A 137335-nucleotide genomic window follows, 5' to 3' on the forward strand; every position below is an offset into this window, starting at 1 on the left:
GACTGTGTGATTCCACTTATATGAGGCACATAGAGTAGTCAAAATCACAGAGACAAAAAGTAGGATGGTGATTTCCAGAGGCTGGAGAGGAATGAGGAGTTATTGTTTAATGGGTATAAAGTTTTAGTTTTACAAAACAAAGAATTCTACAGATGGATGGTGGTGATGGTAACACAACATGGTGAATGTATTTAATACCAATAAACTGTACACTTAAAATAGTTAAGATGGTAAATTTTATGTTATGTGTATTTTACCACAATAAAAAAAAATAGGGGGGAAAAAGTATTGGTAACTTTACAACTCTCCAGAAAGGCTAAAATATGACCGGCAATACCAAGTGTTGATAAGGATGTGGAGTAATTGGAACTCTCATTCATTGATGGCAAGAGTATAAATTGGTACAACCACTTTAGAAAACTGTTTGACAGCATCTAATAAAGCTAAACACATGCCTAGCCTATGATCCAGCAATTCTATATATTTTTAGGAATATATCTAAGAGATGTGAGTGCATATTCTCAAAAGAATATTGTGAAAAGACAGCAATCAGAATGTTCATAACAGTTTTACTCAAAAGAGCCAAATATTAGAAGCAACCCAAATGTCATCACAGTAGGATGGATAAGTGAAATGTGGTATATTCATGCAGTGGTGAAATACTGCACAATGATTTTTAAAAAGAATACATTATCACTAGCTATAACATTAGTGAATCTTACAGATATTACATTAGGGGAAAAAAGCCATACAGTAGCTTCTGTATGATTCCATACAAAACAGATAAGACCAATACAAATAGTAGAAGTCAGAATAGTGGGAGGAGGGTATTTACTGGAAAAGGATAGGAGAGAACCTTTTGGGGTGCTAGAAAAAGGACCAAATCTTGATCTAGGTGGTAATTACACAGGTATGTTATGAATCTTAAAAGCATTACAGAAAAAAATTCACACAGAAATGTCTGCATACGGTATGATTTCATTTATATGACATTTGGGAAAAGGCAGAACTACAGGGGTAGAGAATAGATCAGTGGTTGCCAGGAGCTTGTGGTGGAAGGAGATTGACCGCAAAGAAGCACTGGGAACTTTGGGGGATGATGGAAATGGCCTGTATCTTGCCTGTGGTGGTGTTACACAACAGGACACAGTTATCAAAACTCACTGAAGTATGCATTTTAAAAGGTTGACTCTTATTATAACTAAATTATAATTCAATACCTACTTTTAAAATATTCAACCACCTGTACACGATTAGTGCACTTTATGCACTTATATTCAATAGAAAAGTATAAAATGATTTTTTTAATATATAAAGTAGAGGTTAAATGGGTTACAAGACGCATTCCAGTTCAAACTTGGCTACTGGTCTGTTATGTCAAATACCCTAGCGGTTGCAACTGAGTAGAAACATAGAAAAAGGGTTCGGTCTTGAATGAACCCTCATGTTTATATAGTCTCACTTGGACCCAGAGAGGAGAAGTGATCTGTGATATGTCACACAGCTACTTAGTGCGGAGCTAGAAACTGAAACCTAGGACATCTGGCTCTTAAACCAATACTCTAGTTCAATTCCAGTTCGAGGGAGGTTCAAAATAAAGTCACACTGATCATTTGGCACTGCATGAGCAGCCAATTTTCAACCAGTTGTGTAACACTGGGCCTCTGTTTGCACATATTTGCTCTCCACTTCCAAAGGTACTGAGAGAACTAACCAGAAGTGCCTTGAGCTATTTAAGTAGCTCCACATGAATAATCTGAGGTATCAGAGTTCCTTTGATAACAAGCAATTTACCATAAAATGTAGATCATGGCAGCGCCCATTTAGGTGGTCCCATCTCAAAATCAAATATTGCCGTAACTTCTAACCTTCCCTGTCAGGGCCATCTCCAATATCATTCAGTCAGTCCTGCTAAGTACCCAAACGGTTCTACTACTGGAAGAGATACTTTAGGGTACAATCTAGATCATGTGACCTTAATTAACTCCTCTGAAAAATGTAGTTCCTCTGCAACAAAAGCAGCTTTTTAAAGTGCATACATGCACAAAAAACACCCAGGTCTTAACAAATCCTATAAAGCAGTGTTCTCGTGCAATATAGTTCCCAACATTGTTCTCACAAAATTGCAAACATGACCCATACTTCTCTTTAAAACTAAGACAATAAGGAAGTGCTAAATCAATGGCCCCTAGTTCCGCTATCTATGCTCTGTTTCTACCTAGGTGACCCTTTGACCTCCCATCCTCTCTCATCCCCACTAAGGCCCAAGCACTAACTTTTCTCTGACCTCCATCCCCCTGTCAAAACAGAAAGGACTCTAGTATCAGTTATTTACACTTTGTGATTGACTGATTGGTTGCACTTTAGTTTCAATGAGCTTTAGTCAGTATGTTAATTCAAGGAACATTTACATTTAAACCATTTTACACCTCATTGTATCATGACAAGTCAATTCTCCACGAACGAATTTTGAACTTCAAGCTAACTTCAGTAAGAAGAAAGAAAATATTTTGAAAACAAGGAAGAACTTAAAATCACACTTTGTATTCCTAGCCTTAGGGAACCATGAACCACCTTAGAATAGCTGAGAACTATAGAAAGAACCCCAAAAATGTCTCCCTCATTCCCTCACTCATTCACTCATTCATGTATTCAACAAACATTTATCAAGTGTCTGCCACGTGCCAGGTATTGAACAAGGTAGAAAGAATCAATGATTAATAAGATATGGTCTCTATCCTGGAATAGTTTACAAAGAAGAGTCACAAACAGGTTAATAGAATTTAAAGTGCCAAAGTGAGAAGTGCTCTGACAAATGAAAAATGCTAACGGAGGACAGGGGAGTAGGGAGTCACTCTCCCTCTCCCTGGGGCAGGTTTCACAGAGGACAGACCCTTGAGCTCAGCTTGTAGGCATTTGACTGGGAGAAAAGCAGACACAGGGGCAAAATGGGTACCCTAATTGTTTGGTCAAATATAAGGGGCGATGGGAGAGGAATGGCTCCCTTTTTTTGAGCGGAGGGAATTTAAGGCAGCAGAGTCTCAGGCCCAGCCCTGCAGCCACACACACAAAGACAGTTTAGGCTGTGGCAGTTTAGGCTTCCTCTCATCTGCAGTCCTGTGGTGAGGTCAGTGGATGACAAGCCTTGACAAGATGCTCTTAGCCACTTACAGGGGAGGACAGGTGCAAGCATTGTCATACAGCTCCATACTCAGTCTACACTTGTCAAAATGTTATTTTTGTATCAGGATGCATCAGTGGAACATAAGTTTTATCCATATCCTGTAACAGAGTTATTATTTGGTTTTGCTCCGGTTTTTTGGCCTTCAAATTTCAAAGCCTTTGTTAGGGTTTCTTAGCGTTTTAAAACTTCCTCTGGTGTCTCATCTATTCCAGCACTGGGTCTAGAAAAACTGATCACCCTGAAATCCTAAGGACATAGACTCCATCTACAAAATTTTCCCAAAATTAGATCCCCTTTTCTGTCAGCGCACAATCTCCCCAGTGTCATTTCCATCTATCTTATCCTCCCTTTTCATCATTCCTGAATTACACTTGAAAACCCCCAAGTTTCTATACTTCTCACCCTCTTCTCTTTCCATTCCCTTGCCTTTCACAAACTGGGGACATGAAGTTTATATTTCCCAGACACCTTGTCTTCTGCAGCAAAAGTCATCTTACAACACAAATCACGTGATGATCATTGTCTCAACTGGAATTAAAGGCTTACTTTCAACTTACACATTTTGGGGAGAAAGGATATCACCCCCAATTACTCTCTAGGAGGACTTTTATAATAAAATCCTAAAAGCTTAAATGGCTAACTAAATTCTAATAAAATATGAATGAATAATGTGATATGAAATAAATTATATAATAAGTTACACGTTTCATAATGATTTGTACACTCCTTGAAAAGGGAGGTATCTTCTCTCTGTAAAATTTTACATCATCCCTGAATAAATGTTTTCATTCATGAAGGACAAAGACATGAGACTGGATTCAAACATAAGGCAGCAAGAAAGAAATCAGAGTAAGGAGTTGAGAGCAGAAGTTCCAAGTGGGGGGAGGGACAGAATTAGTGGAGGTCAGGAAGAGGTGAAGCCAGAAGGAATTCCTAGAGCCAGAGAGCAAATTTATAGGTGCTTCTCCAGGGCACCTGCAGCGGATAGGTACCGAGCCACTCACACACCTCACCCAATTGTAAATGCTCAATCACAGACTGGACTGGATGCCTTCACGTCATTCTCAAATGAGAAAGAAAAATGAGAGCGAGAGGGGAAGAGGAGGAGAGGGGGAGAGGGAGAGAGAGAAATATAAGACATCGGAGACAATAAGCACTGGTATATACACCAATCATCAAATAAAAAATATGCTACATAAACACAGACAATGTTATGATATAACATAAGTGAAAAAAGTAGAATTCAAATTGTGGCACACAATAATTGCTTTTAAGTAAACGCATTGGGACAAACACTGCACTGCAGAAAACAGCTATATTTGGGGGAATGTGATGGTAAGTGAGTTTTTCCCTTTCTTTCTATAATAATTTTATTTTTATAATATTTTACAACCATTCTATCTTTTTGCTACACCATGAGTTTTGCAAGAAAGTCATTGTTATTCTGAAAGCCTCAATTCTGTCAGCAGTAAAACCCCAGATAGAAAAATAAACCGTTTTCTATGCATGTGTATAGTTATATATTCTCATATTTTTTATTTGTAAACAGCTAAGATAATTCATAGTGTACCTATATAACATATTTATAACCTAACATCAGGCTCCTAAAATATAAACATTTTCAATTGGAAATTAAATTTAAGGTTAGTCCTAATTACAGTATTATACTCACATTCTTAAGATATAAGGCTTCAAAATGTAAGGATTAAATGCATGGGCTGCAAATTCCAACTTTATTACTCGCTCACTATGTGATGGTGAGAAACTTACAGAAAATACTTAAGCTTCAGTTTCTTCTTCTGTAAAAGGGGATAATAAAACCTACATCATAAGATTGCTAGACTTATGCACAGCCTACTGAGATTATACCAAGATAATGTACATAAAACTATTAGCTCAGCATCTGTTACAAAGAAAGCCTTCAGTTAATGTTAACATAAAAAAATAAGGTGTCATTTTTTTTCACGCATCCCCCCAAACTCCCTCCCATCTGGCAACCATCAATTTGTTCTCTGTGTCTATGAGTTTGTTTCTGTTTTGTTTATTCATTTATTTGGTTTATTTTGTTCATGTATAAGTGAAATCATGCAGTATTTGAAAGGGATTAAGAAATACAAATTGCCAGTTATAAAAATAGTCATGGAATGTAAAGTACAGCATAGGGAATATAGTCAATAATATTATGATAACTGTGTATGGTGTCAGATGGGTACTAGACTTATGGGGGTGATCACTTCATAAGATATATAAATGTCTAATCACTAGGTTGTACACCTGAAATTAATACAATATTGTATGTCAACTGTAATTGAAAAAACAAATTTAAGAAAATAAGTTGTCACAACTTGGTAAAGTCTGGATCTCTCTCACAGAAGGAATATTTTTTATTTAAGATAATGAATCGCAAGTCCTTGTGGTCCACAGGGAACAGATCAATGAAGCCAGAATGCTCCCTCAGCTTCCAGGGTGCCTGAATCAAGCAGCAACCAGGGAGCTAACATGTCATCTGAGTGGCTGGGGCAGGGCTATTAAGAAGCTTGGCTTTCTTCTTGGTTTTTTCTGTCTCATCTGTCAAACCACACACAGAATTTTTGAAATGGAGAAATAAAATGGATCAGCCAGTTTCTCTGTAGGATTCATGGAGGTAAGCAGGTAGGAAGAAACCCTCTGGCCACATAACTCATTATTCAAACCTACTTATTAATAATAACTTTTAGATCTTCAGTATTTAATTATTATTGTAATTAATTACTGTAATTACTATACTTAATACAGTAATTAATTATTAATGTTATTAATACATCTAGCCCAAGATTAATTTTTGCCTGCCATTTTTAATATCCACTTACATTTATATTAAAGATATAAGTAAATATTTTTTCTTACCACTATTGCTGCTAGCACCTTTCTGGGCTTTAGTTTCATCACCTGTAAAATAGAAAACCCAGATTAGATGACTTCTAATGTCTCTTCTTGTCCTACTTTCGGCCATTCTATAACTAAATAATATTAGTAATATTTTTATGTTTGTAATTATGCCAACTTCTTGTTTACTTATAAAAGTAAGAGAAGTAGGAGAAAGCAAAGTATGCTCTTCTACATACAAGTCTTAATCTGACTATGTAAATTGAGTTCTGAGAAGAACTGGCTTCTAAAGACTGGCTCTTTTTAGGCCTCATAATATATTCCTTCAAATTCTTGTTGAACCTGGTTCTTCTGGTTATTCTTAGTCAAGAAGTGCTAAGTAGTAAACTATGAGGACTAGCCCTTTTGTGTGAACAGGAATTATTCTCATCCTTTTTCTTCAAATGTAAATTGTGACTGGATTTGCAGTACATAAAATATCCAAATGAAAACTAGTGGGGGCGGTGTGTGTGAAATATCATGCATTCAAATGTTTCCAACCATATGGATGCTGGCTTTCATAGAGATAAAACATCTGTATTTTATATTGAACATTTCCATTTTTGTCCACATGTTGGACATGCCACAGACATAACTTGTGAATATAAAGGATATCTTTTTTCTGTCTGCAAAGAATTCCCTTAATCAATTAGTGTCAGATATGGAAAAAGTATTTTATTGTTAAAGTAGTCCTCTTATTGACTTTATTGTTAAATTTGACCTCTCTTTAGCTTTGTTTTCACTCAAATATTTGTCACTTGCTTATTTTCCCAAGAATGTATAGCCACAGTTTGCATATAAGTCTGATTATTAAACAGTCAGTTTCTCCAGCTCTCTAATTCTTTACCAGTAAGCAATTACCCACTTATAGTACCTGTATCAACAATGAATGATACCAGAGGGTAAGGGGGTTGGGGGGTGGGAGACGAGGGTAAGGGGGATCAAATGTATGGTGATGGAAGGAGAGAACTGACTCTGGATGGTGAACACACAATGGGATTTACAGATGATGTAATACAGAATTGTACACCTGAAATCTATGTAATTTTACTAACAATTGTCACCCCCAATAAATTTAAAATAAATAAATAAACAAATAAATAAAAACAATGAATGATAGCTCGATAACTCTTTATAGAGGTCTTGTGTGCTTGGCCTTGTGGAGAAGCACTACAACAGAGTGGGTAAGAGTCTGGGCTCTGGGTTTAGTGGACAAGTTATTTAACACCTTGTACCCCTCCATTTCCTTATCTGTAAAATCAAGATAACAAAAATACCTCATTCTTGGGGCTGAGGAAAGATTAGATGAGTCAATGTATGTAAAGTATCTGACATAGTATTTGACATTACTTGGCTCAGAGTAATCCTGAATAAGTCAGATTTTCAAGATACTGAAAAGCCATGTAAAAATTTAGGATCAGATTTTGAAGATACTGAAAAACCACAAAATCACATAAATTTTAAAAGTCAACAAGAACAGTCACCTTAGTGTATAATTTAAGAATCTGAAAGTATAGAAAGGTTAAGCATCCTACAGGGAGGATCTCTCCATGTTACTGGAGGTCAAAGGCCCTGCCCTCAAGAAGCTTAAGATCCTTTCCAAGGAGTCAAGACTAGTTCACAATCCCAGTTAGGTGTTATGGGACAAAGCTTCCTGTGTAAACGGTGGAGTTCTGAGGAGACGCTCAGCTAAATGAGTGGGAAGGAGCACAGAAAACTTTCTAGAAAGAAGTGAGACTTGAGGCAAGGCAGGGTTTGACTCTACAACTGAATGAGAGGACATTTGAGAAGGATGTTTCCCTGACTAGAGAAGCATTAGCCTCTCTAGGAACATCCAATGTTTAGAAACTTCTACTCATCACACCTGCAACCCCCACCTCTACCCTTCAAAACATCTCAGTTGAACAGGAAGGGAAATGAATGGTACTCAAGTAAATGTATTTTGAAAATATCTAGGAGGGACCAAGCTGGAAGTAAAATCTCCCTCCCCCTTTCAAATCTTAATAAGATGAACTGGGGGCTAGGCATCCGACCTGGGTTTCTTCTCCCCGGAAGAAGGTTCTGTCCTCCATGCTGGGTTCACAGGATTTGAAGCCCTGAGGCCCTCACCTGGAGGAGCCAGGCAGACCCCTAAGGCCGCACCTCTCGGTTCCGGCTTTACCTTCCCGGGGCACCTGGAAGCAGGGCGATGCTGGCGGGAAAAGAATAAGGAGCCGAGAGGCCTAGTGATCCCTTGAGACAAAGCGGAGCCCTTCGGAGCCTCAGCGGATTTGCCCCGACTGAAGGCTCCAGCCATTTTCAACCCACCCCCGGGCTCCCGCTGGGACCCGCGCAGACTGCCGGCCGCCCCGGGCCGCGAAGCCCGCACACCGGAAAGGGCCGGGATGCAGCTCCCTCGCTGCTCTGCGTGGGTCCGGGGCCGCGAGGCAGGGAGAGGCGGCGTTTGCAGAGGAATTCGGAGAGAGAAGCTGGGGAAGCCAAGGCAGGAAATCGTCTTAACCTTGGCGTCGGGGCTCCCCTCCACCCCATGGGGCCGCGAAGACCGAAACATCCTCCTGAGACACTAGCACCCGCCGGGCGGTGGAGAGGCCGGCGCTGATCGCCGCGCCCGACGCCACGCCGGCGGCGCCCGAGTTAGCGCGGTCGCGCTGCCCCACGGAGCCCAGCTCCAGCGGCTGCTCCTGCGCGTCCTGAAGGAAGGACCCCATTTGTTCCTCGGGATGGAACATTTCCCTGAACCGTATTGCTGATATTACCGGGGGGGGCGGGGGGGGGCTCCCATTTTAAATCATTGCTTTCTGCATTCTCGTGATGGTACTGGGAAGATTTTTTTTTTTTCCAAAGGAAGCAAGTCATCGTTTGTGAACTGTCCAGCGCGGTTAAAAAAGTATCCCAGTTTAAAGAGAAAGAAAACTCATTCAATAATTTTTCCTTTATTTTCTGTTGCAGTTGCGCAATTTTTTTCCTAAAGTAGCAACCCAAGCCTAAAATGAAAACGCAAAACAATCTGGTTTCTACAGATTAGCCTTGTGACTAGACGTTTCACAAACACATTTTTAATAATAAAAAATTTAATGGGCTGTTTAAAAAATGGAGACATATTTTTGTTGTGTCTGGAAATGTTGAAAAAGAGACATTGGTCTTTTCATTTATTTCCAATAAATCCAAAATGTAATCTTTCCAGAATATTTTGTAGGACATAATTGGGGTTTGAAATTGTTTTGTTTTTTAAAGTTCATAGGGTAGCGTCTACGGAGCTGTTGCTTAATTGATATTTGGTTTGCAGTTCTGCAATCAAAAGTCAGTTATATTTGATGACTGATGTTATTAAAAACAAAGCTCTAAAACTCTAGGGATTCCAGTTCAGCTTTTCAAACATTGACAGCCATAAATGTCCCTTTGGGCAGCAGATTCAGCTGAGATTATTAGTTGAACCCCACCAGGAAGGAAAATCTAGAAAGTTGTGTTGTGAGAAAACTTTAATTGTTTGGGCTGGCATTTGTCTGGGTGTGTGTGTGTGTGTGTGTGTGTGTGTGTGTGTGTGTGTGTTAGGTACATGAGTAGGTCATGGATAAAATTAAGAAATATGGACCATAACAATTCAGGAGGTTATGCTGTGCCACAAACCAAACAGAAACAAATAGAAAAAAATTCAGGGTTAAGACACCTCCTGGATATTTCTTGTATCTCTAAGCCCTTTCTAGCCGATACCTCTTGACAATTTAATGGAGGTTGAACTTGGGTGCAGGCCTCTCCTCTTTCATTTATTCTTCCCTAGTCTAGGTTTAAAAACAACAAAAATATGTATTGAATTTTACCTGCTCTCTCTCGCTCTGTTTTCATATTTTAAGAGCATATGTCTTTCACAGCAAGTAGACCAACATTTTATTGTCCAAGCAAGATGGCAGAAAGATTCAACTAGGAGGTTGTCTCAAAGATCATTAATCCTGATGGCCTCAAAATCAAGGACTTGACTCCGGGTGGCTAGTAAACCCAAAGTGGAAAAACATAAACAATATCCAGCCTGAAACAAATCACATAGAATAAATGAGCAAAATCAAATCAGGAATTTAGAATTAAGAAGTGTATGGTCAGGTTCTAAGCCACCCTGATTTTGATATAGAAAGTATAAGTACTATGGGCTCTAAGCCAAATCAATCCACCTCTGGGTGCCTTGTCTTTCTGATTCATTAACATGAAAGGTTGGATAATGGGTCCCTTTCAATTCCGGACATTTAGGCACAAATAGTCCTAAGGCGGAACTTCTGTGTACTCTCAGGATTCAGGCAAAAGTAGTCTCATCTACAGCAGAGAGTCACCAAAGTTAGCCATCTAAGAGTAGCTTATCTGATAGGGACATGTTAACTTGTGTCTTTGTGTGTATTGAAAAAGCCATAGTATTTCTAAGAGTTAGAAATGTATTTTACAGTCCCATCCAATAAAAAAGAAAGATGCTGTCCATGCACCAATTTCAAAATTTTAAAACAGAACATTTGCCTGTCATTCAAAATAGTAAATTAAAGACTCACACTCCTAGAGCTTCTACTGCAAGAATAATTATTCTCCAGGAAGAAACACAAACAGCAGTGACCGTTTTGTTTTGTGTTTTTTTTTTCCACAGACGTGCTCAGCCATCAGAAAAGCTTGATAAATCCCTATTTAGTATGCATTTATGCAGTGATTACATGAACCTTGACCCCTGAAGAGCTGTAGCAATTAGCTTGAGTGTCCAGTGTCTTCTCCCACCATTCCCCACTGGCTTCCTTGGGTCTTCCTTTTTCATCTCAGTAATTTGTGTACTAGGAGGGCATAAAATTTTAAAGTTGACTTTCCACCTGAGGTATCTGCTTCTGCACAAGTCAATTCCCCCTTCTCACCCGCCCCCACTCCTGTCTAAACAGCCATTTCAAATGGATATTGGGGCTCTGATTGTCAATATTACTCAAACGCAAATGGATTTCAATTCAATCTTGCCCTGTACTTTTGCAAAGAAGATAAACTCTAATGGCCCAAAGAGCTTCATTTCATAGCTCGTGGCATCTGAAATAAATCGGATCTTTTCTGTCAGGCTAATTTAACGTTTTTTTAAAATATTCAATGTAATTTATTTTAAGTCAAAGGAAACCTAGAGGATGGGCAAAAGGCTGGAGGAGGACGCAAGAGAAGGACAGCTGGAAGCTCCTCTCCCCCCCTCCCAAAACAAGAGCCAGGAAGGGAGATGAAAGTGTTTTAACTTTCTAGTAAACACTGTTTAGCAAAAGAATAATAGGAAAGTTGCCGCTTTCCCAAAGAGGAATGGAACTATAATTGTTGCCTTTAGCGGAGAGCTCAGATAAACCGCTGGGACTCATTCTAAAGTGACCCATCACTGCATTCATCTCTTCTTGAACTTTCTGTGAACCTGAGATTAAACAGGGGTGAGCAGCTAAGCAGTTTGTTGTTAGCAGCCTTTTCAACAACCCTTTCAGACTGAGTAAATATTGATCAGTTTGAATCTGATTGCCTCGGAGGAAAACACCACGGCATCTGAATAGCCTCCAAAAGTAAACTTTCAAAGGTGAAGCCGAGAGCAGACCTCAGAGCTACAGCAAGATCTTAACTCAGCCTAGTTTGGGGATGCCCTGAATTTCGGGAGTACTTTCCATGAATGTGAACGAAGTGAGGAAAAAGCATTTGAAAACTAGAGTTTTATATTGTACTTATCCCAAATCCCTAATTGAGACTGTTGTCTTTTTATAATTTATCAATAAAATGTTATTTTCTGTTTTCCCATTGCTGTCATTGTTCAAGGAGCTAACTGTACTCCTCAGAGACCAAAACGGAAAAAGAGAGACCTTGAAATTAGGATGTGTTAAAGCGCCTTTGATTTAATCGATTGGGACAACTAAAAAGATACAAATGTTTTTTCTTGTTGAAAGGTATATTAATGCTTCCTAAATGCATTGCTTATTAACTGATTTATTCCATGACCTAAAGAAGGCTTGAGATGTTTACCTATAATTTATCGTTCTCTTCTGAGTTACATTAAAACCACCACCTTGAAGATTGGAATCTCCGGGATTCCAGCACGTCGGGCCCTGCTTTTGGATATTGAAATCTCGGCAGTGGCATGCAAATGGCACTTTAGCACATTAAAGTATTTGGGAACCAGCCATCTGTTTTGCTGTGTGGCCTTACACTAATAAACAAAAGATACTGTATAAGGCCAGGGAGGGGAAATGAAAGAAAGAGTTGGCCGACTTTGAAGTTCTTCTCCATCCACTTGAGTCTTTTAGAGGCAACCCCAGAATCCAGGAGCCCTTGATATGGCCGCAGCAACTGTGCCTGCAAAGTCCAAGCTTGCCCCCTTTGACAGGGAAGTACAGGAAATCTCATGGGTGTTCTAGGGGGGCTGCAAATTTTGAGTTTTTGTAGGATTTCCTCCTCCTACCGTTAGCCCATCCTTTGTAAAACACCCTTTGGAGAGGAAGGAAGTCATATGTCTGTATTTGTTGTGATGCCGTAAAATTTTTGCTCTACCCTTGGGGCTAAAATTAAAGCCTCTAAAAATGTGTGAAAGTAAAGGAAAAGTGTTAAGGAATCTAGGCGAGCCACTTGGAACTCTTTGATTTGCTGGCATTCTGTTTGAGAGCAAACACATGCTTTGGTCATGAGTGACATGAATATTGAAATGGGCTTCGGCATGATTTCCACAAGTTCACCTGGAAAAACCTGTTGAGCCCAGAGAAGAAAATAAAAACTTTTTTTCTGGCATGGAATTAGAACTTGAGGACCCATTACAGCCATGATGTCTATGAAATCAAAGCTGAATGTGCTGGGAATGAGATGTGTAACCTAAAGGAGATGGGAGGGGGCATGTAGAGGGTGCCAGGATGGGATAGATATGGACAGGAGCCATGGGAGGAGGTATACAAGGGTTTACTGGAAAGAGACCACACTCAATTTAAAGGGTAGAATATACTGAAACACTGATAATCCAAAAACAAGGAAGAAGCATGGGATGGGGACCCCATCTTCAAACAGCTTTATACTGCAGCTAATTAAATGTGAATGTCTTAGCTCTTGGTTCACTGATGTGAGGAAAGACTGACTGAAGAGTTTTGGCTTTTGAAGGGAGTTCTGTTTATATATATGTCAACATTCAGTTGGAGGTGAAAAGGTTAGCACTTGACCCAGGAAGTACCCATGTTTGTTTCAAAAATAGATCTGCTTCATAAATTTCTTCACTATTTTTTCCATTATGAACTTTGATTATAATAAAGGAGCTGTTGTTATTTTAAAGGAAATCAGCCTCTTGTTGACATTGGTCAGGTGCAATTACACTCATGGGGAAGCTTCACCTACCTATTAGAGAGCACTTACTTTTTTTTTCAAGGGAAGTCCCACCTCCTTGAAAATGCACACCACCTGTCTCCCCTTCCCCACATGAAATGAGCCAACTTTGTAGGAACCAACAAATAGTAGCCAAGCCAAATACACGGATGCTTAAGCATATCTGAAACTTGAATGTATTTATTACAGACATCTTAAGACCCGTAAACTCTGCTCTGGATCACATCACTCCAGGATCTCAGAGCTGCTCATGATTGTACAGGAAATGGGGAATATCATAGGCTCACAAAGGATAACTGATAGAACTCAGTGTGGTACTTCAGGGACATCAAAACATTGTGCGACATGCAAAAGACTATTCACGAATCACACAAAATATACATTCATTGTGCCATCCATCACATTAACAATTGAGCTGAAAATACACCATGTCCAGCTAAGATAACTGTAGAAAGAAGAAGCTCATTTGAATAACACCTTTAGGTTCTGAATAATCCAGCACAGAGTTGAAATAGAGTGTTGTGGCCAGAGAAACAAGAAAGGGGTGGGGATGAAGGGAGACTTAAGCACAGGAAGCAAGGTTTCTGAACCTTGTGTTCTGCAGGCTTTCTTAACTCACTAAAAGAACAAATTGAGGCTACCCTCTGAGGCAACTGATTGAGTTGAAATGAGGCCTTTTATTCTTTAACCTAGAATCACATATAAAATTGTACCAGCTTTGAGAGTTTGCCCACCCTGTTTTAGTCACTTAATCTAAACATTTCTAAAAAAAAATCTGTATAAAGATAAATCTCTCAGAACAAAGTATTTACAACCAGCAAACTCACACACATGAAACTGAATTAAATTAAAAAACGAATCGTGTAAACACACTCATAGTGCATCTCTTCTTCATGAGCTCCTGGACTCTCTCCTTTCTATCATTCTTTAAGGTCAAAGTAGGAGAGAACTGTAAATATACAGATAGATAAAAGATGAGAGGCCTTTCTCTGACATGTTTCTGCTGGCAAAGGAGACTTTTCCAAAGGGCATCTGAAAGGAACAGAAGGTTCTGCGGAAATTGCCTAAAAGTAGGGAGGGGTGTTAGGAGCCATCAGAAAATTGATGCTGCCACCCAATCTGCATTAAGGAGTTAACATCCTCCACCCCACCCCACCCCCCAGATCAAGTGAAGAATTCTTTGGAAACACATTATCCTGCCCAGGAGCTCCCCAGATAGGATCAGAAAGAGAGAGACTGCAAATGGAAAGGAAGATAAGCTAAGAATGTGCTTTGGGTAAGAAGTCCCAGCCCAGGAGGAGCCTGGGCTGCGGAGTCTGGGGCTGGGCCGACCTCAGTGGGAGGGAGTCAGGGTGTCTGAGGTAGAAGACCCCGGGGAAGGAACGCAGGGCGAGGAGCTGGACTTCTCTGAGGATTCCTCGGCCTTCTCCTCGCTTCCCGGCGGCGTGGCGGGAGAGATGGGCAAGAGGCCCTCCTTCTCTCGTTTCTTCTGCTTCATTCGGCGATTCTGGAACCAAATCTTCACCTGGGTCTCATTGAGCTGCAGGGACGCGGCAATTTCCACCCTGCGGGCGCGCGTCAGGTACTTGTTGAAGTGGAACTCTTTCTCCAGCTCGGTGAGCTGCTTGGTGGTGAAGTTGGTGCGCACCGCATTGGGTTGACCCACGTAACCATACTCTCCAACTTTCCCTAGGGACAGGGTGGGAAGCGACGAGAGAAAAAGGTACAATTTTTACAATCGATATGAGATCCCCTACAGTTTCAGAACAATATTCAGGTAAACGGGAGATCAAGAATTTCACAACACACCAGTCTGGGCAGGGTGAGTGATGAGGTGTAAAGTGTTAATCTGAAGTCAACCATTAGCGTGGTCAGACCCGTGATTCATGGAGCCTATAGATATTAACAGAATTCCCCCAGCACACACACCTTCCCACTTCCTACTTCCAGAACCTCTAACCCTCAGCCCCTTTGAAAACACAACAGTCCCAAACGCTCCTTTGCCCCAACACACCAGGGCAATCTCCCCACGTCCTACAACACTGGTGTGTAGCAAGAACTTAAAATTGTGTATATATATATATATATATATATATATATATATATATATATATATATATATTTCCCTTGGCAACTAAGCATACAAACTCCTTCCACAATCATCAAGGGACATCCATGGAATGGCAAGACTGACCTGTTTTGGGAGGGTTTCTTTTGACTTTCATCCAGTCAAAGGTCTGCGCTGGAGAAGACGTCTCTGATGTAGGGGAGCGACAGGCTTCTTGGTGGCTGGCGTGGAGAGGGGACAAGGAGTTATTATACGTGGCCAGGGCCAGGCTCTGGTGCTCTTGTCCATATGAGTGGTGAATGAACTGAGGCGAGCCCACCGCGCCCCCGGCATAACCCTGGTGGTGGTGATGCTGGACCATGGGAGATGAGAGATTTCCAGAGTAAACAGCGGGAGCGCACGAGGGGTACCCACCACTTACTTCTGCTTCCTGATTTAACGCGTAAGAGCTGTAAGGCGCCCCGAAGTTCTGCGCGCCGTAGCTTGGACCACAACTCGAGTGGGAGTAGGACACCCCCAGGTTCCCGGGAGTCTGGTAGGTGGCCGTCTGAGGGTGGTGATGGTGGTGGTGGTGGTGGTGGTGGGGCGGGCTGATCTGCACCCCCCTGCCCACTAGGAAGCGGTCGTCGCCGCCACAGCTGTTGGCACTGACCGCGCACGACTGGAAAGTTGTAATTCCATGGTCGGAAGGGTAGGCTCGCGCTGAGCAGGTCCCCGAGTCGCCACCGCTGAGGATGGGGTATTCCAGGAAGGAGCTCATTTTTGCATTGTCCATCTGTCACTGAGTAACCGGGTCCTGCGAAGCCCTGGGTGACCGTGCCAACTTTCTCACTTCCTCCATGGGGCCGGAGAAGAAAAATGATATGAATGTACAGTGCGCAAGAGGGGGGGCCGGAGGGTGGAGGGCGCTACGGGAGGGGCACGTGACTATGTCAGCCAATGGCGGAGCCTCCTGCGAAAGTTTGCTGGCTCCCGCAGTGATGGATCACCGTTTCAGTGGCATTTAAATCCCCGGCGCTCCTCAGTCTAGGTGACGCGCAGTCGCCCCCCCAGGCAGCGGCAGCAGCTGCGGCGGCTGCTAGGGCAGATTCCGAGCTCTGGGGCGAAGGGGAGCAGAGGCTTGCCTTCCGCGCGCCGACTCCGTTCGCCCTCCCCCCCCTGAGGTGGGGGCTGGGAGGCATCCCTTTCTCGTCTCCGCCCCCTCCCCACCGTTCTCAGAAAGATGAACTGGCAAGAGGTGAGAAGGGAAGAGGGCTCCGTGCACTCTTGGGTCGGGAATCAGTGGGCCGGAGATCGGAGCGCGCCGAGCATGAAGGGTAGGAACCGGGCCAGCACAGCAGCCCAAGCTCCCCCGGAGCTTTCGCTGCACATTCCCTGCTGTGGTGCCTTGGGGCAGTGAGGAGCGCAGAGCATGGTGGCTTCGGTTAAAGATAGGCCACCAGCTCTCCAGACTCGGAATGGAGAGGAAGTGCGCAGAGGGCTGGCTGGGAGGGCGTGGAGGAGACCAGGACAAGAAAGAAACTTCCCTTCTTCAAGGAGGGTCTCCGAAACTTCTAACCTCCACCCCACCTCCCCCACGGACTATTAGCAGGGGTGTGAGGAGCTTCGGTAATTTGACGCCCGGGAGCTGGCTGAACCCTCGGAGCTGAGCTCGCCGGAAAAGGCCGGGGCCGCTGGGCTCTCCGCCCTCCCTCTCTCCTGGCTCTCCGCCCCTTTCTCCTCCCCACTCAGCTTTGCTCTGGGAGCCCTATGGGATCCGGAGCAGCTCGGCCGCTAGATTTTGAGGGTTAGGAGGCGGGGGAGAAAGATGACGCTAACGGACGTGGCCAGCGTGGGGGCCGGGCCATGCGCTGCAGGCCATCTGCCGGCTCCCCAAGACCCAGGAGCCGGCGCGCTGCGGCTGAGCCCTCAAAGGGCGAGACTACAGCTCCCACAAAGTACGCTCAACTCCCACCCCACACACCTCGCGCAACGTTTCTCGTTTTCTGGAGGGAGAATGTTAGGAGTTGATAGAGCTTCCTTTATTCACCCCCCCCCCATTCTACTGCGTATCTGAATTGGGGATGGGGGCTGGCAGGTGGGAGGGGCGGTGGACAGATGGCTGATGGTGGACGGGACATTTTCTTCTTCCCCCACAACACCTCCTCCCTTTTGTAACTGTGTAGTTCCTTGTGTGAACCTTCAGATCTTTCCCTAGAGAGACACGTGCAAATCTGAGCGTCATTCTAGGCCAGGGGTCCTGTTCTCCATCACCCTCATCCTACTCTGATTCTGACGGGGTCGTTAATTGCTGTTTACTGTTAGGTTTCACGTCAACCCTTGGCTTGTGGAGAGAAAAGGCCAAACAGAGGCCGAGAATTGATGCATTCTTAGGTAGAAATCCAGAGATCATCAGGAAGCTTTGCAGCCAATGCTGTGTAGATTTTACTCTGACCATGTTTACCACATCGGAATTAGACAAATGAAATTTATCTAAGGATTGTATTCTGAGTTCTGTTCTCCATATACAGCAGTTCCCTCAAAACGTGTCCTCCCAAGAGGGAAAACTCTTGCAGACATTTGACTATGGATTCCCTCAGTGGCAAAGAAACATTTTCCCTAAACATTTCTTTTTGGAAAGTTATTTTTCTGTGACTTTTGACCCATCCCCAATCACGGTTAAGAGGGAGCACAGGCAGGAAAGGTCACTCCTGACCCCATTTCAGCATCTGGGGAACTTCATCCTGGAGAAGGGAAAAGGCAAGGTGGCCCTCCTGGAGGCGGCTTCCTTGGGAACGCAAAGGCCTCCAGCGACGGCGAGAGAAGGGGCTACTATGGGGATGGAGGCAGGACATGAGGAGGTCCGTGCTGGCATTGCGCACGATCTGCAATCCGAGCCCAAGCTCGTCAGTATGTTCTCCCCCCTGCCTTATTCCTGCCCCTTTGTTGGCCTCCACCGCCCGGGGTTTACGCGACGCCCTAGGCCGCAAGGCTCGCGCCGCAAAGCCACCCCCGCCACAACCGCTGTCCTTCCTCTGCCAGTTCTCGACCTCTGCTCTCCTCTCTTCCTCCCTCCCGGGCTCTTTCCAGGGCCAGCAGGGGTGGGTGTATTTCTTGGGATCACAAGCTTGCACGGGCACACAGGCAGGCACTTGAGCCGGCTACCCACCCGCCTCAGCGCACTGCTCCCCTCTCCCCGCAGGCCCGGCTCTCGCAGCTGAGCCCGCTCCGCCCCGGCTGGCCGCCCTGAGCGCTGCTCTCCCGGTGCTGCTCACAAAGGCAGCCTCCCTGGCCTCGAGCCCGCAGGCTTCCGTAGCTCCCCACCCCCACGAAATCCTGGGGCTCATTCTGCCCGGTAGGAGACCCTCGGTCCTCTAGGCAAGTAGGCCAGCGCCCTACGACTCGAGCTAAAGTCCCTTTAAACGCCCGGGGAGAGTGGGTGGAAAGCGAGCTTGGCCACTATTTAAATGATCTCCTGCAAGCGGCTTGCTGGGCTCCAAACGCCTCTTTCGGGGCTCTTCTCCTAGAGAAGGAAGGAGCGAGGAGGAGACAAAACGCCGCTGCGGAGGCCGCGAGCTGTTCCTGGCATACGCGGCTCAGCCAAGCTGTTGTTTTAAAAGAGCAATAAAAATGAATTATGACTAAACGCCTTCTAACTTAATGCTTTCGGACGGGGATCCCCGGCAAATACGTAAGAGGATTTTTATTTGTGCATGTGTTCCTGCAATTGATCTCTTTGATGACATTCTCATTCATAGAAAGCGTTTGATTTATGAGCGTAGGACGAATCGCAAACGGCGGCTCAGCCCTGGCCGCCGCCGGGCCGCCCTGCTCCGCGCCGCGCCCGGGGCAGGAGACCCGCCAGGGTCCTCACACGCCTCCGCCGCTGCTGGGATTTAGGGGTAAAAGGGTGGGGGAAGGTAGATAGCAAACCCTTGGAGAAAGACCATGATTTCATTGTAACTTCCAAGCCTTTGCTATTAAGAGCTGGGTTCTTAAATCAACCCGCCCCCCACACATGTTGCTTACACGCTGCGTTTTCTCACGGTAAGTAGCCGTCAGAACAGAGCTCAGGAAGGGAAAAATAAATATGGGGAGACATAAGGAGGGGGGGAAAAAAACAGAACAACCCAGTAACATACCCTAGATCACATTTTATTGATATTTCATTTAAAGTGCTTTATCTCTCTTTCTAGAAACTGGATTAATTTATAACCTAGGGTGCAGAAATACTCCATTTTAAATCTCAGCTTGCTAACCTGACTTCAAAGCTTTAATGATCCATTATTTGCCATGTAAACAGATTTAAGAATGAAATATTGATTTTTCTGACCCTTAAAAAAAGAATCCTAGAATGACTGAACCAGAGGATTGGAAAGAACCCTTTCTGAAGTGCATTTTCCGGCTAGTAACCATCATTTGGTTTTATTTTTGTTTTTCTCTATCTTTTAGGTCTGTTTGCCTGGAGCCATCAGCAGCTGGGAAACTAATCAACCACACTGAAAATGTTCGGGGATTTGTGGGGGAGGGGTTGGAATGTAGATGTTTGAAACAAATGTGTATAAATAAATGAATTCTTGATAACTTAGTTATTGACCTGGAGATTGGTAGCTTGTTAAAGAAACTCCGCGTTCCTTCTTCCTGGAGTTGGGGGTTTCTATAGGCACTTTAATTTCTCCACTATCAAAAGCTTGGGCTTGCCCCAACTCTGAGGCTTCCCAATTCTGTTTCTATTACCAATTTAAATCTATGGCTTGAACCTCTACACTGAAAAAACAAATCCATTCCCTTAAATTAAAAAAAAAAAAAAACACTTTTCAAAAGCCCTAACCATTTTCTGGCTTTCTTTTTTTGTTGCTGTCTATTGAAGATTTTGAACATGCCCCCTTAATAAATATATTAAAATTGAAAAAGAAGATGAATTGTGACCAGAATTTTATTTACCAAGTTAGACTAAAAGAAGAAAAAGAAACCGTTAGGAGCCTTGAGAAAGAGGGGTAGAAAAAAATAAGAAAGCTACTTATAGCAAAGGAGAATTTATTCTACCAAAAATACGCATGACAATGCATCCTAATGTAATACAAAAATAAAAAGAAAGTGAAAATACAATTATATGATCACTTTCTTGCAGGCCTCATATATTGCTTTCAGTAAATCACGTAGAGGGTTGTTGGATTAGATTTCAAACAACTAAAACTCCAAAATAATCTGTAAAAGATGCCTCTGAAACTGGGTCAGGGGAATCACTAAACAGAAAATCTTCAACATTTAGAGGAGGGAGAGAGCAGGTCAAGAAGAAAATAAAATAAAAATCAACTCAGAATAAAAGAAGGCAAAACCACCTGGTCAAAGGGGTTTTTGTTTTGTGATGGTTTGTTTTGCTTTAATGTTTTTAGTAATTCAGATGCTGCAGGTCGATTGTGGTGAGTGTGTCTGTAAAAAAGTCAAAGCTGTCAGCTGAAATATCTACGGGACTGTCGAGGGAACCTGGCAAACTGGGCGAGACTGCATCTGAAAGCTGCAGGCAGGAATCTGTGGAAAAAACGTTAAAGTCCTGCAAAGAGGGGACCTCGAGGGCCTCGGGACTGTCATTGTTTAGGCCAGAGCCACAGTTCTGGCCCATTGTTGACAAGCAGTTAGGAACAGTGGGTGACTGGTGCTGAAAATGTTTCAGATTTTTCTCATTGCTGGTTAAAGGCGAAACTGGGAAACTTTGGGAGTCGCCATTGTGTCCATTGGGAGCCTGCTGCTGAGAGAGGGCATTTTGCTGAAAAGTGTAACCTTCCCTCTCCAGAAGGGCCCCGGAGACGCTGAGGGCTTGCTCAAAGAGCGACTTCTCCTCCTCGTCCTCGTCCACTTTCTCAGAGTCTTCCAGGCTTTTAAATTTCCCTTCGCTGTTTTGGTTCTCCTTGCACTGGGTCTGCCTCTTGTGCTTCATCCTCCGGTTCTGAAACCACACTTTCACTTGTCTTTCAGTCAAATCCAGCAGCGCTGCAATTTCCACCCTTCGGGGTCTGCAAAGGTACTTGTTGAAATGAAATTCTTTTTCCAGCTCTAAAAGCTGCGTGTTGGTGTAAGCAGTTCTCAGGCGCCTGGAGCCCCCTCCGCTGCCATCGGCGATTTCCAGGGATTCTGCGGAAAGGGAAACCAACAAGAGACACACGCACAGTTGGAGGTGGAGGGGTCCGAGCGGGGTTATTCCACTGGAGAATAAATATAGCAGAAAAAATCAACGGCAACAAAATGGCCGCCCCTGGATGCAGTAGAGCTATTGTGCTGCCTTTCCTGGGAGCCCAGCCCGGGAAGACCCCATCTCTTCCACCTCCATCCGATTCTTTCCTGGAGCTCCCCCCAACCTCTCCATCCGGGAGCAAACTTTATATTACCCACACCACAATTTATAATTAATGCATCAGCTGCTTAGCTGAGCAAGAGCGATCTATCACTCTTCATTACTGTCAAAAAGCCAAACTCTAGGACAACTAGACAAGAGGAGGTCAGTTCCAACTCAAATAAATCATCCCACATTACACAAGTTAGGGAAAGTTTCCCCCCCTCTTCTTAAAAATATATATGTCTCATTGTGGAGCGCAGGATGCCTTTTCTCTCCATCAAACCCACTTGTGAGCCCACAGGGGAAGGGAAGGCAGCCAAGCATCTCTCCCTCTCCGCCTTCTCTCCCAGCCCACGCTCCCCTCCCCCTCCCCAGAACCGCTCTGGGGCAGCCCCGAAGGGAAAGAGGGTCCCGGGACCTGGGGCCAAGTCTTTGGACTGACCTTTGTGGCTGAGGCAGGCAGGGCCGGTGGCGGCGGCGGCGGCCGAGGCGGGCGGCAGCGCGGTTTTCTTGGCCGCCTTCTTCTCCTTCATCCAGGGGTACTCGGGCGGCTGCAGGGTGCCGGCGGGCACTGGGCTTCCGCGGCTGCCCGCGGGGCTCGGCTTGGGGCGGCCGCCAGCGCCGTGGCGAGGGTGACTGCCCGGGTTCAGACTGGGAATGGTCTGCTCAAAAGGAGGAGGAATCAGTGTCGAGTGTGAAAGCGTCGAGGTCTTGATTGATGAACTTTGAAATGTATCAGCGACAGGGGGAAAAGATGTCAGGCACTCAGCGAGCGACGGCTGGCTATTGATAAAACCAATCTCTCGCTCAAATTCGTAATTCATGGCCTTCTCCTTGGAGCCCCCTCGGAGAAAAAGTTCCCTCTTCTGGAGGGGCTTTGGGGGGGCGAGGCCCAGGAAAAAGGCGAGTGCGGAGGGAAAAAAAATCTATCATAGAAGATCGCTGCTGGGGTGTTTTTTTTCTAATTCACTGATTACAGCCGTATGGGGACCGCGCTACTATTAAACTATTGAATTCATGGAGACAAGGTTGAAATTGGACCGAATTGGCTGTCACATGATTGCTTCTGCCCAATGACAATTTGGGCTTTAATCAAAAGAAGCCACTGTCTGTTTGATTGATCCAAAAAAGTCGGGAAGGAACGCCTCATTGGGGGCCAGAGAGGCTTTATTTACACTTTTTTCATGGCAAAAATACATATATGTGGGTGTGGGTGGGGATGCCCGGGAGTGCGTGGGGGCGAGGGTGCTTGCCTGCCTTCCGATCAGCAAGGACCTGGTGTGTGCGCCTGAGAATGCGTGTGCGTGTGTGAGAGTGTGCGAGTGTGAGCTCTGCTGCTGGTCCCGCCGGCGGCTGCCCTCTGCCTCCCCCGCACACTCCGCGCATTGTTTGGGACTGTCGGGAAGACGCCTCGCACCTCACAAATCATTTAAGCACCTCAGTCTGACGCCTGCAGTCATTAACAAAGTAATCCATTAATCTTCAAAGTTTTGACACCCGAGGGCCCGCATCCCAGCCACATAAGTTCTGCTAAGGCAGGAGGAAGGAGCAGAGGGAGAGGAGAGATGACACAGGGAGAAGAGAGAGAAGAGAGGAGAGGAGAGGAGAGGAGAGAGGAGAGAGGAGAGAGGAGAGAGAGAGAGAGAGAGAGAGAGAGAGGATTCTTCCCCCCCCCCTTTTATTTCCTTTATCCTCCTCCGCCTTTTCCAAAACCAGTTCCTGGATCTCAGAACTGTTCTCTCTATCTTCCTTCCTCTGTCTGTCTTTCCTACTTTTCCTTTTTTTTGTATTCTCCCCTCTCCCCCTCCCTATCTCCTCTGTCACCTCTCCTTCCCTCATCCCCTGACCCTCACCCCCTTCCCAAAGCCCTGCTACGAGTCCGCGCCCCCCGGACCCGGACCCCAGCCCATTGTTAGCCGGCTTTTCCATGGCAGTTATGCGTCTGGCTCCAGAGGGAAGCGGAAAACGGGAGGCGGCTCTCGAAGCTTCCCGACCTTCCTGCGCCATCAACTTTTCAGGAGTGGCTGGAGAGAAATAGATGCATGTGCCAAGCGAGACAACCACCCAGGGCCATGTGTCCAAATCCCTGTAGCCAGGGCGGCAGCCAGCCAAAGAAATGCCGACCCGAGCGGGTGTGTGCGGCTCCTGGCATTCTGGGTTTCATACCCGTAGGGCTCGGGTGCGGTGAGTATTTCTGATTTCCAGGAAGTCTGTTGGAAGTTAGCAGGAGGGAGAAGGCGCTTCTCTCTCTCTCTCTCTCTCTCTCTCTCTCTCTCTCTCTCTCTCTCTCTCTCTCTCTCTCTCTTTCCTCCCCTTCTTCTCCTCGTGTCTCTGATTTGGGGCTTGTTGATTCAGATGCAGTGAGTGCTCCCTGGCAGCCCGAATTGTCTCCCGCACCTTCCCGCTCCTTGGTCACCAAGGATGTTTGCACTGGGGTTCTGTTGTGGGAAACAGCACTGCGGATGAGACAGGGTGACCCAAGAATGAATCATAAAGGTTCTCTTTCTCTGTTCACGCTCTCTTTTTTTCCGATTCGGAGACTTGAGACTGAGCGCATCTTGGACTGTGCTGGAGGGTTCAAAAGATAACACCTTTAGGTACCAAACAATAACTTTTAAAAAATCCACCAAGCCATAAAGAGGGGAGGAGGTTGAGAGAGAAACCTGAAGGTGTCTCTTTTCCCCCAAACCCTGAGAATGATGATTCGCTTTTGCTTCCTTTGAAATGGACCAAGTGATCAGACTCCCCAAGCTGGCAGGCATCGGTGGCAGAAAAATAAATCATCCTGACGGCCAGGGAGAGAGAGGTTGGCGGGGGAGAAAAACCTACGTAGAAAACAAGACAGGCCGAGCAGGGCACAAGGGTAGGACTCCATCTCTGAGGCCAGCATCAAAGGGCTCCTGCGTTGGAAATTAAATATAAAGTGGCCTCCATCGTTGACTAGCCCAGAGCATCGCCTTACAGATAGAGATGCTATTCTGGAAAATGTGAGGTTTTTCAGTTTTCTTGCTTTTATTCCAAACAAAGCTCTGAAGGAAGTCTGGGCGCGATCAATCTTGTTCACCAAAAGCCTTGACAGCTTCTGGCCTTTAAGAACACATTTCAGCTTCGAGCTCTTTCCAAGATCAAATGTGGCCGAGCAAAGAGGAGAGCAGGAAACGCAAGTAAACAAGGAAAATATCTTTTTAAAGATATTTTTTTGGCAGAGGAAAGAGTTATAAGGCTGCTTTTAAGAAAGGTGCTTTGCGGACTCTGGAATGGCAGCTTTTGGCATTTGGTTTTACCAGAAAATATTGAGGGGCTAAGGGGAGGGGGAGCTACAGAGAAGGAGCAGCCAGCGCTGTGCTGCCCCCATATCTCCGCGGCTTTGTCAGGGGCTGCGTGGGTGAGAGCTTTCTGCTGCCTCAGCGGCCTTAATTCAAATACCATCTGGAAGAAAACCCTTTTCTTTGACCATTCAACACTGAAATCTTCCCCAAATCTATTGCTTTAACTCAGGAGATATTTTAATAAGGATTTCTTTTTAACATCTAGGAAGCTGGGGGTGAGATCAATATTTTTTCTTTGAAAGCCAAAATGAATGCCTTGACTGGCAAGATGTGGGAAATCATACTGGAATCTTATTTAAAAATCTCCGCCCTGAGGGAAGGAGGAAGACTCCGAGTCTCCAAACCGGTCAGCTAAAGAGTAAATTTTAGAAATGGTATCGTTGGGAGATTTTCCTCTCTGAATGGATGGATCTCTCTCTCTCTCTCTCTCTCTCTCTCTCTCTCTCTCTCTCTCTCTCCCCTCTCTCTTCTCTCCTCTCTCCCTCTCCCCCACCCTCACTGTTGCTTATTTTCCCAGGTAATTTTATGCACTTCTCTAAAACTATTACTTAAAAGGAGACTCCTGCATCTGCTCAGCTTGCTCAGTTCAGATGTGAACAACCAGAAGGGCGGAGGCTGCAGTCCTCACAAAGACTGGTTTTCCAGCCTCTGCATTTCTGAGGTGCGCCATATTTCAGCAGGGAACGTACCGTGGGATAGGGAGCAAATATACATCTTCCACATCCCAAACTCTTTAAAAAGAATATATATATATATATATATATATATATATATATATATATATATATTCAGGAGCCCCAGGATACATGTGGCGGAAGCACCTCTGGCTGTGAGAGAAAACACCCAGATCTTTAAAGCTGCCTGGCTTTGCATCTTCCTAGCCCTTTTCATTTGCTTAAAACGTGAGGAGGTTTCCTAAAAGCAGCTCCTGCGGACTCAGCAGGTACCCAGAAATGGCTCCAGTGCCTGTTTCTAAAGATCATCTGAGGGAGCTTCTCAGGAGGAAGATAGGGGCCATGAAGATGGATATTTTGGATTGCAAACAAAATGGCGACATTTCCCATCTCTGCATCAGAAAGATACAATCCAGGGAGAAGGGGGATTTCTTTCTCACATGGGTCGCTCCTGATCCCCAGGTGCAGGTGGTTCCTCACTTCCAGCTTTGGGAGGGGGAAGGATGCTGATGGGGATGCAGTTCTGAGGTTTGCACTTTCTGAATTTGGTTCCTTCTCCGCTGAAGATGAAAAAATTTCCCTTTCCTGAGCCTGCCTTCGCCTCTGCCAGCCAGCCCGTAGGCAGCCCTATCTTAAATCCAGGAGTAGAAATGTAATGTTTAGCTACTGTAGCATCAAATGGAAGAAGTACTTATAAAATTGCATTTGTATTAGAAAGATATTAATCTCCTTGTTCTCTTCTCCTCCCCCTGGGGCCATAAAAGGAAAGCGGGGAGGGAAGAAGGAGAGGAAATAAATCCAGAGAATGGCAAATCCTAAACTCCGAGAGGAAACCGAAGCGAGGACTCCAGCAGTCCAGAGAAGGGTTCACGGAGGCTCCTCGGAGCTCAGTGCTTCTTGTGCTGTAGACCTGGGTGAGCAGTTCAGTCTCTTCCTCGGCTCGAAGCATCCGCGGAGAGACCAGTTGATTCTAGAAAGTGTTCAACATCCTCCGCGAGGCTGGCGATTCCCTGGGTTAAAGGCGTTGGCTGGTTCGCTTTGACCGGAGGAAGATCGTGGACCAGAAGACCGCCCTGCCTTAGTTCCTGGCGGGGCCGCCCGGCACCTGTGCGCCCCCCGCCGCGCCTTCGCCCGGCTGCCTTTGTTTCTCCCGCACTCAGCTCTCCGCAGCCCCTGCGCCCGCTGCCGGCCTCCGTGGCAGCTGGGAACCAGGCAGCCCAGCGGGCTGGCCGCTCGGCGTCTCCAAAGCTGCGGCCGCCAGGAGCTCCGGCTGCTTTACCGAGAATTCGCCGTGTTCCCGGACGAGCCGCCCGGCCAGGCCCCAGCTGGAGCTGCAGGGTGGCCGCGGCCTGCTCCGCCAGTTCGCCTCCGCCTCAATTCCATGCAGACCCCCATCTTCGGCCAAAGAACCTCTTCCGAACGCGGATATTATTCAGAATAAAAACTTTATTTTTTTGTTTTGTTTCTCAGTGTGAGCAGCAAGGAATGTAGAACTCTCAAAACAAATCTAGTCTTTTTCTCGTTTACAGGTTTTCTTCAGTTTCGCCGGATGTTACAAACTTAAATCACTGTTTTCGAAAGCTGGATCCTCTCTGGTATTATTGCATCATTACCGTTTTTATAAAGGAATTACATTTCCCTTTCAAATAAAAAAATTTCCTATGTACGCCAATACACTATTGAACAAAAGGCCCAAGAAACCTTCTGAACAATCAGGGTACAGAATTTCTTTAATATAAATACGAACGGATGGGGATAAATAATATTTAAAACTTAGATTATTCAATGCTTGCAAAAAAAATATAAATAAATCTGACTGTTCACCAGCATACACACACGGAAAGACGTACACTTAGTCATCCTTGCACAGGGAGCCCTGTTTCAAAGCGCCTTTGATTTTTTTCTCGCTCTTTACAAGAAGTGCAATAAAAAAAAACACTAAAATTAAAAAAAAAGTAATCGCTTCCCCTCGGGAGCCATAATGTACGAACAAATTCACATTGAAGAACTCGGCTAGAAAATTTGTTCATATACCCTGTTTCTGATCAAAGAGTAGAGAAGGTAAAGGGTGCAGGGCCAGCGGCCGAGCGAGGGGCAGGAGGAGATAAATATCGCTACTGATACTGACAGTCATTCCAGCAACCAAGATTGCTACGTCACAAAAACTATAAAAACGCGTTACCAAAGAAAACAAAACGGGTGGGGGGAGGGAAAGGAGGGCGGACGAGAGAGAGAGAGAGAGAGAGAGAGAGAGAGAGAGAAGGGAGGGGCAGGAAAACCTTAAAACAAAAAAAGCAAACGATGAAGAAAGGTGGGGGTGGGGGGACTCTCCTGGCGCGCAGCCCCAAGCCCACCATCACAGGTGGGTGAGCTTGGGGGCTTCCTGAATTCTTCCCTGAGAAGGATGGTGGGCGGTAAGGTCCGTGTAGGTGGGGTGAGGCTCCCCTGGCCCAGGCCCGTGATGGTGACCGCTGCCCAGCGGCCCAGCACCCCCGTAGTCCATGGCAGCCGAGGCGGCGTGGGGGAGGTGAGTTAGGCCAAAAAGGGCCGGCCCAGAGTTGCTCATGGGCTCCACATAGCTGCCCCCTACGAAGACGGGGCTTCCCTGTAAGTGTGGGGTCCCATAGCTGCCGTTGCCCTGCAGGCCATGCGCGTGCGGGTCATAGTCGGGTGTGCCCCCCGCCCCTGCCCCCGCCGTTGTGTAGCGCTTCTGTGGGGGCGGTGGGGGCGCGCAGGTGGGCAGGGGTGCAGGGTAGGAGGCGGGGGGCAACCCGTAGGCACCCTGGGGGGGCTTGGAGAAAGATGGGGGCGACTGGGGCTCGTAGGGGACACTGTTGACCAGCGAATGCATAGAATTCAGATAGCCACCAGCGCCGGGGGGCACGGGGCTGCGACTTGGGGATTGGCCCCCTGATGACGTCAGCATGCCTTTTCCCTTCTGATCCTTCTTGTACTTCATGCGGCGATTCTGGAACCAGATCTTGATCTGGCGCTCGGTGAGGTTCAGCAGGTTGGCCATCTCCACGCGGCGCGGCCGGCACAGGTAGCGGTTGAAGTGGAATTCCTTCTCCAGCTCCACCAGCTGCGCGCTCGTGTAGGCCGTGCGCGCCCGCTTGGAGGATGCCTGCCCAGGCGGACTCTTGTCGCCGGCGCAGCTCTCCCCTGTCAGGACAGAAGAGAGAGGAAGAGTGGCGTCAGGGTCTGCCCGCAGCCCCGCCCAGCCTCTGACCCAATGAGGCCCCTCCTTGCTCCAGGCCCCAAAGAGTCCTCCATTTGTCAGGGCCCAGGAAGGGGGAGGGGGAACTGGGTGCTGGCCTCTGTCCTGTCCTAGGTAGCTAACCCCTCATTCAGTTAAATTGTAAATCATAGGCTCCTCCAAGGGGGCAAAGGACAGAAAAATCTAACCCCCCGTTTGCTGGTGTGTATTTCCTTCCTGGAGCTAGTCACTCTCTGACTCATTTATTGATCCTTCAGTCCTAGCAGACTACAAGCTCCCTGTGGGCAGGTCTTCACCATCTTCATTCCCTTCCTAGTACCTGGAATGTAGACCACCTAATATATGCTCAGTACACCTTTCCCTCTCTGTCTGAAAAATTGGACAGTTGCTCCAACTGGTCACTTGTTTAATCTCCCCAGTGGAGATGGGTGGAGTGGAAGCCCCAATCTGGAAGGCCTTCTCTTCTCAAAGGAAGAGATCTTATCAAAAGTATCCGTTTCTGGTGGGGAGGCCCAGGCCTCTGATGCTGGATCCTATTAATTAGGACTATCTATGTCATCAAGCAACCTGTCCCACCTTTGCCCACTAATCTTGTGCCCTCTGGTCCTCCCTGGCCCCCCAAATCCTGGCCCAGGAAGGTCCCTGATGCTCAGGCTCAGAATAGAGCACTGGTAACTGGAGAAGCCAGAGACAATGGTAACCAAGATACTGGGAAGCCCAAGACTCAGGGCCTGTCCTCCACTAGAGTCCAGTTGCAGGAAGCCCATGTGTTTCCTATTAGGATGACAAGTCCCAATCCCCTCCCCCAGGAGATCTCTGGCTGTCTTCATTATACTAAGTCTGAGTATGGCCTTCCCAGAGGTAAGGCAGCCACTCCATCTGCTGGAGCAAAAAATTAAAAATAGGCTCTGATTATAAGCAAAGCACTGATTCTGATTTGAAGGGTGATTAGGCCTGCTTTTATTCTGCCACATTTCAGTGTGGGATGGGTACCACTATTTCATTAGAAATAAGGTGTACTAAAAATAAAAAAAAGTGGAGCTCAAGTTTGCTCTGCCCCAAAGTTCCTAACTCCAAGAGTGGATTCCAAATTCACTAGGCCCCACTTGCTCTTTAAGAAGTCCAGAGAGACTTCCATCAGGTCTCTCTGAGGTTTCCTGGGCACACAGACTCCTGTCACCTCCCTAGTTGCAAAGACTCTGGAACCCTTTGTAGGGTGGAAAGAGAAGGGGTGAATTCTTGAAAATGTTCCAGCAATCCTAGATGGTGCTGGCTATGGCTGGAGGTGGCTTGGAGGACTGGGAGCCAGGCCAGAGGACCCTCCTCCAGAAGGCACCCCTTTACCTGAGCTGGAGCCGCTGGTTTTCTGCTTTGTGTTCTGCCGAGACTCCTTCATCCAGGGGAAGATTTGTTTGGCCACAGTGGGCGAGTTGAGAAGGGGGCTCTTGGCTGCGCTGGCAGGGGTAGGGTTGTTGCTGGCATTCTGAGGTGGGGAGACTGAAGAGGGGGGTGGGGGCGCGGCAGGAGCTGGTGCAGGGGGCTGTGGTGGTGGTTGCGGCTGCTGTGGGGCCGGGGGCGCGGCCTGGGGTGGTGGTGGGGCCAGGGGCGGCTCTCCCAGGCCTGGGGGCTGGCTGGGCGGGCCGCTCAGGGTGTGCAGACATGCCTCGCTCAGCTCGTGCGCCTTGGGGTGCCCCCCAGCGCTAGCGGGTGACTGGAGTGAACAGGCGGGTCGGTGGTACTCGCCGTCGGCGCCCAGTGCCACTGATGCTGGGTACGGCTGCTGGCTGGCATTATAAGCGAACCCGTTGGCTGCCTGGTAGGGGTAGCCACCGTAGATCGCCGAGCTGTCGTAGTAGGTCGCTTTTTGCATCGCGTTGTTTCACGATCTTGATCGCACACTCTGACAGGGTCTTGACACCCGTGAGGGCGCACATTGGCACGCCCCCGCGGTCACGTGACGCTCCGCCGCCAATGGCTGCCCTGCGCAGACCTGGGGGGGGGGCGAGAAGCGTAGCGCTGTGAGGGCTCCGCGCAAATCCATCTTACTCTCAATAGCTAAGTGACATGAAAGCCATAAAAGAAAAAGTGGTCAGCAATATTTAGCAGCACGACTTGGCCCCGGGCGCAGAGAGCCCCGCTATAAAAAGCCGCTGGAATTTACTGACGGCTACAAATATTTGCTTAACTTGCGTCTGGAGTTGGGGGGTTTTCCGGGGAGAGAGGAGAAGAGTGAGTGAGGGCTGGAAGCCGGGTCTCGGGAGCTGAAGTTCAAAAGAAGAAAGGCTTGATGGGCTAGAAAGGAACCGGGTTGGGATCCTTCTTTTCCAGGGAAGAAGAAACTCAGGGTGTCCCTTCGCCTCCGCTCCTTGGCCTCCTCCAGCAGGGTCCCGCAACTCCTTCCCTCTGGAGATTTTGGGGCAGGGCCAAGGAGGCAAAGGGGAGCTTGAGTCGCCAATTTTTTTCTCCAGTCCTAGCTTTAGGACTGATATTTGTCAAAAGGGCCCTAGACACGGGACAACTTCCCATCCAGCCCCTTCTTGGACCTTCCAGAACCCAAGAGAGGTATGCACAATTTTTTTCAGGCAATTGCGCTACTCGACCCTACTGGGTTTCAGAAGCTGAGCTTGTTAAACAGTTAGTCTACCCTTGTGCAGGGGATAGATTCCAAATGAACCTCTTGTAGCTTAGACGGGGAAAGAGAAAACTTTAGATGGAACATCCTGTGTGGGGAGGGACCAACAACAACACCATCTCCAGCAAGTCAAACTCAAATCCTGAACAGCTTTTTACTCCTCTTCTTGTCCTATTTCTCAGGCAAGTTCCAGCAAGCCACTCCCACCTCTTTTCCCCTGTTACAAAAGGTCTCCAGACCCTCCTGCCTTGGACTTTTTGAGGTGCTGTTATTAAGGGCAACTATCAAATTCTACCTGTTAAAACATGATGGATTAGAGAAAAAAACAACCCACCAGGAACCTGAAAAACCAGCGTTCATCTCCATGACCACGGCTTGAACTCTCCTTCCAACTTAACGATAATAGGTTCTGTCTTAGAAACTGCTATGTAATTTGATGTATGGGGGTCATTTGGCTCCGGACGAGGGATGGAAGCACAAGCCATAAAATCTTGCCAGAGTTCCCTGATCTTTGTGTGCTGTTGTTGTTGTTGTTGATATTTGTTACTTGGCCTATTTGCCTGCTTCAGAAACACCAAGTAAAGGGCAACCCTGGAAACCTAAAAAGCAATTGAAAGCCTTCTCAAATATTTTTTTTATTTAGAAAGCAGTTTGCAGAACTGAAATCTATGTTTTATTTTTGTTTTCAACTTCTGCATGGTCAACCTCTGGCTTCACTTCAAAAAGTTCCGTGTGAGTTCATATATTCAAACACACACAGAGAGAATGTTAGTCTCTCGGACCATTTAACAAAATTATAATGACAAATTCATGAAGAAAATGATTTACACTTCACACCCCAACTATGTGTATTTGAATCCTGGAGTTATTCAAGTTTTCCAGGAATAGCAGACACTTTGTTAACTAGAAAAAATAATGACATAAGTATCTACCAGTGGATGGTTATACTGTAATTTTGTTTTTAATAATGGACTCCTTTGGATTTCATTAGGAAACCAACAATCTGACCAACATCTGGAAAACAGGCACAATTAATTTTCCAGAACCTCAATTAAAAATTACAGCATCCCTCATCCGGAGTTATTGTGCATGATCTTGAGCCCTGGAGTATTGTTTCTCATTTGGAAATAGATAGGAAGCTACACACACCCTGATAAAAAGTAAATAAAGGATAAAATAAAATTTAAAACTGAATAGCACTTAAACATTTCAGTTTCCTGTTCTTTCATTGCAAACAGTTCCTATTACGTTTGGCAGTATTAATGTCTGCCATTATAAATTTTTAAGATACTAGGCTTGTGTAAAATAAAACGACAGGTTAAGAAAATTACTCCAGACACTTGAACAGCGAGATATTAGATAAAACAAAATTAAGTTGATTTCGAACGTGCAGTATTTCAAGTGACTTGCTAATCCATTATCACAAGCTACACTGGCCTGCTGTTTACCTAAGTCTTTTTTCATCAAGTTGTGCATTGTCTTGTAAAATAACAAAAATCTTTAAAAATCAAAGAGCAAACAACAACCCTCATAAATTTAAAATATGAATTCACTTTGGAGATCCCACCAAAGTGCTTCCTATTGTTTGAGGTCAGCTGATAACCACCTTGGAACCCACACAATCGCCCCCCCCAACCAGCCCCCAAAGTTTGCAACCTAGTAAAGAAGTTGGAAATTTGCCAGCCAGGAAACTTTGCTTTGCACCCCCAAACAAGGGTTGGGGATGGGAGGAGATTCCTCCAAAGAGATCCATTTCTAGACAATAACCCCCAGGTGCAAGCAAGAGCTGAAAGAGAGTTGAGGAGGCTAAATTGAGTGCAGGAAGCAAGCCCTATTGTCTCTCTGGAAGATATGCCCAAATTCAACCTCCTTCCTTCAGAAACCGCTCCCTCTTTACACTCCCGCACCTTCCTCAGCCTGCCCTCGCCCCGAGTTTAAGCGGGAACAACGGGTAAGAGCCCCCGCGTCCCCTTGCCCACCCCTCACCCCTCTAGTCCTCCCCAACCCAGAAAAGTTGCGGCTGGGCTAGGGGAGAGGGAGGAGGTGGGGGCGGGGATGGGAAAGCGGCCTGAACTCGAAGTGTAAGGGTATCAGTCACTGCCGGGAAGGAAGCTCCGGCTTGTGAACTCTTCTTGAACCGAGATTTAAGTCTGCGGCCATAAATCACCGAGACGTAAACTCCGCCATTCAGCGCTGAGAGCGGCCGGTTGTGGCCCTGCTTACCTTAACTTCTGACGAGCGCCGCGAGCGCAGGCTCCGGCTCGGGCTCTGGCCCCCGGCCCGGCTCCGCGGCCCGGCCGGGTCCCCTCGGCGCGGGATGGGCACCGACCCTCAGCATCAGCCGAGACGGCGGGCGGGAGGGAGACCCCGAGGTCCGGACGCCGCGGCGCAGAGCGTGGCCGCCTCGCTGCTCCGGCACGGCTCGCCCAGGGCGGACTGGGGCGGCTTGGACCCCCCCTCCCACCCACCCCACCCACCCACCCCTCCCCCACACCCCCGCCCCCTGCCCTTCCCGAGGGCAGCAGCCGCGGCTGGGAGATAAGCGTTAGCGCTGCGCGGGGCTCTGCCTGGGCTAGTGGCACCGACTTGGGTATGTTTCTTATGAATATTACACGAGGAGCATTGGCTGGTCGGGGGTGCGTTGGGGGGTGCTGGGGGCGGGCGGGAGGGGAGGCCGAGGCTGCTGGGGAAGCGCGGGCCGGCGTGGGGGATGGGGCTGAGGCGAGGGGAGGGACAGGAGCGAAGGGAGAGCTCCGTGGCGGCGGGAGGAGGGCAGCCTCCCCCCAACCCTCAACGCCCTCCCTCTCCTTGCTCCTGGGCGTCACTAAAGTCCAGGAAAATTATGCTAATGAGGACAAACGGCTTTCACAAAGGGGATCTCTTGCCGGGCTCTATTTCTTAGGAATCCGTTTAAGAAACCACGTAACCCTCTGCCCCTGATAGTTCCAGTCGAGGGTCCAGGGGATGGAGAACCAGGAAAAGAGATTTCCCAGGACTTTGGGCAGTTAACCTCACCTGCCACCCGCAATCCAAGAACCTCGAAACCAATCTTGGGGGGGGGGGCTGGGATAGGGCCTCCTTTCTGAGAGATCTCCCCAAGAGCAGGAGGGGCTGCCTTTGGTTATGTTTTTAGGCAGAAACCCTGAAATCCTGGCAGCCAGGAGGAGAGGAGCCTGGGGGAGCCGCACGGTGGTCCGACAGTGAAATGGGACGCTCTGGGCTCAGGTACACCGAAGGGTGACTAGAAGCCCGGGTCCCCAGCTCTTGTGTGCGGAGTTCACAGTGCACACACACACACACACAGCTCACTCACGAGAAAGACCAGTGAAGCTCTGGCCCCAACACCCACCGACATCCACGGTACTTCCCCCCCCAATTAGTGGTATACAGGGACGCTGAGCAAAGGAAAGGCCTGCGTGTGCCGGGTAATATTTCCACAGCTTTAAGGAGGATGGCCTTTTCTCCCTCCTGGTGCCTCCCTCAACTCCTGAGATTCAGAAGCGAATTCTGTAAGGGTATGTGTGTGGCAAACAGAGAGAAATGGAGCTTTCGTGTAATTCCAAGGTGTCAACGGCTGGTCCTTCTCAAAGGAAGGTGTTAAAAATATAAGTAGTATGTTTAAACTGTCAGGGAGCCAAAGTGTCACCTTAGAGCAAAAACAAAGCCAAGGGAAAAGGGAGAAATCAAAAAGCACTCCCGGCCAGGGTGGCCTCATGCATACCAATGGTTTTTGTCATTTATGGCTGGGTAAGATTTATGACTCGGCGCCCCAAAGCTGTAAACAGAGCACAAAACAGCAAACACTTGCTCCTTACGGCATATTGCGGCAGCACAACTTGAAAGGGGGACCGGGCCGCGTAGGAGGCAAGAGCCGGAGCAAAAATCCGCTCGGCGGCATTTTCTCTTCAAACCGGGTGGGTCGGATGTGGCATTTGAAGAAGGCGTGGGTCAATAATCAACCCGCACTTTCTCCTCCAAACTGCTGACGCTACTCTCACCGCCTTCTCAGCTAAGCCAGCTGCAGGGGCTGCCAGCTCTCTGTGAGAACCTGCCAGGGAAGGGGACGGCCAGGGCAGCGAGGGCCGAGGGCGACGAGGTGAGGGTTGGAGCGCCTGGGGCGCACACCTTTCCACCAGCACGGAGACCATGCTGGGCAAAATTCGGGGACTGGACCCGCCGAACCGGGGGGCCGTGGGAAAGCTGGGGCGGGAGCTCGGGCTGGGGCCTCCGCCCGCCCCCGACTAGGTGGCTTCTGGGTGGCGAGCTGCAGTGGGCAGAAGCCGGGCTCCAGCCTCAAGGCTGAGGTCTGGCGCCCTGACACGCAGACTGCCGGGGTTCAGGCCTCTCTGCCGAAATCCAAAGGGCTGGCTTTTGGGGCAAAGCAGGCAAGCTGATTTAAAAAATAATAATAATTTGTAATAGCTGAAGATTTTTTTGTTTGTTATTGTTTTTTAAGAGAAAAAAGCCGCCTGTCGATTTTCACTGTGAGAAATTACCCGCCGCTGCCCCCGTGCCCTTTCTAGGCAACTCCCGCAGCCACGCACCCGGCTCCACCAAAACCACTGAGGTTTTCTTTGCGGAGACGACCCTTTGGCTCCCCCAAGCCCCTGTATTTCCCGATCTCTCGCCCATAAGGGACTACAAAAAAAACCATTTTCTCAGCACTAGAAGAATATTTGCAACAACGAAGGTGCGCTGGTGCCGTTCTAACCTTCTCAGGCGTTTTATTGTGACTATGTCGCCGAGGGCCTCAGTGGCTGGGGGGCTGGCTGGCTGTGTAGCCAAGGGCGAAGGTGAAGAATAAATGTTGGCAAGAAGAGGCATCAAAATCCCAGAACGGGGAGGGAATACACTTGACTGTGAGGGTGAAGCTGACGTTTTGGGGGTAAAAGGGGATGAAGTCTTTTTTATAGCTATAGTGTAGCTATAATAGAGTGGCTTTAGAGCTTTCCTTGAAGGAAAAGCCAACCGGCGCCCTATAAATGTGACTGTTGGCTTCTTTTCACCGTGCACAGTTTTATACAGAACCAGCTGGAGAGTCCTCCTTAGATATTTATTCCGCTTGCTGGTGCTGAAGCGACAATAAAAAGATGCCTTTAACAAACCTCTATTCCCACTCTCATTCTTTCTAGCAAAACTATATTATTTATGAGTCTTTAACTGGGTCAAAAATGCGCCAGAACTGGGTCATAAATCAAATGAAATGCTGACAAGTAATTGAACAGCAATTAAAGCTTACATTTTATTTCCAAGGGGTGTTTTAGAGCACTTGAAACTGCCTCAGTTAAACACTGTTAGTGCCGAGGCTGGCAAAGGGGGAGGACAGAGCAACCCTTCCATTCTGGGGAAGTAAATTGCACTCTACTAGGGGAAGCCTGATTTGATTTTTTTCAAGTACAGAAAGAAATACGATTTGAAAAAAAAAAAAGTCATGGAGCAAATCTTCTTTCCGACTCCTGGTAGGCACCCCTTTCCTCTGCTCCGATTGCTTCAAGAGCAGAGGAAAGCAAAGTTTCCTTCACCTTTTCAGGGAATTTCCCTCCTTCCCAGGAGTAAGTACTGAGTCCCCAAAGCCCAATTAGCTAGGGCTTCCCCAGTAATTTGGAAGCACACAGTTTAACTCTCATCTTCCTCTATTCTGGCTATAGCACCATTTCAAGAGCTCTGAAGCCGGAGAAAAGTCTGCCTGTTTCCTGCAGACTCTGCCTCCAGACTTTCCTCCAGCCCAGGGTGCACCGGCCATTTCTCCCACTCTCCAAGCCGGCTGGGGCCATACAAGGGGGTGGCCAGACCACGCGTATTATGAAGCCTCAACCCACCACAGGCTCCCTCTTTCCTCGGTCTCCCGAATGTTAGAATAACTGAGCTTCTGGGCACCCAGCACGCTCACCCCCTCCCCAAGCCTCTCCTAGATCTGAGCTGCCCTCCACCCCTGCCGGGCAGAGGGTGCTCAAGGAAACAAAGGCGCGTCCTCCGGGTCTAGCTCCTTACATCCCGTGTGTGAGAAAGCGAGTCCTACAACCCAGCACTGAACAAAGTGGCCCAAAGCATCAATAAAATGGCAGCGCATCTGCACACTCATTGATTTCCCTTTCCCAGCTGCTCTGGCTGCCCAGGTCAGCCCTAGCTTCCATCCCTGGCCAGCAAACAGAGAACACGGGGAGTGATTCCCCTTTTTCACCCAGCTCCCATCTCCTCTAGGCAGTGTTGCCCAGTGCCCACCACCTTAGCCTGCGAGGGCACTTTGCGACCCTCTCTCTGCCTGGAGCTCAGCTCCGGAGACTCAAGCCCTACTATAGTGGACAAAGCCACCCTAGTGCTGGAGGCCACCAGGCCCACCGAGTAGCCCTCAAGTACCCTTTCCTTTACACCCCCCAACACTTTCCAGGGAATTAAACTCAGTCTGAGGCGCTACTGGAGAATGTTTCAAACGGTTTCGATTCTAAAGGAGAAACAAAGGAAGAGAGTGGCTGGGGTCCTGTCCCTGAACCAGGGTCTCCTGGCCTGACCTTTGTCTCTCACAGCCATAACTCACTCTAGATAGGAACAATCAACGGAAATACCTTAAAATAAATTCCATCCTCCTGGTGCGGCCTCGAGTCCCATCGGCTAGCTGGCCCAGAACCGCTCCATGAGCACTGAAAACTGCAACCCGCTAGGAGAGCGCTCTACGGAGAAGGGGAAGAAGAAGGAGGAGGTGGGTGCGTGGGGGTGGGGGAAAAAGCTCTCGCTCCGTAGAGGATCTAGAAAACGTAATCACAGGCGAAGCCGTCCGGGTCTCCGCTCCAAATGCCACAATAATGCGCTGTATTATGTGCTCACGTGGTCATACGTCAACTTAAATCCTTTTATTTGAAATAGGGAATCACTGAAGGAACTAGGTTTCCAAGCAGAACATTTAGCTTTGGGGGAGGGGAAGTAGGGGACCTTGACCAGCAGCAGGGAAGAGTTTGGTCTAGGGCAATAGGACACTGGGGGCATTTCACTCCCCCCCCCCCGCCCCCGCCACACACAACATGTGCCACACAAGACCAGTTATCTCCGCTTATATTTCTTTACACTCTATCCAAACACAAGGAAACACAATGCTGTCCCCATTCTTACAGTCCACATAACTTTTCTTACAGTCTTTCACTCAGGGACCAGCTGAACCCAGCACACCCACACACTATAGTCTTCTCTGGCCCTCTGGCAAATACATCAAAAGGCAAAGCCCAGGCCCTGCTTCCAGAAGAAAACCCAGTAATGATTGGCCTAGTCAGTGGATTCCCTCATTGCCTGCCATTGTACGGAGTTTGCTAACACCCACACCATACACCACAGCCACTGAAGAAACCAAAAAGAGCCTACAATTACCTGACAAAAGGCTAAAGCACCTCCTCCAAGTCCAGTTGGTTTTGTTTGAAGGGAGTCCCTAGGAAAGTAGTGCTTGGCTCTAGAGTGGTGGGTTCAGGGTTTTGCAAAACCTGGAAGGACTCAGTTCCCTGGCCAAACCTGCACTTATGCATTTCCTCAGTGCATAGCTGAGTGATACACAAAATTATAGGTTTCTAATGATGAAAAATGTAAGGGGAAAAGATCTAACTGTCTCTGCAAGAGAGGGAGAAAAAAAGAGAACCTTGGCTGGCATCCCTTGAATTAACCTACAAGACAACCTGGGACCCTCTCTGCTGACCGGTCTGTGCACCTCCCCTAAGAAAACTTTGTGGCCAGCAGCAGAAACTGAACTGGACCAACTCTGCTCAGAAGGAACCTAGCTGAAACAAATAAGCACCACCACCCCTACTCCTGCCTTCTGCTTGGTGACACTGATTTCAACACTTCACCCTCTCACCAGCTGTCTGAAAAGTTCTTTTCAGGTTTTAGTTTCTGAACTTTGAAAGTGCTCGGAGGTAGTGAGATCCTCATGCCATATTGTTTTGTTTCTGGAGAGAGTAGGTCTTCAGCTGGCTAGGCCTCTCTCACGATGAGGACTCACTTGTAGCTGCTGCAGGAGGCTATGCGTGATTCTGCCCCTCCCTGCCTGCCTCCCCTGCGGGGAACGGAAGAGGCCTGGTAAGAATGTAAGGCCCTCAGTAAGGGGGCCTGGTCATGGGGGTATCCAAATCAGAAGGGTAATAAAAGAAGAGGCGACCTAATCCCTTGGAATTGAGTCCCGGCCTAAGCTGGTGGCAATATTCCAATAAGCTTCTGTCTGTGGTATACCTGGGAGAGAAACTCTATGTCAGCTTTCCCAGCTCTGACCTAAGCCACAAGCTGGAAAGTGAGAACCCAAAATGAAAGCCTATTTCTCTCAGGTTTGGGGGTTGGGGCTGGGGGACAGGACCAAAGGCTAGTTTCTAAAAAGCACTCTCCAGTCCCCTCAAGGACTCAGATCACTAATACTCTCTCCTCTGCTCCTTTAACCACCCTCACCCCCACCCCCACCACCAAATATTTCACACTGAGCTCTCCAGATAGCCTAGAAAGGACCTAGAATTATTGCCCTGAATTGCTGGCAAACTCCACATACCGCCCCCAACCAAAGTTTCTGTAGAGGCTTCTACTCAAAGATGAGAAGGGGCCCCCTTCAGAACTCTCAGAACAGTCTGGAGCAAATCGAAATTCCCAAGGCCATAAATCAATGAGAGAAGTCTTTGGTAGTGCTTCAGAGAAATGCCTTAATGCCAGCAAGGCCCAGAGGCATCCCAGCTCTAGGCAGGAGCCTCCATGCTGCTATTAACAGCCCAGTTAATGCTCCAACTGCTGTTTAACAATTAACATTGACGACTTGGGGTGGGATAAGGTGACTTGGTGGGATGTGAAGAAAAGAAATCTGAGGAAGTCAAAAGAAATTTAACTTTGGAGGTGAAAATGGCTTCCCTAAGAGAGACCTTGGTCTGGGCAAGCCACTAGAGAACCAGCAGCTGAGAGTCCTCCTTCACCACTCTGAAATCCGCTTTCCTGGAGCAAGGCTCTGGGCCTTTTAAAGTTCCATTCCAGAGAACAAGAATAGAGATGCTCAAGTATGTAGGCCCAGGCTGGGAAACCCAGCTGCCAGGCCTGCTCTCCTCACGCCCCCAGCCCCCAACCTGGCCAGCCAGGGCTGCGGACACATGCCCTGGTTCCATACCTCCAGAGCCAAAATAGGCAGAAAGTTGTCTCCAAAAGAGCAGGTGACCCAGGATACAGAGCTTTAGTCAATATTTGCAAGGCTGTTGGCAGATTAGATATATCTGTATTCAAACACTGCAATCTGATTTCTCTGTCAAAAATACACTTAACATTTTTCTCCCCTTAGTTAACGCCACTGGTTTTTCCACTCTACATCAGGTAAGGCTCTCTTCGCCCAGTGTGTGTGTGTGTGTGTATGTGTGTGTGTGTGTGTGTGTGTGTAGGTTCTAGATCATTATTTAACATGAGATATTTCCTGTGGGTACAACTGCAGTACAAACGGGCTCCGTTTTCTGGATACATATGAATGTATATATCATTTTATACACATGGTCTCAAACTCCTGCAACTGTTTACATATGCAGTGCTTCTATTGTGTGCTGAGATGCAAATCATATGTACACACTGAGTTGCAAATCCATGAAATACTCCATCTATACTTGATATAAAGACGTACAGTAGCTGAAAGCAACCCAACTTTATTATTACTCTTTTTACTTCCTATCTAATAAAATAATAATTGTATCCAGAACACCATATCAGCCTTAGAGCATCAGTGAATAGCATGTTGCAACTAATTAACAACCTGATATCTACTGGGGAAGCAAATTTTAGGGAAGACTGGGGCCTAGGGAATAGGAAAGAAAATCTCAGAAAACTTTTTAAAATAAGTAATCCTTGAAAGAACAAAGCAAACCCATTCCTTCATACTAAGCTTCTGAAAGCTAGTCCAGCAGCCCCTCCCCCAAATAAGCACGAAATTTATGGTTCTTTTACAAGGTAATAAACCACAGTAATTACCTCCCTGCATCCCAAACTAAGAGAACAAATTAAGCCAGAACTTGAAAAGAATTTTAAAGAGTTTCCTCTTGTTCCAAATAGGAAAAGAAAACGCGAAGATAGAAAAACTGTGCTTTTCCCATAGGAAGAACAGCGGATTAGCCTGGCTAAAGGAACCCAGGAGTCCCACGGCCTGTGACGGTCTACACTTTGGAAATACAGCAACTTCCCTCATGCCAAGGAAAAACTGCAAGGCGACGAGACAAGTTTCCTCAACGCAGAGCTGGGACTGACCACAATTTCCCAACTCACAGTCTCTGCAGGCGCGGCGAACAGTGGACAAGGAGAGCGGCCCACGCAGCGGCCGCGGTGCCCGTGGCCTCTACTTGCTTTTGCCCTGCTGTTCCATGTAGTGGTTTGTTTGGAACTTGCCGGAAGAAACAAATACACCCTTCTGACACACCCGCCCCCCAAGCACACACATCTTTGGTCTCTGCGACAGCCCCTCCTGCACAACGCCGGCTTTGCGGCCCCTCTTTGTCTGCCTGAAACCCCGCATTCGCGGAGCGTGCAGCTGAAGGGAATCCAACTCCAAACTCTTCCGAAGTTAAAAATTGACCAGAACCTCTTTCAAAGGGCTGCAGCTGCCCCGCGGAGCAAACTCCTCCCAATGGCCGGGAGCAAAGCTCCGCGCGGTGATGAGCTTGGACGCAGCGCTTACCTCGAGAGATGTGTAAGACTGAACCCCAAATTGTCTCCAACTCCGAGAGCTCAGGGAATCGCCTTTTCCGGTGTCCAGGCGCTCTGCGGACAAATAAACAGCAGAGGGTGAACGGTGGCTGCGGAGGAAGGGAGTTGGAGGACCGGAGTTGAAAGCGCGGTCGGCGCGGGCGCCAGGGTGGCCCCCGGGGTGACGCGGACACGGAGGAGTCGCCAGGGCATTCGTCCATGCGGCGCACTCATTGCTCCAAAGGTTTCAGTCTACAAATGGCCTGAAGATGGTGATTTATTTTTGTAAAATAAATACATACTCCATCTCCGCACCCACACTCTTCTTTTTCTTTTATGTAGGGGGTGGGAAGGAGGGAAAGAGGAAGAAAATGGACGAGGCGGAGCAGGATAGGAAGGTGGAAGGGGCTTCGATGTTGGTGCCGGCTCTGCTCGGAGAGCTCCTCACACACCTCAACTAGGGGAATGTGAATGCACGCTTTATTTTCTTTTGCTAACAAAGGGATGCCTTGTCTGGGAGCATTCAATCACGGACTCTCCTGAAACCTCACTAATAATAGTGTTCATTTCTGTTTGGCGCGAAATCAGAGCCCGGCTCAGCCCATGGGCCGGGGGGCAGCCTTGAGAGGTTTTGTCTTCTGCTTCATTCAAGCCTTAGGTTCGTCACTTCACCGTCCCACTGGGCTGGCAGGACTACAGCAGCTCCCAGTCCCTCACAGCAGGCCAACTATGGCTGCTGGAAATAAGGGGAAACTGGGGAGGACTCGGGCATGGGACAATACTGGATCTGGGGGTCCTCTCCAGCCTCGCCTTGTGCAGTGACGACAAGCCGCTTGATGCCCTAATTCTGCTGCCACCTCGTCCCTCAAGATATTTGCAACCCCCTCTTGCTCTCTAGCAAAAATGGTCAGCCAACTGGGAAAGTGGGGGGAAGATGTTGGGGAAGGGGCAAAGAATCGTCCTGAGGGATGGGCCCTGGCTGGGAGAAGTTCTCCGCTGGGCTGGGACTCTGCCGATGGATTGTTCCCACAGCCCTCCCTATCCCTCCCCTACAACCCCTTCACCCAAACTCGCATCGCCTCCCCGCACTCCAGCCAGCCCCAAAGCAGCCCTCGATGTGTGTCCCGCACCCAAGCAATCCTGCTGATAGCGAGAGGGCTACCAAATAGCCGACAAGTCCCGTGACCCTCAAGCTTCAGGGCGCCCGGCACATTGAACAAGTGGCCGCAAACCAGCAGCTAGCTGCCCTCTGCCTCCACCTCGACCTGCAGCCCCCACCCTCCATCAGGCGCTTGGGACTCAGAATCCATGCTGGGCCCCTTTCTCTTGTTCAAACTCGCCCTCTCTGTCCCCAAATGTGAGTGCCCCCTGGCCTTGGGGCTCCTGGCTATGACCCTGAGCAAGGTGGGGCTTAGCTACTCTGCACGTTGCCACTCAACTTCGCCCCAGAAAGATCTGCTATGCCACCATCCGCCACGCCCCCCCCTCAGCGATGCTTATGAATATTATAATTATTATGGTTATTATTATTGCTGTATTTCCTTATCCCCAAGTCAAATATTCATGGATGCTATTCCCCATAAATCGCTCAGAATAATGAGTCACAAAGAGATGTTGCCCAGGTTTCTCCCTCTGCAATGGCCGCCGCCTCCGATGTGGCCTCTCTCCGCGTTTTTGGCGCTCGCTTGCTCCCTCGCTCGCCCGGCGCGGGTGATTTATGAACACCGGGAAAATTGAACAAAGCCGCGCTCCCGTCCTGTGGTATCTCTGCAGCCTTCCCCAGTGTGAATCAGAACATTATCAACTGTCTGCGCGTCCGTCCCACTTCATCACCACAGCCAGGATGTGACCGCAGAAAACCCGAGCCCCAACTCACGTTTCCCCGGACGCTGCGCGCTCCCCGGACTCGCAGAGCTCCCCGGACTTGCAGAAGCCCTGCACGTGGGCCCGCCAGCTCGTTTCCTCCCCGCTCCAGGGCTCTCTTCAACCCTCCTGAAGGAGTTAAAAGCCTTCGGAGATAAATCTGAGGGTGTGTGTTTTTAAAAATCAAATAGGAAGTTGGGGTCTCACTTCTGAGAGAGTCATTCCTAGTGAGGCCCTGACGACTCCGATCCATTCCTGATGATCCGCATTAATTATTTAATGAGTCACGTGGCCTCAAAGATTACAATTTCAATATCTCCCCCGAACAGGCGCTACACCTTTATCTGCTGCAACCAGGGTCCTTGGTTGGCTTTTTTAGTTACCAGGCCTCCTGAACGTAGAAGTCCTTGCCCCGCTCTGGGGCAAGCGAACGCCATTGAAATCTCAGGGTGAGAATAGCAGAATTAGTCATTCTGGGACAATGACAGTTGTGGACAGTGGGGTGTCCACTGCTCCCCCAGGCACCTTGACGTCTGTCCCCTCCTGAGCCCAGAGGTCAGCCTACCTATCTCAGCACCCAGGCTAAGGAGGTTTAGTTACATATTCTCCCTGGGTGCTTTGATGGTTCATCAGGCAAGAACCCACCCTTCTAACCTGGCCAAGCACACCTGTGGCCATCCACATCTAGTGTAAATCCAGTTAGTCCACTGCAGGCAAAACAGCCTTCCACCGAGGAAAGATGCCTGTGCACTTACCCCTATCCACTGTGAGACTAAAGGTTCTGTTCAATCTACACACTCATTAACATAAAGAACATGGAGGGGGGAGCATTCAGCTGCCTCAGTTTCCCCACTGGTAACCTCAGAAGACTGAACCAAAATGGTCTCCAAATCTCTCTCACCTAGGACATTCTTTCAATCAGGGGATCTCTTTTAGCCCCAGGAATCAATTCCAGAGAGACTGGGGCTGGCATGAAAGGGGGTGGAGGTTATTGGATGGGCTTGGGGCCTTGAGAAGACATGACTGAGTTCCAAGGCAGAAGTTTCAGAACAGAGTGTTTCACAACAGCCCCCGCAGCCTCCTTGATTCTATCAAACAGAGCACACATCTCTTCTTCCTCCTGTTTTCCCCAGCCCATACTCTTTGAGAGAAGAAGCAGTTAATCTTGGGTTCCTATATAATATAGAGAAGGGCAACAGGAGCAGCCCTTAGGAAGGGTGAGCCTGTGTTCTTCAATACAGGACTTCGGCTAGGGATGCAGAGACCAAGGGAGTGCAAAGAACAGCCTATTGCCTGCACAGAACCCATGCACTCAAACGGGAAGACCAGGGTTTCTGTTTGCTACATTGATTCTTTGGGTTTCTTTCTTTTTATTCTAAAGAGCCGTTGATCTGTTTCGATGTTGAAACTGCAGGAAGGGCAGCAGTGGTGAGAAGAGCAGCACAGTTTGGAAGCCTAGGAGAGCAGGAGGACAGAGGAGAGATGGTGATACCTACCCCATGGAGAGGAGGCTGCGAGGTGAGGGGAATGTGGGCACCCTGGGACAACTGACTATAAAGTCAGAGACACTGTGCAGAGGGCCAGCTCCCCATATAGCTAGTAATCTTCCCATGAGCTCCATCTTGGGTATTAAGTACTCTACTATGCCTGTCACAGTTGAATTCCTGCTGTAATAAAACACCGGGTATATCGTAGATTTCAGCAAAACTAGGAAAGAGAGCCTGCAAAGTGCCATTTTTCTTCAGGGGGGAGAGTGTTAAGTACTTAATTCAAACTGTGACCATTAAAGTGTCTCCTATCCGATTTAGGTTGATTTCAGATGTTGACAAAACTTTTATCTCCGGAGTCATGCACAGCTTGGCTCTGTGACTAAAGCAGATGAGTGTGTGTTAGAGAGAAGAGGGAGAAAGAAAGAAGAGGACAGCGTGTATAAGGGTCATTTTGGTAGGAGAATTATAGAGCTTACACAAAATACTGTCTTTAAAGGTCAAGGGTTTGAGGGGCCAGTAGGATTTGCTTTAAAAAAAAAAAACAATTAATGAGATAGAAAATTTGTCCTCTGGATGAACTCTAATGGTTGCCCTAGCAAAGGGCAGACAATGCATGATTTTGAAGCACAAAGTGGGACGTTCTAAGCTGTTATAACAAGCTTCCTTAAAGACCAAATCTGAAACCGGCAAAACACTGAAGAAATGACACAATCATTTGGATTGGATCATTTTGGACCATTTTGACTTGGTAACGCTTACCAGCACTTTAATAATCAAGACAGTTTGGGTAAAAATGCCATTTTGTCCTGGAATATTAGAAAAACAATCTCAATCCTCTCTTCCTTTCCTGGATAGACTATAAGAGTAAGTGAAAGAAACTTACCCATTTTACCCCCATACAGCTGCCTCCAGTATGAAGCTAATGAGTGCCCCATCCCCCTCCTTCCCTACAAAGGAGAAATATAAGAATTTACCTTAAATGATGATAATCTGCCATTTGAGGTTTTGCAGCTCGACACTCAGTTTCCACCAAGAGTCTAGGCATTTTTTGAGCAGACAGCCAAGATGCTGCATCTTTGCCCGGGACCACATTATTTGCAAGAAGATCCCTCGCATCTCCACAGACTTTTCCCAGAGAATGCCTTTCAGAATTGCTGTTGAATTACAAAGAAGTATTTATTGTATGAGGTGATTAATGATTCCTGGGAAAATTGCTATTTTCAGCGTGATTTAATTTCGTTTTACAAGTGCATGTAGTAGGGGGAGGGTTAATAAGTTTCAGCAGCAGTTTCAATGCCTCCAGAAATCCCTGGCTCCCGTCCACACCTTATAAAATGCACTTTATGCCAGGTTTGGCCTGACTTGAGAAGGCGGGTACTTGTTTGACCCCGAATTTTCTTCGGGAGAGGTGGAGGCCCCTCTGCGACTGGTATCCACCACTTTCCTCTCAGATCTGGTTTGTTCACAGTTAGAGAGCTGCTGCCCCTTGTATCACACACAGGACAGCAGAGGTGGAAGGAGTAATAGCACTGACCACTGGCTAAGGGTTCACCACTGATGGGAAAATGTGTTTAAAACAATTCTGTTATTGCAGAGGTAGGTGAGTGCCCCCTCCGATCTCTGCTAAAATCATTACATGAACTAAAAATTGCCCTCATTCAAGGCCAAGTGACAGTCCTAATATTCTGGGGCCAGTGTGTATTGTTTTCTGTATCTTGTCCCTTCAGTGACAACCAAGTTTAAATCCTCTTAATTGATTTGTAAATCAGTAAACAAATACTAAGGTTATGGAGATTAAGAAGTGGGTTTGATTTTCAACCTTTTGAATCTAGGTTTCTAGGTTGGGCAGAAAGATCCAGGAGCATTTGACAGAAGTGATCCTAGTTCAGATTTTGGCTCTCTTCCAGGACTGAATACTCCCAGGTCTATCCTGCTCAGGGTGCATTTTGGGGTGTCATTAAACTTTTCTTTCCTCAGGAGAAAATTGGGAGGGTGTACTGGGAAACTTCAGTTTATTTTGAAAGATCTTGCTTCCAAAAAATAAAGACAGACAGAAAGAAGGAAACAAGCAAATAAACAAAAATTCCTAAGCTGTAGTTAGTGAAGAGAACCTTAAAAACAGCCAAGAAACAAAAAGCAATCTCAACCCTTTGCACAAACTATTTTTTATCTCCAGGGAAACAGGCAGATTAAGTGTGAAGGTGCAATAAATACCAAAGGGACCACTTCTTTCCAAGTGTGCTCAGAGTTCAGCATGTAGAACAGCTGCAGAAACTCCTGGGCCCGCAGCACTGCTTGGTTTCACCTTTCATTGCAGGGAAGGACACGTTTCTATGCCTTACAGAGACTCGAAGCCTGAAAGCCTGGCCAAGTTTGGGAAGAAGAGGAGCCCTCTCAGAGCTCAAGAGCCTTCATGCTCTTTGGAACTTTTCCCACAGTGGGTCAAACTTGACATGAGTTCATCTCAAGTTGAACACACTCACACAAATTATGTGAGCATTCAGTATCCAAGTGAACACAACTCAAGCCATCTACAAAATTATCACATGCAAGGTCAAGCATCTCAATCCAGTTAACTTTTTTGTTTTTTTGTTTAATTAAAAGTAGGAAACACACAAATGTGTCTTAGAACTTTAATTTTTTTAACACAGTTTATTCTTAGCATATGGCTTTCTATATAGCCACACCACAATTTGTACAGTCGCACATGGGTCTAAATGTACTCCCCTCTCCCCCGAGATTGTGCCTCAGAATAAGACAACAATATCTCTACAACAATATTTTAAATAAATGCAAGGAAGGGAAACTATTATGTGTCACATCTACCAGCAAAGTCTATACATTTTGAGAATTAAATAATCTTGTACGGTCCACAATGTTTACTCATTTATTCAGTTCAAGACAAGCTTGTATGAGCTGCCTTAATGAGGGAGGAGAGGTAAGGAAGGTGGGAAAGGGGTCTGTTTTCTTCTGCTTGCAACGCATAGACATGGGCATGTCCCCAGTCAGCAAGGGGGGGTCCAGCTGACTTTAGCCATCTCAAAAGTATTTGGTGCCAAGTGGTCCTTCTCAGGTACCCAAACCTGGTAGCCTTGTTCAGGCCAGCAGGTTGTTCCACCAGCCAACATCCTGGCCATTGTCCTCTGTTGGGTGGCAACCAGCACAAGCTCTTACCGGGATAATGTCCTCTTCCTTTTTATTATCCTTTTCACCAAGTTGAGTTTTGTTTGGGGGTCTGTTATGGTCCAGACGGATAGGGGTTGATGGGGGAAGGAGCAGAAGAGAGGTGAAAAGCAGGTGAGGGAAATAAACTGGTCTAGATCCCTAGAAGGTTATATGGAAGAGGGAATGGGTGTGGAGGCGCCCTGGTGGGGGTGGAGATGCGGGTGCGGGCTCTGAGCTTGTGCTTTCCCTGGAGGGCCTGCTGAGGCTGAGGCCGAGTTGGAGGATCGCATCTTAGTGTTGGGCAGTTTGTGATCTTTCTTCCACTTCATCCTCCGGTTCTGAAACCAGATCTTAACCTGGCGCTCGGACAAGCAGAGCGTGTGGGCGATCTCAATGCGGCGCCGCCGGGTCAGGTAGCGGTTAAAGTGGAACTCCTTCTCCAGCTCCAAGACCTGCTGCCGGGTGTAGGCGGTTCGAGAGCGCTTGGGTTCCCCTCCGTTATAACTGGGGTTGACTGAAAGCCCATAACCCCAAGGAGGAAGCCAAAGAGGAGGGAGTGAAGAGAAGGAAAGGAGGAGGAGAGAGAAGGTGGGGTGGGGAAGAGCAATTGGACATCATCATTATATAATAACCTGACACCAAGTTCACGCAAGATACATAAAAAGGCAAAGAAAATGTTTCACAGGCTATTGACAACGGGAAACACCCGAGAGTCATAAAGAATGGTGCTGGGCATCGGGGCTGAAGAAAAGCTTCAAAGACACATGGCCTGAAGCCTCTGCCAGGGCAATTAAATTTATGGGGGCTATAATTACTGCCCTAACAGTTTGGCGTCTCGTAAATCTCCCGATAAAGGGACCCTGGGTACAAAAGGGTTCTCACATTGGGATCAGGCGGCTGGCTGGCGCGTACACATCCCATCCCACTGTAGCTTGGGCCAGATGGGGGCTCCCCTCCCGAGGCCCCCTTCCCCTCGGCCTTTCCTCCTGACCCCCGCCCCGACCCTCAAACCCGGGCCGGGCCCCAGCTCACCCTCCCGCGTCTCCCCATCGGCGCCACGTACCGGCGCTGACATGGATCTTCTTCATCCAGGGGTACACCACAGGCTCCTTGCCCTTCAGGCCTGGCGGGCTCTTGTCGGCCAGGAGAAGCGGGCACGCGGGGGCGCTGCCCCCTGTCGGGACGCCCGGGGTAGCAGGAGCCGCCTCGCAGCGCCGCGGGGGCGCCGGGGGCGCCGCGCGATGCTGCGGGGGAGGCGGTGGCGGGGGCTGCCGCCCGGGTGGCAGGACAGGGCTCGCGTGCAGGCCGTGCGCGGGACCCTTGGCGTGCGTTGGGGGCTGCTCGCGCAGCGGTGGCCGCCCGGGGCTGGCACCGCCGCGGTAGCCATAGGGGTAGGCGGCGTCGGCGGCACCGTGCGCTGGGTAGAGCGCGGCCGCGGGATAGGAGGGCTCGCGGGCGGCCCGCGGCGCATAGTAGGAGGCGGGGGGTTCGCGGCTGCCGCCCGCGTGGGGGAGCTGGGGCTGCAGCGGCGGCAGGTGCTGGGCCGTGGGCGCTGGGGGCTGCTGGTAGCTGGGGCCCCCGCCCGGGCCGCCGTCTCCGCCGCCCGGGCCGCTGTGCTGCGCGTACTCCTCGAAGGGAGGGAACTTGGGCTCGATGTAGTTGGAGTTTATCAAAAACGAGCTCATGGTCATTAATTTGTGAAGTGCAAAAATACTAATTTTTCTCGCGTTGTCGTTTTTCTGGGCTCGCCGAGGCCCCTCCCCCTCCTGCCTCGCTTCCCATCCCCCCTTTCCTCCGCTCCCTTCCCTTCCCCCGCTGTCAAGCGCCCACCCCTCCCCCTCCCGCCGCCGCCAATGCCACCAAAGTTCGCGCCGCTCTTTCCCCGCCCGCGCCCGCGCGCGGGCGCTTTCCGTCTCGGCCTCGCGCGTGCCCCGCCCCGTACCCCCACGTGACCCACCCTCGCCAATGGGCTTGCCGCGCGCGCGGACCCGGATCAGGAAGCGCGCGGGAGATGATGGATACTGCTGTCCAGCCCCAGGCGGAAGGAGGGAGCTGGCTCTTTGGTCCCCCAACCCCCCAACTTTGGATCCCGCTGGGAATTCCTGGCCCGTCAGGCGTCAGGTCCTCTCGGATGCCCTAGCCGTGCCCTATGTGTGCCCTGCTCTTGGCCTAGGCCTCAGGGCAGCCGGGAGTCCGCGGCCTAGCGCTGACCTCCGGCCCAATCTAGCTGGACATGACGTCCTCCAAGATTCGAGGCCGGCTGGGGGAAGGAATGGTATCAGGGCCAAGGGGGGATCCTGGTTTTAATTCTGGCCCCGTAGTGAAACGAATGAGGCCAACAGACCCATTTTCTCACCAGCTGATCCCCTTCCCCACAACGTGCTCGCCGCGTCCGCCCCCGAGATCCCCGGCTTTGAGCAGCGGGTCGGGAGCTGCAGAGGGCGGTGGGGTCAGCAGCCAGAGGATGTAAAGCGAGGCTATTCCAGTATAACTAGATGGGCACTTTTCATTTTTTCTTGCTTTTAGAGACATTATCTATGTGGGATTTTTTTCCCTAAGAAAAATCTGAACCTTACAATAGCATCTCATTTGATGAAGGTGTCGATGTGAGAGTTAAACATGCTCGCCATTTACTATGTGCGATTGTGAGAGAGAAGGTGGGCCAAGGGTGGGAATGGATAGAAGCGACGCCTCCACAAAATCAAGCTTTGAAACCAACAACTTCCTATTTCAGAACAATTCCCAAACAAAAACAAGCTAAGGATATAATAGGCACTGCCCAGTATGATCGCTGACGGGTCTTTTCGCGCGAAGAATTTTTTGTTTTGTCTTTTGAATGCTGCTCTTTCGGGCTGAATCTGAGGCTAAAGTTATATTTACAGGACAGTCTATAATTTTTGAATTGCTGAAAATTAGCATATTAACGATAATAGTAGCTCTGGAAAGGGGGAGAGAGGACTGTTACCTGCCATTTGGTAATTGAAATTTGATGGGTAAACTAATTACACTATTATTAGCAAATAAATTACTTATTAATTCTACCCAGTGTTGACCCTTGAAGTAAATACTGATGCCTTACTTGAATTGTGTATTTTTCTGAGTAACAGACATACCTAGATCCTCTACTTTTCAGGCTAAATTAAAGCAGTGCAAACTAGCATAGTCACCATTCTAAAAATACATTCATATTGGCATGCAAAGCAAGGATTTTTCAGCTGGTGCACCTTATTTGATTTTTCAAAGAACAGTATAAACAGCCTTCTCACAACTGAGTCTGGAAAGCAGACAAGGAAAGTTATAGCCTAAGCCTGGAGACACTTCAAAAGGAATGTCAATTCTATCTTCATTTATATCGGTTACTCATATGAGTTACTAAATACTGGAATATCCATTTGATGGATAGTCATTTAATGCTTAGCCACATAATGCATATTATATGGGACTAATCTTTAAACTAATTTAGGAAAAGAGGTTAAAAAAGGGATCATGTTAGCTTTCTAACTGGAATCACCCTGAAGTGGTACAAAGAGGTTTTCCACATTGGTTGTGTGTCTGTGAAGAGTGCTGTCCATTGACGTGGAGCAACCTGAAAAATTTTTTTTAATGAAATCTGAGCCACAGACAAAAACCAATGCTGAGTGTAATCTTTAGACATCCTCTGTAGACTCGGGGGAAATCTAGCTTGTGATACAGCTGCCTAAACCAATATCTCTCTATAGCAAGAAAAAATAATATATACATATATACTGAATATATATAATATGAATAATATACATACACAATGTAATTTACAAAACTGGGCTTTCTGACCTTCAGGGGGAGAAAAAATACATGACAAGGAAATTTTGCCGTTCTCATACCATGAATACTAAGGTCTTAACCATGTCTGTTTAATATTATTTACAGACACTAAAACACAAAATTCATGTTGTTTAGCCTCAGAATCATCTACCGGGTTTCTATTTTAAAGTATTAACAAGGCATGGACACTGTTTTGTATATGGTTAACCTAAACGCGTTAACTGTGCCTGTGTTTCATGTGGTTCTATTACTTTAGGAAGATGGGCTTACACAGAATCCCCCAAGGCCTGTAACTTGTCTTTGTGGTTCCTATCATAAACACAAACGGAGCCAGGACCACCAAGTGTTATCTCACACACCGACATTTTGACATTTTACTGCAAGATTTATGGCTGTAATAAACAATCTCAGTACCTTTTCTGATCCTTCCACAATCTCTCTGTGCAAACCATAGCATCATTCCATTGAATCAAATAATATTTTGGAAAGAAAACATTAAAAAAAAACACACCTCTTGCCTTTACATAAGATCCAAGACACCAAAGTAAAGCCAGGAAGAAACTAACTCAATTAATAAATAAACTGAAGTTTACCAGCAGCATCTCGCCCAAGAAAAAGATGGGATGCTCTGAAATGGAGCAGAGAGGGAGCAGAGCATGCTAATCTTCGCACACCAACTGGCTCTAGTCCTAAGCAGGGTGAAAGCGTTATCCTTTTCTTGGGAAACTGGTAAGCGCATTTGCTCATTTCCACGTGCAGTGATAACATATATTCCCAACAAAAGCTTTCTTAAAATCCCATTAAGTAAAATAACTTTTCATCATGTCCTCGAATCCCAGATGGAGAAGGAGAACGAAGAGAGTCCAAGGGAGAGGGAGGGCGAGAGGAAGGCAGTGTTTGCAGTCTAGTTTGAATCTGATTTGAATCATTTTGAATATATTTGGAACAGCCTTTCCTCTTGAATGCAACCCTGTCCCAAGTTTCAAAGTGACCGAACAGTGACACCGTGTGCATTTTGTTTCTTATTAATCTTACACATTGACAGTCTTTGTTAAATCACAAGGCGCGCCCTTCACCAGCCGACATTTTCATATTTGTTAGACGCGCTGACCTGAAGTTCACCTCGGCCTTGGACTTTGCGCTTCTAAAAGGTCTATACAGTGTCTTTTAGAGAGCAGGGTGCTTTGCCCAGGTCACTCCTTCTCAGGGAAAACCAACTTGGGGAAAGCAAAGGAAATGTAAACGTTATGGAATGTATTGACTGTATTTGTCCTTTGTTCTTTAGAGTGAGAGTCCCCCAGACTGATTGTTCTCTATCTGAAACACATCTCTGGAGCGCACACGGGAATGGCTGAATTTCAAAACGCCGATAGTGGTATTTGATGGCTTCTCCCCACCTACACTAGGCGTATGATTTTAGAGAAGCAATATTTTATCAGCCATTTGACCAATTAATTGTTTGGGGGTAATTTCCTTGTAGTAGTTTATAATTATGTACAGGACCCAGGCATAGGATTGAAATTTATATTCAGATTACACATGAATTTTAACTAGGCTTGTATGAGAGGCCTAAAGATCAAAATCTTCCAAATAAAAAAGTAAGTACTAAAAGCAGTAACTTCTGCAGGTACCTTTTACTGTAAAAACTAGCTAAGAGGTGTCTGTGATTATTGAAGCTAACATGTTTCTAAGGCATGGCACATTTTTAACCAATAATACAATAACAAATTTTTCTCTAAGAGAGAGACACATAATTGTCTTGGTAAGTAATAGAGGGGATTTCAGTTTTCTTCATTTTGCTAGCCCAGATGTGGTGAAGTGTTCACTGCTGTAACTGTAATCACCACAGTTGTTCCCTTTCTTCTATTTTCATCTGGCACACCCCCATATGGCTTCAAGCTCTTGGCCAGAGTGAAAACTTTACACATCGCACAGTGGAAGCAATCTGATTACTTCCATGAAGGCAGTGTTTAGGAAATATTTACCACTGAACGGAACTGGCACCAACAAATCCAATCAACCAGAATATATTGGGATGATCTTAAACATCCCTGCAAGAGTCAACATTCTGAGTAGTTGAATTAGCTTATCTCTAAAGTTAAACAGAAAAACCAGAAACAAATTTTCATCTTTCTCTGCTCTGCTTTCCTACAATGATTACTTAAAGATCAATACATAGAAAAGGGAACTGTGTTCTCCAGAAAATAGATTCTAATGGCATCAACACTTAACAGATAATTATATATATATACAATTATATATATATATATATATATATATATATATATATATATATATATATATATATGCTCTCCAGTTGCAACTCACACAGGAGGCATGGTTCCAGTCGGCTTCCTTAACACACTGTTTCCTTTCTTTTCTACTCTCCCACCCTTCCTCCTTAGCTTGCTTCCCCTTTCCTTAGCTTTTATTCCAAATATATTTTTAAATAATACTTTCTGGAGAATAGAAATCTGTCACAGTGGTCTGGCATTTGTGGATTCCACCTTCCTAGTTAAATGGCTTATTCTTTCCAGTTTATTCACTTATAGATTGTAGCATTTCTCTTACATTCAGTGTAGGGTTAACAATTAACCTAATGAAAAATTTCCAACTTCAGGAAATTTTCATGGTACCAAAAAGCATTTTCTCACTGATGGAGGGGTGGAGGAATCCTGTCCCTCTGAGGGGGCAGGTTTCCACTTCCTCCTTCCCCTTCCCAGCTCTAAAAACTCTTTGCATTTAAGTGGGTGGCAATTTCAGAAAAAAACATTGTGTTTGAAAATTGCAAAGAATACATTTTGCAAGAAGTGCCTGTGTTTACCCTTGTTCTCACATACTTTAGGGATCATTATATGTACTAAAAAGAAAACAACTGACCAATTAAAATCACCATTTTCAAATAAAGGAAGTTTCCTACCCATGCTCTTGCCTTTGAAGGGATGACAAACATTGGAAACTTCTACATTATTTCTTAAAGGTCCACTGATGAGTTTTGAGCTTTTTAATTTTGTGACAAACCCACAGACTCCTGGTTCTCCAACATCTAAGGTGCTGGTGTTTCAGTAATCTATGCCTATTTACCTGCTGCTATTCCCTCAGAGCGGGAGCGATAATTCAAGATGAAATACAGCATGTATTACTCTTGAAAAGAGGAATTTTCTATCCTTTTCTCCGTAATTGAGGTCATTCAACCACTAGGGTTCACCTGGAGTCCATACCGTGATACACGCGTCACTCCGAGCCATTTTATCTTTTGTGCTGATAGTCAAGATCGCAGCTCTAACATTGACATCAAACTCTGTCTGGGCAGATGACTAAGAGTGCTGCACAACGTAAACTTTTGACCCTCAACTTTTTGACCTGCAGTTGCAACTCACTAACCACAAAGATATACAAAGCTCTGCCTCTTCTTTCAGGGGAAGGGCCCCTCACAGGATTTCAGGGACACCCTACTTCTGCCATTGCCTTTTGGAATAAGAGGGTGCATTAGATATTTTTGTGTGTTCATGACTATTTCCTGTCAAATCAGCCTCCTACCTCTTTTTGTCAGCACTTAAAATAGGAATGGGATTATTTTGAAATAACTCGTCATTACATTTACAAGGAAAATGTGGCGTAGTATGGGGAACCTCACAAAAAGTGAAAGAAAAAAGAAGATGGGGAGAAAGCAGGTAATGGAAGTTGGAGACATTTTTTTCTTTATTTAAAAATAAAGACGCAGCCCTAATTGTGGGGCAAGCTGGCCCAGGCAGGCGAGTTGACTGTGAACTTGTACTAAAGCGTGCTCTGCTGGCGATTCCTAGGGTGTGCAGATTTATCTTCTCTGCATTTACTTAACCCGGCAGTGAACTGCGCGGGCGTCATTTGTTAGGCGATGACAGACTTCACCTCCAGCAAGGGCTGCTTCACAAAATCACAATAATTACCCAATAACCTTCATAACAAATATTATTATTGAAAAGACCGGTTTGTGGGGAGGGGACCTGGTGGGAGAAGGACAGCTTTCTTTGTGAAAAACACCAAACAAAACAAACCTAGGCAGATCTTCCAGTTCTGGGGTTTAGAATGGCAAGGACTGTGGCTCCCCACTCCTATATAGGCGGGAGCCTAGGTTGACCCCCTTAGCCCTGTCTGGAAGCCCCATTTATAGTTTTGTCATTGACTAGAAAGAAATTCAGCCTTAGAAGCCAGAGGGATGGAGCCCACACTGGTCTGCACTCTCCATGGTGGGCAAACCTCGGACAGACTCCCAAGCTTCGGCAGGGGAGAGGCTTTGAAGAGCATCTTTTAAGTTAAAAGGATTGTTTTCCTCTGTAATAGCCCATCTTTCAGGATGTAATTTGCTCTCCCCCTACTAATTGTTTGGATATAATACTCTTCACGTCTCAACAAATGAACATGACTCTGTTTCTGGTAGAAAATTCTGTCTTGCTCTCCCAGAGCCGCCAACAATGAAGCAGGGGAAAGAGCAGGAGAAAAGGAATCTTGGCATAATGTTGTGAAATTAGACCATGGAAACCCTAACAAACCCCTAAGTGAGTGTGACCAGAAGCTTCCTATTATATTTATAGTTCAGGAAATATTGTCTCTTCAGCTTGTAGAAACAAACCGGGCCCTGCACATTTCGGACACCTTCTCCTTTTACAAGCCGAGGAGCACAGACAGACACTTCTGCCACCGGCTGAGGCTGGATGTCTTCATAAAGCCCTCAATGACAGAGATTTTTTTTCTAAGTAAGTTCCTCTGCAAAAACAACCCAAAAGAACGCAGGAGAAGAAATAACTTACCTACAAAATGAGCAGAGAACCAGCCATGCTCTTGACTATGCTTCCTATGAAAATAGGAACCAAGAAAAAATCCCTCCAATAATTCTCACATAGGTCTGACTGAATGCTGTATTTTTTTTAGTCATTTAACTCCATGTGAGTTGGCCTACTCTTTACTCTCTAAAGTTTTATGAAGATTACAAGAGCCAGAAATAAGCAAGCTGACAATATTTATAGACTTTAGTTCTCCTAAATCATGGGAAGGATTCTCTATATTGTGATGCTGGATATGGGTCCAACAGCCTTTCTACCATTTCCACACCCCAGGGTGGGATGTGGCCACCGAGCTAGGGTGGCTGCTTCTTCCAGGCAAGTTACTCAAGTGAACCTGCCAGCAGCCCAATCACTCTTTTTTCTGCTACTAATTTTAGTCACCAAGAAATCACTCAAGCAAGATCACCAAATGAGCAACTAAAACAAAACCTTCACCCAGTACTTTCCAATAAAGAACTCAAAACTCTTAGCAGCAAAACAAAGACTCCAAGAATTCTCACAGACGCATAAAATCATAAAAGAGAACCCAAAGAGAGTTTCTATTCTGGCTCTCACTAAGATACAGACACATTCTCCTGAGTGTTGAAGTAGCAATGCTCACTTTAACAGGTTACACAAAATGAGTTCAGGGATTCGCCTTGCCACTCATTATTCAAGAGAAGTGGGACTTGTGGGAGGGTTTCGATTTTTCAAAAACTTCCCAGGTTTTGCTTTTTGGACCTCTGACTTTGGGGACATCTGTTGGACTTATGTTGAGTGGAAGTGGTCGCTGCACAATACAGTTGGTTGAAATTCAAAATTAATACTTTAAAGTTTTTCACTTTAAGCAGTTAAGTATATATCTTAACCAATTAGCACTTGCAGACAACTACCCAATTCCTAAGGAGAAAAAACATTGGGAGACACAAGATCCCATTTTTTGTTTCATTTCTGAGTTGGAGAATCTGACTTAATTCCTCAAATGGGGTAGGGGGAACTCTGGTGGGTCCCTTGTGGGTGCCCATCCAGAGAAAGACCCCAGGAAAGACTACAGCATCCCCAGCCACAGCTTTGCCACTGAAGAATGTGGGGGGTTGGGGCCAGAGGGGGTGACTGAGGCCAAGCTGGAATTGCACCCAGGAAAAATTCATTTCACCTTACCTCACCCGTTGGTGCAATATTGGGGACTGTTTTGGAAATCATAGATTATGTAAATTTCCTGGGATCAAACAGAAAGAGCAGCTAACAAAAGATAGGCGGAAATCTCCTAATGACAAACGACCGATTTCTTCCCTAAACTACCCTTTATGACGTGTCAGGGAAAACAATCTAATGGCTCTGGGGACTTTTAAGTTGGGCATTGAAGACACCTCGATTTCCCCCCAAACTTTAGGGCACAGTTTGGAAGAATTTCCCCTGCATGTTAAGAGGAAGTAAAATTCTCTCATCTTTAGTGTTATCTAGGGGGATGCCTGTGTTGCCTTTTGAGGGTCCTGTAGGTAGATGGTTTAATTCTACAAAGGAGGAGAGGAAAAGGAAAGAAGAGAGGGAGAAGAAAGGGAAGGCGGAAGAAAAGAAAGCGCTTTAACTCCTTTCATTTAGCCTGGGGATTCAAACACTAAAGTTAAATCCGGCCATAAAGTTTATTGCTTCAGACTCACAGGCGGGTGAGAACAGTCCCATCGAAATAAAACGAACGTGCAGGCCTGCAAGGTTCAGGGCCTGGTCTCGGGTGCGGGGGAGGGGGTGGTGAACCCTACCCCCAGGTGGGGACCGGAGGTCCCCAGCGTCCTTTGGGCGCTTGCGTCCTGGCTTCGGCCTAGCAACCTAGGGGCCCAGCCTGGAGGTGCGGCCCACGCCTCGCGGGCCTCTGCCACCCTCAAGTTCTCACCAGCCAGCCTGAAACTCTGCCCCGAAGGCAGCCGCCTCAATTCAGTGCTGCCAAAAGACCTAGGCCTGCGAAGACATATTGCCACAGCCCCGTAAGGAATCCCGCCAGAGCCCGCCTCGGCCCTGCCCGGGCCTTTCTTTCAAACTCCAAGCACTCCCAAACGCTGCGCGGTCCTCGGCGCCCGCGCCCCCGCGCCCCACAGTCTCCCAGCCCCCACCCCAGGGCTCCGCGACCCCGGAAGACCAGGGACCCGCCAGCTCGGGCATGGGGGGCGGCCCTGCCAAGTTTCCACACACTGGCTCATTCGCACACAAAATCATCTATTTGCACGCCGGCGAGAGCAGCGGAAGTCATTAACATCCGCGGTGGTGCAACAATTAAAGTTAGGCCTGGGGATGCAGCGCGGCTACAGGCGCTGTTCACCGTGATGTCTCGGCAGAGAAGGCTCCTGGCTCTGATCAGGGAGACAGAGGAAAAGTTTGCTCTCCCCTTTTGAATTCAGAGGCAACCTCTGAGTTATTGCACCAGAGAAATAGAAAAAGAAAGATCGAGGAAGAAAGTTTCCAGAGTACAAATAAACTTGAAAGCGCTCAGGAGGTGAACTTACCTTAACTCGAAGGGAGCCATTTTTCAGAGTTTTGAGAACTTGTGGTTTGGACACTTCTGGACCTAAAATTGACAATTTGAATGACCAGGCGGCACACGTAGCCTGCAAAAGAGTCAAATGGAGTCCAGCGTCAGTGAGATTATATGTTATGTGGTATATAATGTTGGATGTCAACTCCCCAAAACCATAAAACTTACTTTAATGGCCCCACGTGACGTTTTATAGCCAGTGAGCCGATCTGTCTGTGCTATGGATGATTTTACGATCTAATTCATAGACAAAACCCTATTCATTTGGCACCCAAATGTCATATAGCCGGAACTGGGGCTTATAAAGTTTACTGTTTTATAACTTTTAAAAGGAAAGACGGCATCAGTGTAAGCAGTCGGTAAATGTGCAAATCTCTAGTTGCGCTTTAGCTGCTCTGAGGAGTTTCCCAATCGAGCTAAGATGGGGTAAGTACCTTCCATTTGTAGCAAATTAATTGTAGCAAAAGAAGCCAACTGGGTTCAGGGTGAGGAGTGGGAAGGGGTGCCTGTGTCGGTTGGGGAAGAAGGTTTGGGGACCACAACTTGGCATAGCAACCTCTTCAAGTGGAGGCCCAGGATGGCCTTAGGAGAGAGGCAGCTTCTGTGTGGGCCCGGAGGGCTGCTAACAAAGCCCTGGGCTTTTCTTTCTTTCTCTCTCTTCCTTTTCTTTCTTTCTTTCTTTCTTTTTTTTTTTTTGTACTCAGCAAGTTAACTTGGTTTCCTCAGGGATGGGCAGGTTGGACTCAGGCTTTGGAACCACCTATATAGCTTTTCCACCTTCTGCACTGAACTTTCTGATGGGTCAGAGGTAGTTAGGCGGTGGGTCAGAGTGTTGGTCTGAGGTCTCCTTGCACAGGCAGGCTGCTCAGGTGGCCTCAGACTCACACACTCCCAGGACTGGACAAACAGACAGAAGAGCAGAAAGAGCAGCGCACTATTGGGCACAAACCAGACTAAGAGAACTTACAATAGAAAGTTTATTTTTTGTTTCCAGTCAGTATTTTTTTCCTTAAAAACAAATACAAAAAAAAAAAAAAAAAAAAAAAAAAAAAGCTGATCACAGTTTGCTTAAACAGCCAGACTTGGACAATATTTGTAACTTTGTTCACAAAAACATACATCACTGAAGCTGCGCTTATAAGAGCCACTTCCAGAGTTCGTGCAAAGGGTCCTACAAAGGCACGCAGGGACACACCGCTCGGAGTCACAGTTTTCGTCACAGAGTCACTAGTCACTACACGTCAAACAAGTTGTGTCTCATCAAGTCACCTCTACAACAGCATTAATTACACAAGGAATATAGGTAGTTTGAATAAAAATATCTTTAACAGCTTGGAGCTATTGAGACAGGAACACTTCCACTCACATGCAGTTAAACAACTGGAGTGCAACACACAACATTGGCACTAAACGAGGTCGAAGGGGGACTTTTTTGTGTGTTTTTTTTCTCTTTTCTTTTTTGTTATAGTTACTTCAAGTAACACAGCTTGCTTCATATAAATAAGTTAAAACATCTATTTTTTTTTCAAGACAAAGCCATTCAGGACAAAGAGATGAACAGAAAGCAGATCTACTTATACAGGCGCTATAATGGCAATAAACAGGCTCATGATTAAAAGATGAATTAGGGCAACGAGAACAGGGCTTCTTCACAGAAGGAACACAAGGGAGTTTCAGAAAGTCACCTTAGTACTGACACTACGCGGGATCCGCTAATACTGCTCAGTACTTTAAACGCTCAAATACTCAGGGGCGGAAGGCCCCTCCCGCCGCCGCCATGCTCATGCTTTTCAGCTTATTATCTTTTTTCCACTTCATTCTCCGGTTTTGGAACCAGATTTTAATTTGTCTTTCGGAGAGGCAAAGAGCATGTGCTATTTCAATCCTTCTTCGGCGGGTCAGGTAGCGGTTGAAGTGGAATTCCTTCTCCAGCTCCAGGGTCTGGTAGCGCGTGTAGGCCGTCCGGGCCCTTTTGCCTTCCGGGCCACCTATGTTGTCTGCAACAGAAAAGTCAGCGGTTTAGCTACCAACTCCTCAACCCCTGAATACCAAAAGTCCGCCCGCTGGACGAGCCAGGGTCCTGAGCGAGGAAGAGGGGAGAAAAGCTCAACAAGTCCTCGCTCCTCGCCTGCCCACCCCTCCCGAATTTCCTTCCCTCTTCCTTTCTAGAGAGAAAACAATACGATTTTGACTCTGGGAACAATCGGCCCATCCGAGGCTGGAGCCGCGTCCCGGAGAATCGCCTGGTTTTCCCTCACCCTTCTCTTGCCCTCTGGCCCTGCCCTAGGCTCCCCGAGGCGGGGTGCACAGCCCCCCGAGGCTGCCTACCGCTCAGAAACCCACCAAAGCAAGGCCCTTTTCTGAGCGTCCCAGTGGCCTCCAGGTCACCCTCCCTTAAAGTTCCAGCCTTGCGAGCCGCCTCCTGTTCCAGCCTGCACGCTTGGGGCGCCTGCTTTCTTTTTCTTCCCTTTCCTTTCCTGCTTTCCCTCCTGCCCCAAACTTCAGAATCCCGCCGGCTGTCGCCTGGATTATTCCCCCCCCCCAAGCCCCTTTTTGGGGACTCTAATTAGTAACGCTGTTTCCCCAGCGTAGCCCTCCTCATAAATTATCCGCCCTGACAAGCCCGATTCACGGTCCCTACTGCCATCCTCTACCTCTCTGCGCCCTGCTCGGCTGGCCTGACCCGGGAGCGCGTTCCGAGGCGCTGGGGTTCGACATGGTTTTTTTTTCCTTCTCCCCCCTTTCAACGTCTAAACTTGCCTGGCTATCCGCCCTTTCCCTCCACCCCCACTTGCGAGCGCTGGGCGCCGCAGAGAAGAGAAGGAGGAAGGAGGAAGGCAGGGAAGGAGACCCGCGGGGAGAGGCTCCAGAGGGCTGGAAGAGGCGAGACCAGGAGAGAGAGGGAGAGAGGGCGGTAAAGGAGAGAGGGGGACCGAGTGCCGCGCCCCCGCGGCCGCGTGGATTTAGGAAAAGGCTGGCTTTACCATGACTTATGTGCAGCTTGCGCATCCAGGGGTAGATCTGGGGTTGAGCAGGCGGCGCCGGGCTCGGCTCGCTCTGCGCGCTCGCCTGCTCGCTGCTGGCGGGGGCGTCCTCCTCGGTTCCGGACGCTGTGCCAACCCCCTCTCTGCTGTTGATGTGGGTGCTGCCGGCGTTGGCCGAGGCGCCGCTGGAGTTGCCCAGGGAGTTTTTCCCGCCGTGGTGGCTGTCGCTGCCGGGCGAGGGGGCCACCGCGGAGCAGGGCAGCGGGTCAGGCGGAGGCGAGTGCGTGGACGTGGCCGGCTGGCTGTACCTGGGCTCGGCGGGCGCCGTGCTGGCGCCGGCCGCGTAGCTGCGGGCGCGCTCCCCGGAGCCAAAGTGGCCGGAGCCCGAGCGGCCGACGCTGAGATCCATGCCATTGTAGCCGTAGCCGTACCTGCCGGAGTGCATGCTCGCCGAGTCCCTGAATTGCTCGCTCACGGAACTATGATCTCCATAATTATGCAACTGGTAGTCCGGGCCATTTGGATAGCGACCGCAAAATGAGTTTACAAAATAAGAGCTCATTTGTTTTTTGATATGTGTGCTTGATTTGTGGCTCGCGGTCGTTTGTGCGTCTATAGCACCCTTGCACAATTTATGATGAATTATGGAAATGACTGGGACATGTACTTGGTTCCCTCCTACGTAGGCACCCAAATATGGGGTACGACTTCGAATCACGTGCTTTTGTTGTCCAGTCGTAAATCCTGCCTGATGACCTCTAGAGGTAAACTCGTGCACTAATGGGGGAGTTGGGTGGAGGCAAGAGGGGTGGCGCGCGCGCCCCTGGCGCGTGCCCGCCGCCCGCCGCCGCCGTTCAGTCGGACTCGAGCGCCACCCGCTGGAGGCAAGGCGCATCGCTCCGCTTCCGACCCGGGGCTGCAAGGGCCGGGGTCGAATTGAGGTTACAGCCCATTATGGCAAAATTATTGCATTTCCCTCGCAGTTCCATTAGGATGTACCAATTGTGAGGCCGTCAGCTGCCGATCGCGTGCCCAGCGAGGATGCAGAGGACTGGGGGGAGATGGTGACTTGGATTTTATTTACAACAACTTTATTTCCCCGCTGTGTAGCCCCTCTTATTTTTGTGTCGAGTTTGGGGTCGGTTCTGCCCGTGGTGCCGGCAGCTCTGAAATTTGAAAATACAGATATCACCTTCGGGGAAGGGGGGAGGCCATTTAGCCAATTGGAGAAATAAATCCTGCCCACAGCAGCAGCTACAATTATGGCTCTGTTTTTGCGAGCGCATGAGGGGCAGTGTCCCTGCCGCTCTTAAATGACAGGCGTCTATTAAAGATAGCTTTTGTGTAGTGCTTCTCCGAGGCGAGGTCAAATTCCATATACTTTTATAACCAGGTTCGATTTTTCTTTCGTGTAAATATGGTTTTCATGTCGTTAGTTTGCTATTTGATTTGTTTTAAGTATCCAGCCTGGAGAATCTTCACCACTGGGTCCTTTTTCTCTAGTCACCCGGGCCCCAAGTCGGAGGGTTCTCTGTGAACCCAGCGAGTGGGCCAGGCTCCCCGCAGCCACAGAAGCCGCTTGGGGGCTGGGGATCCGTGGGCCGAGTTATTAGGGTCTTGCTTAAACCTCCAGGAGTAAAATGAGCGCGCTAATGGAAGCATTTCGTGGCAGTGCCTAGTATCTCCGTAGTTATTTTCCTGGGATCTGAAAGACGAAAGTAAACCACGAATATAGCCGAAAGGCATGGGGAGATCTTCCCGCTGGAGGCCCAGCGTCGCAGGCGCCCCTGGCACGTTTGGAAACCAGAACTCTTGCCGCTCCCATGGCCCTGGTCCCCTCCTGAGGTCCTGAAAGCTGCTGTGGTGGCAGCACCGGCACTGTCGGAGGCAAGGAGCGGGAATCCGGAGCCCGGATCCTTCGGGAGCCCAGTTGCTCCCGGGGATGTAAACTTCCACCCGCGCCCAGGTTGACTGGTCTCGGCTGAGGCTGCTTCTCTTCCACGGACGGTTGCGCGCAGGGCCGAAAGACTAAGGCTCTCTCAGGGCCCCCTTTGTTCCTCGCGCTTCTTCCTGTCTGGGGGCTGCCTCGGAGGCCACCGCAGTGCTGGGGCCCCAGCCTTTAGGCCCCTCTTTGCAGTGGCCGGAGTCGATTTGGTGGTGCCCTCCGGGACTTGATGGCTAGGAACCGAGGCCAAAACGCCCAGACACCAAAAGGGGCTCGGTCCCGGGGCTCTTTCCTTTTCAGCAACCCCGCGGCCCGAACTCAGGGGCGCATAGAGACGCATGTACAAGAGCCGGAGACGAATTTGGGGCGCGCCTTGGGATCCGGAACGGGCTTGGGCAGCCTTGGAGAGCCAGACTGTGGGTGCAGTGCGATTTGCTCCACCGCTGGGATTGGCTGTGTGTGTGGTGTTTTTCTTTCTTTTCTTTTTTTTTTCTCTCTTTCTTTCTTTCTTTCTTTTTTTTTTTTTTTTTTTGGTAAGAAATAAATACTCAGGCGTTTGCAAAGCTCCGGGCTCCCCTGAAGCTGCGTGAGCCCCACGGATGGGAGCAGGTGGGGAGAAAAGTTGGGGAGCAGGCAAAGGCAAGGGGGCGAAGCCAAGGGAGGTTGCAGCGCTGGCCTGGTCCCTGCCCAGGCGTCTACTCGCCCGCCTTTGCCTCAGCTTCCTCCCCGCTGGGCTGTGTGGAATTGATGAGTTTATTTTCCTTTTTCCACTTCATGCGGCGGTTCTGGAACCAGATCTTGATCTGGCGCTCGGTGAGGCAAAGCGCATTGGCGATCTCGATGCGGCGGCGCCGTGTCAAGTAGCGGTTGAAGTGGAATTCCTTCTCTAGCTCCAGCGTCTGGTAGCGAGTGTAGGTCTGGCGGCCTCGGCGCCCGTGACTCCCGTACACAGCACCTGCGGGCAGATATGGCCAGGCGCCAGTAAACCAGGATCGGGTAGCCAAACCAGTCAGCCCCGCACCCAGCGCCCCTGGGCCTCTGGACTGGAAACAACCCGCCTCCACTCCATCCTCTCCCACTACGTCTTGGGCCAAAAGTCGGCTGGATGGGAGAAGATTATTTCATACCACGCGAGATGTTTTCCACCTAAAACAACTTGGGGTGGGAAATTACTGTTTTTGAAAAATTTGCTCTGTAAGAAAGCATTACAAGCAAAAGAATATGATAAGCATTCTTAATTCGGGGTACTTAAGTCGTGTTTTTGTGGGAGTGTAGTGTGTGTGTGTGGGAGTGGTGGGTGTGGAACACTGTGTAGGCAGGCTAGACACTTTGAATTCACACACAGAGCTCTGTGAAGGTGCTACTGTGGCCAGCCATGTCAAGGCTCCACAACACACTTTTTGGAAAATTAAAATGGTCAGCCTTCTCAAATCTTTGTAAATCGCCCCCAATTGTATGGCCCTTTTGAGAAACGCAGAGCTCCCTTGAAAAAACAAGTGGATTTTAAAGCAAAATACCATACGTTTTAAAATCCGCATTAGGTTCTGTCCTGCTCCAAGGAGTCCCTGTGGAGTTTTTTTGAAACTGGGGGGGGGGGGCAAAGAGATGGAGCTATGGGCCATATGGGGTTCCTGGAAATGTAGGACTGTGAAGGGCTATCTGCTCTGGTGCCAAAGGGGCCCATGGGTGGAGGGATCCCCCAAGCTAGGTGTATGAGACTCAGGCAGGGCCTCAGAAGGAGGCAGAAGTTGGCTGTGAGTGAGCAGTTAAGTGGAAGGGGAGGAGGGGTGGGAGAAAAGAGAAAAAATACCGAGCCTTAGGATGTGGCCCTCCAAGGCTTTCGGGAGACCCTGGAAGAGGTCATATGAGGGCCTCTATGTATATGGGTTTCTGAAGGGCAGAAAGGAGAAGGGGTTGCAGGTGAAGGGGAGTTATCAGTGATGGGTGAGAAAGCCATCTCCGCTTGGGAACCTGAGCAGGGTGTTACCAGGGTGCAGTGTGGGCAGGTGCTCTGTCCCATCCATCCTAGCTTTCTCTTCAGGTTGCCCCTGTCACGGGGTCCCACATAGTATGGCAGTGACCCCCACACACTCCCCTAAGGTGTCACCTTACATGGACACTAGTGGCTTGCTTTCACTCTGCCACAGCTTGATTGCCCCATTGGGAATGGGTTGGGTTTTTTAAAATATCTCTTTTAAAAGCCAAATAAACTTTGTTCATTATTTCCTTCTGTGTTTCTATTGCCTCTGTCGACTTTCTCTGTCTCCTCCTTCCTTCTTTTCCTGCCTCCTTCCCCCTCTCCTTCCACTCTCTTTGGGGGGCTACAGGGAAATGCCTTACCCGCGCAGGAGTTCATCCGCTGCATCCAGGGGTAAACAGGACTCGTGTACTTCCGGTCGGTGCCTTCGTCATGGAGGGCTTTGCCCGGCACACTGCTGCTGTCGGGTTTGTACTGCTGCTCGGGAGAAAAGTGCAGGTAGTCCCCGGGGCCCCTCTGTTTGCCACTGCCCGAGGGCGAGGCGCCACTGAGGTCCTTATCAGAATAGAAACACGAGGCCCCGTACTCGTAGGACGCCCGGTTGCAGGCCAGGACCGAGTTGGATTGTTGGTAGAAACAAGGTGAGGTGTACGTCTTGTCCGGGAGGCTCGACGCCCCGTACGAGGCCGGGAAGGGCCTCAGCGCGTCATAGCCGGCCGGGTAGAGGGGCAGCTGGCCCAAGAAGTCCTGGCCGCTGGGCAGGCTCCCGGGGAAAGTGGGATTCACAAAATAGGAACTCATTTGCGCGCCCCACTGCAGGACTGTGATTTGTTGTGTATTAGTACATCTGGCTATAACTATTAGTAGTCATCGAACTGGTTTGTTTCTGGATGGCCGAACGCCAAAAGCGACAGCAGCAAATCGCACCAGCTGACGCGGCGGTGGCCAATGGGAGCGAGCGCCGGAGCCCGCTCCCCGGGGACCGCGGCGACCGAGGCAGCAAAGTTACAAACAGCCCCCAGCCCGCCTGCCCGCCGCCCGCCCGGCAGATTAATGGGCGCGCACAGCCGGCCCGCCCGGCTCCCTTTTCCGAACGCCAACCGCGGGCACTGCCGGGTCAGAGGCGTGCGGATCAGGCCCGGGTAGGGGTATTCGTGCCGCCGCCAGGCCCGCCAGGCCCGCCAGGCCCGCTCTTTCCTCCTCCCCTTTTTGCCTTGCTAGATTTTGCTGGTTTTCACCTCCAAACAGGAAACCTGACAGCCGCACGCATGGCGGGTGGTTGGGGGGGCGGTGACAAGAATGGCTTTACTCTGTGCGGCCTGTCCGCCCAGCAAGGCCCTGAGTTTGCCCCTCCCCCTGCACTCCCCTACCCTTGGGTGCGGGTTCCGGAGCCAGAGAAGGGCTCTGAGAAACCAGGCCTGAGCTTCCTTCTCCTTATTCCTGCGCCTTAGGAATCGGTGCATCCCCTCCTGTTCTCCTTCCCCACTCCCACCAGGGGCCTGGGCCTGCCAGCCACTGAGGGCGGAAGGCTCACCTGAAGCTGACCAGAACGCGGCCAAACGTAGTCTCTTCCGCCGCGGGTCCCCTCCTCCCACAAACAACACGTCTCCTTTGAGTCCCCACTCGCTCCCCTCCAATGGCCAGCGACTGCCTAGCCTCAAAGCACCCCCACAAGCTGTGCGCCCCCGTCTCGCGTTTGAACCCAGGAACCGAGAGGCCAGAAATCACTGGTTTCAACAAGAAAGGGACCTGCAGAAGAGTAGCCATGAGAATGAGCACCGAAGGCAGCGGTGCGACATGCTCCCCTTGCCCAGCGCCCCTGGAATCTCCCTCTGCCACCTGGACTGCTCAGAACTGAAAGATCCAGATGTGGAATCTCTGTTCTTATTCCAGAAGTGCAGGCGACCCAGGGTCCCTGGCCAAGCCGGGCACAGAGGCCAGCTCCGTTGGGCCCAAGGCTGAGGGATAATTGATGTGCTTGATTTTGGGGATCCCCACGCCCCACAGTGTCCTGGGGTGTGTCTTCTTTCCTGCCTTTCCTGGGACTGGTCCAGGGCCTGCCTCCCGCAGTCGCTCCAGAATGGGGACCAGTTGTCTGCTGGCTCCAGGAAATCGTCTGAATTGCTTTTACCGCAGTCCCAGGCCTGGCCTTTCCCAGACTGGACATAAAAAGCCTGTCCTGGGCTCCCCTCTGTTGGATGAGAGGTGTGCCTTCCAGAGAGTTGACTTTTACAGCGCATGGATCAATCTCATTTTGTAAAATGTGATATCTTTCCAATGGCATTTTTATGACTGTATTTGTTGGGCTTGTAAAACCCCTTGAATTAGTAGTTCTGTGGATGTTGAAGAAAGACTATTTATACGATTTGGTTGCATTTCTGAAGGGTGTTTATAAGATCTGTAAAACTCTGGCAAATACAGAGAATGGAGTTCAGGACTTGGGGGGTGGCAATGCCCCTCTAGGAATCCAGCAACAGCTTCCTTAATTTCTTGCTTGCTTTTCGATTTTTTCTCCTGTTCTCACTTCCCCCAAAGAGAAAAAAAAAAAGGGAAAGCACTGGGCTAAGGTCGGCCTCCTCAAAGCCTAGTGTGCACCCTTGAAAGCGGCTGTTGCCAACCTTCTGGGGACTGTGCCCAGAAACCTTGTGGTTGCACCCAATAAAACTAAGCCGGGAAAGTTTCTCCTTTGCATATATAATGAAAGACCTGGCAGGAGAGGATAGAATTTAATATTTCCCTTGTATTTCTTCACGGAAAGGATCTGATAGATGAAAATGAAACCTCAAGAGTCAAAAATTAAAAACGGAATTATTTTTTAAAGCTACGTTCCAAGAGTATCATGTTTGAGTTATTGTTTCTTAAACAAGACCATCAGATGACAGTGATTTCAAGCAAGTTATTATTATGTAAGATGAAAAAACACTTGGAGATATTGATAAATGTTTACATTTATAATTTCTGCTTCATTACTCCATGTCCCGCAGTTTTGGGGCTGGTGGCAGTTTACTACTGTTATTATTATTTGTTATGCTTTGACCTGGATTCTCGATCTAATAATGGTCCCAGCCAACAAGAGAATTTGATTTCTCAGCTAACAGCCAAAAACCATTATATTTCTAGCTTCTATGAGCACTAAGATGGAAAAAAATGATTAAATTGAAATATCTATGTTAGCCAAAACTGGTACATATGTTGGCAGCCGCCCAAATTTATTTCTCATATATATATATATATATATATATATATATATATATATATATATATATATATATATATATATGGAGAGACAGAGACAGAGACTGACTCAGGCAAGAATAGGAGCCCCAGACTGTGGAGAGAGCCTTTCCTGGGATGGTGAGAATGGCCACCAGGGCTCTCTCTTCGTCGTTAAAGCCACGCAGAAAGCACTTACCTTTCAGCTGCTCTTCAAGGGGGATGGGATGGCAAGCAGGGACCAACAATCCGCCTTTTCCCTGGGCTGCCCACTGAGCTCCTCGACTTTCGCCAGGCTGAATGGTGGCCTGCCGGTGTGGGGGAACCTTGAAGGCCATCTCAGCCGCCCGGATCTCTAGACCAGGCCAGAACCCACAGCATACAGGTGCGGCCTCTGCCTGTCACAGGCCCTCGCCTGGAACCAAAGCCCACCTTCCTTGCCATAGCCAATCCTCCTCAGAGCCAGACAGGCCTGCAGGCCTCAGGACTATGAGTGGTCTCTCTGATTTCAAAATCCCAAAGCGGCGCGTTCCTCGAACCAGCGTGCGCCCCCAGGGCGCCTTGGGACACGCAGTTTGGATAGAAGCAACCATGACGTGCCAGGCGGCCTGTGCAACCAGTCTCCATGGTGCTGGGGGGAAAGGGGGACACGAGTCTAGTCGGGCGTCCAGCTTCTGTCAGGTGGCCAAGGCGGGGGAGGTTCCGGGCCAGTCAGGCCCTGGGAGACCGCCCCTCAGGTCCTCCCTCGCCCCCCTCTCCTCGGCCTCCTCGGGAATCTCTGAGGGGCCCGCGCAGCAGTCGCGCCTGGCTGCACGACGCGGGGCTGCGGCTGGCGTCGGTCCCGGCGACCGCCACAGCGTGGCAGCAGCGAGCGCCCGGCGCGGTCGCAATAAATAATCTGCCCGCGGCAGCCGCAGTCAGGCCGCCCGCGGCCCTTCGATGCAAATACGCCGCTTTATCCGCCCTGAGCGCACCCAAAGCACCGGCGGGCGTCCCGAACCCCCACAGCCCCTTCTTAAATATCTAATTCACACCAAGGTATTGTCTTAAGGTGGGAAAACAACAACCAAAACCAAAAAAACAAACAAAAACAACTAGAGCACAGAACCTCAGGGCGGTTTCTGGCCGCTATCCCAGGAAGCTCCCGGGGCAAATCTGACCGAGAGACACCCGGGACAAACCGCGGTCTGTGCCACCGCGCGACATAAAGCCAACGTTCGCGGCCCCCTCCGCCCAGGCGGCTCCACAGTCCTCTTGCCGCTCCCGGAAGGTGGGCGCACGGTCGCCACCCCGCTGCGCCAAGGAGGGTGGGGGGGGTCCCCCTATCGCCCAGACTTGGTTTGCGTCCCCCTTCAACCTTAGCTTCGGGCCCCTGCCCCTCGCAATAACACCACTCCATCCTCTGCACCGAAACTTCCCGCCAAGCAACACCCAGCCAATTAACCCCATCCTCTCCTCCAACACAGAATTCCACCCGCGAACCTCTTCCCTCTCCTCCGCGCTTCTGACACCCTTCTCATCGGAAAATCGCGTGGAGGGAAGCAGGCGATCAGCAGAAGACTCTGGCTGAATTAGTAAGTTTTTGGTTTTTCCCCCTCGTTCTACCTTCCTCTCCGGAAACCAGTTCCCACGGAATAGAAGGTGCTGTGTTGATGCTATAAAACGCCTGTCGATTAATTAATTATTTCACTTTGCCCTCACCTCTTCCCACCTTCCCAGGTCGGAAACTATCCCCAATTCAGTCGAACCAATTGGGTCATGAATGAAAAAAAGAAAACAAATCCAAACCCGAGAGGCTGGCGGGAACGCAGGGTGCAGGGGCACTTCCTTTGGGGTTCAGGCAGGTCGCTGGAGAAGGGGAGAGAGACCTCAGTGCTCCTGCCCCGTGCCAGGGCGCTGTGCCACAGGAAGGCGGGTATTCTATGCCACGGGGAGGAGGGGAGTGTGTGTGTGTGTGTGTGTGTGTGTGTGGCTGTAGTGTGTGATGGGGGGGCGAATGTGAACGGGTTGAATGTGGGTGAAGAGAGTATACCCCTCTTCAAAGCCTCCCTGGGTGCCCTCTCCCACCGCCGCCGGCGCCGGCTTCCATCTCACCACCTTTGCTCCTGTCTCCCCACATGTCTCACCTTCAGATGGCGGCTCCCAGAAGCTCCTGCCCCTCTGACAGCTGTCGCTTGGGCAGCCCGGAGAGACGAATCGTCCTCCTTCCTGGTGCCAGAGGACGCAGGAAATTAGCCAGGTTGCGAGTTGCAAAGCGGCCGCCGCGGCGCCGGGAACTGAGCGCGCCCCACCTCCAGCGGGAGCGGCTGGGCCGGCCCGGCCCCGGGCCTCTTCTCGCTCGTCATCGCCGGACAAAGCGCAGCAGAGCCGGGCTGGAAGGCAGAGCTCCGAAGCAGGCAGGACCGAGCGGAGCAAAAGAATGCGGCTCTATTCTCGCAAGGGAAATTATAAAAAAGTTCATGTTCACGGTTTCCATCCACATGACCGACAGCGGCCAATGGAAGGGCCGAACAACTCATAAAGTTGTATTGCAAAGTTGTAAATTTTCATAAACAACAACGGATTTATGACCCTTTCCCCATCTCTAAGAGGAGGCAGCTCTTACACGGGCGCCATCTTACCACGGAGGCCGCCCCGACTTGGGGCCGCAGGTTTTACCGACCCAGTTGGGTCTTTTATTAAAAGAGCAATAAGAATAGGGCCCAGCCCAGGCAGGAGACTGGAGTCCAGGTCCTCGCCCGCCGAGCTCACGCTGTTCTGCGCTGTCCCCACCGCCCCTGGCCCCTTCCCCAACCCCTCATCTTTCCCGGCACCCAGACGCCCCTGCCGAGGCTTGCAGCCCGGGTCTGAGGCCCCTGTCCCTTCTCATACCCCTCAGCTGCAGTGGGGCGCCCTTGTTTGGCCTGAATGCGGGGTGAAGCGGCTGCGTCAGAGACCCCCGAAAAGCACCTCCTAGCCTGACGCCAGGTTCAGGGCTCATGGAGAATTCGGGATCAGTCGCAGAGTGATACCCCTTTGCAAGCCCACCCCATAACCTTCGAGGAAAGAGCGGATTTTGGATTCCGTCATGGAATTTATGGAGGGTTTTAGGGAGGTTCATAGAATACAATGTATCCATCGAAGATTCCGTTTTCAAGGGATTTGGAAGATGTTTGTCCGCACACACAAAAACCAGACAAAAAATTTCACACAGAGAAATACACACAATTATGGACACACAGAAACGCATACACTCAAGTATGGACACAGAAATACGTGCACTTATTTACACACAGAAACACGGTCACTCAATTACGGACACAGAAATACATACAATTATGGACTCGTGTAAAAATACACACAGACATATACAGAAATACACGTACAAAAAGAAGTACACAGATACCTATACAAATCCACACGTAAAAAATCCACACAAGAAGGGACTCAACACACATATACACGCAATTCAACACCCAGCACTGGGACTCTATTTGTCCTTCCACTTTTGCTTTTCTAAAGCCTCTTTGGGTACACACACAGAGCCGGGGCTTGCTCTCCAGCCATGCTCACCTTCTACCGCAGCCCCCCCCCCCCAAGCAGTCCACGTTTCTTTGTCACCAAGCATCTTTATTTTTCTGTTACATAAAACACAGTTAGCTGGGCAAGACTGGAAGCATACCTTCCTTTTCCTGGAACCCCAGGAGCTGAGAGGGACGAGGGGGACGCAGGACGACAGAGGAGATGAAGGGCACTGTGGAGGGCATTAGCTCTCCCCACCTGCTATAGAGTTAGCTCAAGACAACACACCATGCTACAAAGTCACCCCATTAACACATTCTTCCCAAGTCAAGACATTGCCCTACAAATGAGCTCCAAGACTATATAAATGACAAAAAAATCTTATTCAAATATACATTATTTGCTATTGTAGGAAAAGTCATTCAACATGGCTGGGCAGTAGGACACAGGGACCAGGAAGGGGCAGGGAGGCTGGGAGCATCTCTGCAGTCCTACTAAACAGAAGCTAACTCAGAGTTCTGCAGCTAGCTTAGGAATGCTCCCCTCCAGAAGTGGGGGATGGGCCTGAACTTGGGGTACCCAGGCCAGAGAGGGAGGGATTCTAGGTTGCAGCACTTAGAATGCTTTGGAATAAATAAATTATTCTTCAATTTAAATAGAAGCCAATGCCCTGGTCCCCAGACCCCAGCACCTTCTCAGTGCAGCCTCAGGAACCCCAAAGGCTGTCAGCCGCAAGCAGCAGGGGCCTGGCCTGGGAGGGGCCGGCACTAGGTAGCAGGTGAGCCAGTGAGCACAAAATAGGTAGTTTGGGACAAGTAGGTAGTACTGAGAGAGTCAGGTCCTTGACAGTATGGGGGAGGTGCTAGGTGCCTGCCAGTGTTGGGACACTTCTGGGCTTCCTGGGAGTGGAGGCCCGCTGGGGCTGGGCCCATAGGTAGTTTGGGAGTGCCTCTCCGAGGCCTGTGCTAGGTAGTATTTTAGCCTTGCCAACACAGAGCCAGCCGGCCTTGGGTTGAGGAGGGTGTCTGCAGGGGGTCCTCGGAGGCAGAGGGGATCCCCAAGGGGACCCGATCTAGGTGGCTGCTCAGTCCAGAAAAGTTGGGAGCTGGAGTGGGTAATGGGGTACAGGTTGGGGACTTTTTTTTTAAACATTTTATTTTTCCCACTTTTGTAAATAAAATCGTTGAGTCTCTAAAGACGCTTTCCCGAGTGTCTGGTGCAGCCAAGGGCCTGGCTAGGCGGCCCCTCATTCCTCTTCCTCGTCATCCTCTTCTTCCTCGTCGTCCTCCTCCTCGGCCTTGTCGGCAGCGGCGGCAGTGGCTGCAGCAGCCGGCACAGAGCCCTCGGGGGCTGCTGCGGGGGCCGGACCCTCGTCCTTATGCTCTTTCTTCCACTTCATGCGGCGATTCTGGAACCAGATCTTGATCTGGCGCTCAGTGAGACAGAGCGCATGGGCGATCTCGATGCGGCGGCGCCGTGTCAGGTAGCGGTTGAAGTGGAATTCCTTCTCCAGCTCCAGCGTCTGGTAGCGAGTGTAGGTCTGGCGGCCTCGCTTCCTGTCGGGCCCTGCAAGCAGACATATGGACACATGGACACAGGGACAGACAAGCCAACAAGGACATGACAGAACAGTGAATTAGCTAGGCCGCTGTCCCAGAGCTCGCACCTTCATCCCGGCCCTGACCCGGGATCGAGTCCCCCCTCCGCACCGCGCCCCAGAACTGAGCTGGGGGAGGAGCGGGAGTGGTAGGGGAAGACCCCAACTGCGGTGCCAGACGCGCAGGCAGTTCCATGAGGAGGGAAGGCGCAGAATCCCAACTTTACAACCGCCCTTTCCAGCCGGATAGGCTTTCACAATGTCCTGCTTCCCTCTGACAAAGAGAAATTGTAAATATAGAGTGTGGGCAAGTGGGAGACGCTGCGCTTTTGCCATTCAAAGACGAGCCGGCCGCTTCTCTGCCTGGCTAGGCAAGTGAGAGACTCTAGGGCGGCCAGCACCCCAGGGGCGCCTTCTCTCCCCAGCAGCCCGTGTCCCCACCCCCGGACCTTCCTAGGGCACTCCGACCCTCTGTTCCCGCTCCTGACACCCCCCCACACACATACACCTACCCCAGCCTTTAAATGGCCCCTGGCACAGGGGCGTGTGAGGGGCCCTGAAGGGTTAGGCTCTCCTTGCTTTTGAGAAAGAAAAGCCAGGCTGAAATGAAAAGGAGGAGGGAGGGAGAGAGAAGAAAGGGAGGGAGAAAGAGAGGGGGAATAGCGAACAAACAAACTTAATGTTAAAATTCCAAGGCAAATGGAGTTAAATAAATTTACGAGGATTGAACCCATTAATTGGGCCATAAAAAGTTTTATGAGCCTCATTTACATACAATGCTATGGGCTCTCCACGCTATGGCGCCTCGGCTCTAATTAAAACCAGAAAGGCAGCGCCGCCAGGAGTCAAGGGGCGGCCGGCTCGCAGCAGCCTGGCTCCCTGCTCCGCGCTCCCCAGCCCGGTTCTCCCCGCTCCCACTCGGCCGGCTCACCCGGCCCGCCTAGCGGTTGCGCCTACCTGAAGACCGCATCCAGGGATAGATGCGGAAATTGGCCTCGGCCGGACCGTGCAGCGCGCCTTCGTCCGCCTTGTCGCAGGCGCCTTTGGCGAGGTCACTGCAGAGCCCGGGGATGTTTTGGTCGTAGGAGGCGCAGGGCAGGTTGCCGTAGGCGTCGGCGCCTAGGCCGTAGCCCGACGCGAAGGGGCTCTGATAGAGGGGGCTGTTGACATTGTACAAGCCCGGTACGGTCGAAGCGAAGGCACCGGCTCCCGCCCCGTAGCCGCTTCTCTGCGAGTTGGGCGCAAAGGAGCAAGAAGTCGGCTCGGCATTTTGGAACAGAGAAGCCCCCGCCGTATATTTGCTAAAAAGCGCGTTCACATAATACGAAGAACTCATAATTTTGACCTGTGATTTGTTGTCCGGCAGCTTTCAGTGTCGGTTTTACGAGGTAGCGTGATATATGATAACATTACACCCCCAGATTTACACCAAACCCCATTTTCTTTTGGACGGAGCTCGCCGCAGCACGTGACCTCCCACATGACCGCCTCCGCCAATCTCAGCAGCCCTCACAGGTGGTCTCTCTCCGCGGGGCCGGCGGCAGCCTAGAATGGAAGGGGAAGAGGCTCAAATATGTAGCCAACGAATCTGCCCGCGCCCAGCCGGCCTGGCGTCCTGAGGGGAAAAAAGCACTCCAGGCTCGGTGGGAGCGCTTAGTCGGTTGGCAACCTGGACGCCTAGCCTGCAGAGGCCACCCGGGGGCGGCCGGGCACAGCCCGTTCTTGCTGATTATTGAACCCTGGACCAAGCCTGCGGGTCCCCCCTGCCCCTCTTCTGTCCACTGACCCAGCCCAGCGAGGGGCTCTACTCCCCCACGCAAGCCCCATGGTGACCGAGTGGGCAAGTCTTTGCCCTGGGTAAATCTCCTCCCACCCAAGTCCAGCGGGCGATAGGCCCACTTACTCCCATCCAGGAGGGAACCGGCGCAGCTTCGCTTCCAGCTGCAACGAGAACGCCACAGCAAACTGGAACCATGTGGTTCGAATAAAGTCAAGGTCTCCTGGCTTCCTTTCCTTAATCAGTCGCGCACTGTTTATCTGCCCTAAAGGAAGCAGTGAAATATTTATCTATTAATGAGCCTCATTTGCTAACAGATTTATTAACGTGGGATTCCCCTTCCTCCTGGACACCGCTGCCTCCTCAGGCTCTGCACTTTCGCTCCTGGGCACCTGACTGGCCTCCGGCAGCCTGAGAAATGGCTGGACACTCTTTTGTCCTTTCCACAACCCTTGCTTTTCCCTGGTCGAAGGGGAACCAAGTCTCTTTTCCTCAGCTTGAAGGAACCTCAGGCCCTGCACCTTTCCAGGTATCCCTGGCACCCTGAGGTTTCTAGTAGATTTTACTTGGACCACCTCTGGGCCTCTGCAGCAACTCATGGGACTGAGGGCAGGGGAGCAAACTGGCTTTAGAGCCAATTGGGAGAGCAGGGAGGCCCCAGGTGCCTGGGGACTGCAGCACACTATAGATCTCCATTTCTTTTGGAGACCCCAAGGACAAATAGGGAGACCCGTCTCAAAACGCCACCCAGCTCTTGCGGCTTCACCTTTCCAAAGACAATCTCGCAGAGAGTGGAGCGCACTGTGGTCTCACTGCCTCCCATCCAGGCCCCCAACTGGTGGAGCTTACCTTCCTAAGCCTCCAAACACTGCGCAGGGTTGGAACAGCCAAAGCCCCTGCCGCCCACCGCTCCCCGGAGGGTGGTGGGGCAAAGCTTTCCCCTAAATGCCTCATAAACTGCCCAGGCCACTCTAGAAAGCCCGGCTGCCAGGTCAGTACGACTTTTACTGCTCAGCTCGATTGCACACCATAAACCCGACCTCACAATGAAATTGCCCCGGAAATTCTCCTCTAAATTATAGAGTTTGGTTCCTCCTGTACAAAGCGCTTCCCATCACTTTCAGAGGGTCCAGGCCGCCCTGTTCACCGCACCCTCTCAGGGGGTCTTAGGAGCACAAAAGGCGGCAGGAGGGATCAGACCCGGATGCAACGGAGCCCCCAGCTCTGGCTTAGTGGACGGCCCTAGGGCGTGGATGGGGAATCGGGGGCTGTCGGGGCAGGTGGGGCCAGGGTGGTGTCCCCTGGAGGCACAGGGGCCATGGTGGGGGGGTGGCGGCAATATCCGGGATGTCCTTTATGGCGGATCAGGATGCTAGCGGATCTTGGCTAGGGAATGGAGGGGGGTAAGACGGGAAGAGAATAAAAAAACAAATATTCTAAATAGCATCGCTTTCTGGCAGGAAATAATAACCTAAGAAAGTTAAAAGAAGACGAAATAAACAAGAAGAGGGCTAAGAGATCAAAGAGGAGGAATTAGACAGCTTTAGACCAATAAATTGTTCCTCGAGTGACAGGGAGCAAGATGCAAAGAGAAAGACCCCGGACCGCCGTTGCCGCCGTCTGTCTAGACTTGGATAGCTGGAGCAACCGACAACGATGGCGTTTAAAGTAGAACCTGCCCTGAGTGACGCGACCTGACAGACCGAGTGGGGAGTGGTTGGGGGAAGCACAGGCAGGAACACAGTCTCGTCCAAGAGTGCTGAGAGCCGGCGCCACAGGCTCATCTCTGCCCGGTTTTGCCTCGCGCAGGTCGGAGCTGTCCTGACAGGACGCGCGCTGACCCTGCACCTGGGCCAAGGAGGATCCATGTACTGCCTGCAAGGCCTCGGCCTCTCCGGGCCCAAGTCAGCCAACTGGTCCGAGTCCCACAGGCGCCGAAACCTCGCTTTCGTTTCTAGGCTTCTCTCTCCCCGCATGCCTTCTGTGGCAGGGTTTTAAAACGAAAAGGCCAAAGTCAGGCTTTCAATAAGGCCTCTTTCGCCTCGTGTTCATGAGCCATTGCTTCCCTATTTATTTGGCTGAAAAGACACACATGCACTAGATTATATGTGATAATATTCACAGAAACATTCGTTGACGCTTGGCCTGGAACAGGCACGTGTAGGCGGGGTTCTCATCTGCTTGGCTGTCTTTAGATAAAGACATTGTCCACGGCTCCCCTTGGGGCTGAGTTCCTACCTACTAAGCAGAAATGTGTTTCCCCTGCTTCTTGGTACCAACTAGTCCTCAACATTTCAAGGCATCTAAGAATGTAGACCCAGCTTTCGCGCAGCGGACGGAGCCTGCTGGGAGTCGGGGGCTGGCGATGTGCTTCTCTAAACGTTTCACCCGCGCCCCTTGCGCGACCTGCGCATCGGTTCTCCATCCAGTGAACGGTCCCCGGTCGCGGCGCGGGACAAATCCATCCCTGACGAATGTAAAGGCGCTCCGGCTGGCGCGGGGTCTTCTCTGGGAGGAGTACAGGGAAGCCGGTCCTAGGCTGCGGTGCAGGGAGAACCGCCTCCCAGCCGTTGGCGGGCCAAGGGCAAGAGAGGCCCCGCCTGGCGGTCCATGAGGCCTCTGAAATCCCCGCCGGCCTGCAACCTACCTGGGGCCTCCGCGACCTGGGAGGAGAAGCGGTGACCACCGAACTGCTCCTTTGCCATTTATTTGTAGTTACATAAACCGAGCTTTCTATCTGCCGCTTGAATACATGGCCACGGACGGCTCTCAGGAAGCTATAAAAACCCTTCTTACAATCAGATGCTGTGAAATACTATGTATTATGTAAGGAAATATAATGAATGCGTGTGTCTGTAATACTAGCGTGTGTACATAAACAGAAAAAGGGGAGAGAGGGAGATGGAGAGAGGGAGGGAGGGAGGGAGGGAAGGAGGGAGGGAGTGAGGAAGAGAGAGAGAGAGAGAGAGAGAGAGAGAGAGAGAGAGAGAGAGAGAGAGAGAAAGAAGAAACACTCGAGGAGATGTCAGCCTAAATCCAGTCCCCAGTTTTATGGCGTGTACAGCGCGGAGATGCAGGTTGTAAACATTTTGTGGGCTTGGCAGAGACTATTACAACCCAAATAAATGCACCGCGTGGAGTGTTCACAGGGCTCCGGGGTGCTTCGAAGGGTTCTGTTTGCTTTTGCGTTTTCCCTCTGAAACCATTCTGCATCTGAGGCTGATCCTCACACCCTCACTCGAGGCGTGTTCCCCGTCCAGGGTCGGGCATAGACTGTGCCTGGAGTAGGGTCCCTTCCCTCCTTCTAGCCTCCTGAGCTGGTGACACCAGAGTAACCTCAGTACCTCCACTGCCGAGGAAATTCCGCGGCAAGAGAAAGCAGCAGCAGCTTTCACGATGTGACCTCCTATCCTGGAGCTAGGATGTTACAATTATTTTAAATATCACATTTATTTTAGAATAACCAAAGCAGTTCTTGGTCTGTCCCCAAAGAGTCCCCATCCCTAGCAACTCAGTCGCCAGACCCACACTAGACAGTCACCAAGAATGCCTTTCCGCCCAATTTTCAGCTGCCTAATTTTCTCGTCACATATTTAAGGTGGTAGAGTCCTGGGGTTCTGGCTTGCCGGCGGGCGCTGGTTCGTCGGACCCTGTACTGGGGTGCAGCCTTTGGGGGTCTCCCGGGCCACCGCAGGGCCTTTAGCCACGGTGTGCATCCCTCTGCACACCCTCTGGGGGGTCACCAGGTCCCGGGGCTTTAGGCGTTAGTCCTTGTGTGTCTGTCCGCGGGTCAGCCGAGTTCTCCAAGCGTCGCTCTGCCCCGAAGCTTGTCTGGGGCTGGACACGGTGACAGTCCCCGCTCCTGGAGCGGCAGTCCCGCAGGGTGAAGGGGACCGGAGGGTACAGGTCAGCCGAACCCCCTTCGCTTCTTTGTTTCCCAGCGAGGTTTCCATCCCGGCGTGAGCAGCACGGAAAATATACCACCAGTGTTCACTCAAATCTGGGGCTCCCATTCCAGAAAGGCTTGCGTCAAGTCGACATCTTAGGAACTTCCCAGGGTCTCGGCGGCGGGAGATGGCGGCGCGGGCGGCTCTTGCGTGGAGCCATACTGCCATCTGCTGGCCGAACCTTGGCACTGCGGCCCAGCGCCCCGGCCTGAACTTCGTCCGCAGCCGCCGCGGGCCCAGCGCCCCTCTGCCGTAGGCCCGCGAGGGCCCTGTCCACGGGGGGCCTGTGTGGAGCCCGGAATCAATGCTGCCGAGAGGGTAGTCCCCATAAAAGAGAGCTGTTTCCGCGCCGCATTATCGGCGGCAGACAGAGCAAACAAATGAAAGGGCTTTGGTGGAAAATCTTAATTGGGGCTGGACAGTTGTAAACTCATTAAGGGCCGAATTCCAGACAGTTTGCAGACCCGGCCTTTATGGCACACCCTTACTGCTCATTCTTTGAAGTTCCTTCTGTCTGCAACAACAGAGGGCGTCTCAACCTGGCGGCGGGGTGGGGGTGGGGGTGTGAATGGACGCCTCGTCCTTTCCGCGCCCTGGTTCCCCTTTTACGCGTCGCAATACAGATACCTTTGCAGAAGTCGCAGGGGGTAGGGGATGGAGACAAGGGCGAGAACAGAAAAGGGGGACATGAGGCTGAACCCTCTGGCCACATCTTGAAGGCGCTCCGGCCTCCGAGGTTGTGGCCGTTCCGCCGCAGCCCTTTACACCCCATAAACGGTAACAGCCCTCATTTTCTTTTATGGCGCTTCGGGCTGGTCAGTTGCCTGGGCCCTGCCTCTGCCAGGACTTGTGCTCAGGGAGGGGCGTGCAAAGCAGGGCCCAGAATCTCCCGGGCCAGCCAGGACGTGGGATTGCGGGAGGCGCAGATCTTCAGTCTCCTGAGAGCCCCAAAATGTCAGTCCCGGCATCCACGTTGGGGCGCTCAGACTCCTGTTTCCCTCCTCGGAGACACCTTAGGAGTCATGCCCTCAAATGTCGGTCCACTGTCCCCCCATCTGCCCCCTCCACACCACTGCCAGAGAAGGCCTAGCAGTCTCCTTGGACTCGGGTTTGGGAAATTTCTTGGGGCGCCAAGATGAAAGAGGGGCCTTTCATTGCTATGCTACTGGCTAGCGATCCCCGAGACTCCAGCCCAGCTCCTCAGAGGCCTCCCGGCTGTCCCACAAATGAACACAAAGCGGGGAGCCTAGCCTCGCTGCCCGGTGTTCCCCAGCCTTCCTCTGCTGCTCGCGCCAAGCAGCCGGCCTGGTGGGGAGCGCTGAGGCCCGCCTGCGGCTGGCTGTGGTAGGTTCCAGCTCCCCGAAGCCCGCCAGAGCAAAATCAAGATTCTGTCCTCTTCCGTCTCTACCCGGCCCCCACCCAGAGACTACGCAGGCTCCCCTGCCCCAGGAGAAGAAGGTGCAACGAGCTGACCCAGAACAAAATAGAAAAGAATCAATATATTTTATTTGGCAAAAAGTTAAATATCATCTCAACACAACAATTTGGTCAGTAGGCCGTGAGGTAACTATTGCAAAATATACAGTGTATGTTCAGCCCAGTGGAAACCCCAGATTCATCAAGAATACAAATCTACAGTAGCCCAATGGCAGTTTCATAGTGTATAATTTATTATCAATAAAATTAACTCCATTACAATACGCATTCATTTCCCCCCAGTTAAAATTAAACGTAAACCATAGGTAGTAACCTTCTGCACATATGTATAGCTCCGAATAGCCTCACTGTTTGGTGCAAAAACAATATTCAAGCTGGTCTGATTGTTTTTTCTTTAATATGTGGTTTATATATACAATGGACAAGACAGGTCAATAGAGCATGTATAGACTAAAATGCCTGATTTTCAAAAGTGAAGAAAACCATGAATCTACGCATCCGGAGAACACTTTCTTAAAAAAAAATATTTCGCTGGGAAATCCTTACAGCTAATTTACAATCAAAAGTTAACAGCCTAGTTATACAGAAGACATACTCCACTACAGAGCTATACTCTATGCAACTGTTTTCCCCCTCATAAACAACCTGAGTTCAAATTGAATTCTAGCTTTCACAATCACAACGGGCGCTTCACCCAGCACAGAAGTTTGAGTCACAAAACATAATTACCACAATAAAACACAGTGTTCAAGTATCTGGGCAGATAGCTCTGCCACACAAAAAGAAAATTAAATTAACTACACAGACTAACATCTACACAGCCCGCAGTCAACAGTTGTGCATTATAAAAAGGTAGTTTTTTTGTTTGTTTGTTTAAGTCAGGAACAGGTAGGTTTTATAAAATATATACAAGCTAGCACACACAGCCATCAGCCCTAATGCCCCCTTTTCTTCTTCTTCTTCATCTTCTTCTTCGTCTTCTTTTTTGTCTTACAGAAAATGGAAAGCTTACAATACCTCCTCCATCAAAGCGGCAGGCCAAGGAGCCAGCCTGAGAAGGGTTTGCCAGTGGGGGTGAGGCCTGGAGTTTAGAGCTGCTTTGTGCGGGGTGCTGGAAGCTTGGGTGGGATGGGGGTGGGAGAAGGGGATGGGCAGTCCTGTCTCTTTCTCTCTAGCTCCGTCTCTTTTTTCTAAATGAACTCCAGTGGCATCACTCATCTTTTGCTCGGTCTTTGTTGATTTTCTTCATTTTCATCCTGCGGTTCTGGAACCAGATCTTGACCTGCCTTTCGGTGAGGTTGAGCAGTCGGGCTACCTCGTACCTGCGGTCCCTGGTGAGGTACATATTGAACAGAAACTCTTTCTCTAGTTCCAGCGTTTGGTGTTTAGTATAGGGGCAGCGCTTCTTCCTTGTGGAGCGCGCGTGGAGCCAGTTGGCAGCCGGGTTGCCTGCGGGGGAGAGAAAAAGGATTTAATAGGAGAAGCACACCCCCCGGGGGGCTAGGTAACCTCCTGGGGTCTTCCGCCAAAGTGCAGGGCGCTGCTGAATTGGTTAGAGAAGGCGGCAGAGCCTCAGACACAATGGACCCCTCGCAGACAGACGCAGGGACGGTCACTTACAATTGCACGCAGTAAAACCTCGGCTCCCCCTCCCCTTGGAGGCCCTCCTTTCTCCTATCCTCCTGTCCTTTCCTCTCCCCTCCCACTCTCCGCACTTTGGGTGATGAGTGAAATTTGAAAACAGATCATTTTGCCAGGCAGGGGGAAACCACGCTGCCCTGTGTTTGTGTAGCAAGATTAATATTCCTTTCTCCCTCTCATTAACTTTCTCCGTGTGTCTTCCTTTCCCCACCTTTCCTTCTACTCTCCCCACTTCTTATTTAACCTCCCTGGAAGGCCGTGGGAGCGGGGCAGGCCGGCACTGCGCTCCTAGGTTCCCTAAAGCCGTTGATCACTTCTCCAGTTTATTTGAATAATCTGGCATGGGGACCCTCGTGGCCGGGTCGCCGGCAGCCTCATCTTGGGCAGGATTTACGCCGCCACTGGCTGAAGGCAAGAAGTGGAGGAAATCAGCTGTCTTCCCCAGCGTCCCGGCTGCAGTTGCTGCCGCTGCTCCCAGACAATCTAGCCGCACAAAAGACTCTGCCGCGCTGCTTTCGAAGAACAACCCAAAGTATCTCTGTCCCGGTTCCGGGCAGCCAGGGAGATGGGTGGCTGGTCTTGGCTCGGCCCGCAGCGCCTGCCCCGCCCCCTCTCTCGGTCGTAGCCGCCTCCCCTCCCCCTGAGCCCCGCGGACCCGGTTGTCACAGCTCTGTGGTCTTGAGGCCCCATCCGAGGCGTCCCAAACAGCAACTTCTGGCTCCCGGCCCCTGCATAGGAGGCTCTCAGCGCGGGCTCCAAGACAGGCTGGAGAGAAAGCTGGCGGGCCGGCAGATCCGGGTGGCCGGCTTGGAGGCAGCGGCCGCTCTGGAGGGAGGAGACACTTACTGGGATCGATGGGGGGCTTGTCTCCGCTGCTCTCATTCTCAGCATTGTTTTCGGGGAAGGCGCCTTCGCTGGGCTGTTTTTCTCTATCAACTGGAGGAGAACCACAAGCATAGTCAGTCAGGGACAAAGTGTGAGTGTCTAGCGTGGGACAGTCACCCCTTCTGGCCGACAGCGGTTCAGGTTTAATGCCATAAGGCCGGCTGGAGGGCAAGCCCGCGAAGGAGAGCGCGCCGGGCGTGGGCTCCAGCCAGGAGCGCATGTACCTGCCGTCTGGCGCCGCCGCCGCCACAGGCGCCTGGGGGTGCACATAGGGGTGGTGGTGATGGTGGTGATACACCGCCGCGGGCACCGCGTTGGCGCCTGCCGCGTGCACCGGGTTCCACGAGGCGCCGAACACCGCCGCCTTAGACTGGAAACTGCAGGGGCTGAAGTCAGGGTGCTCAGTTAGCGCCGCTGCCTGCCTGGGGGGCTGACCCAGGGCCCCCGGAGCGTAGCGGCCCGCCCCCAGCTCGTCCGCGGCGTCGGCGCCCAGCAGGAACGAGTCCACGTAGTAGTTGCCCAGGGCCCCGGTGGTGGCCATCGCAGTGTCCCGCGCCCGGCCGGCCGGCCCGACCCGCGGAAATTATGAAACTGCAGATTTCATGTAACAACTTGGTGGCACCAGGGGGGGAAGTACAGTCACCTAATAAGTTGCCGGCGCTCGCGCCCCTATTGGCCGCTCGCGTCACGTGTCCGCCTGGCAGAACAATAACGCGTAAATCACTCCGCACGCTATTAATGGCCCGGTGTTTTGCAGTCATAATTTTTATAGCAAAAGCCATATGTTTTTATGCAAAGGGATCGCGGCGCTCCACGATCGGGTTTGTTTTAATTGTGGCCAACGAAGATTAAAAGATCAAATCTGGCCGTGCCTCTGGACTCCCTCCCCTCCCACCGCTACCACCAGACACACACTTCTTAAGCGGACTATTTTATATCACAATTAATCACGCCATCAGCAAGGCGCAGGTCCCGCGTGTGAGTGCGGCCAGCGTAGCCCCTCACATAAAATTAGACAATAATTGAAGCTATAAAAAATCAGCCAAATCGCATTCTCGCTCTACTGTATTTAAATCTATATTTATGATATTTCATAAGGAGTTATTGTTTCAGAAGCCACACAGGCTGGTGGGAAGTTGGGAACGACCAACAGATTCGTTTACCTCGTCGTGGCTCCCAGCTGTAAAAATTTACGAGGATTTGGAAAGGTTAAATTAGACTGTTGTGTTTAGTTGGCGAGCTCCCTGTAAATAATCCCCGCAGTCCCAGGAGATGTGAGTTTACTCCCGGCCGGCCGCGAAAAGTCAAATTCAACGCATTAGCCATCCCAAACTGAGCCACCACCGTCCCAGAGGACACAGCCTCGAGAATCTGCCCGACCGGATTGCAGGGTGCCTGGGGAGCTCCCACATTCGCTGCTGCGTCTCCAGTGAGCGCCCCACCGAGGAGCGGCCAGGGAGGGAGCGGCCAGCCATCCCTGAATGATGGGTTGGGGGGCCTGGTTGTGCTGCGCGTCCGGCCCCGACAGCGCACACGCACGCTCAGCGCTCCCTGCTCCGCGTCAGCGGGAATCACGACCCCCCTCGCGGACGCAGCAGGCGCCCCAGTCCTGTGCTCTGACCTCGAAGGCCCTAACGCTGAGCTCTGCAAGCCTCGTCGCACTCCCCAAACCCGACCTGCAAAAAACAAAACAAAACAAAAAACAAAACAAAACAAAAAAACAAGGCAGCATCAATGGAAGGAGAATTCGGCCTAAGAGACCTGGCGGCTCCAGTAGCTGGGAGGCCCGCACAGGAGCAGCTGGCCTCGGGGCCCAGTCTGAGTTCTCCCTTCCTTCCTGGCCGCTGCTCCCGGCGGGTCTGCCTCGGTTATCCAAGCGGCCAGGCGGCTCAGCGGAGTTACAAGGCCCAACGTGAGGCGGCCGCTGTTCAAGTCCAGGGCCAGAAATTAAAATGGGGAGGGGCACGGGGCATTGACTTTACTCCCATCCTCAGCTTGGCCAAATTGAAGAGGGTGTTTCTCACCTCTTAGAGTCTTTCAGGGGTAAATTAAAAGGCCTCGGCCTCTGTTAATTAGAAGGAAAAACCCACCCCAAATCCAAACGGAAAGCAGCGACTCCTAAAAAAAAACAGGTAATTAAATTCACGTGTGAACACTGTGCCTGCAAGAGTGTGTTTCTCATTAGCCCACTTCCCTGGCGGCCCGGGCGGGCGGCCTCCGGCGCTTCCATCTCCTTTTTTGCCTCCATCCTCCCCAACAGTTGCAGTAACGCCCCCCCCCAAAAAAAAACAAACAAACAAAAAAAAACAACCCTGACACATCCGTATCCCGCACTGGGACCCTCAAATGCCAGGCTCTCCCTGAGAGCGAGGCCGAGAAGCCCCGCGGATACCAACCGGCTGCCCCTTGTCTGCCGGCGCCGGAAGAGGGAAGTGGCCGACACAATGAACTCCGACGTGGCCAGTCCAGGCCGCCTCAGCCCCCTTCCCCCTAATATGTTTCCTTTCCCAGTAAATTCCTCCGCGTTATCCCCAGCCTCACTTCAGTCCAAAGTGTCCCAAATATTGGGCAGTTCGCGGGGCCTCCGAGATTTTCATTAAGAAAAATTAATTCGAGAGGAAACGTTTGCTCCTAATTGTAATTGTCTGCAAACGGGCTGGAAACGCCTGGTTGCCTGTCCCACTTCTCGTACCCAGAGAAGACACAAATTATTAATAGTAATATTTTAAATAAAAAGACCGTTCCTTTAAATAACCTTAGCCCTCCAAATAGGACAGTTATTAAATAATTAGCAGGCCTTGAGCGTGAAGCAGTCCTTACTGGTGCCTAGAAGAAGGGAAAATCACAAAACCAAAAATTATCCCTCTTTAGCCCAGAGGTTTGGGGAGAGACTATTCAGGCTTTTCTGTCTGCTTTTATTTTGGAAGTAAAAGGGTTTTCGTGTGCATAAAGAAATAATAGATGGGTGTGATTACAAACTGCCTCTTCTCTCCTGAGAGTTCTAAAACCTTGGCTTCCAAAAGAAATCCAATACTCAGGTCCTGAAAATGGCAGAGAAGAGTTGAGGAGAACGTGGTGTGCCTGCCTTTCAGATAAGAAGACCAGGGGCTGAGCAATGAAAACAGTTCCTGGGCCCAAAGCCGAGCAGGGAAAGGAAGCACTGCTCCGTGGGAATGAGTCTGAAGGCCCGCATGTTTGTGTGTTGGGGGCAGGGAGGGATGAAGATTGTTTTCAGTTCCCGGCAATAACGAGAATGGTCCCGCTGGCTTCCAACGGTGGACTACAACTTGGAACAAGGACTCAAGTTTGTATTCCAATGGTTCTGGAATTTAGAACTCCTTTCCCCTATGATTTGAAACAAGCTGGCGCTGCAAGTGTCTCCTTTTTGAGCAGTCGTCTGCACAAAAAAGCCATATCTAACATACTCTGAACCTGATAGAAGCTACTGACCAGCAAGCAGCCAATCTTTGCCCTAGCGGGGCTACGTGATCGCGGTGAAAGCCGGAGCTGAGAACGGCAGGACCCAGAGAGCCGAAGAAGCTTCCTGGAGAGTTCCCTGCGTAACCGGGCTCCACCGAGCGTGGCTGAGTCTCAGCCCAGATCCCAGCCTAACGCAGCTTCCTTGTGAGGTGGGCGAGGGCCTCCTTGCCTTCGGTGTGGGCACACAAAAACGCCGGGAATGCCCCGTAATCTAATCTCCTAGGCTGCTGTTGCTGACCCGCGGAGTAGAAACGCAAGGCCGCCGCCATCCGGTCGTGATCGTAACCGAGGCCTTGTCTGCTCAGCGGCACACCAGGCCCAGATCCACAGACCTCGAGACGCCCCACACGAGCCCTTCCTTGGCAGATTCCGACCTCTACTTGAGCGCGTAGAAAAAAATAAGACACCTCCCCCAGGCTCTCCCCAAGCCAACCCTGGGTCCCTCAAGAAGGAAGACTTGAGGAGGGGAGGAGATGGAGATAGAAAACTGGACACAGAGAGACCGAAGACGAAACAAAAGTGAAGAAGCGGGGGGAGAAAGAAATAAGGAGTAAAGAAAATAAAAAAGAAACAGAAAAATGAAGAAGGAAGGAGGGAAGGAAAAAAGGAGGGAAGAAAAGAGTCAAAGGCGACTCCTGGGAGCAGAGAGCGCTTACAAGAAGGGTAAGTGACAAGGCCAGGATCCCAGCTCCTGTCTGCCTCATCCCTTCTAGTTGGGCCTGAGTCTCCACTGACAAAGCGATCTTCCCTTATCTCCTACCCTGGATTGGGGCCGAAGGTGTTGCACCCTTGCAGGAGAATAGCGGGGTCCCTGAGGAGGCACAGGCCTGGAGCGGGGGAGGCACCGGATGGAAGCGTGCGCCCCTGACCTTGAATGGCCCGGGGCCCAGAATTCCTACCACGCCCCCGGCGTCCGCTTAGGAGCAGCTAACCTGATCCTACCTGTTCGGGGCCCGGTGGGAATGAGGGTGGGTGAGGCCAGCAGCCTGGCAAAGCGCTGAGAAGGAGACAAGGACGAGACTCCTGAGCGGGGGTAAAAGCCGAGGTTGCCACCGCAGGCGCCGCACGACCAGAGCCTGGATGCCCCGCCCGGCCCGGCCCCCGCGCGCACAGGTACCTGGAGACGATTTCAACTGAAGTAATGAAGGCAGTGTCGTGCTGTCGAGAGAAAGGTGGATCCCAACAACAGGAAACTACCTAAATCACCGACCAGTTCTGGTGCTGCCCGCGCGGGGCTGCTTCGCCCGCCGCCACCGCCGCCACTGCCGCAGCCAAGGGAGAACCCTGCGATCGCACCCGGCCCGGCCCCTCGCCAACCTGCGCCCGCCGCTCCTACTGTGTCCCGGGCTGCCGCTAAGGCATCTCGGAGGAAGAAGCCACCAGCCCCGGTAAGGTAAACCTGGGAGAGGGAGGGAAGGAAGGTAAAGGAGAGAGAAGAACGAAAGGAGAAAGAGAGAAGAGGGAACAAGCAGTGTGCGTGCTCATTTCCCAAATCTTGCAGCTCAGCACGCCGGCGCCGAGCAGCGGCAGCCATGGGTGACTCGAAAACGCCAGGGACAGCCCCGAGCCTGGCTCCCTGTCTGGTCTCGGCCTCCCGCGCTTGCTCCCCGCCGCTCGCTCTCTCCCTCTCACCCTCCCCGCCAGGCAGCCAGCCGGGGCGCGCGCTCCCGCGCCCCCTCCCCCATGCCGCCCCCCCCACCTCCCGCGAGCAGGAAACGCGTGGCCCAGCGGAGGGCGACCAGGTGGGGGAGGTTGTGCTGGGGGAGGGGGGGCTCAGGCAGCCCGGCCGCTGTCTACCTAACCGCTGCCGCGGACGCTAGTGACGTGCTGTGGGCCCGGCCTGCTCCCGGGATTCCTAGGATGGGGTCATCTAGGACCAGGGGACCCACAAAATAACCAGCGTCTGTGAGCCTCCCTGGGGCTCCCGAAAGAAATCCTGTTCGGCTTCCTCTGTCTATGCAGCTCCCCTCTCAACTGAAACCACCGGTCCAAGACAGCCACAATCCAGATATACTAGCAAGTCATAAAACTGAACAAAAGCCGACAAACCTTACGGCACCAGGGCTATAGGGCCCAGACAAATTACGACTGTCTAGGTAATATTTAAATAGATGCCTAAAGTAATTGCAGGGGGCGAGGGCTAGTCCTCCTGTTGTAAAAGTGGTTGACGGGATAAAGTGGAAGGTGAAGATAAGAAGTCAAAAAAAGAGGTAAAATTAAAAAGCTTCATTCCACAGCTTTTATTCTTCTATAAGAACATAAACATCGTCTTTTTTCCACGCACAGCAGCATTACAATATTAATTTATTCTGATTTAAGATTAGAAGTAAATAGAGCTAGAACTAACATTTATAATAACGATAGAATGCATTTGCATAAAACAAGATTGGCAATTTTTCATAATAATAGACATTTATACAGATTTGCATTTATAGGTTTTTTTTCTTTTTCTGCACCTACAGGTTTGACCCTTTTATGCATGTAACTTCACAGTATAAAGGAAACCCAAACAATGTCTCCCTTTTCTAGTCTATTCCGCTTGCCCCAGCCCTCCTCGGCTTCCATGAATTTTGGAAAGAGAAAAGAAGAGAAAAAAGTGAGGAAAAAACCCTCCGCAAGATAGGAGAATTGTGGTGTGCTTGTCGTGTGTTACCAGTGGTAACAATTATTTAATGACAAAAAATCCACTAAATCTGCATGTATACACAAAACGACATTAGATTATTTATCCACAGCCAGAGGATATAGAAATTCAGAGGTGAGGGAAATAATTCAGTCCCGCAATGCAAGACCTTACTCAAACTGGAAGAGAAGTTTCCTTGTCCTGGTCATTGTTTTATTCTTATATAGCTGGGATATCTTACAGAGGAAGGAAAAATTCATCTTTCTGACTCTCTCGATTTTCCAATCAGCCAAAGTCAAGCCCTTCTGCCAACCTATATGCCCATGCCCATAAGCCCTTCTCTTTGCCAAGGAAGAAAGGAAGAAAGAAAAAAGAAACCCAGGGGCCTGTATCCCCTGATTAAACACAGCCCAACACTCCAGGCCCGCGAGCCGGGTGGCAGCTCCTTGCACCATTGACCTCAGGCCAGACACCTCAGCGCCTACAATGGGACCTCGGGCTTCCGGCTAGGTTTGCCCGGGGGCCCCCGCAGGAAACCAGCTCCACCGGGACGACAGGGGCCATCTTGAGCAGTGGAATCCAGAGACAGCAAACCACCCCAGTCACCACTTGACACTTAGGACAATATTTATCTATATAGAATTTTAGAGCGATATGGCTTTTACCCCAGAAAACAACAAATAAACCGGCACCTAGCAAACAGACAAAGAAACAAAAAGTCAGAACAAACCAGCCCTGCACAGATGTAACGCCAGCGAGATGGCTAGTGTGGGAGGGAGGAATGGGGCTCCCGCACAGGTGCGAGTTCCTGGGCAGAGGCTGAAGACAGAGGGAGAAGAATGGCTCTCTGGAAGCGCAAAAACAAAAAGTAAAAATAAAAACGGCGTTGCCTGGAGCTTCATCAGGAAAAATTAAAGTTGGCTGTGAGTTCTCGAATCCGGTTTTCTCGGTTCATTTTCTTCAGTTTCATCCTACGGTTCTGAAACCAGATTTTAACTTGTCTGTCCGTGAGGTGGACGCTACGGCTGATCTCTAGGCGCCGCTCTCGAGTAAGGTACATGTTGAACAGAAATTCCTTCTCTAGCTCCAGCGTCTGGTGCTTCGTGTAGGGGCAACGCTTCTTCCGGCCACTCTTTGCAGTGAGCCAGTTGGCTGCGTTTTCACCTTTGGAATTGCCTGGCATTTAAGGGAATAAAGAGGGGAAGGTTAAATAGAGGCTATGTGGGCTGCCTGCAGGGGTGAATTTGGGCCGTCTGTGCCACAAGAGAGATGCCCTAAGTCACACACACACACAGTTATGCCTCCCTTCAGCTTGCCCAGAAAAAGCAGGTCCTCCAAAAGGCATGTGCAAAATCCAGTGGGCCTCCAATCTACATCTACCCTCACAATTTAAATTTTCCTCCACTTTTTTCCAAACACCTGTTTTAACACAAAGCTGCCATTTGCTTGCACAATGAACGGCCTGGGAGGGCAGTCTGTATATCTTGAACTTAACGCCTTACTTTTTCTTTGCTTCTCCCCCCAAGGCAGACAAGCATTTCCTGAAGACCCCCAGGCTGAAGGCCGGGGTGCTTACTTGGCAGCACGACTGTGTCTCACTCCAGCCCCCTCGTTGCCCAAGGCCGGGTGAGGAGAGGGGGAAGAACATAGTTGGGACCTGGGCAAGGCATGAAAAGCTGATTCGGGGTCAAGGGCCCGCCCTCACATCTCTCCAGGAGCCAGGGACATACATGCAATCTGGGCGATTCTGAGTTGCAGGGGAAGCGAAATGGCCCTTTTCTGACTCCCAGCTCAGGGCCCCGGCGTCCGGGCCGGATTTGCCTTTTCTTCTACCCGCAACGAGGATTCCCGCCCCTCCAGCAACTTTGAAAAAAGCTTGGGGGATCGTAAACTCGAACTTCGCCGGTTAATGGGCTTATTTATTGGTGCTGGCGGCTGCTTATTTTGGATGCCTTACAAACATCCGCGCTATCTGCGGGCGAGCCACTTTCCCTCCCTCCTCCTCCCCCCGCGTGGGCCGCGCCTCGCAGGCTGGGCCGAGACCACGGCTGAGGGTGCTCCGGGCCACGAAGAAGGGCATGTATACCAGGGGGCTGCTCGCCGGTGTCCTTGCGCCGAGTCGGGGTGAGCTGAGGCTAGCGCGGAGGACGTCTTGGTGTGGGGCTCTAAGCTGGACATGAATTTTTACTGCGTCCCCACGCCCAAATATTAAAAAGCAAGTTCACAAGGTCAGCCTGCCTGCAGCTCGGGCCAAGGCCCGCCGGCTGCTGCACGGACTCCTGGCTCTCTGCTTCTTCCCTCCTCTGGGTCGGTCGGCCTGCCTTTCTGCCCGCCTGACTGCGGCCCTTCAGCGCGCCCTGCTTACCCAGGGAGTCCTTCTCCGGCGAGGCTTTGCTGCTCTCGGAAGGGGCCGGGGAGAGTTCCTCGGCGGCCGAGGACGACGCGTGCGCCTCCTCGTCGCCCTGCGAGCCCCCGCCGCCGCCACTGCAAGCCAGCGTAGGGGGCGGCGGCGAATCGAGGGCTCGCTCCTTCCGGGCTGCATCCGCCGAGCCGGAGGCGAGCACGGGTGGCGGGTCGAAGCCGCGCCCGGGGGGCTGAGCGGGGAACTGGCCGGCGCCGAGCTGCTGCGCGCCGCCGCCGCCGCTGCCATAGCCCTTGGCCGTGCCGTAGGCCTGGGAGAGGCGGAAGTAGCCGGGCACTGGCACCCCGCTGGAGGTGCCCAGGGCGCAGCCGTCGGGTGGCGGGCCCCTCGGGAAGGGGACCAGCTCGGCAGCGGCTGCCGAGCCTTTGGGGCATTTGTCCGCCGAGTCGTAGAGGCAGTAGGAGCTCTCCTCTTTGATGTTCTGCGCGAAAGAGCACGAGGTGGCCTGCGGCGGGGGCTGGGGTGGTTGCGGCGGAGGCGGCGGCTGCTGCTGGGGCTGTGGCGGTGGCGGCGGCCCCTCGGACGGCTCCATCCGACACGACCGGGGCGCGTCCAGCCACAGGTCTAACGGCGCGGGCGCGTAGCCGTGCGCCCCGGCACCCAGGCCCCCGTTGCCACCGCCGCCACCACCGCCCGGCGACGCCGCATCATTGCGCTTGCCTCCCAGAGCCGGGAAGATCCCGCAGCTCTGCAGCCCGTAGGGCAGGTCGGCGGCCGGCGGCAGGTAGACCCCGCCGTGGGCGTAGTAGCCGCCTCCACCCCCGGCGCCACCGCCGCCGCCTCCAGCCTCGCCTCTGCCGGAGCTGATGAGCGAGTCGACCAAAAAAGAGTTCGCGGCGGGGCTCTCGGAGCATGACATTGTTGTGGGATAATTTGGCGAAGGGAGCAGATAGCCCTTTCTGGCTGACATTTCTTGTGCAAAACATGCTGAATACGATTAGCAATCCCCCCGCACCGCGACAGGCGCCCGCAGCCAATCCTGAGCTAGAGTTTCCGTGCGACCACTCCCAGTTTGATTTCGTAGGCGCGGGGCCGCTCTCGGAGGGCGCCCTCCGAGCCCGCGATTGATATAAATATGTAATCTGTATTGATGGGCCGCGAGACGCACACCCGATACCTCAGCCCAAAGGCCAGAAACTGCGGGGGATGCCCCAACGTGGCTGGCGGGGGGACCTGGCCCTTGGGCTCGCCCGACCCATGCCCGGAGGTGAGCCCTCTTTCGGGTTTGTTTGATGGGCCTCTGGGCCCCGCACAGTTAATAAGTGGGGTGTTTATGGCGCGAACCCCAACCCGTCTTGCATGCTCCCCATCCTTGTTTCGGAATCTGCCACTAGCCCTCGGTACACTATAAACATTAAGTGGTTCTGTCAGGGCCCCCAAGCTCTTCTCATTCAGCTGTAGACCTGGAGCTGTCTCCCAAAAGTGGCGGACCTGGTCCTAAGGCCACCAGGACCCTCAGAGTGTCGGAAATCTAGAGTGGAATGGACTGACAATTGCAACATTTTTCTTGCATCCCACACACAATTTTCCCCCAAATGCAATGCCGGGCCTCTCAGACCCCCTATACTCTCTTCTGCCAGTCTGTTGATCCAGTTAAAATCTTTGTCTCTGGTGTGCTCACCATGCTTGCCTGTTGGTGGGCCTCGGTGGGTTGGCATGAGTGGGGGTAGTAGAAGCAATTGGCAACCTTGGCTGAAAGACTCACCCACCCTTACACTGAGGCCAGGGCCAGTTTCAGGCACCCCACAGCCCCATCACCCAAGCAGGCTCCAAGCTCCAGGGTCTTTCAGAAAAGTGAAAGAAACATTGATCTTCAGGGTCTTTGGCTTGCCCTAAGGTAAAGACCTGGAGGGGAAAACTTGGAGGGGGGTGGCCAACGGACACCCCTGCCACACTATTCTGCAGTTCTCCCTTTAGCTTTGGCATTCATAAGCTCCCTGAGGCTATGACAAGAACCAGTGTCACCGCACTCCTGCCTCTCCATCCCCTCCCTTTTTTCCCCCTCCCCTCCAAACCCGTGGCTGTGGGGCAGCCCTCACTCCCGCCGTGTGCTCATTTTAACGAGGCCCGCGGTGAGGAAATCCGTTCTCTTCCAGGCCGGGCTGGGCTCACGGCCCAGTTATAGGAACGTTCCGAGGCCAGGCTATTTGCTCAGCGGACCCCGGGGCCTCCTCCTTCCCTGGCAGTAGGGACAGGGTGCGCTCTTCGTCAACTGGAAATGGCCGGCCCAGGGCACTAGCCCCCAAGCGTGGGCCTCATACATGTCTCAGGAAATGCGACCTTTTCCGGCCGGATCCAGTGAAGCCCAGGAGGTCGCGGCCTTGCCCCTGGCCTGCAGGCTACAGCTCTCCAGGATGCCCCAGGATGCCCCAGGCCTGCCTGCCTCACCAGCTCTAGCCCCTGCAGAGGCCTTGACTAGAACTGCTGCACGCCAGGATCCCAGGAAGCAGACAGACCGCTCAGGCCTCTGCAGCCGGGAAAGACTTGCACACCAGGTGCTTTGCCAGACACTTGGCCTTGTTCCTCCCAGTATGAATGCTTCTGAGGAGGAAGCAAAGCCTGAGAGGACCCAGAGACTGTGCATGGGAGAGCCGGCGGGCGACTGAGCCCTGGGGCTGAGTTCTGAGATGCAAGCAGTTGCAGTCTCTGCCAGCTGCAGCAGCTCTGAGTGCGGAGCCCGGGAAGCCGCAGCACCGCTTGCACTGCACTCCAGACACTTCCACCTCTGCACCCCGAGGTCACTGCTCTGTGGACCGGGCATCTGGGGTGGAGAAAAGGGGACTAGGGAGAGAGACAGGAGAGAAGAACAGAGGGAGAGGAAAGAGAGAGGGTGAGAGAAGAGGCAAGACTATGAGAAAGCCAGTTCTCTCCAATCTGACAGGGTCTTGAGGCTGCAGCAGCAGCAGCAGCAGCGCAGCCTAATCAAGTCAGGAGTCTGTGCACGAGATTAGGAACTGCCCTTTGCTCTCCACATCACTCTTATGCACTAGGGCCAAGGCAAATTGTAACCTGGCCAGGCCCACAAGGCCAACGAACTTAAGTACAGAAAAGCTTTAGAGTACCACAGACTAGGACTCTTCCGGGGTGGGCCTGGTCCTTACCCAGCTCGCCTTGCCAGGAGGGTGGAATTGACTGGGACTGTTGTGCTCAGCAGTGCTACTGGGAAATGCCACAAAGCCGAGGACTACCTGAGAAAGGGACTTTGCCCCTCAGCAATGTCTATGACTCTCAGGAAAGCTCTGCCAAGTGGGAAGTAGGTCCCAAGAATAGGAGAGGGTTCCTTGAAGAGAACATAAGCCCCAGCAGGCCAGTGGCCAGGGACTTGGTGCTTCTGTGGACTAAAGACAGAAAGCAACTTCCCAGACCACAGGTTGGGAAGGGCCAGTGGCCATAAGACAACATGCTTGAGATGATGGAGGCTGGGAAAATACAGTGAAAGACAATGATCTAAACTAAACCTATTTTTCTTAACCTTTTTGGAAGTTAGGGCCCCTTTGGAAAATCTAAAGCCAAGTTCTGCCTCTTAACCTGTGAAAAAATGCATGTCTGTGTATTCCGATAATTTAACCCATCATTTTCAAGGAGATCACAGACCCCTCAAAGCCGAGAAGCCCTCCAGAATGTTCCAGGGCTGTCAGGGAATTCGGTGGCCCTGTCAGTTTGACTGGTAAGAAAGCCTGGTGCCCGGCTGTAGGCAGCTCAGGCCCTCTGATTAGGGCCCTGTAGGGTGGCCAAATGGGCTTCTAGGCTGGATGGAATCCAAGAGCGTGCACGTGCCAAACAAAGTTACAGAAATCAGCTTGGTACTGCATCTGCTACAAGAAGGCCCCTCGGCTGCGGAGTAGCGGAGGTGGAAGGCTCGCAGCTGCGAGTCCCAGACCGTGGCATTGGCACTTGGGTCTTCACCGACCTTTGAGGAGAGCCGGATGTTTTTCTCCAGCGTCTTTCCCCCCACCCCCCACCCCTTGAAATAAACCAAACGGGGATGTTGGATTTGTACGGTTTCTTAATTTAAAAAAAAAAAAAAGAAAGAAAGAAAAAGAGTGTGTAAACCCGTGTGGGAACCCGTCTCTGGCCCAGGACCGCCGCCCAACCCCCACCCGGGCTTGCTGCGCGGAGAGCGAATGGAGAGAGCCTGCGGCTTTGCCTGGGGCGGATTGGCCTGCTGCTGGTGGTGAGGACAAGAAGGTATCAACCCCACAGAAGCGCAAGTTAAACCCTCTCATCCTGTCTCGGAGCTCTCAGCATCCCCGACCGCCCCCAAGGCTCCACAGTCCCCACAATGCAACACCGAGATGGTAGCTTTCTCGATAGAATATTCCGTTTATCGATCGCCTTGGCTTTCCCGAGGTTCCTCCCGCCCCACCCCGAGAGATTAAGAAAAGAGATTCAATTGCTGCAAGGGTCGGCTTCTTGACACACACTGTCCCTCTCGCCCATTTACCTTCTTGCCCTCTGTCCCTTTCGTCCTCCCTCCCAGCTGCTGAATTTCCCTCTCGCCCTCAGGATGCCTTTGACCTAAAAGTCTCGGTGCCTGCTTGTTTCAACCAGGCCTGTGCAGTTATGTGAAAGCCGCCAGGGCCCACGTATTATTTAGGAGTAAATATAGCCCATTTCTACCTGGGTAATAACACGCCCTCCCCCATAACTGTGTAGCCGAAGTAAACGCCAGGCGGGTGGAATAAGCCTTTTGGCGAGGATTACGATGCAGTTCACCGGATAGCGATTCCTCCTCCGGAGAAGGCCCTTGCAAACGACGAGAAATAATAAACTGTTATTACCAAAAAAAATTTTTTGAAAAAATATACTAGGTACTGTATAGTACCTAGTTGAGATTGAGATAGCCAGTAAACAATTTATATCTGGAGGTCACTATCAATGCTTTCAGGGTTCAGAATTATCTGACCCGCCGCGGAGTTGGGCTTCGGCCTCGCTGAGGAAAAAATAAACGCTACTTCCACATATCCGGCTTTAACAAAAATTCTGGACTTCTCAGATTCGTGCATTTAACTGCAGTTAGAAAAAATGTTTAAGCAATGACGTTCTTTTCCTGATCATCTTTAAGAATGTCAACATTTCCAGGATATTTGATGTGTTTGCTTTGAATCAATCAGGTGCAATCTATCCTTAAACAACCCGCTTTAAGTATTTTTTCTAAATCCAACCACTGAACTGGTCCTTCTCTCCTGATGTGGGAAGTGTTGGGGCCTTTTCACACACACCCTAAATTGCAATATCCTTAGTTTTGTCCATAATAAACTGCCTCTGGCTTTGAAATTTGAGGAGACTCTGGGATTTTAGGGAAGGCTCAGGCTGCAAAGAGCACCGTGTGCGCACCCACTCCTTGGTTGCCTTATTCTGGCAGAGTTTGGGAGCCTGTGCTCAAGGAAGACTAATGATTTTGATAGATAAAATTTATACACACATGCACGCACATACATCACCTACTTTCTCTGAGATTCCCCCTGCTCACCCATGCACTGTATATTTGTGGGGAGAAAAATGACCATTTTAAGAAACCGATGAAAACATATTGGAATAAAGATTTAAATATAGGAAAAGAGGGAATTTGAACCTGGCCTCCAAAATTAAGTGAAATTATTTTTTAAAACTTGTTTTATGACAACCTGGATGGAGCGATGGGTCCTTCAGAGTTTATCCTCAGTGCCAGCTTTTGAAACTTATAGGTATTTACCGGTACAATTTTTGCATATTTGCAAAACATGCAAAGGATCTCACTTTTTTTCCATCTAAGAAATCGCTGCAAAACCCCAGTCAGGTTTATAGCGGTACATTCCAAATAAGCAACACAGACTTCTCTGGAAGCCTTGAAAATCAAATGACTTTTCTGAATTGGCCTTTTTCAGAACAAAGGTTTCCCCCAGGCTGCTGGATAGACCTAGAGAATACACCTAGTTGGAAACCACTGACAACCCCAATGTCTGCCCCAGGGAATAAGCCTGCCCTGGTGACCACGGTTGCTGACCACCCCATTGTTTTGAGTAGGAACTTTCCGTTTTCTCCAGTCCCGCCAACTCCCCCTTCCCCCCCCCCCACAATCCCCTATCCCAGCACAGCTGGGACCCTTTTGCTCAGATTCCACCCGCCCCCATCCCTGGGTCATCCCATTCTGAATATTTTTACAAAATCAAAAGATCGAAAGATCGCTTTGGGTTTTTAGCTTGCGCGGGGAGCTAAAATCGTCAACTTTTCCACTTAGGCCTCCCCTTGCTTTTCAAACTTAGGGAGCGATGGGAGGGGGTGGGGAGTGTGGATGTGCTGAGCACCTACAGCGTCACCCAGCACCGCACAAATCCAGCCACTTTCCCCAGCCCTGCTCAGACATCGGCCACCTCCCCACTCTCGCCCCAGCCAGTCTGAAATTGCTAAACTTGTGGCCTCTTACCTTGACACATTTCCGAAAATCACTGCCAAGGGACAGCTGGCTTCTCCACGTCGGGACGCCTGCGAGGCCTGGAGAAGGCGCGTTGCTTTAAATTACACCAATCATTTCTTGAAGGTGAGCCCCCAATTTTTTGGTATAAAGGGGAGCGGGACAAGTGAAATAATGTAACGTGCTGCTCTTAGTATCAGAAGCGAACAAAGGCCAAGAATCGCGCTGGGGTTCCCGGCTCCCCGGCGGCTTTGACATTGATCGGAAGTGCGCCATCTCGTGGCGGCTGAGCGCCTAGGCCCGGCCCGAACTCCAGCCGAAGCCGGGAGAGAGAAGCAGGCTCCAGGCAGAGACAGAGGGAGAAAATGTGCCCAGACCGCTGCTGAAGAGATCTCACATTTACATCTAAGAAATTGCTGCAAAACCCCAGCCGGGTTTATAGCAGCGCATTCCAAATATGCAAATTGGCCGGCCCCGGACGGGTTTACGACCACATTGTCACAGCCATCGGAGGATGGGCTTTTATAGGGCTCAGAAATCAAACCCGCGCCCGCTTGCCGCCCGCCCGCGAACAGTCCTCCTGGCTAGACTCTCTCTAACGACTTGCGATACTTCGGTTAATTTTTAACTGTCCTAAAGGAAGTCTTCCCTTAAACCTTGGCTTCCCTCCCCACCCCCTCCCTGCCCCCCCAGGAGAGTCCTTGTTCATCTCTATGTCTATCAACCTAGACATTCATCTCGGGGGTCTGTCCCACTCCCCTTTGAGCTCGGTTTCCCCAGTCGCGCCAGTTAGACAAACACACAAACAAATAAACAAAGCGGAGTCTGGGGTCTGGGGCCTCTTTCCAAATTCGGATCTCTGCTGTTCTGGCCCTGCCTGGGTGGCTAGGGAGAGGGTGGGGTGGGGTGGGGTGGCAACAAAAGGCTCTGGCCTTTCCGCCCTGCCCCTCAAGGTTATGGGTGATGTCCAAATTTAAGGCAGAAGTTCAAAGGCAGCAAACAAAGAGGAAACCGGCATCTTTCTTTCCCCAAAAGGAAAAGGCAGCCTCAGCTGGGAGCTGGGGAGAAAGCGCCCTTAGAGACTCCTGAGAGCTCTGTCTTTGTACCCAGGCCGGTCTCCCTCTTGCTGAAGGGTTCCCCAGGGCACCCAAGAGTGGTTCCACTTCAGTCCTGCTAGTCCTGAGGTGAGGGAGCCCAACCTGGGATCAGACCCATTGACCACCTCAAGCCCCAAGGTTTTCTCCCAGGGCTGGGTCATTCAGAAGATGAAACCCCATATTCCAGGTCACGAGATATCCCATTTCTGGGACCCTATTTCCCCAAAGGACCTGGCCAGTCACTTTGGCTTTCTAGTGGAGTTAAATCCTGACTAAGCCACCTCCCCACACTCTCAGAGGCCTGGTAACTTGCCCTTTCCTTGGTGTGTGTGTGTGTGTGTGTGTGTGTGGGTGCTGGAGAGTAGACATTTGGCAGTAAAAGGTGAGCAAGGAGAGGAATGTCACACCAGGACCCAATACTCAAGTTTCCACAGTCTTTATTTTCCTTGTGCCCTATAGCCTGTATACATGCTGCGACATTTGTGGTGAGTGAAAACGGAGGACAGGCCAACACTCCTGTTACTAACAGAGCCACCAGACTCTTCTTAACCCAGGGAGGCAGAGAAGATTCAACGGGAGGGCTCTGGCTCTCTCAGCTGAAGCCCCCAGACACTGTCCGGCAAATTACCTCAGAGAAAACCCCCAACACTTTCCAAATATTGCAATTAAAAAGACCATTCCCAACACCCTTCCCGCCTCCTCCAACACCCCAAAGGAAACCAACTAATGGCAAAAAAAAAAAAAAAAAAAAAAAAGTATTCAAACAAAATAGGTTATGGTTCCTTTATTTACAAGTCTTTTGAACACCATCCCTGTATGAAGCGTACATTCAAATATTCTTAGCAGTGAGTGAGTTTAACCGTGGAACACTGTAAACAGATAGAGCCTTTAAATATTTTCTTCATCTTTTCCCCCCTCTACATTGCATCTCTTAAAATTCACTTTGGTTCCTGCAGGGAAATATATATATATATAATATAATATTTATCTTTTAAAATAATTCCAAATCACTCTTGAGCTCGTGTAAGGTCGCTGGAAGCTTCCAAGCTCTGTTCTGAGGCGTTGAAGGGCAGAGTGCAGCGCCGGAAATGGGTGTTTTGGGGGACTTGAGCCCCTCATCGCTGGGGACTGCTGGCCAGGCCCACTCCTCCGCTGAGCAAATCCAAGCTTCAAATAAGTGTGGCAGAGACTTTGCCAAGCTGCTGCACTCCATGGGCATTTCCTATAGAGATCCAAGGGCCAGCGGACTGGGTGCAGCTTCTTAGCTTTTTGATGTCTTCTACCTCAGGGAATCGTCTGCTCTGCAACCAGACTTTAGGCCTGAGTGACAGACCAGGATGAAGACCCTCATCGGTAGGAAAACCTAGGTGAGCTGCAGGAAGCGACTGCTAGAAGCTCAGGCCTGAGACAGTGCGATGAGTGGCTAGGAGAGCTGGGGAGCCACTAATGCCACCTGGAATAGTAGAATTTTTTGTTTTCCCTCAAGGATCAGCAGCCTCCCACCTCATATCCACATCTTAGTCCAGTCGTCTTTCACATTGGCTTTGGAAAGCAGCCCCATTACGGACATCTAGGAATCCTCCCCTTTCCTCCTGCTCCTGTCCCCAAGCTGAACTGGGTTTGGAGATTGAATAGCTTCTTGATGCAAGGGTCTTGGGGGTGGGCAGGCTCCTTGTGGAGGGTCCTGGGAGGGGGGGTTGATCTCCAGGGGGCCTGGCAGGGGGCCCAGTCCCTGATGGAGACCACACCCAGCCCAAAGCTCCGTAGTCTCCAAGAGTGAACCACCAGGGGTCCCAAACCATTCATTCTTGTTGATGCTCAATTCCGAATCCAATTATTATTAGGAATCTTAACCACAGATGCCCAAGAGAGTCCCGGGCTGCCTCCTGGGCTGCCTCCTTTAGGGCTATCTCCCGATAGCAGCTCCTCTCTTGCACACCTCCTTTCTTCAAAAGTCACCTTGTGCCTTGACTTTGTCAAGGGCAAAATCTGCATATAATCTCATGTGTATGAAGCCCCCCACCCAATTCCAGCTGGCCAGAGCCTTAGAGGAGCGGATTGGCCGAGTAATACTGTAATCGGTCTCTGTTAATTTTTTTTTCCTTCATTCTCCTATTCTGAAACCAGATTTTGACTTGACGGTCGGTGAGGTTTAGCATGCGAGACAGCTGCAGGCGCTTCTCTTTGTTGATGTACACACTGAAGAAGAACTCCCGCTCCAGCTCTCGGATCTGGTACTTGGTATAGGGGCAGCGCTTTTTTCGGGTGCGTTGGCCACCTGTGGAGGGAAAAAGAGGCAGTAAGCCAGGTGTGTGTGTGTGTGGGGGGGCTGCAATCCATCCCAGCACCCTGAGTGGAGGAAAACAGCTAGCTCCAGGGTTTGGAGGCCCTGCCTAAGCCTCATCAGAGTCTACCCAGGCCTCTACCTTCAGGCTCCTACTGTGGGCTAGGGACAGGCTGCTGGAGGAAGCTCAGCCCCAGATAAGAGTCAGTTCCCTAGATAGGCCCCGGGGGAGGCTGCTGACGCTGCCTCCAGAGCAGAAAGGAGGGCTCCTCACATCAACAGGCGAGTTTGTGCTGCGGAGGCTGCTTTCAAAGCCGCCGAGTGGGGGTTGCCCACTGCCTCCAGCCTGGCCAGACTAAACAAACAGCCGCTGGAGGACATTTCACCTTCCAGCACCTGGGCAGCCGGTTCCCGAGGCAGTAAAGGCGGCCCCAGCCCGTCTTTCTCCTCGTTAACATCTGGGGCAGCTGATGTTTTTTTGTCAGCCTGAGTACGGGCCACAGGCTCCTGCCTTCCTGGCCAGCCTCCTGGCTTCTGTGAGGTCAGGAGATGGCAGCGGAAGCCCCCTACCCTGGGCCTTCTCTGAGCCCCAAGGGCACACAGCCATCCTGGTCCCCCGTTAGAGCAAGGCTGCTGTTTTAAATAAGGTGGAGGGAAGAGGGTTTTCCCAAAGCTGCGGACAGGCTCGTCTTGCTCCCCTTTTCGATAAAACTCAAGACATAAAGGAAAAAACCCGCTTTTGACAGATTGAATAACAATTCTGAATAACATGCGGTTGGACAGAAGGCGGCACGTAATTGCCACTGCGCCAGAAGAAAATGGCTTCCTTTGGACAAAAAGGCCAACTTTGGGTTAATTTGTTTCTTTTAATATATTGCTCGAGCTAAGCGGGCTATTTTATCTGTTAAGCACGCTTCTAGCGCCATCGTTAAACAGCGATGCCTTTGAATCCCGGCCGGGACTGGAGACCCGGCGCAACACATGGCTTTTATAAAAATCTCCGGATTACCTTGCTATCAAAGGCTCCCAGAACCCTTGCAGGGGGAATTTACAGGCGCCCACCTCCGGCTCCCCAGCCCCGAGCTGGCCCCGAGCGGGGTCGAGGTGCCGGGCTTGGGAGCTGAGAAGGAAAAAGGGAAAAAGGGAGTTGTATTTTTTTTTTTTTTTTTTTGCAGGCATGCCTTGGCCGGTGGGTATTTCACGGCCAATTTCAGCACTCGCCACGTGATCCCGCCTTTTATAACAAAGTTTTGTTGGGGGAAACCTAAAGGCCCTTCATAAACCTTATATGCTTATAAAACAGCATATAAAAATTTAACAGCGGTGCTGCGCTAGATTTCCAACTCCCCTTTCATAAAGCGCAGGGCGCTGCCTTTATACGTACTGGAGCCGCCGGCCTTGTCCTCAGTGTGGCCGGAAGACGACTCGGGGCTGCTGCTGCTCTCCGGGCGCCGCCGCCGCTCCTTTTCCTCCGTCGCCGTCGCAGCAGCCGCCTCCCGGCAGCTGCCGGCGCCGTTGTCCGAACTTGAAGTTGCGGGCGTGCCCGTGGCCGCTGCCGCCGCCGCCGCCGCGGAGGTTGCCGCGGCCGCCGGGGGTCCCTTCTCGGCGCTCTTGTCCCCGGGGTAGTCCGAGGAGGCGAGGTTTTCCGGGGTGCCGTAGGCCGTCTCGAAAAACTGGTCGAAAGCCTGTGGCAGAACGCCGTTCCTGCCCACGGTGCTATAGAAATTGGACGAGACGGCGGGGGTGGGGTGGTGGTAGACGTTGGCCGAGCTCTTGGCCAGCACGTCGCCAGGCACGCCGGCCGCGCTGGGCGCCTGCAGGCAGTCTCTGTGCACGAGCTCCTCCGCGGAGTAGCAGTGGGCCAGATTGCCGCGGGGGTGCCATTTAGTGGCGGGCTCAATGGCGTACTCTCTGAAGGTCACTTCGCGCACGGGTTGGACCTGGGGCAGGTTGGAAGAGTAGGAGTATGTCATTGGGCGCGAAGACGGGGTCTGGGGCAGAAAAGAAGGGAGGCTGGAGAAATCTGGACCCGAGACGTAGTAAGTACAACTTGGCAAATACATGTTAGAGGAGCAGGGACCACGCTCATCAAAATCCATCATTGGGCTACCTTGGGCTCTCCGCAGTAGCCGAGCTTAACATGATTCTCCACTGCAGCTGCCTCTTTGAAGCGGATCCGTGAAGTAGAAATTTGGAGACGTAAGCTGACGTGGAAATCTATCCCCATCCTTAGCAGGGAGGTGCTGGTCATGTGACCCGATGTTGAAATTGACAAGCTGCGAGCTAGTCCGGGCCTTTTTTTTTTTTTTTTTTTTTTCCCCTTTCCTTTTTTTCCCCCCTCCCTCCCCGGCTTCCTTTCTTTGTAGCCACCTCAGGGGAAGCAACAGATCGTCACTCGGTGTTCTCACCGAAAGCACGTAATCGCCGGTGTAACTCATGTTGGCTGGGGGGCCTCCCGGCGCGCGGCGAGGCTGGGGGCTGGGGTGCGCCCCGCTTGTGCTCTGCTTGCGCTCACGGTCCTGGCTCTCAAGTGCGCCGAGGGCGGTGAGAGAGCTCAACTCCTGCCACCCACCACTCCCCGGGTGAGGGATGCCCTAGGCTGGGGGTGGCCGGGTGGGAGCTCATCGGTGTGTGGCCCGTGCGTGGTCTCGGAACAAGTTCGCTTGGAGGATCGCGTTCGCGCCTCCTTCTTCGCTGTCCCCCTCCCACAGACTTGCTCTGGGGGAGTCACCTCTGCCTCCGACCCTTTGGGGCCAGGGTTCGCAGCCGTGGATGTGCCTGCTTCGTGGCTTGCCTGATTTGCACGGTGACTTGATTACACGCTCGCATTCATGGTCACTTCCGAAGCGCTTTAAGTGCTTTCCGTCCCTAAACCGCCAACAACCAGGGCGGCTTCCCCCGCGGTTTGTCAGGGATCCGCAGGTCCCGGAGGGCCTTCGTCTTACCCGGGATCCACCTTCCCTTCATCCTCCTAGCGGGCGTCCTCACCCCACACCCTGCCCTTGGAGAAACCCCCTCCTCCTGCTCGCTGCCTGCAGGGGTTCGGAGTCCTCTGCAGCTCCAGACGCGCCGGGGCTGCGCCGCTGCGCACTGGCCCGCGAGCCCGCCTGGTCTTCTGGAGCTGAGGACTCGGGAAATCATGCAGTAGAGGCGAGTCTTGGGCTGTTTTAGAGGCGCTGACATCCGAGGAGCCTTCTCCTGGGTATGCTGCACCTTCCGGGGGCCCACTAGGCTGCTAGCGAACTCCAGAGCTGTAGCGAGAATGGGGGCCGTGAGAAAGGAGCGAAGATCCGGGAGCGTGGTTGAGAAAGGGGTAACGCGCCTCCTCTCCTTACTTACAAAGCGTGAGAACCAGGGATGTGCAGGGCAGAAACTCAGAAGGCTCGGCGCCTTCCCTGCTACTCATCCCACAGAAGAAACACAATGCCAAAGAAAAAGGACGCGCTTCCCAAACTCCCAGCACCTTGGGGTGACAAGAACTCCTGAAAAGGCTAGATCTGAGCTAAAGATACAGACAGAGGCCGTATCGGCTAGTGTGAGTCTAGCTTTCTTGGGAAGAGGAAAGATTGATGGTGAAAAATGCTCACCACCCTGCAGGATTGAATGAACAATGTTTGGGAGAAGCGACGAAGAGGACAAGGGGCAGCCAGGCAGGGCCAGGAGCTGGGAGGGTCCCAGCCCTGAGGCTTCCCCACACCTATCTTCTTGGAAGGAGCTGGATGTCGCTGAAAGAAAGTTGAAAATGAAAAAGAATAACCTTTTCCCTTTCCCCACGCAGGAAATAGCCAAAGGTATTTATATATCTTGGGGAGATTTAGAGTATAAACTCTAAGATCTTTGGTATTTAAGTGTCAACATCGATTTATTTATTTATAGCTGAGCTGACTGTAACTGACTCAATAACAAATCTAATCATGTATTGCACTGGAAAAGAAATATTCTCATTATGTATTTTCTCCAAATGATGGCCCACCACTGCATTTGAATGCCGGTTGTAAATATCAATAATATCGAGTAATTACTTTGTAGTAGAGTAAACTAATTTATTAGCATTAATGTTTGTGTGGCTCCTAACTCCCTCCTTTACAAGGTTAGCTTATCACAAATCATACTACTCAGACACATTGGTTTAATGAACTCTTTATTCAGGGTTTGCTGCAAGAACTTTCATGCCCCTTGAATCCCTGAGAGCTGAACTCGAAATTATTTGTGCATCTTCAGCTTGACATATTTGTCCACTGTGACTTGTGCAGAGGGCAGTAGCAGTGTGAGGAAGGAGGGCTGGTGGAAAGGAAGGTTGTTGGGGAAGGGTAGCTTGAGACCTCCTAAAGCCAGGAATCACAGTTATAGGATTGCCCTGCGACGAAGAAACTTCGATTTCCAGCGGTGACCAACAAGGCAAAATACTTATTTCTCCACAGCATCTCTTTCTCGGAGACAGAGGATAAAAGGGAAAAGGAGACTTCCCGAACAGCAGTATTTGAGCGTTCCCTGGCTTGATTTTGGCTCTCCTAAACTCTCCTAGCAGCCCACCCAGTCCCCGCCACCCCCACCCTCGAACAAAAGGAATGCTTGAGGGGTTTCAGTGACTTTGCCATAACAAAGGCGCCACCATTGCGGGGCTTGCCCCGCCCCTGGGTGAAGGCAAACAAATTCTTGCACTTGTATTAGGGCTTTTAAGACGATAATTGAACCCGGGGGCGTCTAGGAGAACCGAAAACAGTTCTAGACAGACCTGGGGTTTTATAGCACTTTTGGCAGTCAACTTCAGCTTGTGCCTGAGCAGACCGGCTGCGGTGGCCCGCCAGCGGGGGACGCCAGGCCGCCTCCCCCAGCAGCATGCAGCACCTCTCCTAATTAGATCGCTTTCCCCCTTGGTGCCAGGGAGGAGTCCCCACAGAAAGGTCGGTATGGGGATATGCTCTGTTCCGCATAACCAATGCCTCTCCTGGAGAGCCAAGCCAAGAGGGTGCCGGCAGGTCTGGATCCCATGGGTGTCTGCAGGAGACAAAGGCGAATTCCCGAGGAAAGGCTGGAGAGGAGGAAGGCACTCCGGGAGAAATGGGCAGGGCAATTCCGAAGGCTGTACTGAATTAGGGTGCCGGGTGGGACTTGTAGCCGGGAGGGAGCCTGTGGGGGTGCTGCCGTGAAGATGGATGAGGGGAAAGGCTTTTGACACCAGGAGAAAGGGAAATGCCTGCAGTGGCGAATGGTTTAGTTCCCCAGCAGGGACAGGAGGGGGTGCTCAGATCCCCAAGGCTGCACACTGTTCCCAGCTTTGCCTGCTGCAGCTCCTCTTGCCCAGAACATACCCGCGGTATGAATGTTTTGGTGGGGGGGAGTTCGAGAGTGGGCATAGTTCCGAGGAGCAGACCAAATCTCGAGGAAGCAAGAGAGGCAGAGCTGCGGGTCCTTGGTTTTGACTTTGCTCTGAGTCTAATTGACTCTTCCACTTCGCAGGAGGCCCAACAGCGTTGCTGAGCCCACCCGGCTCAGGGGAAGACTCGACGGGGGCCAAGGCTACCCTGAAAGGCCAAGTCTGAATTGCATTTCTTGAGGAATCTGAGATGAGCAAGACTATGGCATTGGCCCTAAAGACTGGTTTCCCATGGGCAGTTCTTCCTCAGGAGCTCCACAGCGCGGGGCCATCTCCAGAAAACAGCCTTCAGCGTGCGTTTCCTTTAATCGTCTACCCGGAGCCCCACGGCAGCTACGTAATGCAAGAGGCCAAAAATGTTTTGGAGGAAGAAAAACAAAGGCAGGAAGTGGCGGCGGCCTGACGGTGCGTGTGTCTGCGGAGAAGGGAGGGAACCATTTCAATCTCTTCTTGTTTTTCCAAACTTCAAGGTCTAGGCAGTCCTCGCAGGGCCGGCCAGGTCGCTCCCCGCGCAGTATTTGGAGATGGCTACCCGGAGAGGAGAAGGATGGCGCCCGCGCCAGTCTTGTCAAGCTGAAACAGCTAACGAGACGATTTGCTCAGCAAAGCAGACCAAGTCTTTCCAAGGCTTCGTTTGATTTGGCCCTAAAGATGGGGGGATTGGGGAGTTCTGCAGCGCTTCAGGACCCTCCTCGGGCGGGTTCAGTGCGTCCTGGCAGGGACGATTCTTGCGCCCTGCGCTCCACGCGCCTTCCCAGGTGGGAGATCGGAATAAAGTGTGTCCAGGTGCTTCTGCCCAGCACTGACGCCTCCGCTTCTTCTTGCAGCCGAGGGGTCTAGGCAGAAGCCGGAGGGCGGTTGTTGGCGATGCCCGGGGTTGGATAGCCTTGGCGTGGTCAGTGCGTACCGCGGTAATGGGAGGCCTTTACACCGGGGTTGTTGTGCTGGGGGGTGTTTCCAGCACAGTCATCCGAGGTACATGAGCAGAAAGGACTGTCACTTGGTAGGCAGCTTAACACCCGCTCACTCCAATGGAGGTTAGAGCTGGAGGCAGGGAGCACCTCCGAGCAGGGTTCCCAACCCCCGCTGGCCCGGTTGCTAGGCTGCCCTCTTCTTTCCTTGGGGCTGGCTTAGGTGCCGGCAGTGGCTCACAGTGCCCCAAATCTGAGAATTCCCAAGTCCCCAGTGCCTGCACTTGCTGCCTTTTGATTGCTCAGTGGATAGTCCACAGTCTGAAGGCCAACACCAGGCTGCCCGCTCATCACATTCCTTCCCTAGTTGGTCCTGTCTCCCTGCAGCTCCTGCTGGCCTGTCTCCCACCCTGCCTCTTTCCAGCTGAGTCTTCCCTTCTTCAGCCTCCTGCCTCTTCTGATGCCTCTCTGAGTCTGAGCAAGAACCGAGGTGCCACTGGATGGCACCCAGTACTCAAGCACAGAGAAGCGGGCTGTTAGCTTCCTGACTCTTCCTCTGTTCTGGCCTCCACCAGGGATCTGAACCGGATTTCTCACCTTCTGAATACTCCATTCCAAGGCCCTACCCGTGTCCTTTTTCTCTCCTTCTCTCTCTCACCAACACTTCCATTTTCTCTTCTTGGGACCCAGCTCCTGCTTTTCTAGGCCCAGCAATCCTGGATGGCAGCCGGCCTGGGAGGAGTCAAACCCACTTGACAGATGGAAACTCTCTCCCAAAGATCTACAGTCATTTATCTGTGGATCGCTTAAGACACCAACTTTTTTTTTTTTTTTTTTTTGCCTCTTCTTGCTGGTCTGAGCTCCTACTTTCCTCTGTCCTTAAATGTCACACAGAAAACTATTTCTAGAAAGCTACACAGAAGACTATTTCAACCCTAGTGACCATACTGCATGCAGGTGTAAGAGCCAGCTGGAGGACTGACGGTGGAAATGGCCACAGAGCCCTTTCCGGGTTGGAGGCCAGGCCTCCACTGGGGGCTCTCTCCTTCCAAGTGGGAGGTGTCCTGGAGGTACATCTGTCCTCCATGGTGAGCCTGGGAGATGGGTTGTCTGAGAAGGCCCAGGAAATGTAGTATTTGTTTTCAGGAAACCAGGAAATGGTCTTTTGGCAGGTCAGGGCCAGTCTATCACATTTCCAGGCGCTATCTGGAGGCTACACATGCTGAGGCTGTGATGAAGTATCAGGAGACTCCCCCTCTATCACTGCCAGGTGGAGGCAGGGGTTAATTTATCCCCTTGGCTTGATGAGGTACCCACCCAACCACAAGCTCCTCTACCCTTCCCGAAAGCATAAGAACAGGTAATACCTTGAACTTGACCTTTTGGTTGGTTCTGATCCACAGGATCAATTCTCAGAGGTCCCTAAACATCTGAAAAAGTCCACATCCTTCTCCTGGCCTCTGAGGGGTGGGGCATAGGGCTCAACTGAAGGTCTCAGACACCCGAACAATCTGGTTATTATTTAGTTTAGTGAGTCCCAAACTGATGGGAGAAAGAGGGTTACTTCCTTTGAGAACTATCATTTTTATTGTTGTGTACTATTAAAGATCTCCCCCCCCACCAAGTGGGAACACTTGTGGGGTGAGGGCAACTTTGAAGAGCAAAGCCCTGATTCTCAGTGTCTGCCTTCCATTCTCTGCAACTTCGGCCCAAACGGGTTTCCTCAGCTGAGTAGGTCTGCAATAAAGAGAACAAACAAGGGTGGCCCAACCAGAAGTTCAGCTCTGGCCCTGGGGTCTTGGCCCCCACAGCTGTGTCTCATAGGAAACCCCCATGCCTCGAGTTTCAGCTGCCTCCTAGGACAGTTCCCCAGGCTTCTCCATTTCTACTCAGCTAGGATCCACAGCTCACATTCCAGATTGGAGAAGAGCGAGCCCTTGTCCAGTCCAACCCTGCCCTAAGAGTCTGCGCAACATGCCCTGCCAGGCAGTTCTTCGATGGTATCCATCCACAATCTCTCTGGCAGCTAATGTCCCCTCAAGGCCCTGCTCCACCATGCAGCCCTAAGGATTAAAGCCTGGCTTTTCTGTCTTCTGTGAAAAAAAGACAAGTCATTTGCAGGGCCTCTTTAATCCACCTGGAGCAATAAGCTCGGCGGCAGACCAGGCGTAAGCTATTTGCTGACCAGTGGGCCTGATATGGTGCCGTGCTGCAGCCAGCTATGGGAAAAGGGAAAGGGACTCCCACACCTGCAGAGCACAGTGAGGGGGTTCTTGGGGCCCAGGAGTCAGGGATTTTTACTTCTGGCAGAGTGTACCTCACTTTTTTGGCCCAGATTTTAGGAAGGAGAAGAACATCAAAGGTCTTACCAAAGGCCTGCCACGCACTGAGGGAGAGGATGTGGACTCAGGGACCTCAAAAGAGGCTCCCAGCAGGGTGCTTGCTGCCCCATCTAATTCCTGGCCCACAAGCCCCACTGGCCCTGCCGGGTCCCTTGTTTCCATGGGAGTTCTGAACTCGATCCTGCCACCTCCAGTCTCCCCACGTTGCAGGTGCCACCTCTCACCCAAGCTAGGCCTCCCAGGGCTTGGAAATCTCCTGGACTCTCCACCTCTCCTCTCCCAGGACACGACCAAGACATAGCCTGCCTGGCCCACCTCTGGCTGCCTGAACTCCTTTGAATAGGGCTGGGGGCGATGGAATTGGAAACCAAGAAAGAACCCCTGCCTCCAGTCCAAGAGCCCAGCCAGTTGTGTGTCCGGTGCCTTCCTACGGACAGGCCGTCGCCACAACCCGCCCTGACTGGCCCTGACCGTGGAGGCGGCCATGGCGCCAGGACTTGACCTTTGCGGCTCGGGGGGAGGTCTCTCTCTAAGCTGGCGGGAGCGGGATTCTCTGTCTCCAGCTTCTCCCACCCAGTAGCAACCGGGGACAACCCACGCCTGCATTGCTGCTCACCCCCATTCCCCCCTCCATTTTGAGCAGGGTCCTTAGACCCGCAGCTGGAACAAAGCCCCCAGCGGTGTTCTCGCCACCAGCTTTTCCAGCTCTTGTCACCATCTCCCCTAGGCCAAAAGGCTCAGAGCTAAAGCCAAGCGTTCTAAGGCCCTCCCTAGCGCCCTCTTCTCTCGCTTGACCCCAGCCGCCCTCAGCCAGCGCCACGTACAACTCTAGGTACCAACCGGACCCCTCGCCGGGCCAACTTCGTGCGCGCAGGGTCCTGGCCTCGGGATGCGGGCGGCTCGGGATGCGGAGCGTCGCGGAGGCCCGAGGCTCCATGTCCGCCTAGGCGGAGACGCGCGGCTGCTCCGGTCACCCGATTTGGTTGCTCAGGTCCACAACGCGGTCCTGCGTGCCCAGCTTGTTCTCTGCGCCCTCGGTTTTCACCCCACCCCACGGCCCAGGGCTCGGAAAGCGGAAGTATTTGGTAGAGAAAAACACGGTTTCTTTTCAGCCCGTCTCAGAACCCCTTTTAGAGAAAATGCTCCTGTCAAGTTTTATTTCCCGTTGCAAACCACCTTCCACGCTGCCAAGAATTAAGACTGGGAGAGATTAAATACCCGATTATTCTCTTGGGGAAGGAAGGGCGGGGCAGAGAAGGGGGCACCCGCACAAAACATTCGTTCCAATCGGCGTGTCCTAATCAAATAACGCCTAGAGAGGCCCGCAGAGGCCCGCTCCGGCGGCGGTGACGTCAGCCTGTAGCTGCGGGGCGACTCTTGGGCCCGGGTGCCCGGCTCTCCCGAGTCCGCCCGGCGCGGAGCCGGGCGTCCAGGGCCTTGACCTCGGCCTACGTCCCGCTGCACACCCGCAAGCCCTAAGCGAGGCCGGCTCTTAAAGGATTGAGCCTCCATTTTGAGTAAAGGGTTCATGGAGAAGCGTGAAGATTTTGAGCCTCCTCTGTCCCCGAGGGGAGCGACATCAGGCGGCTGAGTCCGCAGCGGCTCACCCACGTCCCCGCACCTGGAGGAAGCCCGCGTCGCCGTACACCCCCTGCAAAGGCTTGACCGTCTCAGAGGCACCGTTGTCATGATTTCTGCCGGGTGGATCCAGCTCTTCAAGGGCGCGACGGGCCGGGCAGAAGTGAAATCAACTGTGGCAAAGGCCTTGGCTTCTTTCACGGAGGGATTTTTCTGTGCCAACGTCTATTTTCTTCCCTTTAAAATCCAATTGAAAATAGCAAACACCTTTCAGGCATTTGTCGGCGTTGGGTAGATGTGCGAGGATCAGAAAGTGGGTATTTTCATGAAGAATGAAGCCGGCTGTTATTTACCCGGCGGCCGGCCTAGCAGATGAAAACTTAATTATTGTGTGCCTGTCCTAAAACCTAGGCATAAATCTCCGCAGCCCTCTTGGATAACGCTACATTTTTGCTTACGAAAAGTGGGATGTGAGCGACGCGCTGCACATTTCTCTGATTCTCCAGGTCTTGGGCTTCTGACACGCATTCGATCAATTTTAAAGGAATGCGCATAAATCAGCGAGCCCCTAGCGTTTCCTTCGTAGAGGTCCACAAATCCGGAAGGGCGCCTCTGAACCCACTGGGTCTAAGGCTTAGCAGTCCCAGGACAGGCTCCGTCTCTGCTCTGAGACTCCAGAATTCGCAGAGAGGACGCAAGAGGCTGCATCTTCACCTAACCCCCCAAACACACTCCGCAGGGTGTAATCTGCGCACGTATTATACGTTGAAATCTGTGTCACTAACTACCCGCACACTTACTATCACCCTCAGCTGAATTGCGCTGTCTCATGAATATTTAAGAAAACATTACAATTAGGTTTAATTTTTTAAAGAATAATTTTCTTTCCCCCCTTTCTTTCTTAAAAAAAATTTCTTTGTTTCAAAAAAAATCAACTGCACAATTTAAATGCATGGCTTCAGCTCTGTATCAGGCATAGATACTAGTGAAATGCAAAGAGACATTTTACAATCATCCACTTAAAATACCTTAATAAATTTGACAGTATTAAGAGCAAATGGAAAAAGTAGGGTGTTTTTTTTTCTTTCTAAATCCCATATTTACAATTTTTAAATGGCAACATGACAGGCTACTACAGGATTCAAAAATCCTTGCTAATTAAATAGATAAAAATGGTGTCTAGTTGTTTCCATATTTATAATGTCATATTCAGAAAGTTTTCATTTTAGAAAAAAATATACTAGAATCAGCTATTCAACCACACTCTCCCAGTGTCTGGTGTTATTTTTCTTATATGGTGGCTGGCGTTCTCCTGAATGTCTTTTTTTCCTACAGGTTTAGACTAATTGATATTTGGGCATTAGAGAACAATCATAATCCATGCTTACTTCAGGTTATCTGGTAGATCCATGGAAATTTTAAATAAGAGGGGAATTAGGTAAGATCACCATTATTAACAACTTTTTATAAGGATGGGGGAAACCTTTGGAATATCTCCTGTCATTAGTTTCAAAAACTGCAGAGAGAAAAAAAAGAAAACCACTACTTTACCCAGAGTTCCTGCAGTGGCGATCGCTTGTGAAAGGGGTGGTATTCGGGCTGCAGAGCTGCTGTTGGCCTCCTTCCTAGGCCTGAGGCTCAGAATATTTCTTACATCTAAAGAAAAATATCCCCCTTCAACAGAAGAGTCCCCTTTGGAGCTGTTCATAAACACGCAGTTTGATCCAGTTTGAGGGGACTTTCTACCACTTTAAACATTTTGGGAAAAGTTGTTACTTTGGAATGATGGCAGCTCATTTAGAAATGGAGTGCTGTGGCACAAGAACTTAGGAGGTTGATTTGAAGCATCATTTTCATTTGTTTCCACAAGTAGAACGAAAATCCTCAAGGCAGCAAAATTTGATTGCACTTCACAAGGCCATTCCATATGCACGTTTCAAGACCCTGCTGTTTTTGAGATAGGCTTAGAGATTCTTTAAGTCTCCATCTATAAAGAAGCTATATGTCTTCATGTTGGAGAGGTTTCCGTCCGCCAGGTTTGCAACCAACCAACAAATACTATTTTACGTAAAATGATGACTACGGTTCTTCAGGCCACAATAATTTTCCTCTAACATAAAGATAAAATTAACCTCATCTCAAAAATCCTAAGGCTCTTGGTTCCACCAACATTGCAATGCGTATGTGCATAGCATGGTTTTGACAAAAACACATTATGCTTTGTGCATATTAAATATATAAGCACACATATGTATTATTTATGACCAGACAGCACCTGATGTGTGGTTAGGGGTCAATAAGTAGTAGATATTATTATTATTGTTGTTATTTTTGATGGTGGTTGTTAACATTAAATGTATATGTTTCTTCCACAAATCAAATGGCAGCTTCGCAAACATCAATATAAGATTGTACACCACCCAGGAGCAGCGTTCAGCTGTGAACTATCCAGGATAACTCTCCTTCTGCATTCATATTATGGTCATTTTGTAGATATGAGACCTTTAAGCTCTCTATACTGGCCTCTTAAGAGGTGGGTTTCTTTGAATTTCTCAAATGTAACTCTAGAACTCTAGAGTTAGCGAGGCATCTGAAACTTTTTATTTGCCGTATAGACTCCCCTCTAGCTCTAATTAGGATGGTAGACCACCTTGGAGGGTGAGGGCCAGCAAAGAATGGTTATTTAAGAACACCTCTTATATTGTAACAAAAGTGTACAGCTTTAAAGCAGATCTGCAGAAATCTGATGCAGATCAAATAACTGTGAAAATAAATTGAACTTAGTCATTAAAGGAGCAAAACTTCATCATGTTAAGTACATTTTGTATCTCAACTTCTAGAAATCACCTTAAATTACATCTCAGGTCATTAGTAATTAATGATACTATATCTGTACAGATTCTACAAATATATACACAAGCACACACAAGCACTAAAATGCATATATGCATACACATATATGATATATATTCACATATATACAAGCACATGTATAACTTACATATATTCAAATTTGCTCCATCTGGAGCCAAAGAAATGAGCACTGAATCTCAGAAGAAGGTAAGACCTGATTCAGAAGGAGGTAAGACCTGATTCCCTTAAAGATGAAGAATTACAAGGAAGTTTGTCAACGCGAGGTGGCGCCCTTGATCTACTAATCCAGCTGAGGCCAATTCATGAGCTGTCAAAAGTCAAGGTCACAAATTGCCTTTTTTTCGTCAAGGTCAAGGTTTAAGGCCTTTCCTAGTCCTGTCATTTCAACAAATATCAAAACCTGCCCTCTCAGACACATGCGGACCCAACAGCAGATTTTAAAATACGACAGCCTGGGCATCGCTGATACTAAACAAATGGTTTTCATTTTCCACAGGGAGCCTGAGAAGTTATACTATCTCTTCCTCCTTTCCTTTTTCTCCTTTTCAGAATACCTGACACTTTAACTTTCTTGAAGCACTTTTCTAAATTTTTAAGATTTTAGTTATAAGGGATTTCTCCCTTTGCTTAAACATTTGTAGCAAAAAAAAAAAAAAAAACTATATAAAAATAATGGTCCTTGGATTTGTATAGGATAAACCTGCTCCTTTTCTTTCTTTGCAGTGCATGTTTAGCATAGGAAAATAATGAGTATTTCCTTCAGATTTTGATGGCAGTGACTGTTTTATTAACATAATCAACATCACTATAGCACTATCTACAGGTCTAAGGTTTTTTATAATTATTATTTTTAGTAGAAATATTTAAAAAGCAGGTGCACAAATACATTTTCACAGTGTGCCGAATGTCTTTATTTACAAGATAGCATTTTATAGTGAATATGAACAAAATGAATGTGCTGATTGAAATAACTGCTTGATTAAAAATGAGCTGTGAAGATGAATTCCTAAACTTTCTAATACGGTCTCATAACACAATAAACAAGGAAAAATACTAATCCCTTAATAGATCAAAATATAGAATGTAAACATCTAAATGTTTTGGGGTGGGGGGAATGGATTTCTTTTCTGAGCTTTCTAAAAAATAAAAAAGGAAAATTATTTATCCCGCAAAATGTTTAGTAAATATTGGAAAACAGCCATTTAAATGAAAAAAAAATTAATTGTATTTAAACCAAAGTCCACCATGTTAGGGGTTGGGACCTCTCAGGAGATCTGCTATGAAGTGAATTCTGTGAATCTTCTGACGCTTTCAATATTTTTAGACATAAAATCCTTTGGAAGTAAATGGTATCAGGGCAGAAAACATACTTCAAATGCCACAAAATATGCTTGTGATAAGCAAATAAAAATTATCAGAAGGACATTCCCAACCTGGGGTTCCCTTGTAGCCTAAAAGTCTCAGCTGGTTGTATTCACTACCAAGACAAATGATCCTGGGAAGAGCTTTCTCTCCCTTTCTCCCTTCATAGTAAATAGTCCAAAATCATTCTTTCAGTACCTTCTTGTCTTTTCCCCTCTAAATCTATACATGTTTTGCGGAATATACAACAACGGTAGGATTTTCACTAACATTTACCTGAGCAGTCACTTAACATGCAAAGGGGATGGTGAAGGCAACCCAAGGACAAGCAGATGTTTACAACAGCCTCTTGCTTTTGTAACCAATTTTTGGATTATTACCATATAACATAATGTCCTAAAATATAATAGCCACATAAATACTTACAAGATTTCAGTAAATGCGTAACTTATCTGAAATTGCGTATTTGGGGGTTGACATTTGACTCTAGAGTTTGTTATTTAACGGTCTGGGTCTGGTGGGGTTGGAGGAAGGATTGGCAGTCTTTACCATTTCTTAAAGTAAAGTTTTAAAAGAGTTGTAGATTCCAAGGAGAAAGAGATTCCCCCCTCAGGAAAGCAAAATGCCAGTGTCTCTCTCTTTCCCATTCTTCGATTGTTATTAAACATTATACTCATTAGCTGGATAAAGCAACGAGTTCTGAAGCATTTCTTCAAGTTGCCGCTTGTTCCACTTTTAATCCATTAACTAGTGGTCTTCAGTTTGTTGATGACTTTTTTCTCTTTGACCCTCCTATTCTGGAACCAGATTGTAACCTGCCGCTCGGAGAGATTCGTCGTGGCTGATATCCGCCTCCGTTTGTCCTTGGTAATGAATTTGTTTGTAGCGTATTCCCGTTCGAGTTCTTTTAATTGCACCTTGGTGTAAGGGACGCGCTTCTTTCTCCCCCGCCTGTAGGAGCTGGCGTCTGAGGGATGAGAGACCACGTCTGGAAGATAGGGAAGAAGGCAAGTTACAGAGGAATCAGACCCAGGCCAGGACACATGCGACAGCTTGATCTGAGCCACCCGCCTTGCAGCACCAGCTGCCCTTTGCCATGCTCTGCACAATCCAGCCTTCTGCCAAAACCTGGAAGGGTCAGTGGGGAGGTGGTTAGTTCTGCACTGAAATGAAACCGCCCAGGGCTCCAATGACCATCCCAACTAGGCCATCCTGCCCGCAAAGAGCGCCGGGTTCGCTTGATCGCCTGGCCCAGCGGCCCACACCTTAGCGCTGGGCTCAGGGGTCAATAGTTCCATGCCTAGCTCCTCACTATTCCCTAAGACCTAACACTTGATGTTTCTAGACTGAAGTCATTTTTGAGAGAATGAATACGGGCAATTTGGTAAACCGTTTCCAGGTCCATTTCCTATCCTGGGCTGGGGAGGGCGGGGCGCAGAGGGAGAAGAAAGCCACCCAGGGTCCCAACAAGCTTTTTCCCAGCCATCCCTCACCCAGGGAGAGCCAGGAGCCAGCCTAACTCAAGGGCACTACGGGCAGCGCCAGTCAGCCGGGGTCCGGCCCCCAGGGGTGCAGCGCTGCTAGTGCAGGCCAGGGAGAGAGACAGCAAAGGGGCACCAGGGTGACCCGGGAGCGAGAGGAGGAGAAGCTGGAGCAGAGCCGGGAGGACCGGGACTGAGAAGGGGGCGCCATTTACCGGGCAGAGTGGACTTCCAGAGGTGGGGAGGCTGCGCCTGCTCTTTGGGGCAGTACATTTGGCCGTTCCAGCCGTTGGGCAGCGCCCAGGGCTGGTAGCTTTCCATGGGAAGACCCAGGGGCTCGTGGCGCGACTCGCCGGGGCCCCCGAGGCCCGGCACCACCGGCATATCCAGGTAGCCCGGCACGGGCTGATGGTGGTGGTAAGGCCCGGGCGCGTAACCCTGGTGGTAGAAGGCGAACTCCTTAGCGCGGGAGCTGAACTCCTCGGCCGCCGGGCCGGCGGTGTCCATGTACTTGTCGGCGAAGGCGGCGGCGGCGGCGGCCGAGGCGGGCTGCGCGCACGACTTGATGGCGTTGGGGTGCGGGCCCATGCGGGCGCACGGGTAGTAGCCGCTGCCGAAATAGCCGTAGGGCAGCGCCGCGGGCCCCGACGAGCTCTGTGCCGCCGCTGAGCAGGGACTGCACTGCTTGGCGGCCTCGGCTCCTGCTGGGCCCGCCGCGCCGGGCCCTCCCGAGGACGACGCGGCCGCGGCCGCTGCAGCAGCGGCGGCGGCAGCGGCGGCGGCGGCGGCGGCCGACGGGGCGCCTCCCGGGCGCGCTGCTGTAAGCGGCCGCGGCGCCGGGCGCCAGGGGCGCCGGGTGAGCCATCAGGTTGCGGCACTGGTTGGCCGCGGCTGCCGCCGCCGCTGCGGCCGCCGCCGCCACCGAGAAGTTGCCCCCCGCGGCCGCGGCCGCCGGATGGGGGAAGCCCCCGCCCCCGGCCCCGGCTGCCGCTGCCGCTGCCGCCGCCGCCGCCGCCGCCGCCGCCCCTTCCATGTTCTTGTTGAGCTCGTCGGCCACGAGGCCGCCGCCGTTGTCGTAGAGAAACATGACGGTGGGCTCGATCCAGCGGGGGTGGAGGAGCACGGAGGCTGTCATAGCCCGAGCCGCATGGAGAAGACCCCAGTGGCGCTGTTTTAAAAAGCCCCCAAGAAGTGAAGAGCGCGCCGCGCGGGGCCGGGGCCCGAGCGAGGGGGGCGGATCGCGCCCCGCGGGGTCGCGCCAGGCGGCCGCCCATTGGCCCGCCTCCCCCCCCCCGCTCCGCCCACGGCGCATGCAAAGCGGGCGGCTCCAAGCCCGGCTCTGCGCTGCGCACCCGCGGTCCCCGCCGCCGCCCGCGAGGTCCCCAGCGCCAGCGCCCGCGCACCACTCACCCAGGGGAGAGGCGGGGGACGCGGGAGGGTGCGGTAGGGAGGGAAGGGTGGCTTCCTCGCAGCTCCCCTTCCCTCCTCCTATACCAATGGGGCTCAGAGCAGCCTAAGACCGGAACGGGACAGGGGTGCGCTGTTGGGTTGCGACCTGAGGCTGTCAGGTAAATCTACAGGCGGCTGGGGATGGGATAATAGCGAGGCGTAGTCCAGCCTGGGTGTTTCTTGGTGCCTTCGGCGCTGTTTTCTTTTCAGGTATCCACATCTACGCGTCTGTCTGCTGCGAGACGCCAGCACTGACACTAGAGCTTTCAACTTTCGTAGCGTCACGATTTGGCTCTCTTTCTAGGGGAACAGTGGCTGGATGGTTGCGGATGCGCCTGGCTCTTGGACCCCAGGACGTTCCACTGGCAAGCTTGGACTGCATTTAGGAGCTCCCTCTCCTTCCCTGTCCACAGTGCTGGCGGGCAATTTCATACACTCGCACTTAGGCCCACAGGCTTAGAGTGACCCATCATCCACACTGATACACACACATTCAAGTGTACCCTGATCACACACTCACACTTATGTAAACAGACTGTTCCTCATTCTGTACCCGTCACAACTCTTCCTCCTCCAGAGACTGTGAGATGGAGAAAGAGATTTGTGTGCCCTGTTCTCCAGTGTTTCCACACCTCCAGCCCGCCTGTCCTGTCCTGGAAGGAGTTTAAGAGGAACAGGTTGGTTGGGAGCTGGCAAAGACTCAAAAGAGCCCCCATTCTGGGGCCTAATGAAGCTTCATAGAGCCTGGGCAGGAGCTTACTCTCCAGTCACCCGAGCCCTTCGTATTTCACTCTGTTCTGGGGCAGGAGGAAGAGACTCTTTGAGTCCATTCCATGCCTTCCCCCCCAAGTAGGATTGGGGAGAGCACTGTCTCCAGCCTGCAGAGGGTGTGCAGTCCTCCTCCAGCCAAGAACCAGCCCAAGAAGTCTTTCCTCTGTGCGTGGGGATTGCGACCCTTTCCTGAGAGCACGGTGACATGTTGGTGCTGGAAGAATCAAGCGGCCGCCATGATTTGGTGAGGGCTTTGGGGCCACATACTTCCATTTCCTATTGTGGAGGCTGTGATCTGATCAGATGCTCAGAAGGGGAACATGCGTTCAAAGTGAAAGTAGGTGAAGTCCCTGGGAACATCAGGGTTGGGGAGAGCGCTAAAATCCCTTGCACCCCAGGCGACTGGTAAGCAGACAGGTAGAACCTGCCCTCCAGACCCAGCTTGCAGACTCAGCCCTAAGCTCAGGGCACTGCGGGACACCCCCAGCCCCTATCCCCCTCCCAGGTCTGCGCTCTAAGGCTCCTGGTCTTCCTGCAGGGTCCGGACCAACGAGGCTGGGCTCTGGCTTTTATCCACCCTGATCCCGGGTTTGCCTGGACCAATGTAAATGTTGCCCAATAAAACCTTCTATGACCCCCCCTCACCATACACATAACCAGTGTGCCCTTTCTCTCCTTCCTTTTTAGTAGCTCCGGGTAAATATTGATTTGCCCCCAGTTTACCTCCTCCCTGACCGGCCATTTACAGACTAAGGAACCGGCCTCTGTAGGGACCTGATTTTTGTGTTACTTTCCGGGCCCGTTTGCCCCCCTTCCTTCCTCCAAGTGGCATTGTAAAATTCACGGTGACAAAGAGGCAGGGTAGGGTTCAAGGCCCCAGTTCCTGAGGACTTCAGGGCTGTTTTACATATGGGTCAGACACGGCTGGAGGCCAAGGTCAAGTTGAAAGTTGTAGTCTAGCCAGCGTGAGAACTGCCATGCAAGCCTGGAGACCCAGGCAGCTGCGAAAGGCCCACTGCCCACCACCCCTCACTCTTGACTCCTTTCTCCTTTGGAATTCCTGTTCCTGGCTCTGTTTGGTTACCCAGAATTTTTTGCTGCCTTCATAGAGTTTTTGGGGCGGTGTTTACAGACTCTTCTTCTCTGCCTCCTCCCTGCTCTTGGCCCGAGCTTCAAGCCTCTTCTGTTTTCTAGCCAGACCCAGAAAAACGAAAACACAGCTTGGGGAGCCCCCACCAGCCGGCGCTTGTGCCAGCTCACCTCTGGCCATGGCGCAGCTGTCGGTGCACACAGCGGCCAAGGCCAGCTCCACATTCATCACTCCCTCTCCCCACTTCATCGGAGACTCAGAGCACTGCATACAGAGGAAGGGCCCCAGCTCCACAGACTGCCAAAGTCGACTGGGTGCCTCTTCACCAAAAATGGTGAGACAAGTTTTCATCTTGTCTGCTGAGGAGCTGCAAGCAGGTTTGTCTGGGAGGACAGCGCTGGGGGAAGGCTTTGGGTTGCATCTCAAATTAAGCTTTGCTCCTTAAACTTGGCGGCTCTGCCAGGGAAGAGCTTCAGGCCTGAATTATTTATTGAACTTTGTGATGGATCTTTAGTGATCAAGTTATCTGGATGTTTTCTTAGTTCTCTGTCAACTTTCAAAAAACTCTTAAGACATGGCTACTTAGAGGGAGGCAGCCTGCTCGTTCCCTTCTTATCTTAGATCTCTTTCTCTCTCTGTCTCTCTCTGTCTCTCTCTGTCTCTCTCTCTCTCTCTCTCTCTCTCTCTCTCTCTCTCTCTCTCTCTCTATATATATATATGAAATGATTTTTCCACCAGGCAAGTCAATGGCGTGCTGGCGTGCCGTCACTGTTTTTAAAAGTCTGCAGGTCCCGCTAGATATTGAGTTGTAGCCATCAACCAGTGGGGATGGTTTGTAGAATTTGAATGAGCTCCGTGAATAATTTTGGGTCTCAGTTTCTACTCACTTTGAAGCAAGAAAATCTCTCTCCCTTCTTCTCCTTTGTTGAGGGATATAAGAGATTCATTAATTGTTCCCAATACTGTTTCTCAGCCTCTCAGCCTTCCCGGCAGCCACCAGAATTGGCTTGCTGTGGCAAAAGAAAGGTCTGAGGGCAGCGAAGAACTGGAGTGTGCTCTGGGAAGCAAGCACAAAACTCCCTCAGCGATCTTCCTCTTTTTCCCTATATCAAGGTCAAGACTCACTTGCCAGCCCAGCTATTCATCTCCGATCCCTCTGCTTTTTTATCCACTCAGTAATTCCTATGGAGGTGCCATCAACTTGAACCTAGCAATGACAATTTTATCCTAAGACCCTTTTTGAGCTAGGCTGGGGAAGCCAGGACACCCGTTAGGATCTGCGGGAATCAGTGGCCCCTTGAGTAAGAGGGTGGCAGGGATGGAGGTGGGCTCAGCCTGGTGCTTCCTGATTTTTCCCTGGAGAGGCCCAGAATAGGCAGCGTGGGCAAGATAGGAGGACAGCGGCAGCCACTGGCTTGGCCTTTGTTCTAGGAGCTGCCAGACCCTTTTTCTTACCTCTTAGGGCAGACCAGGGTGTCCCATGGGGCTTTTCTGCCCTGGAGCCTCCTGCTGAAGAAAGAGACTTTGGCTGGGTTTTGTGTGTGTGTCTGGGGGGGGGGGGCGCTTGCTGCCAGCCTGGGCCATGGGGCCCTGGGATCCCAGGGTTAGAAGAGAATAGGACAAAGGGAAACCAGGTTTTAATCGAGTTTGATTTTCACTAGCAAATGAAATTTACCTGCTCTCACTTTAACTCGGAGGAGGCTGTCAGCACCGCTCCCTGGCGCTATTTCTCTGCATCCATGCAGCATTAGGATAAACATTCCTCTGTTGGTTTTTAAAGACACTTTGTATTTCAAGATATTCATGTGTTTCTAATGTATCCAAGCAGCTTTACGAGCTGCATTTGCAGAACATCTTAACCCTCTCTCTCCCGATGCAGGAGGGGAGGGGTGGGGGCACAGAGATAATGGCAAAGGAAGAAAGATCCGGAGTGGGAAATGGCGGAGGAGCTGAGGCTAGCTAGGCGGGAAAGAGAAGGAGAGACAGGGAAAAACAGCCGAACATGTCTGAATCTGCAGTCACCCCAGACCATTTGGGTAAGAGGCAAGTAAGGGTCGCTCTGTTCCCAGTGGGCTTTTCAAGTTTCCCTACCCTTATTCCCAGCAGGGTGGAAACTATACTCTTTTTTTCCTTTAGGAAAAAGGGTAGGTTCTGAAGAAACCTGGGCTGAAGCTGGCCAGTAGGCAGGGCAATGGCATATCCTGAGTCACTTGTTCAAACTTTGGTTCTAGATTTTTGTGCATTTCAAGCCTTCATGAAGCAGCAAAAGGCCCAAGTCTGTAGGAACAGGTTTGAACTGTGGGAAGTCACTTGGCACTGTGGTGACCAATGCTAACACGGTGAAAATGGATGTACAAGATTCTGGAAGACCCATTTTGCCATTAAGATCCCCTCATCCCATGGATTTTGAGGAGAGCAAGTTTTGGGAGGAGCAGCTCTCCCACTGCCTAGTGGGTTCCTTCTGGTAGCAGGCCTTCAAGGCCACTAGTGCACAGCGCCTCAGAAAGGACAGCGGCAGAAGCCCAGGGAGGACCCTCAGTGGCAGGGCTGCCCAGCAGTGTCCCTCTCGCCCAACCCCCCAGAAAGTCCTTGAGCATGGAGAGGGGCGCCTCCCCCACACGGTTGAGGACAATCACTCCCCAGGCTCCCTTGAGGAGCAGCCGCCTCTGCACAGTGCCAGCGGGCTGCGCCCAGACTCCCCAAGCTTGGCGTAAACTTGGAGTGAGGGGCGCATTCCCGCCTCTGAGACCGACTGCCCTCGGGCTCAGGAAGGCCTGGGGGATTCGGCCTGTGGCAGTGGTGATGGGGAGGGAGCGATGCCTGCCCGACGGTGCCGCCGCCGCTCTTCTCTTGACTGGACCTGGACGTCAGCCTTCATTCAAAGGACCGGAGCAAGCGTTTGAAGAAGACGGAACTCAGTGAAGCGCTCAGCCGGAAGGAGGAACAGCCTTCTCGAATATCTCAGCTGGAGGCGGGGTACCGGCCCGCTGGACCAGGGCCCACACCACCTAGGGAGTGAGCCCCCCGTCGTTCGGCCAGGGCGCTGGGAGAGCGCAGGATGGCCTGACGAATCCTGGGCGGCTGCGACGCAAAGAGGCCACGCAAAAAGGCCGAGAGGTCTCTGTCCGGTCGCTGTCTGTCCCCGCCACTGCCCGAAAGGAATCCCACCCGCCGGTCTCCACCCCTATCTTTACTTGATGCTCCCTCCCGCAACAAACAGGAAACCAGCGCTGGGCTGTGGATTCATTCTGTCAACAAACACACTGAAGACATTCTAGCGTTTGAAGGAAATAGGGGGTTTGGACGTAAGCCTGGCCCTGAGGAGCCCCGGGTTTCTCCGGAAGAAACTGGAGCAGGCGGCCAGGCCGCCTGGGCCCGCGTGGGCCCATCTGTTCTCAGAACCCGAAAGACTCCCACATCCCTGACCCAGGTTGCGAATTCTTAAGATAGAAAGCAACTCAGGGAGAGAAACTCACCAGCGCAGCCATGGGGAAGGGGGAACTCAGAACAGAGAACACAGAGGTGTGATCAGACTTTTACCAGTAGGTTCTCTGCTGTAATCATAACGAAGTGTGTGCCGTGATATGCACACACAGATTCACACATCAAATGCGCCCACACACACAGTGAACAAGACGTTCAATGTCACGTGGGTGAAAGACAGGCATCCGTCTAGAGGAAAAATACTTCACCCTGTCGGACCAGCCTGGTGACATACTTCGGGGTAGCTGGCGTCTCTCTATCCATTCTGATTTTTCCAACGACTCACCATTCCTTACCCCCCGCTTTGTAAATACACCTGTCCCCAGTGGAAGGCGAGCCCCCGACTGGCGTTTACCTGGTTCGGGTGTTCTCTCGAGAAACTCTGGCCGCCTCTGGGACCCCGCGCGGAGCCGGTGAGGGGCGCCGACGCTGCTCTGAGCGCAGCCGCGGCTCCTTTGTCCCGTTGCTGCAGCCCCGCTTGGCCCAGCGCTTAGGGAAACGAAGCAGCTCAATAAAAACTTTTGATATTAGTTTTTATGGGTATTTACACTCTGGTCAGGGGAGCTGAGTACGGAAGCTCCATCAATCAGCCCCCAACCTCAGGTTTGGATGCTCAGTTTATGGATTGGGAAAAGGAAATTGCCGGAAAGAAAGCACGGGGATGGCCGGCTGATTGCGGAGAATTGAAAAGGGAGCAAGGTCGTTTTCCGTTCTTGGAAAACGAAGATTAAATGGGTACCGCCAGGTGGTATCCAACTGGACTATGTTTTTATTTGAGCCCCCTGGCCGGGATTATTTTTCCACCTTTGCCTAACAAATTATTTTTTAAATCCTTTTATTATGAAAAATTCCAAACACACACGAAAGTATAAGGAACCCCTATATGCCCAACTCCTAGTTTCAATCACTATGATCATTTTGTCTCTCATGTTTCATCATCCACTTCCACTTTTTTTTTAATATTTTAAAATTCCAGACATCCTAGTCCCAACATAGGGTTTTGAGGATAAATTTCAAGGTTAAGCAAAATTGGTCAATAAAAAGGAATCTTTGCTATGTCTGAGGGTAAGGGGTCAATGTGTTTGAACTTGAATTGTTCCGATCACAATCTAGAAAGAACTTGAGAGTCCACCCAAAATAAATCTGGACAAAAAGGGGTTGGGGGTGTGGAGCATCTTGCCTGAAAATTTGTCTCCTCATTATCAAATACACATACATGAGGGAGACTTATGTTACCCTTTTCCAGGAGTGTGTCATCCTTTCATTGAAGATTTCTACTGTTGTGTCAGGATTTGGGGAACAGATGAAAATCATGCCTCAGTCCTTTCTATGTCCTAAATTGACATATATTCCCTTCTTATTGGACAAGTGACAATTTCACATTTCAGCACATCTCCTCCCCTGGTAGAAACTAAAAAGAGATTTCTAATGATTAAGCAAGGAAGGGAACATTGTACTGGATTGATATTTTATTGCAGCAACCACAGTTTTCAAAAAGAAATGCAATTCCATGTATTTTAAAAACTCTCCTCAGCAGTAAAAGATTTTAAAACAAGAATTAATAGACATTGTGGTTTGTTTTGTTTTGTTTTTATTCAGTGGCCTAACTGACAACAAGCATGATCCTCTCCAGAAACTCTGGAGTGTGATTTAACTAAAAGCCTTGGCAACATTAGAAAGCAAAAAGGCAAAAATGGAAAATAACTAACCATGGAATTTGACAAGTCCTATACCAGCCAGCTACTTCATAAGTTCAAATCCCACTTGTCTGAATGGATATTTATCGTTCTTTCTGTGGCAGAGTGTTGGGTTGTTTTGTATTTGGATTGTTTATGGTTCCTTAATGACCTTTTTTTGAGTCGTCAAATATCTGGGATGCTTTTTGCTAATATATGCTAATATAACCGCTTATCGCATTAGAAAAGAGATATGTGGCTAAACTCAGAAGGAATGTGTAAATGAAGCAAGAGAATTATGTGCACAGACTTTATATAGCTCTCTAACAACTTCAGCTGCCCCCAGCAGAAGCCCCCGGAGACAATGGCCCTGAGTCCCTCCCTACTGCCTGTGGGGAATCAGCAAGATTAATTCCTACTGGGGTTTGGGGCACAGCAGCTCCTTCAAGGGTCTTTGGTTTCCTGACTCTAGGATGGAGTTCACCATGGGGGTTAGGGTTCCAGTCAGAGTCAGAGTGGGGATTGCAGAAGTGAGAAGATTAGGAGGAAGAAGGAGAGAGGAAAAGAGATGCCACCACAGAAAAGCCGTGAGACAAAGAGGAAAGGACAGATGGAAGGCAAAAAAAATAAAAATAAAAAGCAAAGAAAGCATAATTCCCAACAAAACATCAAGCCACAGCAACCCAAGGCAGGCCCATGTTTTTAAAGCTCTGCAGAAACCCGTTCTCTGCGGAAGCCTGTTCGCTGAAGAAGCCTGGCTGGAAGCCCCGGCTGGTGAGGAGCAGATGGTTAGGCTGCAAGCCTCCCTGTGACTTCTTTAACTGCACAAATATAATATGGGCTTTGAGAATCTGATTAAAGTTCAGAATTAAATGTGGGTGTGAACTTCTGTCCACAGAGAGTCCACGCAAAGAATTCTGGCTGGTATCAGCTGCCCCAGCATAGGTCTTGAGCCAGACTTGGGACAACTCATTCAGTCTGCTAGCAATTACATGCTCTCAGCCACTTTTAAAAAGGCCATATTTCTTTACATTTCTAGGACCTAATGTGGGGTTATGTCAGGTCATGGGACCCTTGGCTGGTGCAAAGTAATTTGATGTCATTGAGAGCAAGCAGACTCGTTTGTCACCCCGAGGAATAGACGTCCCCATGGGCCTGAGCTGGGAGCAGAGCAGAGCTGGCTGGTTCAAGGTCAGCTTAGCTAGGTGGGCTGGGTTGAGGGGAGTTTTCTAGGTGATGTGTGTTGGCGCAGGGGAGTAAGGGATTAGCTCTGCTCCAGGCGTTCACATCAGCCCATTGAGCTCCGATGGGACCCAGACTGCTCCAGGACCTTGGATCCCAGGTTCATTTGCTACAGGATCCAAATCTCAGCTTTTAATTCCCTGAAGTTAAAGCTGGTTAACACAGCTACGGTCCTTCCTTCCATCCCCACCCACCAGTGCTCCAATGGTTTGTATCAGATTCCATAAAATTAAGAGAGACCCCTATCTGTGGCACAAGACTCACCCAGCTGAGAGGTGAGGGCAGAAAGGGCCAGAACTCTATTCCCCTTTGGGGATGCACTGTGGTGTTTGACAGGTTTGGCTAACGTCTTGGTGAAGGGCTTCAATGCATTTGCTTAGAGTGGTCTCCTCATCCACTGTTTTCAGTTACGTTCAGCGTTTGTGTTTTTTTTTGGGGGGGTGAAGGGTGGTAGGAGGATAACAGAAAGCTAAAAAAGAGGGTTCCCTGAGAATCAGGGAGCGGCCAAGCGTGGAGTACGGGTAGGTGTGGAGAAAGCAACTTGATGGGCAAAAGGAGATGGAGAGGAGGCCACTTCCTATAGGGTCCTCCTGCAGAAGGCCAGTGTCAGCAGTCATCCCTGTCCCCTGCCGTCCCTACCCCAGAGGGCCTGGAAACTCTACCAGTGGAGCTGCAGACCCACTGCTGTGGGGCCCAGTTGTGGCCCCTGGGATTCCCCTGCTGAAACGTAATGCATATGTATCCTTTGGTCTCTGTAGCCTCAGAAGGCTTCCTGGTGCTGCTCTTCCTCCCTGACAATTCCAAGATGATGTAATGCCACAATAAATGGAACAAGACGGGGAACTTAGACCAAGATGAAGTGGTCAGCCAGGAGGCCACAGAAGAGGGATACCTTGCTATAAACACGTGAAGCCAGCCAATAGAGAAGCTGCAACTGGTAACTCTGAGGCAGATGGGGAGGCTGGCAGGGAGTCTGCCTATCTCTCCACCTGCCTTCAGGTTAGGCAGAGGCCACTGGTGCTGTGGGGGAGCTAAGGTAAGAGACAGCATTCCATAGTGGGGCTCATTCCCTGGGATCCTGAGAGACACCCAGTTCTCCGTAGAAATTATTCTGGGCAAGAGGAAGCGGACAGGGCAAGGTCCAACAGAGATGAGGCGAAAATACGGCTTGCAGTCCCTTGAGAAGCTGGGTTCCTACAGCTCTGCAGTGTGCCTGGCCCACACCAGCCGGCAGGCGGCGAGGGGTTAAAACCGACCTCTGGGTGGGATGGCCTTCAAGCCTCCCGCCTCACCTGGGTTTCTGTGGCGATCTCTTGGTCCCCAAGTCACTCAGGAACCTCCAGGAAAACCCACATAAGGTCGTTGCAGGACTCCGCCTGCTTCAGGTTCAGGAGCCCCAGGAAGAGCTGGACAGGAATCCGGGAATTCTGGGCCCCGCGTGCCCTCAGTTGGTTGACCAGGACCCCACCCGGGAGACAGGAAAGCCAATGAGAGCTGGACCTTTCCTCTCCGAGGTGGAAGTATCGTTTTCGCCCTGGGTTCCGGCCCGGGGCCTGGGATCTTCGAGACGGTCGCAGGCTTCGAAGGTGCGGCTTGAGAGAGGAGGTCCTGTCCCCCAGCCCCAATCCAGCGGCAGTCAAGGTCGCGCAGTAGGCAGAGGCAGAGGATGCTCGCAAGTCACAGCTGCAGTTCCGACGTCTTCCCACTAGATGTCTTCCCAGTTAATCTGAATTGCAGGGCGCTGTCTGTTCCCGGTGCCCGAGACTCGGTTTCCCCCGCCGCTTTTGGAAGTCTGGTGTTCCGTTGGGAAAACAAACCGTTTTCTTTCTTTCTTATGGCCCCCTTCCCGCCCCGCGCTCTAAATTCTGCCTCTGGAAATCCATCAGAATTAAACGCTGGCTCCCTGCGGGCCTGCGACGGGACCGCTCTCGCCATTGGAATCTTTTTATGACCTTTGATGTGTTTAAATAACATAGCAAGCCTGAGTACACACCTCGGATTAAACTTTAATCGGCTGCAGTCAAGGTCGCCCAGGTGGTAAACGCGTTTCCTCCGAGGTCTCCTGGTGGACACTGCGGGGTCCAAAGTCTGGGGCTGAGGCCCCCACGGTGAGCTCCCGCCTCCGCCCAGGTCTGGGTGGGGGCCAGGATGACGGCGATCCCGTCCAGCCTCCAAAGAGGACGGAGGAAATGGGATCGGAGGCGGACACCCAGGGTGGGCTAATGACCCGAGCACAGTTTTTATAGCTACTAGACAGAATAGTTAAAAATTCCAAGAGTCGCTTCCAATTTCTCTTGACTCCAGAAAATGGTTATAGGTCCAAAGTCACGGTGAATGCCTTGATTATTTTCCCCAGCATGGATCTGGTAGCCCAAGGATGGGTCAGGGGTTGCTGGTAATGATGGTACCATGTTAGTGGATTGTTTTGAGGGTGGCGAAGCCCGTTTGAGGTAGGTCAAGGTCTAGAACCCAGGCTATAATGGCCCTTCCCCATGCAAGGCCACTCAGCTGGGCTGAGTCACCAGGGCTGAACACAATTTTCTTAACCAATGCACTGGTCATGGAGAATTGTCTTGGGCAGTCATTTAGGAAAAAACAAATCCAAGGCAAGGACAGCATGTATAGTGAGAGCTACCAATGTGCTTTTAAAAAGGGGCTGTGTACATAGGGCTGGAAGGTTAGACAAGTCGTGGGTAACAGTAGCTTCCTCTGGGGAGAACTGAGAGTCAGAGGGTCTGGTGGAGAATTCACTTTTTGTTGTAAATTTTTGTGTGTGTTGTTTGTAATGTGCACCAATTTCATGTGTCAGTCATTGGGGCAACACTATGCATAAAACACGGTGACTTGTTTATCTCAGGGCCAAACATTTGGGGAATTCCCTCCACACATCAAACCAGACTTGGATTCAGGGAAAACATTGAAATAAGGCATCCCAAAGCTTAGACCTGAGCCTTACAGGCTATCCCCTCAGATAGATACCCATGTCCTGAGAGGAGTTCTTAAGCCTTTCTTGGCTGAGCTTTCCCTAATCTGGAAATGAACATGCCAGCCCAGGATATAAAGCCCTAGCTATTCAAAGCAACAGGAGAACTCCATTGTCTCAAAACAAATTAAAACCTGATCTTCAATTTTTCTCCAACTCCTGAGTGCCTGAGGATTTGTAGACAAGGTCCCTACCTGTTCCTTCAGATTAGAGATTCCCACCGCCCTAGCCATGGTATGAAGAGTAAATATCCTTTATGTATATATGTGTATATTTGGTTTGTCAAGTCTTATCCCCAAGTGTCAAGAAACTCCACATACTTGACTAGGGTGTTGATTACTTGAGTTAGAGACAATATTATCACCGACTAAAGTTAGTTTTAAAAATGCTTCTTCATGGAGCCTTTTCTGGGTAGCAGTTACACAAGTGTATACACATATAAAAATTCAGTGAGCTGGGTGCTTAGGATTTTTATGCTTTGCTATATGTAAGTTATATGGCAATAAAAAAATTTTTTTTAAAGTGCTTCCTCATAACGACCTGTGAAGTAGGTCCCGAGGTTATTGTAACCATCTCTGTTTTACCGACAAGGCAACTAAGACTCAAGGGCAGCTAGACCATCCTAGGGCCAGGGGTGGGAGTGGGGGGGAAGAACCACTCCTAGTTTCCTCTCCCAGTCTTGCTGCTTCAATAAGGAGCTCTTTCTTTTCCAGCAGATTTGTCAGGTAGCAGGAAGCAGCTCTGTCTGGAAACGTTCTTCTCAGGGTGGTTGTGAGGAAGGAACAGGATGAGACCTGCAACTTTCTTCAAATGTTTTATCCTTCGAGTAGGGAGAGGATGGGGTGGCCGCGATGCCCAGAGGCTGTGGGGCCTAGAGAGCCCCACTTGCGTCCCTCTAATGAGAAAGGCGGCCTCTGGGGCTTGGAACATATTTTCTTCTGCTTATTCCAGTCACTCCGCCCAGGCGCACCCCCGCAGCAGAGCCCGAGGCCCGGAGACCCCTCCAGGAGGTCGCACACCCTCTCTTCAGTCCCCGCCCCCACCCCGTTTCTCAAAAGCACAGGCAGGGGTGGAGCGACGGTGTTCTGAAATAAAGGTGGTTGCAGTTAGATGGCCTAGGACATAGAAAGCGGTTATTTATTCCAGGCACAGTCGCAAAAGGCTTCCAAAAATATCGAGCCGAGATATTTTATTGTCCAGCCTGTCTGCAGCCTGTAATTATGCGTTCAAGATGTTTAATGTGTGCAAATGCATTAGCCGCTTTCGCTCGTGAAAACCCTAGCTGGGAGCGGGGGAGAGGCAAGTCTGGAGATAATTATGTCGTACAGTCGCAAACATTATTCTGCTCTTACTGTAAATGGCCCCTGCCACCTTTACGAGAAGCCAGGAAAACTTTGAGAGTGACTTGTAGCGTTTACGCAAATTGATTTTTTTTTCCTCCCGTATTGTTCGAAGTGTCTATTGGGCGGTTTCTGTATCAGGTTCATGGGCACGCCAGAGAGAAGGCGGCGGCAGAGGAGCGCAGAGCAGCAGCTCGCGCGGGGCCTGGCACCGGGAGGCGGCTGGGGCTGGTGGCCCAGAGCTCTCGCCGCCCCGGGCAGCCGCCACCGTGGGCAGAGTCAAGCACTCCGCCTTTTCCCAGCTGTTCAGATCTCTTCGGCCTCCTCCCCACCCTACACCCCCCCCCCCCAATTAGGCCGCCTCCGCGCACCCGCAGACCCCACTCCCAGGCTGCTTCGGGTTGAAATGCGACCTCTAGGCCGAGGCCTTAGGCCCGCGAGCAGCTCTCGAAAAGGCGCGGGCCTAGCCCTTGCAGGGGTAGGGTGCGGGGTTGGCTCTCATAGGGCTGACCCTGGGTCGTCCCGGGTGCTGCGGGGGCCAAGGGAACAGCTGGGATGGGGGACCCTCGCTTCCACCCCCGGGAGGGCACGTCCGTGACCACCACCCCCCACCCGGCCTCTCGGGGGAACCTTGTAAGGTCTTGGCTGGCTCCTCCCACCCCCCCGCGATACGTACACCTCGGTTCCCATATTCGGGTAGCAGCTCCGCCCGCCCAGTGAGAGCGATTAGTGCAGGGACAGCAGTCCGGGACTGCGCCGGGCCCTGAGGGACAAAGGCGTATGTTTGCAAAGCAACAACCTCTCTCAGCTCCCCAAATTTCCATTTCAGCTCAGGCTTTGAGAACAACCACAATAAGGCGGCGGTGCGGTGCGGGGCGCGGCTCAGCCTGATGCCAGGCTGGGCGCGCCTCTGGCCGGGCGGTCCTCGAGGGCGGCCCTGGCAGGCGGGTCGGGGCTGCTGCGGGTGCTCGCCGCGGTGCTTCTTTGCGGGAGGCCGTCAGCCTGCCCTCAGGAATCACCGGGTCGGGCTCCAGGTAGCGCAACATTCCGCCGCAGGCCTGTGTCCTCTCATTTCTCCTTAGGAAACGAACAGAATTTGAAACTCATTTGAGGCCGCTGATTAAAACAAAACAGAAACATTTGGCGCTAATTTCGTGTTGCGGGGCACGGAGGAAAGTCTGTGTGGTTTCCAGGGCGCATTTTCTGAGGCCTGGCAGCGCTGTTGTGGACCCCAGGGCATGGAGAGCAGGCGGGTGTGGAAGGATCTGGAGGGATGACATAATCCCAGGGAGGGAAGTACACACACACACACACACACACACTCTCACACACACACACAGAGGAAAACAAAACAAAACAACGAAAACGCCACCAGACGTGATTTGTTCCTGCTCCAAATGCACCATCCAAGGAGAATCCCTCTGGGCTACAGTTCTTTGGGCTCAAGGGCTTGGGTCCTCAGATCCATCAGTGGTGGAGCAAGTTTCTAAGGGATGAGCTCCTAACCTCCCCTTGAATGTTCAGGCTCTGGCTACAGGAGACGCAAAGGAGAGGAAAAGCTTAGTGGGGGTTCTGGGTAGCTTGGGTGGCTGCAACCCCAAAATAAACTCCATACTTTGGATGCCTGGCACAATGCAGTTGCCAATGCTCCCAGACCTAGAGGAGGGAGTCGGGTAGTTATGCAGCAGCTAGAAATTTGGGGACAGCAAGACCCTGGCAGAAGGTACAGACTAAAGCTTTGAGACTCTCCCATTATTTTTCCTCCCTCTCCTTGTGTCTGTCTCCCTTTCTCTCTCTCATCTTTTCCCCACTCAAGGGAGGCAGGCCTTCAGGTACTAGTGGCTTTGCTCCCAGGCCCCAGTTGGATGGGATGGTGAGACTGGGACGTTTGAGGAAGGGTCTCACTAGTGGTTCAGATTTCAGAGACTGCAGAAGTGGCCATAACCCAAGACTGAAAAAAGAAACTTTGACCACATTCAGTCAGTATCTCACAGGCTTGAGGCCTAGAGGGCCTAAAAAATGCCATCTTTTAACCCAGAGATTCCTGGTTGCCCGAGAGGCTAAGTAGAATTTTGCAAGCAGGAGAGGATAGGGGAAAACAAAACAAAACAAAAACAAACAAACCACTATTTCCGTAGATTTCCTGGCTAAGTGTAAAAACAGTGCTCACAGAGAAGGCCATGTGTCTTGTTACTGCTCTTTTGAATGTAATTTTTTTATAGAATTGAGGGTTTCTAAATGCCCTCACAGCAAACCAATATTTGATCCTCCCTTAGGGAAGTCAATGTGGTCAGAGCCTTCCTTGCTCTCCTCCTCCTCTGTTTTCCAGCTCCCTCAAAAGAGCCCACAGAAACACAGAAGGCCCAGGGGGAGACTTTTGTCACTGGAAATGACTCTGCCTGGGACCTAGAATCCAGAAACGGTGAGTGGTTTCTCTGCCTGGGTCCTGGGGCTGGGGGAAGGCTAGGCTGGGCTGCCAGAGGGCCTCCCTGGAAGCTACACCCAGCCAGGGAACGGAGGTGGGCTTTTAGGAAAATGGTTGAACAGGGCCACCTGGAAAACCTAGATTTCTCAGCTGTCTAGATTTCCTGGAGGAGGAATTCTCTGGCTAGGAGTGATTGTTGCCAATTCCAGTTTCCAGATTTGGTTTTCTGGCCCAGGAAAATTGGGGCCTTGTTTAAATCTTTTCCTAGAAGTTATATGTTCATTCTTCAGCTTTCTGTTTTCTATTAGCCAAACAGAGACTTCACGTAAGATAATCTCAGTTTCTCCCTCCGACCTCTGAAACATGTAATTTGGGGGAGATACTGTATTTAAAATGCCAGTCCCCGTAATGAGCCCTGCTTAGCAGTGTGAGCTCCCACCCTCCCCTTAATGAACAGAGCTGTCGAGAAATAATTTCACTTTGATCTAGTTTGTGACCTGATTTTTTGGCTTAAAGAAGACTGGGCGGCTAATTGGATTCTTCAGTTGCCTTTAATCTCCACCTCAACACTTGGAACCTGACCAAACTGAATTAAAACAAGTCTGATAAACAAGATGTAGCTGGCTCCCAGGTTAACAGCAATGAGAAAATCCCCCCCACCACTGTGGAGTTTAATGATCACAGCGTGGTTGGCACCTCACAAAAACCATGAGGCTGTAGGCTCCCAGAACCTGCAGCACGGAAGTCTTCAGAATCCTTTCCCCTTCCCTCCCAACACCCTGGATGTGGTTTAATTAGAAAGAGAAGGCGAGGGATAGAAGGAAGTGGGGAAGAAAAACTTACAGTTGGTGAAAGAGGCAGGGTTGGGGGGTTCATCTCAAAGGGAGGCAGGACGTTGAGGAGACTTTGTCCCTGGGAGAGGAAGCAGGCAGAGCCTTTGAGGGCTGGACAGTAAAGATTGCAATTGGAATTTCCAACTGTGCTCCAAGAGTGAGGGGGTGCAGGAGGGAAATAGGATATGAGGGGCAGGGTTATGCAGCCTGAGGGGCTGGGAATCATGGGTTTTATTTAATCTTTTCAGATGCCAGGGTTTTGTGTTCTGGAGGCAAAGCAGAAGGAAGGAGTCTGCTGGAAGCTCCCTATTCTCAATGTGGGGCCTGAGAAAGGGTTCTCTTGGGCTCCCCTCCTGATGTTCCAATTTGCTCTCTGCTTAAGAAGCTGGAGGAGTTCTGAGGGATTACCTCTTCCAAGGGAGCGGGAGTTTGGTTTCAGTCAGGATCTCTCAATCTAGACACTATTGACATTTTGGACTGGATAATTCTTTGCTGTGAAGGGTGTCCTGCACTCTGTAGGATGATAAACAGCATCTCTGGCCTCTATCCACTAGGTGCCTGTAGCCCCTACCCCGGTAGTGACAATCAAAAATGTCTCCAGACATTGCCCACTGTCCCTTGGGGGCCATAATTGCTCCCAGTTGAGAACCACCAGTTTAGGCCTCTGTGAGACAGGCATATCTAGTAAAAAAAAAAAAAAAAGAGAGAGAGAGAGAAAGAAAGAAAGAAAGAAAGAAAGAAAGAAAGAAAGAAAGAAAGAAAGAAAGAAAGAAAAGTGGAATGCTTTGCTTGAAATGATTTTTGTAGCATTTCAGACAACTGGAGGAGCAGGAAGGAGGCCTCCCTCTTCTTGTGGCCTCTCTGGCCAGCTGGATCATGAACACCTTCTTAGGGTTGTCTTGAACCTCCACTGAAACACCTTCATGAAGTCTTTGAGCAAGCATGTAGCT

The 137335-nt window shown here is 50.5% G+C and overlaps 11 protein-coding genes and 1 long non-coding RNA gene across 21 annotated transcripts; 1 reads left to right on the forward strand and 11 right to left on the reverse strand.

The window, feature by feature from the left end:
* Nucleotides 1–13584: 13584 nt before the first annotated feature.
* HOXA1 (homeobox A1) lies at nucleotides 13585–16437 on the reverse strand. Of its 2 annotated transcripts, XM_019726146.2 has the most exons (3): nucleotides 15910–16437; nucleotides 15615–15709; nucleotides 14972–15109 (listed from the first exon to the last, which is right to left on the reverse strand). In XM_019726146.2, the coding sequence occupies exons 1-2, from the start codon at nucleotides 16261–16263 to the stop codon at nucleotides 15650–15652; spliced, it is 414 nt and encodes a 137-aa protein (XP_019581705.2). In that variant the 5' UTR covers nucleotides 16264–16437; the 3' UTR covers nucleotides 14972–15109; nucleotides 15615–15649. The 2 variants fall into 2 exon arrangements, with proteins under 2 accessions (XP_019581703.2, XP_019581705.2); XM_019726144.2 differs by having other exon boundaries at nucleotides 13585–15109; nucleotides 15615–16437.
* Nucleotides 16438–16487: 50 nt separating this feature from the next.
* LOC109444627 (uncharacterized) lies at nucleotides 16488–20055 on the forward strand. The gene is made up of 2 exons (XR_002136911.2): nucleotides 16488–16725; nucleotides 19920–20055. It is a non-coding gene; the product is annotated as an uncharacterized LOC109444627 (long non-coding RNA).
* A 330-nt stretch (nucleotides 20056–20385) lies between these two features.
* Nucleotides 20386–23430, reverse strand: HOXA2 (homeobox A2). The gene is made up of 2 exons (XM_019726142.2): nucleotides 22244–23430; nucleotides 20386–21599 (listed from the first exon to the last, which is right to left on the reverse strand). Exons 1-2 carry the CDS (start codon nucleotides 22623–22625, stop codon nucleotides 20860–20862), a joined length of 1122 nt encoding a protein of 373 aa, XP_019581701.1. The 5' UTR covers nucleotides 22626–23430; the 3' UTR covers nucleotides 20386–20859.
* Nucleotides 23431–27158: 3728 nt separating this feature from the next.
* Nucleotides 27159–72645, reverse strand: HOXA3 (homeobox A3). 8 transcript variants are annotated; one of them, XM_074340903.1, is made up of 7 exons: nucleotides 72210–72645; nucleotides 59935–60036; nucleotides 46643–46822; nucleotides 44192–44307; nucleotides 42308–42390; nucleotides 30366–31011; nucleotides 27159–28966 (listed from the first exon to the last, which is right to left on the reverse strand). In XM_074340903.1, the coding sequence occupies exons 6-7, from the start codon at nucleotides 30889–30891 to the stop codon at nucleotides 28161–28163; spliced, it is 1332 nt and encodes a 443-aa protein (XP_074197004.1). In that variant the 5' UTR covers nucleotides 30892–31011; nucleotides 42308–42390; nucleotides 44192–44307; nucleotides 46643–46822; nucleotides 59935–60036; nucleotides 72210–72645; the 3' UTR covers nucleotides 27159–28160. The 8 variants fall into 8 exon arrangements, with proteins under 8 accessions (XP_074197004.1, XP_074197006.1, XP_074197005.1 ...); XM_074340905.1 differs by having other exon boundaries at nucleotides 41899–42390; XM_074340904.1 differs by lacking the exon at nucleotides 44192–44307.
* Nucleotides 48288–50590, reverse strand: HOXA4 (homeobox A4). Its single transcript, XM_074340911.1, has 2 exons — nucleotides 49897–50590; nucleotides 48288–49347 (listed from the first exon to the last, which is right to left on the reverse strand). The coding sequence occupies exons 1-2, from the start codon at nucleotides 50522–50524 to the stop codon at nucleotides 49001–49003; spliced, it is 975 nt and encodes a 324-aa protein (XP_074197012.1). The 5' UTR covers nucleotides 50525–50590; the 3' UTR covers nucleotides 48288–49000.
* On the reverse strand, nucleotides 60988–65358 carry HOXA5 (homeobox A5). Its single transcript, XM_019726148.2, has 2 exons — nucleotides 62948–65358; nucleotides 60988–61960 (listed from the first exon to the last, which is right to left on the reverse strand). Exons 1-2 carry the CDS (start codon nucleotides 63840–63842, stop codon nucleotides 61710–61712), a joined length of 1146 nt encoding a protein of 381 aa, XP_019581707.1. The 5' UTR covers nucleotides 63843–65358; the 3' UTR covers nucleotides 60988–61709.
* Nucleotides 65549–70062, reverse strand: HOXA6 (homeobox A6). Its single transcript, XM_019726150.2, has 2 exons — nucleotides 67233–70062; nucleotides 65549–65847 (listed from the first exon to the last, which is right to left on the reverse strand). The coding sequence occupies exons 1-2, from the start codon at nucleotides 67669–67671 to the stop codon at nucleotides 65588–65590; spliced, it is 699 nt and encodes a 232-aa protein (XP_019581709.2). The 5' UTR covers nucleotides 67672–70062; the 3' UTR covers nucleotides 65549–65587.
* Nucleotides 72646–73948: 1303 nt separating the features above from the next.
* HOXA7 (homeobox A7) lies at nucleotides 73949–77223 on the reverse strand. Its single transcript, XM_019726151.2, has 3 exons — nucleotides 77085–77223; nucleotides 76139–76726; nucleotides 73949–75150 (listed from the first exon to the last, which is right to left on the reverse strand). The coding sequence occupies exons 2-3, from the start codon at nucleotides 76515–76517 to the stop codon at nucleotides 74831–74833; spliced, it is 699 nt and encodes a 232-aa protein (XP_019581710.1). The 5' UTR covers nucleotides 76518–76726; nucleotides 77085–77223; the 3' UTR covers nucleotides 73949–74830.
* Nucleotides 77224–82392: 5169 nt separating this feature from the next.
* On the reverse strand, nucleotides 82393–89284 carry HOXA9 (homeobox A9). Of its 2 annotated transcripts, none has more exons than XM_019726153.2 (2): nucleotides 84830–89284; nucleotides 82393–83791 (listed from the first exon to the last, which is right to left on the reverse strand). In XM_019726153.2, exons 1-2 carry the CDS (start codon nucleotides 85407–85409, stop codon nucleotides 83553–83555), a joined length of 819 nt encoding a protein of 272 aa, XP_019581712.1. In that variant the 5' UTR covers nucleotides 85410–89284; the 3' UTR covers nucleotides 82393–83552. The 2 variants fall into 2 exon arrangements, with proteins under 2 accessions (XP_019581712.1, XP_074197014.1); XM_074340913.1 differs by having other exon boundaries at nucleotides 83569–83791; nucleotides 84639–89284.
* Nucleotides 89285–91129: 1845 nt separating this feature from the next.
* On the reverse strand, nucleotides 91130–94882 carry HOXA10 (homeobox A10). The gene is made up of 2 exons (XM_019726152.2): nucleotides 93337–94882; nucleotides 91130–92147 (listed from the first exon to the last, which is right to left on the reverse strand). Exons 1-2 carry the CDS (start codon nucleotides 94301–94303, stop codon nucleotides 91873–91875), a joined length of 1242 nt encoding a protein of 413 aa, XP_019581711.1. The 5' UTR covers nucleotides 94304–94882; the 3' UTR covers nucleotides 91130–91872.
* Nucleotides 94883–101677: 6795 nt separating this feature from the next.
* HOXA11 (homeobox A11) lies at nucleotides 101678–105356 on the reverse strand. The gene is made up of 2 exons (XM_019726231.2): nucleotides 104553–105356; nucleotides 101678–103162 (listed from the first exon to the last, which is right to left on the reverse strand). The coding sequence occupies exons 1-2, from the start codon at nucleotides 105268–105270 to the stop codon at nucleotides 102930–102932; spliced, it is 951 nt and encodes a 316-aa protein (XP_019581790.2). The 5' UTR covers nucleotides 105271–105356; the 3' UTR covers nucleotides 101678–102929.
* A 12910-nt stretch (nucleotides 105357–118266) lies between these two features.
* On the reverse strand, nucleotides 118267–120228 carry HOXA13 (homeobox A13). Its single transcript, XM_019726224.2, is given in 3 exon segments — nucleotides 118267–118600; nucleotides 119309–119898; nucleotides 119900–120228. Coding segments are annotated over 3 exon segments (1164 nt in total). The 3' UTR covers nucleotides 118267–118355.
* Nucleotides 120229–137335: the final 17107 nt, after the last annotated feature.

Source organism: Rhinolophus sinicus, linkage group LG09 (genome assembly GCF_036562045.2).
Source record: "Rhinolophus sinicus isolate RSC01 linkage group LG09, ASM3656204v1, whole genome shotgun sequence".
Classification (NCBI taxonomy): domain Eukaryota; kingdom Metazoa; phylum Chordata; class Mammalia; order Chiroptera; family Rhinolophidae; genus Rhinolophus; species Rhinolophus sinicus.

What these genes read in the sequence shown, in the direction of transcription:
- HOXA6 (XM_019726150.2), bottom strand. Translation starts at nt 67,671, where the DNA reads ATGAGTTCCTATTTTGTGAATCCCACTTTCCCCGGGAGCCTGCCCAGC. An exon ending in GCGGATGAACTCCTGCGCGG is followed by an intron (nt 65,848 to 67,232) that starts GTAAGGCATTTC and finishes ATCTGCCCGCAG; the next exon opens with GTGCTGTGTACGGGAGTCAC.
- HOXA3 (XM_074340904.1), bottom strand. Translation starts at nt 30,891, where the DNA reads ATGCAAAAAGCGACCTACTACGACAGCTCGGCGATCTACGGTGGCTAC. An exon ending in AACCAGCGGCTCCAGCTCAG is followed by an intron (nt 28,967 to 30,365) that starts GTAAAGGGGTGC and finishes CTGTCCTGACAG; the next exon opens with GGGAGAGCTGCGCCGGCGAC.
- HOXA11 (XM_019726231.2), bottom strand. Translation starts at nt 105,270, where the DNA reads ATGATGGATTTTGATGAGCGTGGTCCCTGCTCCTCTAACATGTATTTG. An exon ending in GGACAAGGCCGGCGGCTCCA is followed by an intron (nt 103,163 to 104,552) that starts GTACGTATAAAG and finishes TTCCCTCCACAG; the next exon opens with GTGGCCAACGCACCCGAAAA.
- HOXA4 (XM_074340911.1), bottom strand. Translation starts at nt 50,524, where the DNA reads ATGACCATGAGCTCGTTTTTGATAAACTCCAACTACATCGAGCCCAAG. An exon ending in GAAGATCCATGTCAGCGCCG is followed by an intron (nt 49,348 to 49,896) that starts GTACGTGGCGCC and finishes ATGGGCTTTCAG; the next exon opens with TCAACCCCAGTTATAACGGA.
- HOXA10 (XM_019726152.2), bottom strand. Translation starts at nt 94,303, where the DNA reads ATGTCAGCCAGAAAGGGCTATCTGCTCCCTTCGCCAAATTATCCCACA. An exon ending in GCCGGAGAAGGACTCCCTGG is followed by an intron (nt 92,148 to 93,336) that starts GTAAGCAGGGCG and finishes CTTAAATGCCAG; the next exon opens with GCAATTCCAAAGGTGAAAAC.
- HOXA2 (XM_019726142.2), bottom strand. Translation starts at nt 22,625, where the DNA reads ATGAATTACGAATTTGAGCGAGAGATTGGTTTTATCAATAGCCAGCCG. An exon ending in TGCCTGCCTCAGCCACAAAG is followed by an intron (nt 21,600 to 22,243) that starts GTCAGTCCAAAG and finishes CCCTTTCCGCAG; the next exon opens with AATCCCTGGAAATCGCCGAT.
- HOXA9 (XM_074340913.1), bottom strand. Translation starts at nt 85,409, where the DNA reads ATGGCCACCACCGGGGCCCTGGGCAACTACTACGTGGACTCGTTCCTG. An exon ending in CACAGAGCTGTGACAACCGG is followed by an intron (nt 83,792 to 84,638) that starts GTCCGCGGGGCT and finishes TCTCCCCCGCAG; the next exon opens with GCAACCCGGCTGCCAACTGG.
- HOXA1 (XM_019726144.2), bottom strand. Translation starts at nt 16,263, where the DNA reads ATGGACAATGCAAAAATGAGCTCCTTCCTGGAATACCCCATCCTCAGC. An exon ending in AAGAAACCCTCCCAAAACAG is followed by an intron (nt 15,110 to 15,614) that starts GTCAGTCTTGCC and finishes CCCTGTCCCTAG; the next exon opens with GGAAAGTTGGAGAGTATGGT.
- HOXA5 (XM_019726148.2), bottom strand. Translation starts at nt 63,842, where the DNA reads ATGCGCCTTGCCTCCAGCGGGTGGCGCTCGAGTCCGACTGAACGGCGG. An exon ending in CAAGCTGCACATAAGTCATG is followed by an intron (nt 61,961 to 62,947) that starts GTAAAGCCAGCC and finishes TTTCTGTTGCAG; the next exon opens with ACAACATAGGTGGCCCGGAA.
- HOXA7 (XM_019726151.2), bottom strand. Translation starts at nt 76,517, where the DNA reads ATGAGTTCTTCGTATTATGTGAACGCGCTTTTTAGCAAATATACGGCG. An exon ending in TCCCTGGATGCGGTCTTCAG is followed by an intron (nt 75,151 to 76,138) that starts GTAGGCGCAACC and finishes GTCTGCTTGCAG; the next exon opens with GGCCCGACAGGAAGCGAGGC.